This window comes from Mytilus californianus, unplaced genomic scaffold (genome assembly GCF_021869535.1).
Source record: "Mytilus californianus isolate M0D057914Y unplaced genomic scaffold, xbMytCali1.0.p SCAF_9, whole genome shotgun sequence".
Classification (NCBI taxonomy): Eukaryota; Metazoa; Mollusca; class Bivalvia; order Mytilida; family Mytilidae; genus Mytilus; species Mytilus californianus.
In genome coordinates, this window is record NW_026262745.1 from 48,183,363 (window position 1) to 48,303,874 (window position 120,512).

General features: G+C 32.6%; 2 protein-coding genes across 4 annotated transcripts; both read right to left on the reverse strand.

The window, feature by feature from the left end:
* Positions 1–11,291: 11,291 nt before the first annotated feature.
* LOC127716352 (cingulin-like) lies at positions 11,292–102,052 on the reverse strand. Of its 3 annotated transcripts, none has more exons than XM_052222522.1 (34): positions 101,943–102,052; positions 99,433–99,826; positions 96,327–96,422; positions 90,885–90,941; positions 86,438–86,493; positions 82,664–82,762; positions 72,074–72,166; positions 66,924–67,031; positions 66,300–66,404; positions 64,451–64,564; positions 60,906–61,031; positions 57,914–58,237; positions 54,486–54,581; positions 53,266–53,502; positions 49,814–49,906; positions 47,926–48,030; positions 44,306–44,434; positions 42,673–42,948; positions 40,587–40,700; positions 37,183–37,488; positions 36,677–36,829; positions 34,028–34,123; positions 28,849–28,944; positions 27,630–27,782; positions 26,909–26,986; positions 26,296–26,388; positions 25,716–25,820; positions 22,791–22,883; positions 21,617–21,790; positions 20,810–20,917; positions 18,323–18,518; positions 16,813–16,899; positions 16,055–16,147; positions 11,292–15,397 (listed from the first exon to the last, which is right to left on the reverse strand). In XM_052222522.1, exons 2-34 carry the CDS (start codon positions 99,790–99,792, stop codon positions 15,122–15,124), a joined length of 4,695 nt encoding a protein of 1,564 aa, XP_052078482.1. In that variant the 5' UTR covers positions 99,793–99,826; positions 101,943–102,052; the 3' UTR covers positions 11,292–15,121. The 3 variants fall into 3 exon arrangements, with proteins under 3 accessions (XP_052078482.1, XP_052078481.1, XP_052078483.1); XM_052222521.1 differs by having other exon boundaries at positions 53,251–53,502; XM_052222523.1 differs by lacking the exons at positions 82,664–82,762; positions 86,438–86,493; positions 90,885–90,941; ... (1 more) ...; positions 99,433–99,826; positions 101,943–102,052 and adding an exon at positions 73,880–74,143 and having other exon boundaries at positions 53,251–53,502.
* A 10,336-nt stretch (positions 102,053–112,388) lies between these two features.
* On the reverse strand, positions 112,389–116,509 carry LOC127714829 (cerebellin-1-like). Its single transcript, XM_052220861.1, has 3 exons — positions 116,411–116,509; positions 114,336–114,493; positions 112,389–112,825 (listed from the first exon to the last, which is right to left on the reverse strand). Exons 1-3 carry the CDS (start codon positions 116,413–116,415, stop codon positions 112,416–112,418), a joined length of 573 nt encoding a protein of 190 aa, XP_052076821.1. The 5' UTR covers positions 116,416–116,509; the 3' UTR covers positions 112,389–112,415.
* Positions 116,510–120,512: the final 4,003 nt, after the last annotated feature.

Here is a 120,512-nt window from a genome sequence, read left to right on the forward strand (position 1 = left end):
CTTTGTCAAGAGCATATTACATTGGAACGAACTGGAAGACAGTATTGTATGCGCAAATACAGTTGAGAGCTTCAAGGCTGCTCTCCAACACCGTCAATGTGTGTCTCTCTCTCCCGTTGAATAAAAGCCAGAATTGGTATCTTCAACGTACACATACAAATACAGATACAGATTAAAACAAGTTGTTTTCTCGTAACTGTTCCGTTCATACAAGCCGCTGCCGATCACAATAACATCCTTTCCAAATCACAGCAGCATCATTCACGTCTTATATTCTTGACTTATGTGATATACATTGAATTAGCAATTAAAAACATACTACTTTTCAATAACATACAGGAACATTGTTTTGCTAAAAAAATCAATGTTGAATGTTCATTCATTATTAATTTTTACTGATTTGCTAGGAAACTCTTGTTCACAAAAGCAGCAGCAGCATAAAGTCCTGCTTCAGTTAATGCCTTCAATAAGTGTTTCACTCGCGCATTTTGTGTTCCCCAGTCATAAAGTATGTACTTCGTTGGACTGCCGTGAATTTTATTTCCTCTTTCTTCAATCACTCTTACTTGTTCAAACGAATATCTTTCTTGGAAATTTGGAGAATCCACTTGTTTTATGACGTGAACTAAAAACTTCTTCCATTGATAGCTGATCCGGATCTAACAGCGAACTCAGATATGTTACTGTTGAGTATGGTAAATCCCTGATATAACTTTCATAATTTATGGCCATTTTTTGGTCAATAGGGTTTTCACTTTGAACAGTCAACAACACGGAAGTGCTTCTAATGGGATTTACCAGGTGAAAATTACCCCAAATTATAAACTGATAAACTGATATCTAAATTTAGACATTATTTCATAATTGTGACCCTTTCACAATACACTAAACTAACGACAATAAATAGACAATTCTTATAGAATGTCATTTCAAAGTCTTATTTCAAAAAAATACAAAATACAGTTTGTTGAATATATTGAGTCGTTTGAGTGGACTTCCCTTGCATTTATAAATACAACCCCGGACCAGATCGGACTTTAGTCCGGGACTGAACGCCTGACATGGAATGGGAAATTGCTGAACCAGACTTCTATATATCTTTATTTCTCAACAAACCAAATTATATTGGTATAGAGATACTTAGCTGTACATATCCGCTTATTTATCCGATTGCCATCAGAACATAACCAAAAGACATTTATCAGGGTATCAACCTAATATAGATTATATGAAACGGAGAGTATCGCTTGTAGGATGAAATAACCCAGTGGCGGATTTAGATAGGGTACCCGGGCCCCCTTATGGAGCTTCATTTATTGTTAATTCAGATATTCACCGGTTCCACTACAAATTTTGTCTAGTTCGGCCCACCGCCACACCCCCTCCCCCCCCCCCCTTTCAAAATCCTGTATTCGCATCTGTAACCCAGGACTAGACGTTTCTCAAAACTATACTTGCTAGAGAAAAAGCATTTTAATAACTATTTCTACGAAAACGGTTACTTTAATTGTTTATATCTATTTATATGAGTGTAATGAAAAAGAAACAGAAAAAGACATTTTTTCTGGAATTCAACGGGATAATATATATTTGATAAGGCAAGCCATGAGCTTGTGAACAGAAACGTCATCGGCCTCGATTTTTGCTAAAGATCTAATTGTTAGAATTGATTGATTGATTGGTTTTTAACTCCAGTTTCAGCACTATTTGCTATTTCGTGGCGGTCAGTTTCTATTAGTGGAGGAAACCGGAGTGGCCGGAGAAAACCACCGATCTTCGGAAGGAACACTGACAATCCTAGTCAATTGAGATTAGAGTTGAGCGCACCACCTATGTGCGAGGTTCGAACTCGCAACCTCAGTGTTGACAGGCTAGTGATGTAGTAGTTGTACTACTCAGACGACTCGGCCACCGATATCCCTTGATAGGAAGAAGAAAAACTAATAAAAAGCATTTATCTGGAAAAAAAATAAAATAATTTGAATGATAAAAAGGTTGTGATTGTACCGGATTGTCTGGTTTACCCGGCAAATTATAATCCTGGTGTCTTAGGTGAGTTTTTACAACCAGTGGATCGGTGCCTAGCTCTGCTGAAGGACGTTTAGTCCAAGATGGTATCACAAGTCCAATAGTCTTACTTTTGTGTTAACATGAAATCTCACTGATATATTAATTTTCTGTACATTTACTGTTATAAAATGTTGAATTATTGGAAACACTAAGGTATTTCTACCATCAGGTATAGATTACCTAAGTCGTATTTGGCACTAATTCTTAATTTTATGTTTGATTCCGCCTTACAATTCGAGCGCCACTAATTAATCTTATGTATACGAAAAGCGCATCTTGCATACCAAATTGTTATCCTGATATCTAAGATGTGTTTTTTGTACCCTGAAATGTCCCCGTACTGCATGCTCACTGTATATAGAACTAATAGAGAAGTAACGTTTATAATTACTTTTATAAAAATATTTCTTTCGTTTATTAAATTTTTTAATTTTCCTCGGAAGACCAATGCAAACCCTTTAACCGTGTCTTTACTGGTATTAAAAGTATGAGACCCATGAATGCGGCCTTGTCGTCGGAAAATGAAAGGAAACCATTCTAATTAGGCCAATTCAATAAAAAATCGTCAATTAATCATTAGTCATAAGCTCAGAGTTTACCAATCTCGATCCCATCAATCTACTAACTGATTGACTCATAACTTTTAAGGAAACAGATGTTTAATATTATTTGTAATAAGTAAAATAAATTCATCAAAGGTACCATGCAGGCTTATAATTTTGAACGCCAGACGCACGTGTCGTTTACAAAAGACAGTGACGCTCGAATCAAAAATTTAAAAAGGCCAAATAATGTAAGAAGTTGGAGAAAATTGAGGGCCAAAATCTCGACAGGTTTCGCAAAATCCAGCTAATGTAATATATTCCTTGGGTAAAAAATCCTTCGTTTTTCGAACAATTAAAAGTTTTGTTAACAGATAATATAAAAATATGATCATATCAATGATAATTCAAGGTAACAATAGATTCTCATTGAATAACATAACCATTTGATTTCCGCTGTTCCTGTAAACCTCGGAATAGATAACAGAAACTTAAAGAAACCTTGGTAAGAATTATATTAAGATATATGATTTAATACAGTACTAAAAAAAGAGGCTTGCTCGGAATGTTTGTCTAAATATGGCATAGCCCGTTAAAAATAGGCCATAGGTATCCCAAAATATATTTCAAAAGGTGAAAATGTATACATTAAACATCTTCAATATAATTTGGTTTTGTATCTGGAATATTTAATAACATAGTTCTCATCTTCCGACATGTTTACAATATTTTTCTCCTCTATTAGATATCCAAGTCAACAGCTCTAATAGACTATAACTATATTCTTTGTAAGTCTTCGATACATCTCACGATTATCAACTGCTGAATCTTGTTGTAATGACATAATCAATAATACAGTCTGTGCAAACTTTTTCCAGTGTCTTATACCATTAGGCAAAAAAAAAAACCCGGCCAATACTGTTATAGAACAGGGGTGTGGTAGATGCAGTTGAAAAATACTGGACGATTGAGTGTACATTACTAAAAAAAAAACCAGTCCTTACCAGGTGAATTACTGTTAGTAATTAAAATTTGAAAGTGTTCCAGTCAATATTATTTTTTTGGATTTTGCCTTGGAGTTCGGTATTATTGTTATAATTTTCTAGCCATTTAAAAGTTTTCTTTTCTTAAATAAAATTCAATATGGACAGCGTTATTAGTATACAATATTAATGATCATAATTAGAGTAAAAGATAGTTTTGTCCCTGACAAAAGGTCAAAATGAAATCATTATTAAAAATGTATATGAATTTATTAGTCAGAGGTTTCTTGCCATGTCATATACAAGAACCAAATTACATCATCAATTTGACAGGCCTTAATCTAATATCTATAATGGATATATTGTATAGTTACTAAGCAAATACAGGAATTGAATTACAAAATCTATCAAATTAACAGTAAACTCAACAAAACATCAGTAAAAGTCAGTAAGTACTTTTTTAGAGGACGAAAGAGAAGGAAAGGTCAAATACGGAAATCAGTAAACCTTTCAATTAACAATAAGGACGGTATACATCTGGGACGCTTGCTAAGTCTAGCTATCACCAAAACCATTCTACTAGACACATACATTGAATGTTTCCACATAGACCAGGACTCTGAATTATTACAAATCAGAGTGGAACAAGAAGAACTGAACGCACTATTCTAATCAACACCTTCATCCGCTTTAGAGAACAGAGGTGCCAGTGAACAGACAATTCTAGGTGAGTTTATCTTATCAGGTTTTACTACTTACCTTTTGTATTGGATCACTACCAAGTATCAACACTCAAACCCATGTTTTCTCTTCCAGAAGTGGATAATAGCTGATTGATCTGGAATACGAAGATTCAGTCTGGAGATTCCTTCATCTAGTAAGTACCAGTAGTATAACATCTCATAACAACAAAATGTTCTACTATACTTTCCTTATAATACACCTATTATCTGGACAAGACAGGCTTTCATGGTACATCAGATAAAACTAATTCCTAGCCATAAATACCAACATACTCATCAGGACTCTATTTACTCACATAACACCATTGATGGAGTAAATATATACTTAACGGAACGTCTAGTAACCCGATTACAGCAACCAAACTTACTATCGGATAAAGAACATTAAAAAACACATCCAATTGACTCAGTCAAAATACTCGATCGCTAGAGATAGGAGTTCACAAAGACTCGTTCAACTCTTACTAAGTGGCATAGAAACAAACCCAGGCCCAAGACGACCAAGATTTCCTTGCACAATTTGTCAAAAAGCATGCAATTTAGAATCCATAGCCTGTGACGACTGTGACAAATGGACACACAGAAATTGCATTGGAATGTCAACAACAGAATTCAGCAATCTAGCCAAGAGCGAAGACACATGGACATGCCCATCATGCTCAAAACCCAACAACTCTACGACAAAAGTATACTTCATACGAAGTGGAGATGACAGCAAACATACCTCCCTAAATATATCTACCAATCCATTATTGCTAGGCAGTAAATCTGATTCATCCATACCTTCAACATCAGGATCAAGTATCAACTCACCATCTTTCACAACGTCATTCAGTACAGATATAACTAAACCAGCTAAAACGAAGCCAACCCCTAAGAAACAACTAAGACTGCTGAAAATCAACTTCCAGAGTCTAAGAAAAAAGGGTAAACTTCTCGAGGCAATCTTAGAGTCAACTGATCCAGACATAATAATAGGCACTGAAACGTGGCTAGATCCACACATAAAAACAAGTGAATTTTTTCCTGATTACTTCGAATATAACATCGAACGAAGAGACTGTCCCAAAGACCCACACGGGGGGAGTAATGATAGCAGCGAAACAATCATTACAATTAGGGAGCATAACAAGAAGCACAGAGATAGAACTATTAACTGGTACAATCACCCTAAAAGGAAAAAAGAAAATGCTTATTGGTGCATTTTATTGCCCTTCCGATAAAACAGATGACATCTCCCTAAATAAAATTAAGGACGAAATAAGTACCATCAAAGCAAAACATCAAAAAAAACATCTTCTTAATTTGAGGCGACTTCAACCTATCGGATATTAATTGGTAAGAACAGACCATCACAAGAACCAGTCAAGCTTTTTAGACACCGTAGCTGATAATGGATTTTAACAAATTGTAGACTTCCCAAAACGCAAAGAAAACACCTTGATTTAAAATTTTATAAAATTTAGGAATGTATCTCCCTCATGCAAAGCTCTGATTCCTTGCCCGGCTTTGGCTATACTTTTTTGTCCCTTTTGGTTTATAGCTCTTCGTCTTTTTAATAAGCTTTGGATTTTCAAATATTTTTGCCTCGAGCATCACTGAAGAGACATTGATTGTCGAAATGCGCATCTGGTGCAGAAAATTGGTACCGTTTATGTTATTAAACTAAGACCATCAATAGGAAACAGCGACCATGACATCGTCCTACTGGATATAGCATGTAAACCTTTAAAACAAAAACCAGTAAGAAGGAAAATATACTTATGGAAAAAAGCAGAAATATATAAGATACAGGAAGACCTTGAAACCTTCAAGACGTCTTTTATAAACATCAGCGACAGAACTGTAGAATCCATGTGGCAAAGCTTCAAATCAGAAATTCAAAAAAAACATTAAGAAGCGAGTACCAACAACAATGACTCAAGGTATACACACTCAACCAAAACAAAAAGCACACAAGAAAGCTACAAAAACCAAAAAGAAAAGAGACCAAGACAGATACAAGAGACTAAGACAAGAAGTACAATGGGAAATCAGACAAGCCAATAAGAAATACATGGAAAAAGTTAGCTCCAATTATAAGGACAACTCGAAAAAATTCTGGTCCTATATTAAAGGCAAAGGACAAGAATGGACAGGAGAAGCACCATTAAAGAACAAAATGGGATTCCTGCAAAGCGATAACAAGAGCAAAGCTAACATCCTTAACGACAAGTTCTAGTCTGTATTTACAAAAGAAAACCTTAATAACTTCCCAAATAAAGGGAAAAGTCCATATACCACCATGGCGGATATACAAATCAATGTCAAAGGAGTTCACAAACTATTGAAGAACCTAAAACCACATAAGGCAACTGAACCAAATGCTATACCATCTTTTATACTAAAGACAGCGGCAGACCAACTTACTTCAATTCTTACAGAACTGCAAGTATCCCTCAACACCGGAGAAGTCCCTCAAGATTGAAAAGATGCAAATGTAGTCCCATGCTTCAAAAGGATGAAAGACATTTAGCATCAAACTGCAGACCTATATCACTTACCTCCATTACATGCAAAGTCTTTGAACACATTGTACACAGCAGTGTAATGGACCACTTTGACAAAAACACAAGTCTTACAAACGCACAACATGTATTCCGCAAACGACGATCTTGCGAATCCCAACTAATCATCACCATTCATGACATTGCATCGAAATTAAAAAGTAACAGCCAAGTAGATATCATCCTACTAGATTTTGCAAAAGCGTTTGATAAAGTGCCACACTATCGCCTACTACATAAACATGAGTATTACGGAGTTAACCCTAAAACAAACAAGTGGATAAGATCCTTCCTACAAAACAGAATGCAAAGCTTTACCCTAGAGGGAGCTGTCTCTGAACAGGTACCAGTGCTCTCTAGTGTACCTCAAGGTACAGTTCTTGGACCTCTACTGTTCCTAACCTACATAAACGACATGCCAGAAACAACAAGATCATCAGAGACTAAACTATTTGCAGACGACAGCCTCCTCTATAGAACCATAAGCAACCAAGCAGAAAGTGACCTACTGCAGAAAGACCTAACATCTTTCGAGGACTGGGAAAATAAATGGCAAATGAGCTTTGATGCGAAAAATGCATTGTAATCCGAATACAATCTAAGAACCGTCCTGTAATACCAACTAACTACAAACTACATGGACACACACTACACACCACTGAAGCTAGTAAACAGCGATAACCTCGCCTGGGACAGACATATCGACAATATAGTGGGTAAAGGCAACAAAACACTAGGCTTCATAAAACGGAACCTAAAAGATTGCACTAAACCGGTTAAAACAGCTGCATATTCAACAATAGTAAGACCTTCAGTTAAATATGCATGCACGGTATGGGACCCAATAAAACAGATTAAATAAAGGCAATCGAACAAGTGCAGAAGAAGAGCAGCAAGATTTTTAAACAAATACACAGACTGCACACCTGGCTGTGTAACAAACATGGTAAAATCTTTAAAATGGGAAAGCCTTGAAGACCGCAGGAAACAAACTAGGCTATGCATGCTGTTTAAAATACAACATTATCTAATAGACATAGATCGGCACCAATATCTGACGCCAAACGATAGCCGGACCAGAGGTAAAAACCGATTCTACCAAGAAAGGGATACAACAGACGCTTTCAGCCAATCATTCTTCCCCAAGGACCATCAGGGACTGGAACCAACTGCCAACATCAGCGACATCAGCCGACACAGTTGAAAGATTCAGAGCTGCATGCCCTGAAGGCATGCTCAGCTAAGATCTAGACAGTAACATCCTGTACATAGCTTTAATTGTATATATATAGAGAGAACGTTTTAAATGTAAATAGCCAAGAGAAAACTTTCTGTGTTGTCCGACACTGCGCATAGTTTTTGCGGGAAATAATACATTGTATTATTGAATTCGGTTCCTTACCTGGAAAAAGAAGAAGATGCATGCATGCTTCGTAAATATTCTAGTGCTACAAATTGTTCAAGGTGGAAACTTTTTTGAATTTAATTAGATTGTGTTTCATCCGCATTTTGCATATTTAAACAAATTATATTTAACCTAAACCAAATAAGATCTTTAGAATTTTTGATGAATGTCAAAGAGATGTGCTGAATATACAGTTTGAAATTGATTATGAAAGGATAAAATTAATGTCTCAATTTATATTTTTGGTATAAAGACATGCATCATAAAAGCCATAAGAGTAAATAATTTTCCATCTTTTTATTTCTTGCATTTAGTAGTTTGATGTCTCAAATTTGTTTTTATACTAGTTGAGCAGGAAATTCTTACCCGACAGAGAACCTGAGAGCAGTTGTAGAAGGGTTCGTGTTGCTAAGTCTGCAGTTTTTAATGTCATGTTTTGTGGACTTCTTTGTCATTCAGTTGTCTTGTATTTTTGCACCATGGCGTTGTCAGTTTCTCTTCAATTAATGAGTTTTGAATGTCCCTTTGGTATCTTCTGTCTAATTTGGAATAGAAATGAATTAAATTGTTTTAAATGTCCTACAAACCTCACTTTTATCACTTTTCTATTGTAATCTTAACATTTATTGGAGGCTATTGTGTTAGTAATTATACATATACATCTGTCATCTGGGTGATAGGTAATACTTTTGTAATTTGGTCACCTGTAAATTCATTTAACAGTAACTAGAGGCTCTCAAGAGCCTGTGTCGCTCACCTGTATCTACTGTGGTTTTGGAAATCATGTAAAATAAGGTTAAAATCATATAGATACCCTAATAATGATTGAGGCCAAGTTTGGTTTAATTTGGCCGAGTAGTTAAATTAAAAGCAGAAGAAATTTGAAAAAATTTACAAAAATTACAAATAAATTGCAGAAAATAACTTTAAAGGACAATAACTCCAATAAGATGTAAATTGCCAATTTTGGTCATGTTGACTTATTTGTAGATCTTTCTTTGCTTGATATTTTTGCTGTCTACAGTTTATCTCAATCTATAATGATATTCAAGTTACTTAACAAAAAATAAAAAAATTCCTTTCCTCCGCTCCAAAATTTATTTCACCCAGGGCCTGTATGATGCTGAAAATGCCTTTAAATGTTTTTATGGAACATCCTTCAAAAAATTTGGGCAGGTGTTTGAAGGGCATTCACCCAATATAAGTATGCTGAAAGAAAAGATATAATAATGGTTTATAGAAAAAGTAACACAGAATAATTCTGAAAATGGAACATATCAAGGAGAAATTATTAGCACATCACCCCCCCCCCCCCCCCTGAAAATTAATCTAGTCATCCCATTGTAGTCTTACAATAGTTACTGAAGACCCCTTATCATTATTTAAATTAGTATTCAAGTTGTGACCATTTGAAATTGTTTTTTTTACATTTTTCCCATAGACTCCTATAGTATTATAAAACCCCTATGTTCTATTTTTACCCATGGGGACCATGTTGGTTATAGGGCAGGGTCATCGGATACATTTTTCAATCAAGATACTCTAATAATAATTGTGGCTAAGTTTAATTCCATTTGGCCAAGTAGATTAAGAGAACATTTTTGTAAAAGATTACAAAAATTTACAAAAATTGTGAAAAATTTACTTTAAAGGGCAATAACTCCTTAAGGGGTCAATTGACAATTTTGGTCATGTTTGACTTATTTGTAGATCTTACTTTGCTGAACATTTTTGTAGTTTACAGTTGATCTCTATCTATTATAATATTCAAGATCAGAACCAAAAACTGCAAAATTTCCTTAAAATTACCAATTCAGGGGCAGCAACCCAACAACGGGTTGTCTGATTCGTCTGAATATTTCAGGGCAGATAGAACTTGAACTGATGAACATTTTTACCCAATGTCAGACTTGCTCTTAATGCTTTAGTTTTTGGAGCCAAAAACTGCATTTTACCCCTATGTTCTATTTTTTGCCATGACGGCCATCTTGATTAGTGGGCAGGGTCATCGATACTTTTTTAAACTAGATACCCTAAGGTTGATTTAGGCAAAGTTTGGTTTAATTTGACCCAGTGGTTTCAGAGAAGAAGATTTTGGAAAAGTTAAAGGACGACGACGGACGCCAAGTGATGAGAAAAGCTCACTTGACCCTTTGGGTCAGGTGAGCTAAAAATACATTACACTTTCAAGAAAAAAAATTTGATTTTAACATGTATTTCATAGGAGTAACACAATAAGAGTCATATGTGGAGCAGAATTTGTGAACCCTTCCAGAGAACCTGAGACCACATTTTTAATTGGGTTCATGTTGCTCAATCTTTAGTTTTCTATGTTGCGTTTTGTATATTGTTATTTTGTCTTATGGTCGTTTATCGTATTTTGCCATGGTGTTGTCAGTTTTTTTTTTTGACTTATGAGTTTGAATGTCCCTTTGGTATCTTTCGTTCTTTTGAAATAATTGATACACATTTTAATATATATCTAGAGTATGCCATATCATTATCCCTAAGACTCTATTAGTTATCATTAATATTGATAATTAATAAAACGTACCAATATCATTTACTTTTATAAACTGAATCATGTAAAAGGAAACAATTTTCAAATAATTTCCCTCAATAGACCATTGTTTTACTAGAATTAATGATAAAGGCCCCTTTGAAAATTCCCAATTGACCAGTATTGACCACTTGAGTATTGACCTAGGCTGTAAATACCTGGGGTTGTATATACCAGTCGACCTAGCCACTGCTTCATAGCTTTCATAAGTCCCGCAATGCCTTTCTTCCTCAAATTCTTTCAGGATTGTTAATGCATTCTGTTTAAGGGGAATTGAGATAGTGTATATGTGCAGTAGATCTTTTAAAAACAGTAAAGAATGGAAAAATTATCACAATTTTTTTTACCAGTACATGCTAATTACATGCCACAACTCTTCTATACATTTTTACAAATTAAGTGGCGGAGGAATTTGTATATCAGAGAGAAAAAAAAGAAAACATTTAGGTTACAGACTTTATTATATTACAGAAAGATCAATATTAGCATTAGTCATTTTTCTACACATTTTATTAAAAAAAACTGGTTATTCATACATAATGATTTCACTTTATCAAATTAAATACTTCTTGAAATAACACACTATCCAATCTATTTCCTAAAACGTTAGTTCAGAAAGACATTAACAAAACAAATATAAAAAACTTTTTCTATATAAAATGGAAGTGTTCTAAATTCATTTCAAGGTTTATTTACATTTCAGATCTCTTTTAATCAATATAAACAAATCAGTATCTTTTCAATAAAAATGTTTTAAATGCTGTATAAAAGGAATGTTTTGATTCAAAATTTGTTTCCTGAAATTATTTGGCATCAATCAATATCATTTTGTATGTTAGTGTACATATATAAATGAGCATATACACTCCAATCCTACTTATATCAGATTAACAAAACCTAGAGTAGACTACAGATAAATATAGGTATTTAAGTACTTTAAAATTAAACTATTTCTGTAAGGTAAATTCATTTTCAAGAAATTTATTGTCAAGAGATATGGATATTTAAAATAATTTTTATTCTGGTTGTGGACTTGTCGTTTTCCCAATCTTTATTTCAGATGTTTATCCTTAAAAGAAATGGATATTAAAATCCCTGTATGTTTGATTTGGAATGTTCAGTAAAATTAGTACCGTTTATGTTAGTACTACTAATGGTAGATACATATGCTGTGGACTGTTAGTCCCCTAGGGTATCACCAGCCCAGCAGCCAGTACTTCGGTACTGGCGTGAAAATACGGATATTGTGTTATTAAAATTTGCTGTAACAAATTTTTGAAATTCTTTTAAATTAATTAGGAATATATCTCCCTCATGCAAAGTTCTGATTCCTTGCCTGGCGTTGACTTTACTTTTTAATCAACTTTTTATTTAATAATTTTTGGATTTTCAAATATTTTGGCCTCAAGCATAACTGAAGAGACGTTTATTGTCGAAATGTGCATCTGGTGCATTTAAATTGGTACGGTTTCTGTTGTTATGATAAAAACAGCCAGACATATATTATAATTTATCTAAATAAAAAGTTGTTTGGGGACAAAAACATATATCTTTTTTACTTTAGTTACAAAGAACAGTTTTGCTTAGAAATATTATCTGATCTGCATAAAGTTTCAAATGTATTAATTCACATACAATGAAGCAGTTGTTACATTTGGATCCATCAGAGTTTTATTTTTAGAAGATGTATGGACAAAGTTTTCCATAAATACAACATTTCATAGATTTCTGAAAAAGACTGGTGTAATAAAGCATGTGTTTTCTGTAAAAATAACTTGAGATTCAAGATGGATGTCAAAGTTTGGATTTTGGCAAGACTGTGTAATTAAAAAGAAATTTAATAGGAAAGACGTTCATGTTAGGCAGCAATCAGATGATTAATCTTCATTTCGAAATATGATTCGTAAATTCGAAACTGGTCAGATTGCAGGAGAAAAGTGAAAAGTAAAAAAATTTGACAAAAATTATATGAATCATGAATATTCATAATACAATCTACAAAATCTTTCATAGGGTCATATTTTGCAATAATGCGTTAAAATTAGATGTTAAATTGACCTTCCATCATCTTGTCTAAACAGTTATAAATAGAAAAAATATTCAAAGACTGACAAAAAAATCACTTGATTCCTTTATGTTGTGTAGTAATTAAAGTATTGTTAGCCATGCCTTTTTAATAATAATCATGATAACATAACAATACCTAAGAAAATAGGTAACTTTGCTTACGAAAAAAATTGTCAAGAAACAGACTAAACTTAAAAAAAACTGTTATTCAGTAAATTAACATAGATGTTGGTTTTTTTTTTGCTGGTATGGGATTACCAGACAAAATTTAAAATACAGCTTACATAGAATTTTAAAATCTTTTAAAACACAAATTAAACAATAGCAAACCATGAGATACAAAACTTATCTCTTTTCTTGATAGTTACATTAATTTTGAAAATACTATACTCTTGTCAAGTTAGAAGAGAATAAATGACTCTATATAATTAATATCTCTTATATATGTCAGCAGTGAAGATCATATGCTATCTTCATGGATGAATCAACATGACAATACAAATCATATATAAATCCTTGTTTAATAACTATTCTATTCTAATACACTAATATTATTATCACAGTCTTATGCTATGTGTATCAACAAAGAATTGCTCAATAGAAATGTCATATATACACATGTAACCTTACAATTCTGACAACACTCCTAAATACATGTTTTGTGTATGTTCTTTTCATGTTGGATGTTTTATTCTTCCATCAGATCATTCATATATAAGTGTGTTGGTATTATCAAATAAGTAAAGATTCCTACTGCTGTCTGTTTTCGCGTCTGATGCACATTTCAATTTTGAAAAAAAAACTATTACTGAATTTTCCTGGAGGCACTGTGAGTAAAACATTTATGGAGATGTTGCTTGGAAAAGAATTGAAGAATTCATACTCCAAAAATGTGTCAACCACCAACTCGGACTTCTTTTAAACTGAGTTTTATTGTGCGTATTGCTGTGTGTTTGTTTATTCCATATTGGCTACAGGTATAAGGGAAGGGTTGAGATCTCAAAAAACATGTTTAACCCCAACACATTTTTGTGCCTGTCCCAAGTCAGGAACCTCTTCACTTTGTTTATCTTGTGTGTTATTTTAATTTTGGTTTATTTGTATATTTCAGAGCTAAGTGTTGCGTCCATTTCCCTGAACTAGTATACATTATTTTTTAGGGGCCTGCTTAAACCCGCCTCCTGGTGGGAGATTTTCTCGCTGCGTTGAAGACCCATTGGTGGCCTTGGGCTGTTTTCTGCTCTTTGATCGGGTTGTTGTCTCTGACACATTCCTCCTGCACATGTCCATTCTCTTTTCTATTAATCACTTTCAAATTGATGGCTTACCATGGTAGGATGTTCGCCACAAGTCCAAGAGGTGGGTTTGATTCAAATCCAGGTCAAAGCAGACTTAAAAATTAGTAGCTCTATCCTTCTTTGCTATATAGGCTGAGACTTGTCTGGTCTGAGTCAGAATAATGTGTCCGGTAGGGTTACATGTCATCCTGCAGACTGTAACCTTGTGAAATAGCACATTACAAACCTGCAGGTCTAGGAAAAAGCAGGGTTAATGTTCTTACAACATAAACATGGTCTTGTCCTGATATGCATGTGATATTTTCTATTGGACGTTTAACAATAATAAATCCATCAAACGTTTATCAAGGGTAAAATAATCATGGGAAAATGAAGTGATAAACATTTTTTTCCGAAAAAAAAAACAAATTAAAATGAATCCATGACGAGTACAACTGATTGGGATCCAGAGCAATATGATTTCCCTTTTATCAGCCAAAGAAAGGAAAGTGAAATTATTTGCCCAGTTGCCCACTGGTATCAGCCCTGGTTTTTTTTATCATTCTTATTTACATACCATGAAAGGATTTCAATACATTTTTTCATTAAATTTTATAAAAAAGAAACCTCACTTCTATGTTAACCTAGATACATAATTTAATAAACTTTTTTTTAAAAACCTTGGACTTTTGACTTTTCATAATCAAATTTTTTTTATTTTTTTTTCCTTTTCTTCTTATCTTCTTATTTCTATCTATCCTGCATATCTGTTTTAAAACAAATAACTTTCAAATGGTCAAATATTTTCCACATGATACGCAATAATCATGTTATACTTTTTGCATTTACCAATTTGTTTTCCACACACAAATATTTACTTCCATTAATATACAATCCTACAAACTACAAAACATTATCACATCATATCTTATTTCCCCTGTGCCACACCTTTAGCCAACATTGGTCCAGTTTTGTGTAGATATAAAACAGGCCACACTAAATAATCGATTTTGCTGCCACTTTTTGTAAAAACATTGTAGTCATTTTTGTTTAAGTTTTCTCCTGAATTGACACCAAAATTCAAATATAGAGGTGGATCAGATATCTGCATCATCCAACAGAGTTCAGAACATTTCTTGATATATTTAACAATGTAATCCTCACTGGATAAAGTTTGTTGTGTAACACTCTTCACATGACATATCTGTAAATAGAAAATGATATTTATATTGCATTTTTTATAACTTTATTAAGAATTTCAATATATATTCATGACATGTTGATATTGACATAAATAATGCCCCATTTCTCTCATCGTTTCTGCATACAAAACATTCAAACCAGTATTTTGAAGGTTACCAAGAAACATTTGCTCCGCACTTGCAAAACATATAATGTTTCCCTTTAAATATAAAAATAAGATGGAGAAAGATTGCAAATGAGACAACTTTCCACCAGAGACCAAATGATGTAAAGGTACAGTTTAAGAACATTAGTATCTCTTAATCTTGAACAGCTTATATAGTTGCCTTTCTAAATAATGTTTAGCTTTTTAATAAAGACTTAACTAACAAATAGTGATACAGATGAAAACTGACAAACCTAGTCAATAAAAATCTGATTTGACACCTGCATGAGCAGGGTTTGAACTCACATCCCCAGTGTTGCCAGGCTAGTTTACCGCAGATGAACTACCTAGACCCCAGGTATGTATGATGAAGTTGAGATGGTATACATGTTACTATTTATCAAAACATAATTTGTATATTGAATCTGCACTTGCTTTTCTATTACAACCAGTCACACAATTTTAAAATGAAAACTTGCAGAGAGTCTGCAAAAAAATAATGTTATAAATTACCTGTCCAACAACAACCAAACTCTCTACTGCTATTTTCTTCTGAAACTCCTTCACAAAGATAAGACATCTGTCTGATAAAACTACATTCTGTCCCTGTAAATGAAATTAATTTATTTGATAGTCAATCTCCATGTGAATTATATCTTTGAAAATTAAATGAAGCAAAATTTATCTACTGTAAACTTCAATATTAATGCATGCATAAATTATTGTGAATTCTTGACCTTTGGCAAAACTGTAAAATTTAATTAACGCAATTGCAAAAATTTTATGAAGGAAAATCACTACTGAAATTATGAATGCAAATTTTTATGATTGCAAACCTAATACTGTCACATTTTGCGCATTAATGAAAACATCACAATAATGTCTGAAATTACAGTATCATGGTAATTTGGCAATGACATAGCATTATGTGTTGGAAGGCAGTTTGAGTTAATTGTACTTAAGGTGGTACCTAACACTACAGGGAGATAACTCTGTAAAAATCAGCTAAACGTTTTAATCATGTTGTATTGTTAAGGAAATATTAAGCTTCTCAATGATCAAAATTAGTGTTTGTCAAACTGCTATATAACCAATGAAATTTTTCTGATAAAGTGGTTGGTTGAAATTTTTTGAAATTTTTATATTTTTGTCAAAGGGTCAAAGTAAACATTTTGTCAAAATTTTATGAAAATTAAACGAGCCAAATTAATATCAGTCAAGGTGTTGGGTACCACCTTAAACAAAATAAAGATAATTAATGTTATACATACACCATGATTCTGCATGAATCCAATAGATTTGTTTATCAAGGTATCTCTCTGTTCTTTTGCTAATTTTTGACACCAACTATAACAACTCTATTTAGACAAAATAAAACACTCATTAACAAATACAGCATAAAACACAGTCTCAATGTAAAATAACATAGATGCCATGCATATCAATTATTGTTTACTTGATAGGTATTTACTGTATTGTTAACTTGGCTTTTACACTAAATAGGACATTAGAAATGTATGAGGAGAGATGCATGCATTGCTGTCAATACTTGGTCTTAATACATTTAGGACTTTTTTTTGTGTATAAATAAGCAGCAGTGCCAAGAGTACATGATCTCTTGTCTTGTGCATGTCATTGAGTGGTACTTGTTTGTTGCTGTTTAACATATTTGTTTAACAATTATTGATTTGTACAGTTTTTTCTTGTGTTGTTCTTTTGAACCAGTCCCAGGTTAAGGGGGAGGGTTTGGCGCCCACAAACATGTTCAACACTTCCAAATTCTGTATGTGTCTTTCCAAAGTCAGGAGCCTGTAATTCAGTGGTTGTCGTTTGTTGCTGTTAATCATATTTGTTTTTCGTTTATAGTTTTGTACATAAATCAGGCTGTTAGTTTTCTCATTTGAATTTTTTTACATTTGCCATTTCGGGGCCTATATTTGTTTACTTCTATGTCATTTTGTCTCTGGTGGAGAGTTGTCTCACTGGCAATCATACTATATATATCTTCATGACATAGTGAAACAAAAAGTGATTTGGATTGCCAGTGACTAGTTCAAATTTATTCTACATTTTTATGCATTTGTTAAATATGCAAGTGGGTCTCAACATACAATTTGGGTACAAACATCCACTGCTGTTTTTAATAATTTACAATGTTTTTTTTTTTTTATTTTAATGGAATCACCTGAAAAATGACTATCAGAAGAAAATTTGGTAGATTATAATGTTAAATATTAAGATGTACGATTTATGATGAGAACAGTATTTTTCATAGTGAACATTTTATACATGTAGTTTCATAAGTCAAAAACATGAAAACCACATTTTGTCCAGTAGGAAATTTTTGAGTACTGTATTCTGGATTTTGTCATCTAGAATGAATAGAGTTATCTTTCTTTGTACTGATTATTTGTATTTGTATTGCAGGATCATTACATGTATATATATTAATACACAATAAATGTATCTATTGACATGAGGTGTTCATTTTATTATACCTCAAAACAAACTGGTTACATACACAGTTTTTACAGAAGATGAACATTTATGACCCTTTGACATATGAATTTCTACCCATTGATATATTACCTCTGAGAAATTGCACTGCATTGATATATTTGCAAAAAAGTTACCCATACCACACGTAAGTCAGTTGCAAACCTGTATTAGGAAGAACTTTAATTACAAAAAAAGTAATGAAATGGTAATGGTTTTTAATAGTTAATCATTTTGTGCAATTTTGTGTTAAATATATTCAGAACATTGAAAAAATCAAAATACCTGTAACCACTGTAACATAACCTTGACGGAAGCTGCCTCGTCCATATCATCTTCAATAACTTCCATAGCATCTGTGTATTCATCTGTATATAATGAAGAAAACTTCTCAGCTAACGAAGTTGGACGGTTCATATCACTTAAGTCAGCAATGTTAGGATTGTTATCTCTTAGTTTATTGCCAGCAGCTTCACTTAATCTGAAATGAAAAAGAGCTCATTCTATCCTATACAAATTATCATAGTTGATGTACTCACTATAGAGAAGTTTTCTACTTCGACAGTTTACTGTGACCACAATATCTTACCAAGGAAAACCTAGAAAACTTTTATCATCACAATATACATTCAAATAGCTACTGATAGCTTTTTACTTGCTCAACAAATTGGAAATTGCACCACTTTGAATCCAAGTACCATCATCACTTATGCAAGGATGTGACAAATGTGAAAAGACAACAGTTCATACTAATACTATTCTATAAAATATTATAGGATTAGAAGCCTTTTTAAAGGAATTTATTGGTGTATAGACGGGACCAAGTCACTCACAAACAAATAAAAGTCTGAAGGGACTTTTATGATATGTTTGTGAGTGACTTGGTCCAGTTTATACACCAATAAATTCCTTCAAAAATGCATTTAATCCTGATAATTCTTTAAAATTGGAGATAAGGAATTTAATTTCACCACTCGTAACCTCTATCACACGTAAATTGTATATTTGTGTCATTGAATTGGCCTGGCGTATGAAAATATTTTTTGGTTAACGCAAAAAAATGTACTCCATAAAATTTGCTAACTGATAAAAACTAAACTACAAAAATATCTTATTATCATTTAAATGAATGTTTTGTGTTTAATATAACTTAACAATGATCGTGAAGTGAAAATAAATATTTTTAACATTGTCTGGTTTGTGTTATAATTGCCGCCACCTTGTTTACATTGGTTATAAAAGTAGTTCCGTCAATGTCGCCTATTAAAAAATAAATAACTTCAAGAGCCACTCTCGACCAATCATATAAAGGTATTCCCTAATATGCAAATCATATAAGAAGTATAAGCAACAATAGAACGGAAGAAATGAAATGGAAATAATTGTTAATAAATAAATACATATATCAACCAGGGTACTAAACTAGCATTCCAGTCAACAAGATATTCAGATATAGCAGAAATAAATCACAAATGAAGAATATTATTTTGAACATAAATCTGTTATACTTTATCAGTTTAATATTTCAAATGAATAGTGTCATACCTGTCAACTGACCTGTATCCTTTTTTTTAAATACACGTCGGGTTGTTAAATAACCCGGGAATTCGGAAAATGACCCTTTTCACCCGGATTCTCGATCCTTTAGACTGATTTCATAAGTGATTTTCTTTTGAAATACCGGAAAATTTGTAATTCTTCCTGGACAGGAAGTTCAACTAGCTGTTTTAACTGTCAAATTAAGTGACCTATTAAGTGCATGGTTTCACGTGACAGCTTTGGTGTCAAACACACTGTTAATTAATCCCAATCACAATTTAGCCTAAGGTCATAAATAACTTGTCTATTTCAAAGTTGTTTGACAAAAAAATTGAGTTATTTTCCCTTTTGTGTTACGTTTCACCATGTACTCCTTAAATATATGTTTTTCTTTTGGTAAACAGATTAAATCTAACATTGAATGCAAATACATATGGGAATATTTATATAACTATCTATTATTATTCTACCTAAGGACAATTAAAAATTTAATATTTGAAAATTATTTTGTTCATCTCTACTTCCTTTAAATGCTTAATTTTTTTATCATATTCAAATATCAACTGCTTACATGGAAAAATTCCAGACCGTGCAAGACTCTCATGGGTAGTCAAGGTCGTTAAAAAACCCTCATCGTCATCATGGAATACTATATGCAGCTGAACATTTTGATCCATATTGTTAATCATGTTAAATAGAGGCAAAGCAAAAGATACCAAAGGGACATTCAAACTCACAAGTCGAAAATAAACTGACAACCCCATGGCTAAAAAAGAAAAAGACCAACAACAATAGTACACAAAACAAAACACAGAAAACTAAAGACTGAGCAACACGAACCCCACCAAAATCTGGGGGTGATCTCAGGTGCTCCGGAAGGGTAAGCAGATCCTGAATTGATTTAATACTAAGAATGAAGCAAGAAGAGGGGTCATGACCTCTAGTTGATATAGTATAATACAGTAATATGTCAATGGCTTATCAATGCTACGTAAAAATAAATTTAAAGTTTTAAATTATTTTTAGTTAATACTTAACCATGTGAACATGTTTTGAAAACTGTTCGATTTAAAACATAAAAAAATGTCCCCTAAATACTTAAATTCAGCTGAAAAAAAGTTTGTACACGTTATGACCTGAGATTTTCTTCTTCAATGCAGATCATGACCCGCATTTTCATTTTCATAGGTTGACAGGTATGTAGTGTTAACATGGATCAATTTGTTTTCTTACCTGTCCCTTAAGTCATTGATTTCTCTCTTCAGATCAGATATATCATTCCTATACTTCCAGCAGTTCTGGCAATTCTTTGGGTCAGCTACTACTACAGGAGAACGCCGTCTGTAACATACAAGTATATAAGATAAAATACATCTACTTCATTTGATCTCTGGTGGATAGTTGTCTCTTTGGCAATTATACCACATCTCCTTATTTCATATAAAGGATGTATTCTTCTGATGTTTCAGTCTCCTTGAAATCTGGTTCGGGAATTATTTTCAAAACATGTGATACAAGTGAAAAATATCATTGAATTCAAAAAAATTATTATAATCAAACTGAACCATGTGATAAAAATGTACTTACAATAAGTAGTTTTTGAGTAATAAAATTTTCAAATTTTATAACCAATCCATGGCCAGTCAGTGTCATCAGCCAAAATGTTGAGAAAATGGGTGAGGGGTACAAAGAAATTATTTTACCAAAAATATGTACATCCCATATCATTATTTTCTTTTCAAAATTCTTAGATATGTATTTGTTCAATCATTTATAACAAAGAAGTTGAAATAATATGCTTTTTGTTACCTGTCCCTAAAAGGTTTGATTGAAATACGCCTATATTTGCTAAAACCTTAATGGTTTTGCAACTGTTTTTGCCTTGATATTTTTCTATGTTTTGTGGCAAGTTATTAAGACTTATATTAAAGACAGATACACATTTAATGTCATATGTATACGTCTCATGTAAACTTTTTAAGTATGTGCAATAGGAATCATAAATTTGTATTTGTAAACCACTTATAAAATAATGTGTACCTTAGTCGGTCCTCAAGTTCTAAATTCTTGTCTTTTAAGGATTCAAGTTTATTATTTAGCGTATCATAATTCTGTTTTTGAGAAATCATTTGAGTGTGCAATTGCTGATTATCCTTTTTCATTTTTTGTGCATTTGAATCAGCATTTTGCAATAAGCCATCCTTGTGTCTACATCTAAAATATGAGATAGAAGATAAATATTTAAAAAACATGTAAATAATGCTTTAATACATCAAATAAATGTATACCAGGTACCCCAATAGTATCTACTAAATGATCAAAACATGCATAACAGAAAATGTATCAACATTAAAGCAATTTTAAGCAAAAGGGCCTTTTCAATCTGAGAATTTTCTGAATTTGGTGATAAAACACACCCTATATCTAATTCAGCTTTCAGCCGATCCAAAGCAAAGTGATAATTTTAGTAATATTTTGAAGATGTCAACCACAGTAGAAGAAGTTTGGTGACCTGTGTGACAAGCACCATTTTTGTTTATTACGGTTATCCTTTTTATGTATAATATACTTGATAGTTTCTACATTTATAGCACAAAAACATCACAAATAAGTTATTCTTGATCTATATAAGTAATAGCAAGTGACAACACTTAATATTTACTATATTTTGTTTAACTATAATGGAAGAACTTGTAATTAAGCTTTGCAATGAATTCAGAACAGTAATAAAACTATAGATAAAATAGGAAACACTTGTTTTTGCATTTCATCTCAACTCAAATAAAGCCATACTACCATTGTTCAATAATTTTCTTTAACCAAATAATATTTGATGTAATGAAGACTTAAATATTGCTGATCATACATCAATGTACAAAAATTAAAAAAAAAAATAACAAATGAAGAACGGTATAAAAGTGATACTCTCTCAATACAATCATATGAGTGCTTAAAAAATTAAACAAGCAACTCAGAGGCTCAGAGGCGGATTTAGGGGGGGAAAGGGGGGGGGGGGGGCCCTTTTGTGGGAAAAATTTGGTTGATTATATAGGGAATCACTGAAGCATGACTGGAGCGGGCCCACTCTTAGGCAGTCAGTGGGCCCCCACTTATGAAAATTTTTGGATCCGCCACTGCAACTAACAATAGACCTTAAAAAATAGGCTGTTTTTTGCACATGTATCAATAAAAATATGAAGAAAATAGCATTTACCTTTTCTCTAACTCTGCATTGTCTGTCTGTAGGTTTTCTATTCTTCTTTTTGTTGACGGTATTCCTTCAAGTTCTGCTGCATATTCTTGTAACCTTTATACAACATGAGGGTTTATGAATACCATGAAACAAAACAAAATGTGTAAGAAATGTACTATAGTCAAGATTTATTAAAGTTAAAATGTTTGAAAATAACTCTGCATAATCAAGTTAAAAAACCTATGTGTAAATTTCCGTTTATGTTTCCTGCTTTTATCTGAAACATTTCTGATACTTTGTTGGTATCTTATAATTATCACAATGAAATATATGTGCTGATATAAGCAAACTCCATCAACCTCTTATTTTCATAATTCAGGAAGCTAAGTATGTAAGTTGAATTATTTTCACAGCTGATAGTGAATACAAATTAATGTCAAGTTCATCATTCAACACTCTTTGGAATCTATTTTTGTAAGTAGAATTGTGAATATGCTTAGTTTTGTGCAAAGTTTCCTATATTATTGTTGTAACACGTGTAATGATGAAAATTTAACATGTAGTAACACTGTATAACATTATATGCAATGACAAACTAACAGTCGTTTAAATATTGAATGTAAGATTTCAAAGGAAATATGAATTATAAAAATAAATATACCAAATATTTATTCTAATTTTTTATATTTAAGCATGTTCAATGTAATTTGCTTCATCTGTGTCTCTTAAAAAGTTATGCAATCACTATCAATCAAGGTTTTTTGCAACAGAGATAGTAAAAAAAGCAGAAACATTCAAGGTTTGTAATTATATAAGCAAATTTTGAGGCAGGAATGCAATTCATTTGTAAAAAAAATCATTTAAATGAAAATTATAATGTGAATTTATCAAATTATTTTCACTACTTTAAAATAAAAAGAGACTATTCATTGATGGATTCATTTCTAAACTTTGCTTCATAAAAGGGGGGGTGTGGAGTCAGATGTATAAAGGAATGTACAGTAGCGTTTCTATTTTGTATTGTAGTACGAAAAAAGTATGATTTTTAGAAGCACATTGCACGAGTTATCTTCTGATATATGAAGTCAAAATTTTTAATATATTTTTGAAAAGAGCAGGATATAAACTACATTTAGCCATAGTATAAAAAAAAAACTGTCATCTTTTCATACATGTGACAGAGTTGTCAAGTCGCAACTGGAGATTTGAAAATTTTCAGCTGAAGTTTGGGCCTCATAACTGGAGATTTTTTATCGACATATTTAACGCCGTTTTCAGTGTTCATTTTGATGATAAAGCTACATATTTCCCCTTTTTTCAGATAACAGTTTAACTATTAATGTATTCTCTCTGTATTGTTACCATGTGAAATATTTGTCAACACTAAGATATACTATTTGTACGTGATTTTTCTCATTTCCTCATCGTGTATTTATTTATGTGTTTTTAAGTGTTAGGGAGCTACCATTTGATTTTTATGGGGGGGGGGGGGGGGGGGGCTAGGATGAAATTTGAAAAAAAAGGCAGGACAGGAGTTTTGAGCAGGATGACAATTTATGTAAAAAAAAGTCAGGATAAACTAAAAAAAATAAGGCAAGACCGAATAGAATGAAAAAAAAAGGCAGGACAGAGATTACAACTAAAAAAAAATGCAGGACAAAATTTTTCATCCTAGCCCCCCCCCCCCCCCCCCCCCCCCCCCCCCCCCCCCCATAAAAATCAAAGTAGCTCCCTTAATCCACTTTTCTATCTAGTTCTCATTTAGCCAGATTTAGCATAAACACTAAAAAAATCGTTAACATATCTATCGGGTGGTTTTTAACGACGAAGGCGTTTGGTGAGCGTTTAAATATTTTGTTGACAAAATGCAGGAAAAGATGAAAAGGACGGCCGCCATTTTGGTTTTGGTATGATCTTTTTGTTTGTTGACTATTTTGGTTAGTTTACTTCCTTCACAACGGCTGCTTTCAGAGCCAGGTTTGTCAGCTGTGCAGCCCGCTAACCACGATGACGGAGTACTGGTCGATGAGTCTCGGACACAGTAATAACGATGACAGGAAGCTTTATCAGGACCAATGTCCTAAGACAGTGAAATGGCGGTCAATTATCTAACACGTAGGATACAGGCCCTCGGACGTCAGTTGGCATATCACTCCCACATCCATAATGGGTTTTGGAGTGTATGCTGACGCGGGTATTTACATAGACCACAATGTAGACTGTACAGCGTGGGATTGGTTTCTGTCATCGAAAGTAGTAAGTCTTTGAGCCATCTATCAGTAAACCGACATCGCAGATAGTGGGTAAAGAGGAGCTGACCGAGCATGTCCGTTCAGTTGTAATGACTGAGACGTGACTGATGTGATTGATGTTTCATATAAGTTTCACAAAATTCTGGCAATAATTGAACACATGAGGGCTATAACATTGCAATTTTCCATATTATCAATATTTTCAAGGGGCATAACTCTTTTAAAAATAATTGGTCGGCACTGATTTTTGAACTCTTCAAATACATTGATGATATATACCTATAATATAAATTTCATAAAAATCTGGCAAGAATTGAACACATTAGAGCGCTCATAAGATATAGATTTTGAGGTTAAACAGTGATTTTGATCTAACCCAATCTTAATAGAATTAATGTACAATCAATCAGTAAATTATGTTCAGTCTTTCAGTCAATTTTAAGATTTTCAAAATTTAAAAATAACCCCAAAAACATAAATGTTATTAGACATAAAGCTAGGCAAGCCTAACATACAAATTAACTGCCTTAATTATACATTGTAGATATAAATGCAAAATTCTTTATGGATATTATTTGCTATAATAAAGCAAAAACGTTATGTGGTCAAAACTATTTATGTTATTTGGTGAACTAGGAAACAGTTGAAAGGAATTACCAATAAATTAGTAATTCCAATTTGATTTTGTACGTACCTGGATTCGGATTCTTTAAGTTGAATTAATAAATTCTGAACATCTTCTTTTAGTTTTTTATTCTCCTTCTGTATACCAATTTTTTCTTCTTTGCTGTACATAATCCTAAAAGTCAGTCAGAATAGGAAATTAAGATGTGAAATAAGTTAATTACACTTAACATGTGTGTGTGCATTTAATAAGACAGTCTAATTACTGACTAACATACATACTTCATCAATATTGTATAGCCTTGCAATTACATAGATGAAATCAATATAAATTCTCCAATGTGTTTAAAGATTAATAAGTATTTTGAGCAATTTGAATAAATCTTCATTATTAAATTATTGGCATTACCCATGTATAAAAATAATAATTAATATAAGGAAGAACTGAAATCCTAAATTCCTTTCAAGAAAGAAAATACTGAAAATGAATGAAATGTACTCTAAACATTAAAAATGTTTGTATAAATCACTGTTTTGAAAAGATAGTTTTTCTCAGATCAAACAGTGCAGTTGATTATTAATGAAAAACATCTTGTCTGTTTCAGAAAAGTCCTTAAAAAGAAAAAAATATTTTTCAATTTTAAGCTCACTTTTCTTCGTCTGTAAGTAGTCTTTCCTTTAATTTATCCAATTCCTCCTTATTCCTTTCTAACTCTTCTAGGGAATGTAAAGCAATATTCAACCTAGAAAAATTTAAAAGCACAATAGCATCTCAAAGATAAAAAAATTTACAACCCTGTTAAATTCAAACCAAAATCAAGAATTTGGGGGGGTACCTGCCCTCCCTTATGGAGAGCTCTACATTCATGTTTAATCCAGACTTTTAACCGGTTCCAATCCAAACTTAGTCTAATTTTGCGGCCTGTGGGCCCACACTTTTTCAAAATCCTTAAACCACATCTGTTTATCCACACTTAAATGCTCAAGTAATCAGTCTTCAATATCACAAATCAATAAAGAGCTAAATTAAGACTAGTCAGACAAGAACTTAATATCTGATGCTCCATATGTGTTTGATCTAATATTGCAGATTGAGAAAATAAATATGTACTCGAAATGAAATGTAAAATTGAATGTTATCTAATAAACAATCGACAAACTTAACATGACTAGTATTTAAGAAATTTTGTTTAAGGGTAATTGTTAAATAACAACAAATTTGTTTATGTAAATTTTTGTGATAGGTTCACATTTACTACGTACCTGTGCTTCAATGATGCATTCTCTGTGCGAAGACTGATAATGTCTCCACTTTCCTTTTCAAATGAGGATTTCTTTAGTCTGCATGTAATGATACAAAATGCAGTGAATTAATCATTGATTAAGATAGAGATGAGATCCATATAAAAGGTTTAACTAATAAACGTTTCCAATTGAGTATTTCCTGGATTATCTTTTTTATGCAGCACATTGCTATATAACAATTCATTTTAATAAAGATCTAAAAGTTTATTATATTTATTCAATTATTAATCTGTTGGTTGTTTTGCTCTATAGGTTTTAAGCAAAATTATTGAATTTCTTAGTAAAATTAATTTGCTTTGCTTCTCTCCTAAAGTAAAAATGGGAATTTACCGTATCAAATCCTGACTGCAAGTTTGACTGATTCTAGCACACTTTTTATCACAATTTATTGGTAAATACCAATTATGCACTAACTTGGTCATTACAGAATGTGAATATTATAGTCTCAAGTTATCCAAGTCCTATATATACTCTTAAAGACAAACAATTATCACTTTACTTATGTATTACCTATTTCACTCAACTGTAAACTTTTCTGGAACTGAATAACATGTGGAAATTACACAATATGTTATTATTTTTTTTTGTGCTGTTCCCTCAGTGAACAATGGTGAAGATGACAACAATGTTAATGACATCTTACATACAAAAATCATTGTGGATTTAGCATTCAAATTACCTTAATTCGCTTTCTATTTTGTTTTTCTCATTTTCTAAAGATTTCATTTCTCCACATATTTCTTTTATGTTTTTTCTCTCTTCTTCAATTTGTTCACGGAGTTCTTGAACATTCCTCTCAGCTTCAAGTCCTGTGGCTCTAGCACTGTTGTATCTGTGATGGTCAAATGTGTGAGTTAATACATGTGTTTTTTTATTTACCAAACTTTTAACAGAAGGGATAAAAAAATATTCAAATTATGGTTATAAAGACATGAAGTTATATTATAAACGATGCAATACTTTAGCTGCTATTAATCATTCTATAAGGAATATTTCAAGTTGTCAACCTGTGCAATTGGTCTAGAAATGAAATAAAGGTACAAAAGTTTGTATCATAGAGAGAAGAGAAAAAAAAGTCTAAAACAGTATGTATACGTATCCATCATACTTTGGTTGACTGTTATGGAATTTCTGTGTTACAATATGTTCTACTTATCATAGCCACAATCCTGTATTCATTGCCTCATTTGTGACATTACAAAATGTGACTTGTCATTGAATTTTTACACTTCAAGGAGCAATATGACAGAGGCATATAAAAATAAGGAGATGAGGTATGATAGCCAATGAGACAACTTTCCACCAAAGTTCAAATAAAGTGGATGTAAGCAATTATAGGCAACCGTATGTCCTTCAACAATGAGAAAAACTCATACCCTATAGTCGGCTATAAAAGGCCCTGACATAAAAATTATGAAACAATTCAATTGAGCAAACTAACGGCCTGCAGTGCAACAGGAACTGCTTAGCCATATGCATCCAGTGCAACTAAGTTCACTTCCTTTTTTTAATGGGTGTTGTCAATTTTGGTTTAATTGCCCCTTGGTTTCTTGTACCAGGGTGCAATGTTTAAGTAAAAATCATGTGAGGAATCAATGCCATGACTTCAAAACTGTGGGTAGATGGTAATTTTAGGGAAAATCTTGTCAGGTGCACTACTCTGAAAAGACAAAAGGTGTCCATTTTTTGTATTATATCCCTTCCACATTTAATTTACCACTCTTTAGTCTTTTCACTTTATGAACAAAAATGCTATGTTTCCTATATAATCTTTTGTAGAATATAATCCACAACTGTACATTTTATCTCTATATAAATGACATTTGTGAAATATACAATCAATACCTTCAAAGACAAAATATACATGTTCTATAAAATTACATGTGGGAGTACTATACCTGTCCTGAAGAGCTTCAAATTCTTGCCTTGACCTTGCCAGTTTCTGTTCATATTCTTCACAATTTTTGCATCGCATACCTTCTCTCTTTAATGTGCTGTAATTATATTTTAATTTTTTGATTGCAAATAAATATATCTACATTTATCAACAAGTGATACAATATTAAATCTACATGAAGAATATTTATACATAATCGTCATTTGAAATGTACATGGTTCAAAAGTTTGATATGATGAACAAATTTATGATCCTTTATAATAATATCAAAGCCACTCTCAAACATTTTAGACTAAAATTTAATTCATGACTGACATCTCTTTTCTTATCTGTATACAGTTTATTTCTATCTTCTTTAATTTTTGCACAAAACACAAAAAAATAGTTAAAATCTTCTTTCAAAGGTAATATTTCCTTGGAAGAAGTGGACTGACAATTTTTGCCTTGTTGACGTATTTGATGATCTTATTCCATATTTTTTGCTCATAATTTGAAAAAGGCTAACATTTTTTATATAAGGGCAATAGCTCTTATGAGAAATCAACTGACAATTTGGGCTGTATTGATCTATTTGATCTACAAATACATCAATGTGTCAGAAATTTTCAGTCGACTCCTTATTTCTGTTATTGCCATTTATAAATTTTTTACCCATTTTGGCATTTTATGTGAAAATATAATAGATAAAGAAAAACTGTTAACAGCAAAACTGATCAGCAAGACAAGATAGATATTGTCCTGCTGTTCATTTTTGCTATTTAAATCTTTTCTCTATCATAATAAAAGTATTTAAAATCATTTTTAGGGGCAAATAACTCTTATAAAGAGTATATCAATGATTTCAAACTCTTGATTTATATGGAGATCTTATCATACTGCTCATTTTTTGCTATCTAAAGTTTCTCAGTATCTAATTTAGCATTTTATATAATAGGCATATATAATATTGAAATGAAAAAAAAGGTAAAAATCATCTTTCAAACTAAGGAGTCGTCTGACAATATTTGTCAAATAGACAGTAGGTAGATCTTGACATTTTAAACATTTTTGCATCTGTTAGATTTTCTCTATCCATAAGAGTTTACAAGATAATAGACAAAACTAGAATTTTACTCCTATGTTCTATTTCTAGCTATGGCATCCATGTTAGTTGGCAGGCTAGATCATCCGACATAAGTTTTTGACTACATACCCAAAGAATAATTGTGACCAAGTTTAATTCCCATTGACCCAGTAGGTACAGAGGAGAAGATTCTGGTAAAAGTGTACTGACAAAAACAATGACTACGACAGAACACCAATTGATGGCAAAAGATCATACTGCCCCTTTGGGCCAGGTGAGCTCAAAAAGAAAAAACTGGGGAAAAATGTCATTTAAGGACAATAACTCTTATTAGTTGCCAGCTAACAATATTCATCATAATGGACTGATGAGTTCATCCCTTTTCAGCTGATTTTTATAGTTTTTTCTTATGTTGTACTAGCTGTGACACCACTGCCCCAGGTTAGGGGGAGAGTTTGGCGCCAGCAAACATGTTTAACCTTGCCACATGTATGTACCTGTCCAAAGTCAGGAACCTGTAATTCAGTGGTTGTCGTTTGTTGCTGTATATCATATTTGTTTTTCATTTATTGTTTTGTTCATAAATCAAGCCGTTCATTTTCAGGTTTGAATTGTTTTATATTTGTCATTTGAGGTGCCTTTTATAGCTTACTATGCGGTTTGGGTTTTGCTCATTGTTGAAGGCAGTATGGTACTCTCTAGTTGTTAACTTCTACGTCATTTGGTTTCGAGCGGAGAGTTGTCATTTTGGCAATCATATCACATCTTCTTATTCTTATATTGACAGTAGATCCACAGATTTTCTCTATTTATAAAGAGCTTCAAAATAATAAAAAATACTTGACAGTTATTTGGTTGGCTCGCAGGATCATAAAACACTTTTTTAAACTAGATACCACAAGGACAATTATTCTTAAATTTGATTCCATTTAAACCAGTTGTTTCAGAAAAGATTTTTTTTTCAAAAGTACAGGATATTGCCAAGTGATAAGAAAAGCTCAATTGGCCCTTTTTAAGTTAAAAATTCAATGTGATCCACAAAAGAATATATGGTTTGAAAAGTCATATTGTGTTTTAATAATAATAATAATAATCTTTATTTCAAGAGAGTATGCTCAATTAGTACAAACACTATTTTCCCTTGAGGCGCTCACACTCTACTCACAATGCATCACACAATTTCTTCATAACAAAGATAAACATAAGAAAACATATTCAAAATTGATACATAATCATTTAAATAATTCCTGGATTTTCAAGTAAAAACTTAAAGCAGTTTTTTTTAAAGTATTTATGTTTGACATGTGTCTTAGTGCTTCTGGTAGTTTATTCCATAAAGTTGGGCCAGAATATGAAAAAGATCTTCTAAATGTGTTTGTTCTTGCCTTTGGTATATTAAGTAATTGGGTAGTATTTGATCTTAGTTGCATTCCATTTTTATTTGTAACATAGGAGATTTTGTTAGACAAATATTCTGGGACAGATCCAGATAAACATTTATGAACATATAAGGCCTTGTGGTAAATTGCACGATCAGTAAATCGAAGCCATGATAACTTTTTAAACATTGTATTAGATGGGGTATCATAAGGAAGTTCAAGAATAATTCTAGCTGCTCGTTTTTGAAGTTTATCTAATCTATTTGTATTTTGGTCACTGGTGTTCCCCCAAATTGTACAACAGTAATCCAAAATAGGGAGAATATAACCATTAAAGTATAACTTTCGTGTTTCCAGGGGGAGGGATTTCTTTATCCTTGACAAAAGATTTAGCCTGGTACTGATTTTTGTGCACAAAGTGTCAATTTGAGCTGTCCACTCAAGATTTTCATCAATAAAAACCCCTAGGAGCTTTTCGCCATTAACATCTCTAATGTGGGAGTTACCAACAGTCAAATTAAGAACATGGTCTGTTTTTGCTAGTTTCTGTCTATAACCAATAACCATAGATGTAATATTTGTTGGATTTATATACATCATATTTCCCTTGCACCATTCTTCAATTCTGTCTAAATCATTTGTAATGCTGTCCTGGATGGTATTGAGACTACGACCTGTGCAGTGAATGATAGTATCATCTGCATAGAGGTCTGCTTGAGATGAGGTTATATGAAGGGGCAAATCATTAATGAACAATAAAAATAAAAGGGGGCCTAATATGGAGCCCTGAGGTACTCCAGATTTTATTTCTAGTGCCCTTGACTTGATTGTCCCATTTTCAACTTGTTGGAATCTATGAGATAGATATGATTTAAACCAGTTACATGATAAATTTGAAATTTTGTAGCACTGCAGTTTTTGAAGAAGGATTATGTGATCTACCAGGTCAAATGCTTTTTTAAAATCTAGGAAGATAATACCTATAATTTCTCCATCATCAATGGCTTTCAACCACTGATCAATAAGATTTAGTAAAGCAGTGTGACAAGAGTGGTGGCTTCTAAATCCAGACTGACTTGCATGAAGGAGCTTATATTTCAATAGGTATCGGTAAAGGTGTTTGCAGACATGCTTTTCAAAAATCTTTGAAAGAGTAGGCAAAATAGATATTGGTCTATAGTTGTCGACAGTATCTTTTGGACCCTTTTTATGACTTGGCATGACACGGGAATCTTTAAGCTCAGAAGGAAATATACCAGCAGTGATACTCCTATTTATAATATAAGCTATTGATGGTGAAATAACTTCTGATGATAGTTTAAGTATGCGAGGACTGATCTGATCAATGCCTGTAGCTTTTGCAACATTTTAAATTGCTAAGGCAGTCCTTAACTTCTGCAACTGTAATCAAGGGGATGTAAAACCAAGTATCTTGAGGTACTTTTGCTGCTACCTCCTCATAAATCTTATTACTATCAAATTTGTATGATTTAGATGTTGATAGGCTGTCTTTCGGGGCAATATTTATAAAATGTTTGTTAAAAGCATTAACTATATGCTGAGTTTCTGTGATAACACCATTGTGTATCTTAAGTTGTGATGGAAAAGGAGAACTTTTAGTTTGGTTGAGCCCCTTGACATTTTTCCATAATTCTTTTGGATTTTTAGCCTGTTCAATAGATGTTTTATTAAAATTGTTTTTTGCATCATCTATAAGTGATGTGCTTTTGTTCCTCCAGAACCTGTATCTGTCTAGATCATGCTTTTTATGGTAATAATCCCTGTTTTGTCAGGCAGTTCATATTTCAGGGGTTAACCATTCTGGCCTTTGAACATTTTTGACTCGCTTTGTTTTTGTTGGAGCATGCTTATTTAAAACATTATTGAAAAGAGAATACCAGATATTTAAAGCTTTGTCTGTGTCATGTTCTTCTTTCACAGTATTAAATGGTTTACATTGAAGTTCTTTTATAAAATTCTCTTCATTAAACTTTTTAAAACATCTATAAGTTATGATCTTGTGGCTAGAATCAGGTATTTCTTTAACATTTGTTTTTCTTGTAAGGCATACTGGGTAATGGTCACTTAATGCCAAATAAGGTACATATGTTTCAATTATATTATCGGACTTATTTGTATATATATGGTCAATGATCTTTTTACTTTTATATGTTACTCTTGTTGGATTATCAATGAGTTGTGTAAGACCATAGCACTGTATCATATGGGACCATTTGTTGTTACTACATCCTTGAGCATAGTCAATATTTATATCACCCATAATAATAATTTCTAAATCTAAGCTTGATGCTTTACTTATTTCTAATTCAAAAGCATCTATCCAGTCTACTTTCATATCAGGTGGTCTGTAAACTGAACACAAAAGAATAGGTTTTGTGGATGGAAAATTGATCTGAAGCCAAATTGATTCAACATTACCAATCTCTAAGTCTTCTCTCCTTTCATATGCCATTAAGTTGTTTATATCAACTAATACCCCACCCCCTGTTTTGTCTTGGGTTTCATGTCTATCTCTTCTTATTATGTCATAACCTTTTACTTCAATTAAATTATCACCTAATTCTGGATTTAAGAATGTTTCACACAGGCCCAAAATATGTTATGTTTTGAATGTAGATAGCTATTTATTAACACCATTTTGCTATTCAATTTATAACTGTTGAAAATTTAGTTGAAATGTCTAATTTATATTGTGTATTTGTCAAAATTCAAAATACCTTTCTTTAAATTCCAAAATCTGTATCTGCGTCTTGAGTTGTTTTAGCTTTCCTTCATATTCTTCACTAATCTTTCTGTTGTGATTTTCAGTTTCCCTGTAAATAGTAATTAATGAATGACATAACTTCCAAAATATTTCCCCTTAAGTTTTCCTCAGGCTATAAATTCTGTCCTGAAACATGTGAAAGGTAAAGTTACTTAAAAATTTTAGAAGAACCTAAATTCACTTTCCATTTCATCATTCCTAAATGTGTTATATGTATTACCAGTAACTTAATATTTCAATTTAAATGTCACATTAAAATCGGGGTCAAAACCATAATTTGGACTATTATCTTAAAAGTGCACATAATAATTAACAAGTTTCAAGTTGATGTGACCACAACTTCATGGTAAACTACCTTAACTTAAACAAGAAATGATTGTAACAGGATGCTGTTACGAAGTCTCCCAAACGAAGCTCCAATAATTCGTAATTCCCAGGGTCGCCTGACATTGGGCAACGTCCAGTGAAAATTGGTTTGGTCCAGTAAAGTTATATGCATTAGTGATGCCTGGGGACTAACCTTGTATATCATTCAAATCATCTTGGCATGACAAACCAGAATATATATGGTTTAGGGGTGGGGATCTCGACCATTTACAAGATACTAGAACATTGGGGGTGGGGAGGAACCCCTGGGGACTGGCCCTATACGTCATTCAAATGTTCATTACATGACGAACAGGAATATATATGGTTTAGGGGTGGGGATCTCAACCATTTACAAGATATTAGAACATTGGGGTGGGAGGAACCCCTGGGGACTGAACGTATACGTCATTCAAATGTTCGAGACATGACAAATAGGAATATATATGGTTTAGGGTGGGAATCTCAACCATTTACAAGATATTAGAACTTTCTCAAATGGCAGGGGGTCGGGATGACCCCTGGGGACTAACCCTGTTTATCATTCAAACCATCTTCGCATGACAAACCAGAATATATATGGTTTAAGGGTGGGGATCTTGACCACTTAGAAGATATTAGAACTTTCTTAAATGGCAGGGGGTGGGGGTGACCCCTGGGGACTAACCCTGTATTTCATTTGATGTGCTTTATCATGGCAAACCAGAATATATATGGTTTAGGGGTGGGGAATTCGACCATTTACAAGATATTAGAACTTTCTCAAATGACAGGGGGTAGGGAAGACCCCTGGGGACTAACCCTGTATATCATTCAAACCATCTTAGCATGACAAACCAGAATATATATGGTTTAGGGGTGGGGATCTTGACCACTTAGAAGATATTAGAACTTTCTTAAATGGCAGGGGGGTGGTGACCCCTGGGGACTAACCCTGTATTACATTTGATGTGCTTTATCATGACAAACTAGAATATATATGGTTTAGGGGTGGGGATCTCGACCATTTACAAGATATTAGAACTTTCTCAAATGGCAGGGGGTCGGGATGACCCCTGGGGACTAACCCTGTATATCATTCAAACCATCTTAGCATGACAAACCAGAATATATATGGTTTAGGGGTGGGGATCTTGACCACTTAGAAGATATTAGAACTTTCTTAAATGGCAGGGGGTGGGGGTGACCCCTGGGAACTAACCCTGTATTACATTTGATGTGCTTTATCATGACAAACCAGAATATATATGGTTTAGGGGTGGGGATCTTGACCATTTACAAGATATAAGAACTTTCTCAAATGGCAGGGGGTCGGGATGACCCCTGGGGACTAACCCTGTATATCATTCAAACCATCTTAGCATAACAAACCAAAATATATATGGTTTAGGGGTGGGGATCTTGACCACTTACAAGGTATTAGAACTTTCTTAAATGGCAGGGGGTGGGGGTGACCCCTGGGGACTAACCCTGTATTACATTTGATGTGCTTTATCATGACAAACCAGAATATATATGGTTTAGGGGTGGGGATCTTGACCATTTACAAGATATTAGAACTTCTCAAATGGCAGGGGGTCGGGATGACCCCTGGGGACTAACCCTGTATATCATTCAAACCATCTTAGCATAACAAACCAAAATATATATGGTTTAGGGGTGGGGATCTTGACCACTTACAAGGTATTAGAACTTTCTTAAATGGCAGGGGGTGGGGGTGACCCCTGGGGACTAACCCTGTATTTCATTTAATGGGCTTTATCATTTAGAACATTTTCAATTAAAAAGATTGTGTCTATCACAAACGGTTTTCAATTTATAATCATTTGAAAATTTTAAAAAATAAAATCCCATAGGGTTCTATAGTAAAACCCTCTTTTCTTTTTGCCCCTCAAAGTACCCCTTTATAAACCCCATTGCACAAACAAAACCCTGATTGCACCACTAGACATGTTAGTCTAACTTATTGTGAAACCCTAAGTTAATCTGACAAGCGGTTTTGGAGAATGTTCAAATTTAAAAGGGGCGGAAGAAGAAGAAGAAGAATAATAATAATAAGAACTGAGCAAAAACAATAAGTCTTCCCAAACTTCGTTTGGGAGACTTAAATATAAACCTGATATGGGACGGATGAATGGACAGACAGAATATTAAACGGAATAATGTATCAACACACAAACCAGACTATCATAAGTTAGGCATATAAACAAACATTGTTTATGTTGCAATGACTTACTTCAATTTTCTTTCTAAGTCTTCACAATCATGGTTTACATCTGATAAATCTTCCTCAAGCTGTAATTTCTGTTTCTTACATATCTCGTTGTCATTTTTAAGTTGCATGAATTCATATGCATTGTTTTGGTTTGCCTTTTCATCTGATGTAAATCTATCAAAAAAAATATAAAAATTTTCAATTGCTACCAGTCTCTGCCATGTGTATCTATGAACTTGACTAATATAAGCCTGTGGATCAAAAAAGTAAAAGTTCAAATGATGTGGATTTATTAGAAATTATATGTCAGTGTTCCACCATTAACAATGAACATAGCCCATAAATCAAAGAGCAAATAAAAATCAGCTGGAAACACTATACACATTTAACATTCAAACAAAAGATATCTACTTTTCAGCTCCCCTCCCTCCTTTCTCCGAACTGCGTTTTAACTTTCATTCATACAAACAGTGGTCAATGATTCATCAAAAATGACAATCGAAGCTTCTTAAAGAATTATGTCATACCTTGAACATGTTGAATGAAGATTTTTATTTTCTCTTTCTAGCTTGTCCATTTTTTCTTTGTCTTTGTTTGATTTTTCCTTAAATACTGCAATAAGTTCTGCTTTTTCTGTCTTCAGGTTATTAAGCTCTGCTTTTCCAGAATATTTTTCTGTTTGTAACGCTTCAGACAATTTTTCCCTTTCTCTAGTCGCTGTTTGCAATTCAGTCTTTGCTGTGTTTCTCTCTTTTTTTAGACGATTATTTTCTTCTTTCAAATTTTCTAGAGTCTTGTCTTTATTCAATCTTATTGTACTTTCTGCTTCTAACCTACAATAGACCTCTCAATCAAAATCATAGCTGATACCAACAATACATCAACTCTTAGCTCACAATTGAAAAACAAGCTTTAATAAAATGCTCTGCAGGGCGCAGCTTGATACGACCGCAGAGGTCAAACCCTGAACAGTTGGGGCAAGTATGGACACAACATTCAAGCTTGATACAGCTTTGCATTTGGATTGTGATTAAATATTTGACACAGCATAGGTTTCTGACACAGAATGAATGTGGTCTAAGAACTTAAAAATTTTAAATTGGACATTCACCTATTATGGTCCAATATCCAAAATCTAAATACATGGTTAGATTCAGCATATCAAAGAACCCCAAGAATTCAATTTTTGATGAAATCAAACAAAGTTTAATTTTGGACCCTTTTGACCTCAATGTGGACAAAGTTGATAACGGGGCCCAAAAATCAAAAATCTAAATACATGGTTAGATTCAGCATATCAAAGATCCCCATATATTCAATTTTTGTTGAAATCAAACAAAGTTTAATTTTGGACCCCAATTTGGACCAACTTGAAAACTGGGCCCATAATCAAAAATCTAAATACATGTTTAGATTCAGCATATCAAAGAACCCTAAGAATTCAATTTTTGTTAAAATCAAACTAAGTTTAATTTTGGACCCTTTGGACCTTAATGAAGACCAATTTGAAAACGGAACCAAAAATTAAGAATCTAAATACACGGTTAGATTCGGCATATCAAAAAACCCCAATAATTCAATTTTTGATGAAATCAAACAAAGTTTAATTTTGGACCCTTTGGACCTCAATGTGGACCAATTTAAAAGCGGGGCCCAAAATCCAAAAACTAAATACCTGGTTAGATTCAGCATATTAAAGAACCCTAAGAATTCAAGAATAAAACCCCATTGAAATTGGTCAAGAAATAAGCAATTTATACAAAGTATCTTCTTTTGCACAATACTGTGCAATTAAATATTTCTTGCTATTGCGCAATACTGTACAATTGACAATTTCTTGCTATTGCGCAATACTGTGCTATTGGATATTTCTTGCTATTGCGCAATACTGTGCAATTGAAGATTTCTTGCTATTGCGCAATACTGTGCAATTGAAGATTTCTTGCTATTGTGCAATACTGTGCAATTGAAAATTTCTTGCTATTGCACAATACTTATTATATAATAATTTACACATCCTGTTTGGTGTGTTTCTCCTACCATATCATTATTATTTGCCTTTAAATATAAATCAGAAATAACCAACTTCAAATGGAAAATTTTAAAAGAAAAAAAAAAAGGAAAACCCCCCCCCAAATTTTTTGAACCCCCTTATGATTTAATCACCCCAAAACTCAATCCCAGCCTTCCCTTTGTGGTATGGTACCTTGCAGTACAATTTCAGAGAGATCCATACACTTGAACACAAGTTATTGTCTGGAAACTAGAAAAATGTGTTTTTTGGCCCCTTTTTGGCCCCAAATTCCTAAACGTTTAAGGCAATTACCCCAAAACTCAAACCCAGCTTTCCCTTTGTGATATGGAACCTTGTAGTACAATTTCAGAAAGATCCATACACTTACACACAAGTTATTGTCCTGAAACTAGAAAAATGCTTGTTTTTTGCCCCTTTTTGGCCCCTAATTCCTAAAATATTGAGGCAATTACCCCCATCATCAATCCCAGCCTTCCTTTTGTGGTATCATGGTACCTTGCAGTACAATTTCAGAGAGATCCATACACTTGAACACAAGTTATTGTCTGGAAACTAGAAAAATGCTTATTTTTGGCCCCTTTTTGGCCCCCAATTCCTAAACGTTTCGGCAATTACCCCCAAACTCAATTCCAGCTTTCCCTTTGTGATATGGAACCTTGTAGTACAATTTCAGAAAGATCCATACACTTACACACAAGTTATTGTCATGAAACTAGAAAAATGCTTGTTTTTTGCCCCTTTTTTGGCCCCTAATTCCTAAAATTTCGAGGCAATTACCCCCAAAACCAATCCCAGCATTCCTTTTGTGATATGGAACCTTGTGGTACAATGTCAGAGAGATCCATACACTAACACACAAGTTATGTCTGGAAGTTACAAAAATGCTTATTTTTGGTCCCTTTTTGGCCCCTAATTCCTTTACTGTTGGTACCATAACCCCCAAAATCAATCCCAACCTTCCTTTTGTGGTATTGAACCTTGTGGTAAAATTTCATAGAGATCCATTCACTTAAACTAAAGTTAGAGTGCGAAAACCAATGTGTCTTCGGACGACGCCGGACGACGACGACGACGACGCCAACGTCATACCAATATACGACCACAAAAATTTTTTTGCGGTCGTATAAAAATAATAATTATAACGCCTTTTTTTGAAAAAAAAAAAAAATATTTCCACTTAATTGTTTTACCAAAGTTAAACGCAAAGTAAACTTTCCAATAATTCTGTGTCAACAACGACCTTACTTCACAGAGACAAAATAAATTTAACAACGTTGTTCATAACAATGACATAGTCTTGACAAACTGTCTCAAGATAGATGAAAGCAATATAGATCCAAAACTTTTCTTGCTTCTAAAAATTTTTTAGCAATATATTTATGTTCATCTTTTCAAAACAATGATCTGTACTGAAAGTAATACAAGATCTCAACAAGCTTATATGACATTTTGCTGACCTACCCCCTATAAATAAATTGTCATTAGTTCCCAGCCCTTGTAACTTAATCAATTTTTAAATTCAATTCAATTCAAATCTTTATTGCCATTACACCATACATTTATAGCATGTGACACAACATAACAAAATAAAAATAAACATTATCAACAAGATCATTTATATACATAATGAAAGTAAATATTTCAAGAGTCCCGGGCTGTCCTCAGTTTTATAGACTGTTTTAAACAGGATCCAAGCTTATTTACCTGAATGTGTGAACTTGGGTTGAGTATATATGTAATTTTATTTAAATCTTTTAAATGAAATAAGCCAAATGCAGTTCAGTATTTAGAGGCTCCAGATGCTTTCTTTCTACATATCTTACCAATGTTTTATATACAAACGTTAATTTATTTTTTTTCACTTTCAGGTTTTATTCATTGAAAATTTATACTTACTTTGCTTCCAAAGTTGTAAAATCTGACTTTAGTGAAGCATATAATTTTTTTAATCTCTCATTTTCTGTTTGATACTGTTGAACCTTTTTCGTATCAGATTCTGTGTTCTTCATTCTGAAAACAGTCATATAAACAATAGTTTCAAATTATATGCATTTTAGAAGCAACTGATGCATGAAGCAACAAACTGAAAATCAATATTACCATGTTTGCTTCATTTTGTCTGACTATGTTCGTAACAGATAAAACCTGCATTATCTCTATGAATAGTTTGTATATTGCTACTTTCTTCATGGTTAGGGAACAATACAAAATGTTGTTTGAATACTATTTAAATTAAAGTTGCATAGAATTGAAACAAATTTAAGATCTTTTATTTGTTTGACAATAGTCATAACATCCAAGAAATACCATTCAATTAAAATTACATGAGCATTGCAGTTCTGAACTAAAGTTAGGAATGCAACAAAAATATTTGTGTTGAATGAAATGGTGTGGACAAACAATGGTTTTGCTGATCATTTTTGCTGGACTTAGGTTATATTTAGCCATGTCGGCCATCTTGGTTGACAGGCAGGGTCATCGGACACATATTTTAAACTACATACCCCAATGATGATTGTGCCCAAGTTTGGTTAAATTTGGTCTGGAAGTTTCAGAGGAGAAGATTTTTGTAAAAGTTAATTTAACAGATGACGACGATGACGAGGCAACAACTTTTGAAAGTTTCAGTATATCTATAACAAGTTCGTATATATATAGGAAAACACTTAAATTAGAAAGAAAGAAAAAGTAATTCATGGGTAATAACACCTATAAGAAGCAACTGACAATCCGACCATTCTGATTTATTTGTAGATATTGTCCAGCAGATCATTCTTGTAGATAACGTTTTCTCTCTATTTGCTATATTTACTGCCTTGATTGGTCTCCTGCTAGCAAAGTGTATGTGCTGTGGGTTTGATAGCAGGCCAGATGAAAACAAAGACTTGAAAATTTGTATTCACTGCTTTTTGCCTAAGCATGTGACATTAATAGGATTAAGAGCAAAGACAAGTCCGCTAGTATTCAGAATATTGTGTCCAGGTGGGTGACATGTCAGATGACTACATCATTACATATTTATAATTCTTTTCTAGCTGATCATTTAAAGTTTCTCTTTACCTATAACAGTTTTCAATATTATATCTAAAAAAAAACAAGACAAAGATAATATGTCCCTGCTGCAAGCATGCATATAGTGGCACAAACATTTGATTTAGTAAATAGTGATGTTGAAGTACAACTTGAAATGTGTCCAAAGCAAAAAGAGATGAACATTCTGGCGTTAGTGAAAATTCAAAGGAAATCAAAATTCTGATAAATTGATAATATGCACACCCTTAATCATAATAATATATGTAACCATCGCTTGTATTATATAACAATTCTAGCCTGAAAAAGTTTTGTTTATACATCCCTTTAGAGCTTAAAAAATTCCAATTATATTTAGGTATATTTTAGCTGTTCCAAATCTTATATTAACCTGTCTTGATTTTCCCCCCTCTGATAATAATTTTGTTTTTTTCTTGAATATGCACAACTTTTATATTTTTACAAGCACTCAGCATAATATAAAAGTTTCAGGTGCCCTGCATGCTTAATTTCAAAAAGAATTACACAAAGTTAAAACATTCTGTCTGTGTTAAATTTAATGATAAATTAAATCCTAATAATATGCAATTTATTTTAGTATACATTTGTATGTACTGATATCCTACATAATATATAATTTCTAGCTTTAAAATTGTTGAAGAAGTTAGCCAGACAAACCATGTACCCTGCATGCCTAATTTTACAAAACAAATGATTAAGTTCAACAACTTGTCATTTGTGGAAAAATTTATGGGAAATCAAAATCCTGAAAAAATGCCTTTTTGACCAGGCCAGGGCTTACAGTCATAGATTACCGTACTCAGACTCAGAGATCGACCAATCAAAGTACTGGATTTGGTATTTTGAGAACAAATTTTGTGCTCCGAGTATTTTATAAAGGATTTTGACTGAAAGACCTGGTGGGTTAAAAATAAATTTCTGAACAAAGTACCTTTCATTTAATTTTTCATTTTGTTTCTCCAAGGTATATATTTTTTCTCTCAACAGCCTTTTGTCTTGTTCAAGTTGCAATTTTTGCTCATTAAGACTACTAGTTTCTTTCCTTGAGAAATCATGCTTCATATTTTCCTGAGATTTAAAACGATTCCACTGCTCCTGTAACTTCTCTATTTGACCTTTTAAGGTGGTGTTGTCGATTTCCAAAATATCCTTTTCACTTTTAAGATTTTTAATAACGTCTGTCATCTTTCTATCATCCTCTTCCAACCTAAAATAAAATTTTCATCATTATTCTAGGTTTACTTTTAGGTATTGTTCTATGACGTCAGAGGAGTGAAGTTATCAGATCTATTTCTCATGTTAAATTATCGGTTTTAATTTCACTGGGAAATCCAGTAAATCATTGCAACCAATGTAATAATTAATTTCTGTTATGATTTCAAAGGTATTAATATTTTCTTACAAAAAAATGAAAGCTCTTTCTGGCAATAAAAAATGCACTCAATTTGTAGTAACTGTGATCGTGACTTTGGATGTATAAAGCTAATTATAAATATAAGGATCAATCTCCCTACCCTTAAATATTCCATATATTCAAGTTTGGTTTTAATCTATTTTAATATAGTTTTTGTCTGGTTTTTTAAGGTATGACCATGACCTTTGACAGGATTATCTCAAAAGAGATAGAGATCTTCCTCTAATAATATGCGACCATAAATCCAAGCCCAGTTTATATCTGATATAAACTATTTCATTAAGTATCAAGAAACCATTTTACAGCTTTAGGTCTATTCTTAGTAACTTTAAGCTTAACCTTAGAGGAATAGACCTCAAACGTATGGTGAAGAGCATATGATAACAATCAATTTTATGATGTTTGAAAGCGTGCTGAGTTATGCTCTCAATAGAATTGTCGTCACAATGATGACTATGATGCGATAGGCCAAAGATAAGACAAAGTCCCATACAATTCAAATATAGGAATTGTCATATCAAATTGACAATTTGGTATGATTAACTACTTACAATGACAAACAAACAACTATGAAAGCTTATACAACTATGTTTTAAGCTGAGTTTGCAAATGAACAATGAAAACACATCAATTTCCACCAGTTTTAAGGACAGGAAACATCCATGAATAGTTATAAAAATTTACACGACAAAAAGACTTTAAGTCATTGAATCATGAAAATGAGGTAAAGGACAATGGGCATATATATGCCAGATGGAAAGCTTTATACAAAAAGTTGACACTGCTGCTGTTGCAAGATTGCATCGATATGTCTCATTTTACAACTATCTTTGCTGGCAAGATAAAAACTGATGCTGTTGATGCCACCAGAAAAGTATCACTATGTTTTTCATTCTGTGAAACTCATCATATGAAAACATCATGTCAAATACTTGTTCAAAGAGGGTATAAATCAGGCCGTTAGTTTTCTCATTTGAATTGTTTTACATTTGTCATTTTAAGGCCTTTTATAGCTTACTATGTGTTATGCGTTTTACTCATTGTTGAAGGCCATACAGTGACCTTTTGTTGTCTCATTGGCAATCACTCTTCTTTTTTTATATGAACTATTGATTAAAAAGGTTTCATATGTTTTATAAAAATTACTAACCTGTTTTCTAGGTTTTTAAATTCTTGTCTTTCTTTATTTAAACAATTCAATGTGACTGATAACTCTTCCTTTAAACTGACATTTTCCTTCTCAATATCTGATAATCGTTTAAAATTCGTAGATGATAATCTGTTGAAAGAATCAGCAATATTTATATATCAAGCTAAATGGATACTGTACAATAAACTGAACTTGATGATGATGTTGGCAATGAAAATGACAATGATGCACAGTATGGCTGTAAATCATCTAGTTGCAAATGAAATGCATATTCAGGATGAGAACATGTTAATTTAATATGAGTTTCAATCCGGTCTTGTACAGGACTGAAAAGCAGAGCCAGATAATTAATGTGCAACTTCATATGGTACAGTCTACAGGAAGACGTGTCATCTTACCTGACCACATTTTCTGACTTTGGGCTGACTAGTCTTAGCACAACTCCTAAATAACAAGTGTTTAGCTAAAAAGCGGCAAATACCAATTTTCAAGTGTTTGGTTTAACAACTCCAAGGGAGGCCAAAGATACCAAAGGGACATTTAAACTCACAAGTCCAAAACTGACAAAGCCATGGCAAAAAACAAATAATGACCAAAAGACAAACAACAGTATACAAAACACAACATAGAAAACTTAGAACTAAGCAAACAAACCCTACCAAAAACCAGAGGTGATCTCAGGTGCTTGAGAAGGTTAGAAGATTCTGCTACACATGTGCCCATCGTCGTGTTACTCATGGACGTTGGAACATATCTGTCGTCATCTTTGAAACAGATATGCAATAAAGGCAAGCCAACTTGTGATAGTGTCTGTAAAATTTTTGAAGGGATGATTTCAACATCACCACTTGTAACTCTTGGTTTAACAGCTTCCAAGGAGGGAAAAACCACCTGCACTAATTCACTCAGTCTAGAAAGCTGCCATGAGACCACCAAAGCAGTTCAAATGCTTAAATCAACAAATTAATAGAGAAACAGACTGTTTTATTATGAACAATATACATGTTTTGTAAGCATTTATAAATAAGGATATACTGTGAAAGTACTTTTTTTCGAGGGTATCAATTTTCATGGTTTGAGCAAAAGTTACATGTTCCGGGGTTCTTAAATTCATGGATTTTAGTTTCTGAAAAAAATATGGAGTGAAGAATTAGAAGTCATCAGAAACAAAGATTCTTGAAAATAATCATATGTTGTGTTATAATGCTTTGTGGACATTCCAAAATAAGGTATTCATTTTCACTTATTTGTTCGTCTTTCATAACTGACAACATTCAACAATTTTTTTTTTTTAAATAATTGCTTTTGGAAATAAGACGAAGACGAGGTTATTTTTTAACGACCTTGATTACCCATGAGGGTCTTGCACTATCGGTACTAAGCTGATTCATCTAATGCTTACAAATTGTCTCGATTGAAAGAATTTGCAAAGTAAACATTGTTATTGTTGAACACATGTAATCAAAAGTGATGACAATAATTAACCCAACTTCAAATGATCAACAGATTAACGATCATCAAAGGTGTTAATAGGGCCATAAACATGTCATTTAAAGAAAACAGTTACATAAACAAATGCTATAAATGTACTTTAAATTGTAGAATTAATTCTTATGAAAAGCAAGCCCAATATGAAATTATCATTTTTTTCCTTATGAGAGTTATAAGGAGATAAAAACTAGAGGCTCTCAAGATCCTGTGTCGCTCACCTGATTCTACTTTGGTTTTGGAAATCATGTTAAAATAGATTAAAATCATAACAGATACCCTAATAATGAGTGAGGCCAAATTTGATTTAATATTGCCCCTGTAATTTAATAAAAAAATCCTGGTGGCCATCTTGAACAGTAAATCAGCAACAAAGTAGCAACACTTCATCAGCACCTCATAAGAAACATTTATGCCATGTTTGGTTTCATTCCATTCAGTGCACCTCTAGAAGAAGCATTTGTATGTATTTCCAATAGGGTCTTATGTTAAAGGAAGTCCCCCCGCTGACGGCTATCGTGGATGAAGGATCAGCTTCAAAGTAACAACACTTAGTCAGCACCTCATAAGGAACATTCATGCCATGTTTGGTTTCAATCCATTCAGTGGTTCTCTAAAAGAAGACATTTGTTTGTATTGTCCATAGGGTCCTTTGTTAAACACTGTCCCGAGCTGGTGGCCATCTTGGAAGATGAATTGGCTTCAAAGTAACAACACTTGGTCAGAACTTCATAAGGAACATTCATGCCATGTTTGGTTTCATTCCATTCAGTGGTTCTCTAAAAGAAGACATTCGTATGTATTTCCATAGGGTCCTATGTTAAACTAAGTCCCCTGCTGGTGGCCACCTTGGATAATGGGTGGGCTTCAAAGTAACAACATTTGGTCAGCACTTCATAATGAACATTCATGCCATGTTTAGTTTCATTCCATTCAGTGCTTCTCTAAAAGAAGACATTCGTATGTATTTTCCTTAGGGTCCTATGTTACTAAAGTCCCCCGCTGGTGGCCATCTTGGATTATGGATCAGCTTCAAAGTAACAACGCTTGGTCAGCACCTCAAAAGGAACATTCATGCCATGTTTGGTTTCATTCCATTCAGTGGTTCTCTAAAAGAAGACATTTGTATGTATTTCCCATAGGGTCCTATGTTAAACTAAGTCCCCCACTGGCGGCCATCTTGGATGATAGGTGGGCTTCAAAGTAACAACACTTGGTCAGCACCTCATAAGGAACATTCATACCATGTTTGGTTTCATTCCATTCAGTGGTTCTCTAAGAGAAGACATTTGTATGTATTTCCCATAGGGTCCTATGTTTAACTAAGTCCCCCACTGGCGGCCATCTTGGATGATGGGTGGGCTTCAAAATAACAACACTTGGTCAGCACCTCATAAGGAACATTCATGCCATGTTTGGTTTCATTCCATTCAGTGGTTCTCTAAAAGAAGACATTTGTAACTATTTCCCATAGGGTCCTTTGTTAAACTAAGTCCTCCGCAGGCGGCCATCTTGGATTATGGATCGGCTTCAAAGTAACAACACTTGGTCAGCACCTCATAAGGAACATTCATGCCATGTTTGGTTTCATTCCATTCAGTGGTTCTCTAGAAGAAGTTCAAAATTTAAAAAGTTAACGACGACGACGATGACGACGACAGACGACGGATGACAGACGCCAAGTGATGAGAAAAACTCACTTGGCCCTTCGGGCCAGGTGAGCTAATAAACATGTCATCATCGCATATCATGACCAGAAATCTGACTTTCATTGATCAAAACTAGTTTGTCATGAGAATTAAAAGGTTGTAGTTTAGTTTTTCAAAGATTAAATGGGTAAAATCCTGCCTGAAGTTGTATAGTTCATAGTGCGTTTGCTGATATTATCAATGTATTCTCTAGATTATATGCCCGTATCAATGTAGAAAAATCAACATGGGGATCTTTCCATGTCTTGATTTGGACATCAGTTGTTATATTAGATTGGACACTTAAATTCCTGGATAAAGCCATCCACGAAATTCACACAATTATTGTTGATATGTCAACAATGATTAAACATTAATTGGTGCACCTAATATAGAAAAATGTATTATCTATTGCAATCTTCTTTTCTTTCACCATGTTCTTACCTTCCCTCTAAAGAAAAATGTTGGTTAACAGCCTCTTTCAACTTTATCTCCAAATCTTCATTTTTGACTTCCAGTAATCTTTTGGTTTTGCTACATAATTCTAATCTGTAAGTAGATATATGTGTCATATCTTAAATACTGGTAAATTGTATTGGTATTTAAATATTTCAACAATATATAAATAACACATAGCTGAGAGGGTGATAGAGCAGATTGTTACCCCGAGAAAACATTGTCAACCGCGGTGAAGCCAAGGTTGACAATGCTTTTTCGAGGGGTACCAATCTGCTCAGCTATGTGTTATTAAATTTATTATATTGAGTGTCCTATCATTATTGTCTTTTACAGATTAATTTTATTTTAAAAGTATTTTCTATGACGTCACGTACATACCAACGTTACGGGTATTAGAAAAAACAACAAAATTGAGGCAAGATGTTTTATCTTTTTATTTTGACAGTCAAATAATTAAATCTGCGCCAAAACGTAGAAATTTAATTACTTGATGTAAATTCAATTCATCGTCCTTTAAATTATCGATTTTTGATTGGTCCGGACGAGAGGGTGACATTAAAAAAAAATTGTCACCCACTCAGCCATGTGATAGAGTAAATTAACACCCTCGTATTAGCCAATCAAAATATGGCATTTTAACATGAAATATAATAATTCAACTTATCAAGCAGGTTTTATTCAGATGGATTCAATATAGTTTAAAATTTCTATCACTGAGTTGGCGCATTAATGCTACTGATGTATCAAGTCCCAAATAATATATGCAACCTGCAGCCATGTAAGTGGTGTGGAATTAAAAAACAATAAATACAATTTGACATGCATCTTCAGCATTTCTGTTAAAATTTGATTTTATTTTCCAAAAACCCTTTAATGTTTGATCTTCAAAAGATTTCACTACAGAAGGTAGTTTGTTAAAAATATGTTTGTAGCTGACTATATGGAATGGGTTCTGCTCATTGTTGACGGCCATATTGTGATTAATAGTTGCTTACATCTACATCATTTGGTCTCAGGTGGAGAATTGTCTCATTTATTGGCAATCATACCACAATATCTTTTTTATCAAGGGGCTTTTTATGTATACGTTAAGAATTTGATTTGGAAACACTGTAAATGCTGACAGCAGAAAATCAAGAGGGCTCAAGCCTGTGCAAATGGTCATGGGGAATTTATTCATATTCATTCTTTGAACAGTACTTGATATTCAATAAACTGATGACACAGGGTTATGGCTCGCATTTTGTGATTTTGTTGGTATAATGCAAATGTTGAAATTAAAATGGCAATATTTAAACATGTAAACTATGCAAATCATTCAAATTAAGTCAATGAAGGTGCAGGGCCAAATATATAACCTCCATGGAAATGTGAAATTCCAATGCTTATAAAACTGCATACCAAATACTATTGACATATCATAAGAGGTTCCCTTTAAACTAACCTAAACACAACCTTTAACTTGTGGGTAAACTATGTAAAGTTTCAGAGTCAATGAACCATGATGAGGAAGTGGGGCAATATAATCTCAATGGAAATGAGACTTGCAAATGCCAATACAACTGCATAACCAATATCACTGACTTAACATCAGAAGTTCATCTTAAACTGATCTAATCACAAACATTAACATACAAGTAATGCAAAACACTCAAAGTAAATTAACTAAGACTGAAAATGGGGGATCCAAAAAATCTCCATGGAAATGAGATGTGCCAATGCTAAAGTAACATCTGCATGCAAAATCTCATTAACCTACCACTAATGGTTCCCCACAAACTTGACCTAATCACAAACTAATACATTGTTGACAAAAATGACATCATTCTCATTCTTTATCATACCAGTCCTATAGAACTTTGACAGTACTCACTCCTCTTCCATGGAATACAACTTTCTTGTCAATTTTGCTATTTCCTCATTTTTATTGACCAGTTCCTCCTTTTGATAATCCTCAGTCATGTACCTTTCAAAGGAATTTAAAATAAAAACATTATAATAAAAACAAATAAACTGTTAACACAGAGATATGTCTCGCCTATTTGTTATTTTGATAATGCAAATGTTCAAATTAAAATAACAATACTTTAACATGTAAGTTATGCAAATATTCAAAGTCAATGAACCATGACTAAAAGTACATGGAAATGAGATGTGCTAATGCTAATACAACTGCAAACCAAATGCCAATACATTTGCATACCGAATATCATTGACTTAAAACATAAGTGGTTCATCTTAAACTGACCTTATCACAAACTAATACATGTAAACTAAGCAAAAGTTTCAAAGTCAATAGACCATGACTGAGGGGTAAAGACCAAATATTCTCCATGGAAATGAGATGTGCTAATGCTTATACAACTGCATACCAATTATTATTGACCTACCACTAACAGTTCCCCTTAAACGGACCTAATTCACAAACTAAGCAAAAGTTTCAAAGTCAATAGACAATGAATGAGGGGGCGAGGCCAAATAATCTCCATGGAATTGAGATATGCCAATGCTTATACAACTGCATACCAAATATCATTGACCTACCATTAGTGGTTCCCCATAAACTGACCAAATCACAAACTAATACATGTAAACTAAGCAAAGTTTCAAAGTCAATAGACCTTGACTGAGGGGGCGGGGCCAAATAATCTCCATAGTAATGAGATGTGCCAATGCTAAAACAACTGCATACCAAATATCATTGACCTACCACTAGTGGTTCCCCATAAACTGACCTAATCACAAACTAATACATGTAAACTAAGCAAAAGTTTCAAAATCAATAGACAATGAATGAGGGGGCGAGGCCAAATAATCTCCATGGAAATGAGATATGCCAATGCTTATACAACTGCATACCAAATATCATTGACCTACCACTAGGGGTTCACCATGAACTAGACCTAATCACAACTAATACATTGTTGACGCCGCCGCCATCGACGCCAGAAACAGCATACCTATGTCTCGCTTTTTGACTCCGTCAAGGCAAAACAAAAACAAGAGTGCACAAGCTGAAATGTCTTGCCTGCTTTACTGACCATTAAATTATGTTGAAAGTCTTAAGTATAAAGGTTTTACTACAAGTATCACATAACCTTAACATTTTTAAATTTCCATGACAATGAGGTCAAGGTCAGGTAAAATATGTCAGACAGAAATGTACACCTTGCAATCATTCCATACATCAAATATAGTTGACTTTTCGTACCTATGCTAATTGAAAAACAGACCAAAGCACAAAAACTTAACATTGACCAATGAACCATGAAATTGGGGTTAAGGTCAGATTTTACCTGCCAGACAGACATGGATATTTTATAGTGTGTCTTTCTATGTTGTGATGTTATACTATTGTTTCAGAAAAGGGAGAAGGTTTGGTACCATTAAAACGTTTAATCCCGCTGCAAATGTTTGCACCTGTCCTAAGTCAGGAATCTGATGTACAGTAGTTGTCGTCTGTTTATGTAGTTCATACGTGTTTCTCGTTTCTCGTTTTTATATAGATTAGACTGTTGGTTTTCCCGTTTGAATGGTTTTACACTAGTAATTTTTGGGGGCCTTTATAGCTTGCTGTTCGGTGTGAGCCAATGCTGAGTGTTGAAGGCCGTAACTTGACATATAATAGTTTACTTTTATAAATTGTTACTTGGATGGAGAGTTGTCTCATTGGCACTCATACCACATCTTCCTATATCTACGTACATCTAACAATCATTTCATACACCAAATTTTGTTGACTAACTGGTTATAGTATTTGAAAAACAGATCAAAACACAAAAACTTAATACTGACCAATGAACCATGAAAATGAGGTCAAGGTAGGATGATACCTGCCAGACAGATATGTCCACCTTACAATCCTTCCATACACCAAATATTGTTGAACTTCTGCTTATATTACTGGAAAAGCAGATCAAAACACAAAAACTTAACACTGACCAATGAACCATGAATATGAGGTCAAGGTCAGATGATACCTGCCAGACAGACATGGACACCCTACAATCATTCCATACACCAAATATAGTTCACCTATTGCTTATATTACTGAAAAACAAACAAAACACAAAAACTTAACATTGACCAATGAACCATGAAAATGAGGTCAAGGTCAGATGAAACCTGCTAGACTGACATGTACTCTTTACAACACCATATATACTTGACCTACTGCTTATAGTATTTCAGAAATGGACCTAATCACATAACTATAACCTTGGATCACTGATCCATGAAATGAGGTCGAGTTCAAGTGAACTCTTTCTGACAGACAAGTAGACAGTGCAAGGAACCCATATACTAAATATAGTTATCCTATTACTCATAATAAGTGAGAAATTCACATGACAAAAAACTATAATTCTTTTCAAGCAGTAACTGAACTATGAAAATTAGGTCAAGGACAATTGACATATGACAGACGGAAACTTTGTAACATAAGGTATCTGCATACAAGGTATGAATCATCTAGGTCTTCAACCTTCTGAAATATAAAAGTTTTAAACAAATAGTTTACGCTGCCACCACCGCTGGACAGTAATCCCTATGCCTCACATACTGCGTCAAAAACTATGAATTCAGCAGTATAATATTTCAGAAATCAGCAATGTAATATATAACTCAGAAATTTCCTTGTTTTGTGTTCTTTTTCAATGAATTACAAATTTATTTTTTTGAAAAACCTAACAAATGACTTGTAATAATTCAACTCAACTAAAAATATCACTTACCATTGAGGTAAATATGATTTTATCCAAACTAAACTAAATAATGTTTATCAATGTAAAATATACTATTTCATTTTAAATAAATAACAAAATTAAAACTGGTACTTCAGCAATACCAATAAAGATATGGCTTCAAATAAAAAAAATACTGGACTATGACTATTGAACATGACTAACACAATATCATAGATTCAGCTTTTTTGGTTTATGTGATTGATATTTTATATTTTAAAACCATATATATCAATTAGGGTTTCTACACCTAATCATCTAAATACATGATGTTCTTATGTTATAACAATAAAATTGAGAATGGAAATGGGGAATGTGTCAAAGAGACAACAACCGGACCAAAGAGCAGAAAACAGCCCAAGGCCACCAATCGATCTTCAACCCAGCGAAAAAATCCTGTACCCTCGGAGGCGGGCTTCAGCTGGCCCCTTAAACAAAAATGTGTACTAGTTCAGTGAAAATGGACGTCACATTAAACTCCGAAACATATAAATGAACTAAAATTTAAAAACATACAAGACTAACATAGGCAAGCAACTTAATATCAATTATAAGTTATTTTTCTAACCTTGCATTTTCCCACCTTGTGCTTTCTGTCTCTGAAAGTTGTTTCTGAAGATCTCTTATATTAGCTTCATGAACAGCCATCTGTCTATTAGATATTGCTTCTTGCTCTTTTAACCTATCTGATGCATCCTTTAAGTCATGTTGAAGATTATCTACTTTTTTGTTTGCTCGATCTTTTTCTTCTTTATAATGAACAATCTTATTCTTGTACTGTCGTACCACATTAATATGTTCTCTTATTTCCGTGGCATGCCTAGAATTACAAAACAACATTACAAAACTTTCAAAGTAAAATCAATCTTCAGAATGCTTACTTTTCTACTATCCAACATGTAGTAAGAATTGAATATTTTACATGTACTATGGACAAAATATACAGAGACATTCAAATAAAACAAGGATGATAATATTACCATCATACTCATGACCAAAACAGGTAAAAAATCTTAGAACTATCAGGAATACATTCAACCCAGAGTTACATGTTCATATTATCGTTGGTAATAAACTTGTTTAACTTATCGTACCAAAGATAATCATTAATATCTAATTCATTAATTAAAATACTATCCTAAACCCCATATTAAGGCGTTTGAATTTCTTTAATTTTCCAAAAAATATATAATATAAATGATATGAAATATTTTTATTCCTTAATTCTACAACTGTATAGAGTGTGATACAACAATTTTACTATAAGACAGTTAAATATCTAAATTAAGAACGCCAGCCTTGCTGAGCTTTTTCAATTTTTTAAAATTTAATAATTGTCCACAGTGAATAAATTTTAGATCATGTGAGAAATGGAGGTGGAATCTCTTTCTCTACTAAATTTTTGAAAATATGATATTTTGGCAAAAATGATCTTTGTTTTACAATGATCAGCAATAAAAAGGATTTCTCTTTGTGATGACATCACACATGGTCACCTTTTTGTGACATCACAGTAGAAATATGAGGGGAAAAGCAATAAATTTGATGTCATAATTAAATTTTGACCAATGCAGCACTGTGATCAAGCAATCCCCACATTGATTTTATAAATTTATAAAGAGATAGAGAGATTCTATCTACTTTGATATTTCAAAATATTATGTATGCAAAAGCACACAATTAATACAGACAGATGTGTGCTCATCATAAAGAGTTTCCACTTTCCACTTTCAACATGATCTAGCTTGTCTCTTTTAAACCAATTTTTAAATTCATAACTTCATCAACATATAATGAACTTACTTATTTTCCATCTCAAAAATTTCTTCACGTAAGCTGTTGTTTTCGTTCTTCAGTTTAAGATTGGATTTTCCCTCTCGCTTAATGTCATCTTGTTCCCTAATAAAGAAATATAGTCATTATTAGCAGCTTAAAATTAAACAATCAATAATTTATATACTAGAGATTTAATGGAATAGCAGACTGTAATGATGTTTCAAATGTAGATGGCGACAAAGCAGAGGCTATGATAAAGCCTATTATCCAATGAATTTGAAAATCAACCAAGAATCCAAGATTATAAATTTATCAAATTTATTGCTTAGTTCTTCACAGGGCATCATTCTGTCAGAAATCCATATTTTTTTTAAATTTATCTTAAGATTGGCTTCAAACTTCTTTTATTTAAACCAAAATTGTAAAATAGAACATGTAATAAATTTTTAGATATGAGCTGAAACATTTTAACCAACAAACATAATTTGCAACAAAGTATTTTGTAAAAAGATGCAAATTTATGAAAAGTATTGTTTTGAGTACCACCTTCAGATAGTTTTTCATAAAACTATGAGTAAAATAGTAATTTTCAGTTAAATATGTCAATTTCAACATGTTTAAGATGTCAAAGTGACATCACCAATCAGGACTAACATTTCCGATTTTAAAAGTGTCCAGATTATATGATCATATTCATTTATTAATAAAACAGACATATTCTGTCGATAACTATATAATGTGGCATTGCACAACGTCATGTTTTTCTCGGGCTGTTTATGATGCCTTTATAATAAATCCATTGGATTTTGGATGTGTCCTGGTTGATACTTTAGTCTTCTATACATCGCGATGACCTTGAGGTCATTCCGATGTATTGCTATCGCCTAGATTTCCATTATGTAAATTAGTTTTGGGTTTGTAACCGATCTATAAACATGATAAATATGCGCACATAAACGAGTGCAAAATAACATTCCTTGTCATTTGATATAAATACATCTCTTCAATGAATACTGATAAAAATATTTTTGTTTACAACATAAATTAATAATGTGAAAATGTTTTGTAGTTAGATATATATATATAAGTAAAAAATCATTGATAATATCAATGCACACGTACCGAAAAATTGTGTTAAAGCATGCGGAAGAATATCTCAAAGAACGTTTTGCGACAGGACCGGTAACTCTGTAATTGTTTTTGCGGGAAAATATGAATGCCTACTCGTATCCAATCTTAGAAAAATCAAATTTTTACAGAAAAGTGTCCACCATGCACTTGCATTGCACTTTTATTAGAACAGTAGAATAGAATGATATACAAACGGATGCAAATCATATATATATGTAACTGTTATTTTAATATAATATATAACAACAAATCAGTGTCACTACAATATAATAGTTATTACGGTGAAGTTGAATTTCCTGTCATTTATTCATCATACTCGCATGCACTTGTCTAGAAAAAAATATATCTCTGTACATTAACCTCAGTTTCAGGTAAAGAGATATGTTGTTTTTTTTCTGAGACAAGTGCTTTTGACCATCCTCAAGAACTTGTGGTCATCCGATGTTCAGTACTTCAGTACTTTGATTTTAGTTGTTGTTATTGGTTTTCAACTAGTTTTCAGTAGCTGTGAGTACTCTCAGATCTGTACTTTGTGTCTTTAATTTTTTTGTTAGTTGTTTTGTGCTTTGTATCGATCTAATGAGTTAAGCCCTTTTCAACCAATTTTTAAGTTATTATCCCTTCTTAAGTACAGTAGAGGAAAATGACAATACATATACATTTAAACTTACCAGAAAACATAAATAAATTTTAAACTTTGTATTAATTTGAATATCCAAAATTTTTAACTTGTATTATTCCACTGAATATACATATTGATAGTTTGATCAATATTTGATTGGTTGAGACTATCCCACATGTCATTGAACAAATCTTCCTATTTCCCTCTGAAATGTCAGGACTACATCGAGTGACGTTACGCGCGGTTAATGTACATAACATTTCAACGGGTTTTTTTTTAAATAGCGAAAGAAAAAAAAAATCATTATCCTGTTCAAATTTATTTCAGACGTTAAAACAAAAAGACTAATAATTAACTTTTGATCCATACTGTTTATCAATGTGTATGTTGTGTTTGGTTATAAAAACAATCAGATAAAAAAAAGTGTATAAAATTGAGAATGGAAATGGGGAATGTGTCAAAGAGACAACAACCCGACCATAGAGCAGACAACAGCCGAGGCCACCAATGGGTCTTCAATGCAGCGAGAAACTCCCGCACCCGGAGGCGTCCTTCAGCTGGCCCCTAAACAAATATGTATACTAGTTCAGTGATAATGGACGTCATACTAAACTCCAAATTATACACAAGAAACTAAAATTAAAAATGATACAAGACTAACAAAGGCCAGAGGCTCCTGACTTAGGACAGGCGCAAAAATGCGGCGGGGTTTAACATGTTTTTTGAGATCTCAACACTCCCCCTATACCTCTAGCCAATGTAGAAAAAACAAACGTACAACAGTACGCACAGTAAAACTCAGTTAAAGAGAAGTCCGAGTCCGATGTCAGAATAGGAAACAAAAGAAAATAAACAAAATGACAATAATACATAAATAAGAACAGACTACTAGCAGTTACTGACATGCCAGCTCCAGACCTCGATTAAACTGATTGAAAGATTATGTCTTCATCATATGAATATCAGGCACAATCCCTCCTGTTAGAGGTTTAGTATCATACCGTCATAAAATATATGAGAAGAACATAACCCGTGTCATGCCAACAACTGGTTTTAGAATAAATATGTTTAATTCCGATGCAAAGACCCTATAAGTGAATCAATATTAAAGCCAAAATATGCAATTTTTAATATGTATGTATACTAATATTTTATGTTCATGTATACTAATATTTTATGTTCATGTATACTAATATTTTATGTTCAGGTAGTAAACAAATCATAGGCAGTGGAATAAAACATTCATTTCTCTTGGCTTTGGGAGATATGAAGATTTTCTCACCCTCGAAAAATCATATGATTGTTTTTTAAAGAAAAAATAACTTTTTTTTAATTGAAACATCAATTTAGGCATAATTACATATTAAGAATAAATATATACACCTACATCACAGCATTAATTAGCATTTTTTATGATTGAAATAGCAAATAAATGTTAGTTTTTAATGCAAGGTATTGGGGTTTTTTTTAACATAAAGTATTACACCCACATAAATATTTGGAGGTAGTAAATCCAAAAAGTCATTTGAAGTACACTGTCAGTCAATACCTCAAGGAAAATGCCATAATATTGACCTTTATCATCAATTCCGCTTAGTTCGATCACTCTGTATAAAATATATTGGTTAAAAACTTATTTTTTTAAAAGATACAAATATTATTCTAAGATTTCTATGCTACTTAAGTATCAATGTATCAATACCTCTGCAACTCTACTACTTCCTTTTGTTGTTTTTCACATTCAGCTATTCTTTTGTTTAATGTTTCAGTATTTTCAACACCTCTTTTCTTTTCTTTTTCTAATTCTTTTATCTTTTTCTCCATGGTATTTATTAATTTTTCACTGTTTTGCTTTTCATCTATACTAATTTTTCTCTGCTTTTGCAACATTGATTGTAATTCTTCTTTATCCATTTGCATATTAACAATTTCTGCCTTAGCTTCACTACTTGATTTTTTATATCGAATTTCTTCATCTGTGTACTTAGAAATAGCAATGTTCGCATCTCGAGTATTTTCATCAGCTCTACAGATAACAAGGGATTTATAACAATAAATTAATTCCAATGATCAGTCTTAGTATCATATTCCATTGATACTTATTCAACACATCCTAAACTTTGTTAAATTATAAAGTTTAACCCAATTGTTCTCCATTTTTTCCCTTTAGAGTATTTTTTGCACTCCTTAATGACAGACAAGGCCATATAATTGATTTTTAGCATTTTGTGCTTGACATGTCAACCAATCAAACTATAATGAAAGGAAAATAGTCTTGTTTTTAAACAAAGGTACCTGTAATATTAGAATATATAAATATGGATTTGGGGTGACAAGTTTTTGATATACATGTATTTAACAATAAACAATAAAAGAGGGTGGTACAGACATAACCGTCAGCAAAAAAAGGTGTACTTAAAGCCTTGTCTTGACAATTAAAAAAAATATATGGTTTTGGGATATGGGGATATGAACAGTTATCAAGCTATTCAACAATAAATGATAAGAATAGGGCAGGGCTATCCTCAATGGACAAACCTATGGTGAACTATAATGGTGTTATCAAGGAAATTAAGGCAATATATGGTTAAGGGGTGGGGATCTGAACCATTTTTGAGATATTCTAAATATTTATTATATGAGGGGGGACAGGGAATGACTCCAAGGTGCAAACCCTTAGTTGCATTGAAGTAGTCTTGCCATGGAAAATTAAGGCAAAGTAGTTTACAAATGTTCAAATCTTGTAAGTCAATGAAAAGCAAGAATATAATATATGGTATTTTGAAGAGCTACAAATCTATTATTCAGCTTTGAAGGTCAATGGTCATGGTTATCTTCTATGGTAACCAACACATCCTTTTCAGGTGCTGCACCCTTGTGCCAAATATCAAATGCCTGTCAAAGGGCCAAAAAAGTTATGTTCCAAAAATGAAATTGTCCCAAAAAAATTATTTCACCTTGAGGCAAAGATCAAAGTCACACTAAAGTCATGATGATTTGTTAAATACTGTCCTAAGACAAAACACCTTCGTGCAAAATATAATCAGTCAGTGTCAAATGATAAAAAAAAAGTGTAGTGACCAGGCAATTTTATAGAGTAAAACTAGTATTTCCCCAGCTAGGAATTTGTTACAAATTTATATACTGTGGATTCATTTATTTTTGTGGGTATCAATTTTCGTGGATTGAGGAAATCTTGCATCTTCGTGGATATTTGATTTCGTGGTTTTGTCAAAGTCTGTATACAATCCAATAGCAAATTTGTGATTCGTTGAACATTTAAATTTGTGGTTCACCTGTACCAATGAAAACCACGAAAATTGGTATCCAACGAATAATAATGAATCCACAGTACATGTATAAAAGGGATTATTTGATTTAAGAAACTAACCTTTTGGACCATTGCTTCTTTGCTTCAAGTATATTTTATTAAATTTAATTCTTCCCTACTTCCGAAACATGTTGACCAGAAGTAGATGGACATGCAGCATTTTCTATTCATTAAATTTACTGAACTTCAGCCAATGCTGTCCTTGGGTTCAAAGTTAATTCGAAGATCTCGGCATTTATCTCCTCACTTACGCAATAAACTTGTTGTTTCCATTGTTTCAATATAAGTATAAATACTGGAGTGTTTGCTACATCTAGGAGTTGCTGATTGAGCCGGGTTGCATCAAGCCACCCTCAAACCCTCCAGACTGTATCAGTCTACTTGGGCGAAACACGCTTTTTGTGTACAAACACTCCAGTGTCCTTGACCTTTAAGGTATGTAATTATTGTTAGATAAATGTGAGGGACCATCTCAAGAGACATAGATATTACTTTGCCGGTGCTAGTTTAAAATAAGGTCCATTTAAGATAGAAAATAAGTAATTACTATTGATTTAAGGATTAGGTTGGGAGGATTTATATTCATAAATGAAATTTGTGAATAAATAAAGTTTAACATATTTAATAGACCCTTTTTAAGAAAGGTTAATTTTCAGAACAGTTGTCTGTTGTATTTTTGTTACTTTACATTGTTGAATTTATATGCAATTTATTGAACTTTACTAATGTTATTGGTATAATAAATATTATATTGGGAAAATTCTTGTTTAATTACATTTGTGAAACATTGAAAAGCAAGACCTATATGGGTAGAATGTACCCTGCTGATCGAACCTAAGCGAAGTACTACCACTACATGTCCCAGGAGGCATATATTATGGCATTGTTGATTTGTCGTTGACCCCCTCCTGCTACAAAAGTTTTGGCATGGACAATGTTGCAAGAACCAGAAGGAACACTTTTTTACATAATGTCTTACTTTGTAGAAGTGGGAGTAATAAATGAATTTTAACAAGTCAACCTTCCAAGAACAATGTTCAAAATTAAAAGATACCAACAATGTCTTAAAGGTCAATAAGATCACTGTAACAAAATAGAAAGTTTAAGGATACATATACTTATCCTTTCTTTTTTAATAAATACATTTTACATGTTAAATTCATGCATATTGTTAACAGTAACACTTCACATTCTACAAACATGCATATGACTAATTCAAATTTCTACTCTTTTCTTGGTTATAATAAATCATGCAGTCATTTCTCTCAAATTGTACAAATAAAAATAGTTTTGTTATCAATAAAGTTAATTTCATTAAATTTTGAAGGATTATTACTCTTAGTAGATAAACTAGATTTTATACCTGGTCTGTATTTCAAGAATCTGCATCTTTTGATTCGCAATCGTATTCTTTAATGCTGTTCTTTCTTCCTCCATGAAGTCAATATTAGCTTCTGAAGTGGCTAGTTTCATTTCTAGTTTCTGGAGACTAAAATTATAAAATCAATATTTCATAGTCCTCTTACAGTGTTTGCCTCTTAAAACTTTGGTAAGAAAAACCCAAACTAAAGGAGAATGTGTCTGCGGACACGAATGCCCCTGCTCAAGCTTTTTAATTTTCCAAGTTATAAAGGAGCATATCTCTAGAACGGTAAGTGACTCACTGCCCAAATCGATCTCTGTCTGTGAGTTTTGGTTCTTAGCATTATGTACGAGTTTCATAAAATTTGGATGAGTAAAATTTCAGTTACAGTGCGGAAAGGAAAATTGGACAGAATCGACAGCTGGGGCATACCAACTCAAAAAGTATTTTGCATATACGCGGTATATCAAAGTTACCAACCTTACAATTTTTTTTTTTTAATTTTTAATAAAGCAACATGCATACCTGTCAACTGACCCGTATTCTGCGGATGACACCCATAAATTTCACCTCTCACCCCTGGGATTTTTTAAATACCTGATGGGTCATTAAATAACCTGTGAATTTGGAAAATGACCCGTTTTCACCCGGATTCTTGAGTCTTCAGATTTTTTAAGTATGAATGATAGATTTCATAAGTGATTTTCTTTTGAAATACTGGCAAATTCGTAATTTTTCCTGGACAGGAAATTCAACTAGCTGTGTTAACTGTCAAATAAAGTGACCAATTTAAGTGCATGGCTTCACTAGACAATTTTAGTGTCAAACACACTGTTAATGAAAGAACCTTAGTGAGCGCGCTCACATACCCCACGTCCCAACATTGTCATTGGAGAAATAAAATAAGTGTAAGAAAAAAAAATTGTATCAGAAAAAAAAATTGAATCATAATTTCCTGTTAATATGCACATCTACATAGTATGTCCTTATTATCTACACAGTTTCATGAAATTCTGTTGTGTGGTTTGAGAGGAGTTGCGATGACAAAAGGTTGCAGTAGTATTTTGGGCAATTAAGTTCAAAGGGGCATAACTCCTGGAAAAATAATTGAATCGTAATTTCCTGTCTATATGCACATCTACGTAGTATGTCCTTATTATCTAAAAAGGTTTCATGAAATTCTGTTGTGTGGTTTGAGAGGAGTTGCGATGACAAAAGGTTGCAGTAGTATATTGGGCAAATAAGTTCAAAGGGGCGTAACTCCTGGAAAAAATTGAATCGTAATTTCCTGTCGATATGCACATCTACGTAGTATGTTCTTATTATCTGAAAAGGTTTCATGAAGTTCTGTTGTGTGGTTTGAGAGGAGTTGCGATGACAAACTGTTGCAGTAGTACATTAAAGTAAATAAGTTCAAAGGGGCGTAACTCCTAGAAAAAGAATTGAATCGTAATTTCCTGTCGATATGCACAACTACATAGTTTGTCCTTATTATCTAAAAATGTTTCGTGAAATTCTGTTGTGTGGTTTGAGAGGAGTTGCGATGACAAAAAACAGGACTGACGGACAGACGGACGGACGGACGGACAGACGGACTGACTGACAAACGGACGGACGGGTCAAACACATTATACCCTCCGCAACTCGTTGCGTGGGGTATAATTAACAATAATAACCTTAGCTTAAGGTTATAAATAATTTGTGTATTTCAAAGTTGTTTGACCAAAAAAAATCTAGTTACTCTCCCTTTTTTGCCACTTTTCACAGTATACTCCTTAAATTCATGTTTTTTTTTGTAAAAAGATTAAATCTAAGGCAAATTGAATGCAAATACATATCAGAATTTTACTTGAATGATTTTTCTATCTTAGAACAATTAAAAAAATAGTATTTTGAAAATCTTCCTTTAAATGCTTAGATTTTAAATTATATACTCTAATATCAACTACAATCAATACCTAACCATGCAGGACCTTCAAGGGAAGTCAAGGTCATTAAAAAAAACCCTAGTCATCAAATGGAATAATAAGTAAAGCTGTACATTGATGCTATATAGCCTTTATATACTGTAAAACATGTGGCTTATGGGTTGAATTATAACTATGAATCAGTCAATTAGATGGTTATGGCTTGGCTTGAATTGATATAGTATAATACATTTATATTTCAATGGTTTATAAATGTGATGAAAAAATAAAATTAAATTTCTTAAATATTTTTAGTTAATACTTAACCATGTGAACATGTTTTGGAAACTATTCTATTTGAATTACAAAAAAAATGTCCTTAAATAGTTAAATTCAGCTGAAAAAAGTTTGTACATGTTATGACCTGAGATTTTCTTCTTCAATGCAGGTCATATGAGGCACCAATTGGGGAAACACACTTTCAGGATCATTATTAAGTGTTTGCTTAAAATAAGCACTCTAACACATACCCTTTCTGAATTTATTTCAAAATGCACAACAAAAAAATATTAGAAAAATAACAACAAGTGGTAAAAATGTTAAATAAAGGTCTGTAAATTTAACTTTTTTTGGCATGCAATAAATACTAAAATATACTCAAGCTTTGGAATGGAACAGTACTGCTAACTTGTGATTTAATTTTATGCTCTTTATATCATAGTCTTGAAATAAAACCCATTTGGCTAATTTATTACTGAAAAGGACCAATTTTTGAAAATCTCAAAGGTGACAGAAAATTTCAACAAAAATACAAAACTTCCAAATTTTGAACCTTACTTTTCTCGAAAACAAGCACATACTACATGTACTAACATTGATTTTGTCTTTGATAAATTAAAACAAAACTAAATATATTGCTATATAATTTATGTAAAATTATAAGTACCGGTACTCATGATTCTATATCCTGTTAACACTGTTTACTTATATTTTGGCATTGCACAAGGACATGCGTTTCAAATCTCATGACATCTTTACACTAAATCTGTTGGATGTGTACTGATTGATACTTTAGTCTGGGGAAAACATGATTTATTTATTTGTTGTTATTACCATTGAACTAGCTTTCAGTAACTGTAAGTTCTCATATATTGGTACTTCGTGTCTATTGTTTTATTGTTATAGTTGGTTTGTTTGTTCTTCATTATTAACTTACACATGACTTAAGCTATTTGCAACTGATTTTTATAGTTTTTTCTTATGTTGTGCTGTAAAACCACTGTCCCAGGATAGGGAGGGTTGAGCCCTCACAAACATGTTTAACCCTGGCACATTCTTCATGTATCTGTCAAAAGTCAGGAGCCTGTAATTCAGTGGTTGTTGTTCAAGTCTGTCATATTTGTTTTCTTAAATTGTAATGTATAAATTAGTCAGTTGGTTTTCTCATTTTTGAATTGTTTCACATTTTTCATGCCCACCCGGGGGCCTTTTATAGCTGATATACGGTATGGGTTTTTCGAATTGCTGAATGCCAAACGGTGACCGATAATTGCTTATATCTTCGCATTTAAACTCTGGTGGATAGTTGTCTCATTCATGTGTCATAGACAATCTCCTTATTTTTATAAGTATACTTACTTTTCTTTAAGAATACCTATGTCTGCCCAAAAATCTTGGTTTTGCTTTCTTAGTTTAACATTATCGTAATTTAAAAGAACGTTTTTATTTTCGTCAGTTTCCATCCGTTTTAACCTGGAAAAAATTCATGAAAAGGTGTGTCAATCTGAAAACTTCCTGCAATACATTTCCAGAACTTTATTTTTTATTATATTGCTGGATATCTTATATACTGTAAATTCAGAAATTATTGAATTTTTTAATGAATGAGCGAAAATGCAAGATTAATTATTGTGATTTCAGGAAAATCTGCATACAGACATATGCTTCGAATTCAGAATGCGAGTTTTTATTATTGTGATACTCACCTAGTCGCATTATTTGCATTAATAAAAACCTTGTAATCATTTCTGAATTTACACATGCTACAGTATTTGCATTAGGATTTAAGAAGTATAAGATACAATATGTATTATTGCAGTTTCCCTGAACAGAGAGGACAGACAATATTACTGTATTTGCAAAGACTAACATACTGATGTCCATTTGTTCTCATTAGTCCAGGTATAAAACAGATTTAAGAGACTTAAACATTTGGAATGGAACAAACTCCAAACAGAGAGAAACGAGTTGTGCCAATACCACGTAAAATGTTCTGCTACTCATGCATTACCTATCACACAATTCAATTGTCATATCCAGTGAATACAAACAGGAAAAAAGACACAAAAATGAACTGTGACTTGAAAATAATATTGAAATACTACTATCAAACACTTATTCATTTAGAAATAGACTTAATTTAGTCCTAAACTCCAAGCATTCACCATCAACAACTACGTTTATTTTGACGGGGACCCAGAGATTGGATGAAATTGGTACAATCAGTTTTCATTAACAGCATTTCAATAATGAAAACAAGAATGTGTCCATAGTACACGGATGCCCCACTCACACTATCATTTTCTATGTTCAGTGGACCTTGAAATATGGGTCAAAACTCTAATTTGGCATAAAAATTAGAAAGATCATATCATAGGAAACATGTGTACTAAGTTTCAAGTCAATTGGACTTCAACGTCATCAAAAACTACCTTGACCAAAAACTTTAACCTGAAGCGGGACAGACGAAGGGATGGACGAACCAACAGATGCACAGACCAGAAAACATAATGCTCCTACTACTATAGTAGGTGGGGCATAAAAAGAACACTAATAGGACATTACAATAAAAGGTATTCAGGTTCCTTTTTGTATTTTCAATTTTTTTTCTGTAGATACATTTGAAGTTTGCCCTACTAACACTATCTCAATGATAAATATTACTTGCAAAAAACTCAGAAACACACAAATGTATAAATATTTTTGCCAATATTATATAGATGATTTATGTACTATAGGATTAAATGCCTTTCTAAAAAAATTTATTCGTGTATAAACTGGACCAATTAACTCACAAACAAATAAAAGTCCATAGGACTTTAATGATATGTTTGTGAGTGACTAAATATTTTTAACGTCGAGCTGGTTTGTGTTATCATTGCCGCCATCTTGTTTACATTGGTTACAAAAAGTAGTTCCGTCAAGGTCGTCTATCAAAAAGTAAATAACTTTGAGAGCAACTACTAGAAGCCCTCTTGCCCAATCATATAAAAGTATTCCCTAATATGCAAATCATATAAGAATTATAACAAATAACAGTCATTTTCAGTACAATAAAATGTTAAAAGTATAAAACAAAACATTATTTCACATTTCAATTATTGTGCACATCAGAAATTTTGACTTGACAACACAATATACAATGCAGTTTAATGTACATGAAGTTAATAAGTGTATTGTTTTACTCATTTAATGCATTTAAAATTACTTTTCTAAATCTTCTTTGAGTTTGTGGTTTTCATATCTTGCCATATTCCTCTCATTCTGGTATTGTTCAGCTTGTACCTTGTATAAAATATCATCCTGTGTACCCCTAATAAATAAAACATCCATATCTATCAAAAAGGAAAATTTAATAACAAAAGTATCTTTTATTGAGGTCTATGGGTGCCCTGAGTCCCCACCTTTTGTGGGAAAAATTGGTTGATTATTTAGGGACCACTGAATCATGACTGGAGCAGGCCCCCTCTTAGGGCAGTCAGTGGGACCACCTTATGAAAATTGCTGAATCCACCACTGATTTCAGAGTTCCTAATGAAGGTAAATTGTGTTATCCTTTTTAGGCAATATTGGTTTAATACAGATGTTTTTACACCTTTATTTAAGTTGCCTTCCAAAACTAAGTTTCCATTTTACCTGTTAATTGTTATGAAAGTTTATCATGGACAAACAGGTTTCAGTGGGTTAATATATATTTCATAAAGCTTCCACACAAATATATAGAACAATCATTATTCTTTTAAAAGTTATTTATTTAAAAGCTATCTTAAAAAAATGTCTTTATACTAAATTGAACAAAACCTTTTACTTATGAAGCATGCTTTTTTCATACCTTGATGCCTTAAAATGAGCTTCTGCTTGCTGTGATATCAAAGCATTCAATTGAAGTAGTTCACTATTCTTTTTTTCAAGCTTCCTGCATTTTTGACTGACACCATCACTGTAAAATACATAATTAAAAATAGATACACTAGTTGTGACTCTACAGGCTTGTTCTCCCAATTCATTATTCGAGCAATATTCCAACTTCTGAGAGGCAACATTTTTTTTTAATTGAACCCCTTAAAATAATTTAATTAGAGTATGTAATCATAATACAGCATTGGTATTGCATTAGATTTGAAAATTGAAAATAATAAAATAGTGGGTCATGCAAAACTTAATGAAATGTCAGCATTTAAGACTTATGGATTGAAAATTTTACAACAATAATTACATATTTTGTTTTTTGTAATACAGAAAAAAATTACCGATACTATTAAATTTTTGGAAAAACAACCTTAATTTTTCAATGTATTACAAACACAGCCCAAACAACTCTCAATTAATGGGCATTGTTAACTTGACTTGTTAACTTCTATGTCATTTGGTCTCTGGTGGAGACTTATTCATTGTCAATCATACCACATCTCCTTATTTTTATACTTGAATTTATATTGATCATTATTGATCAACTTAATTATGATATCAGATTGTAAACAAAAAATGGAAAAATGGATCAGACTGAAATGGCAATAATGCACAGAGAATTTCTTCAGAAATGGAAAATGGTAAAAAATGAACAATTGAATATATGGAAATCAAATATAAAATTGGAAAAAAATCTTTGAACAACCTATAATGAGATGTGCATGACTTCAACAGATGTTCAAACTTTCTTTAAAGTTTAAAGGATCTGTGTTAAGAAGGAGTTTTTACACAAAATTGGTATTTATTTTTAGATTTATTTAGCTGAAGATATTTCTTGAACAACTCTGTAATGTAAGGTGCACAACTTCATTATGTGCAGAATGTGTCCATGAAGAGTCAAAGATCTTGGGTTGCAACTGTAATAGGAGTTGATCACAAAAATTTGGTACAGTAGCTTGTCTTTTAAAACCTTTGCTGAATAAAAGACTATTTTCCCAACTCTGAAAAAATGTGGAAAATCCGAAAGCCATTCCATATTAGCAGGTGGGTGCACAGTTCAATAGAAGTGTAATCTTTCTATGAAGTTTAAAGGAGATTGGTTTAAAACTGAAGGAGCAGTTGATTACACAAAATTAGTATCATCTTTGAACATTTTGCTGTGAATTCACTGTAGGGGGAATTGATTACAGACAAGAGTGCACAAGTTGAAATACCAAGCCTGCTTTACTAATCTAAATTGAATTTATGTTGAAAGTAATCAATGTAAATGAGACCAAGGCCAAATGAACCCTGCCAGACAGACATGTTCATCTTACAATCATTCCATACACTAAATATAGCTAACCTATTCCTTGTAGTGTCTGAGAAGAAGACATACTCATAATAATCCCTGCACCAAGAGGGCATGATACAAGCTTATAGTGCAATTGTTGCAAAAATAAAATGGGATATTTAGAAGGTATTTAAACAGAACCAGAGAAAATGGTTCTGTTGAAAAACATGCATGACGATACCCTTAGGCATATAAATATTGTGTCAAATATGACTGTTAAAAGTCCGATAACTCTGGAATGACAAAACATAAAATTTTCGAGAAAAAAAAGCTGTCTACATTCACCAATCCCAACAACAGTTTTAAGTTTGTAGTAGTTTGATCCAAGATCAAACCAGAAAATTAACAAAATCAAAAGGGACCTTCCCTTTATCAATCCCAACATTCATGTAATCAATCCAGGCATACTGGAGTAACAAATAAATAGCCCCGTAATGTGGAAAATTGCCTAATTTCAAACTGTTAAAAGTCCTGTTACTCTGGAAGGACAAAGCCAAAAACTTTCAAAATCAGTCGAAACTGAGCTTTCTTCCATCAATCCTCATGTTGGTTAAAATAACATGAGAATTATTTGAGGCAAACTTGAGTTATCCTACAAATGTGTTGACGGATGAAAGGTCGGGAAGGATGGTTGGACGGACAGATGGACGGACGGACAGACATTGGTATACCATAATACGTCTTGTCTTCATCAGGCATATAAAAACTAAATATAACCAAAGGACCATGAAATGAGGTCAAGGTCTAATGAACCCTACCACATGACAATACACAATACAATCATTTTATTAACCAAATACAGTAGACCTATTGCTTATTGTATCAGAGAAATATACCTCACCAAGAAATCTTAAAGGTGACAAATGAACCATGAAAATGAGGTGGAGGTCAGATGAGTCATGCTGTTTTATATAAACATATTTACACCCTACCATCATTGAATACACCTTATACAGATGACAAATTGCTTATAGTATCTGAGAAACAGATCTATCTATGAAAACTTAACTTTGACCTATTTTACCATGAAAATTCATAAGGGTTCCACGGAACCCAGTGTCTCGCCTACTTTTTCTGTTAATCGCAGGCTCAACAAAAATGAGGAAGTAAATCAATAAAAATATTCCTCTTGATACTATCTTTTGATTGAAAGAAGCTTCTGTCCAAGTTTGGTAAAAATCCAGGATAGTTTATGAATCTAATAAATGTTTAAAAACTTTAACTGCAGACTGAATGTAATGTTAACTGGAAGAAAACAAAATTTCCTTAAAGATACTAGCATTTGATCATAAACAAGCTTCTGTCCAAGTTTGGTACAAATCCAAAATAGTATAAGAAAGTTATTAAAATTTTAAAAACTTTAACCACAGAGTGAATATGTTGTTTCCTGGCAGAAAATCTAAGTCCATTTAAAAGTAAAATACGGAAAAAATGGATTTATTTTTTTACAAAATTTCCTTCTAGATACTAGCTTTTGATCATAAACAAGCTTCTGTCCAAGTTTGGTACAAATCCAAAATAGTATAAGAAAGTTATTAAAATTTTAAAAACTTTAACCACAGAGTGAATGTGTTGTTTCCTGGCAGAAAATCTAAGTCCATTTAAAAGTAAAATAAGGAAAAAATGGATTTATTTTTTTACAAAATTTACTTCTAGATACTATCTTATGATCATAAACAAGCTTCTGTCCAAGTTTGGTACAAACCCAGGATAGTTTAAGAAAGTTATTAAAATTTTAAAAACTTAAACCACAGAGTGAATGTAATATTTCCCGGCAGAAAAACTAAGTCCATTTATAAGTAAAATACGGAAAAAATTGAATTTTATTTTTACAAAATTTACTTCTGGATACTATCTTATGATCATAAACAAGCTTCTGTCCAAGTTTGGTAGAAATCCAGGATAGTTTAAGAAAGTTATTAAAATTTCAAAAACTTTAACCACAGAGTGAATATTTGTGGACGCCGCTGACGACAACGACGCCGACGGAATGTAGGATCGCTATGTCTCGCTTTTTCGACTTAAGTCGAAGGCTCGATAAAAATGAAGTCAAGGTCAGATTAACCTTACCAGACAGTTTTGAACACCTTACAATCATTCCATACACAAAATATAGCAAAATCTCATAAAAGATACCCTAATAGTGTCTGAGAAGAAGACCTTACCATGAAACTCAATATAACCAAAAAAACTATGAAAATGGAGTCAAGGTCAGATGATACTTGCCAGAAAAAATATATATTTCACCTTACAATCATTCCATACCCCAAATATAGTTAACCAGTTTCTTACAGTTCCTTGAGAAACAGACCAAACCACAAAAACTGAACAAATTGACCAATAAACCATGGAAATGCTGTCAGTGTCAAGTGAAACCTGCAAGATGGACATGTACACCTTACAATCATTCATTAAACCAAATTAAGTTGACCTATTGCCTATAAATTGTATAAAGTAAAATAACAAAAATACTGAATTCCAAGGAAAATTCAAAACGGAAAGTCCCTTATCAAATGGCAAAATCAAAAGCTCAAACACACCAAACGAATGGAATTTAAACAACTGAGATACAGGCCTTAAATCCTGAAAACTTTGACCACTGATCCATTAAATGAGTTAATGGTCAGCTGAATCCTGTCTGATAGAAGGGAAGATCTAAATGCAAGGATCCCATATATACCAAATATATTTATGACCCTACTACTCATTATGAGTGAGAAATTTCCATCGCAAAAAAAAATATATATTGTTTTTTTTTTTAACAGAACCGTAACCATGTCAAGGACCATAGATGACATAAGTATACAAGATATAAAGCATCTACTGGTAGGTCTTATGCCTTCTGAATTATAAAAGCTTAACAAACTAGAGGCTCTCAAGAGCCTGTGTCGCTCACCTGTATTTACTGATGCTTTGGAAATCATGTAAAATAAGGTTAAATTCATAATTAATAGTATTAGATATTAGATATTATAATGATATCTAAGATAACAAAAAACTGCAAAATATTTGTAAAATTACTAACTTGCTGTTTACAGTTTATCTCTATCTATAATAATATTCAAGATAATAACCAAAAACTGCAAAATTTCCTTAAAATTACCAATTCAGGGGCAGCAACCCAACAACAGGTTGTCAGATGTGTCTGAAAATATGGGAGCAGATAGATCTTGACCTGATAATCAGTTTTACCCTATGTCAGATTTACTCTAAATGCTTTGGTTTCAGAGATATAAGCCAAAATCTACATTTTACCCCTATGTTCTATTTTTAGCCATGGTGGCCATCTTGGTTGGTTTGCGGGGTCATTGGACACATTTTTTAAACTAGATACCCTAATGATGATTGTGGCCAAGTTTGTATAAATTTGGCCCAGTGGTTTCAGAGGAGAAGATTTTTGTAAAAAGCTAACGACGACGGACGACGGACGACGGACGCCAAGTGATGAGAAAAGCTCACTTGGCCCTTCGGGCCAGGTGAGCTAAAAAAAGATAAAGGTTCCACTGCCAGATTTGCATTCCTGTGTGTTGCATTCTGTGACTTTTGACAGAGGAAGGACAAAAATAGCTTAGTTTCTTTTCAATGCCAACCAGATATCTGCATATTATAATAAGCTATGAGACATCAAGTTTACAAAAATTTAAAACATTTTGGAGCAAAATATTAGTATTATCATTTCCTGCACTACCAGAGTTATAAAAACTTTAAAAGTGTTTTTCTGTATTTAATTTGATACGTACAGTTTTTTCCGCATGTCAATATTTTCTAACTTTGAATCTTGGAGATTATCTTCAAAATATCTCATCCTTTGAACAGAATCCTCTAATTGGTTTCTGTTGAGAAAATTAAATCATGAAATCGAAATACCATAATAGTTTAACATCAATTTATATTCATTGTTTTAAGTTTGAAATGCAGAATTAATTACCACAAATATGACAAACTGAATGTAACATATACCATCTAAAATTAAAAACTGGAAATTTTTTAATAGATCAATTCAATGGGATAAATGAAAAAAAAAACATATCAAAACATGTCTTGCAAAAGAAAGTTTTTCATTGAGGTCATAAACAGATATAAGATCTAATTGTTAAAGACATCAGGCCCTCTTTGTTGAAAAGATTAGTGAATTCAAGTAAAGGATGTTCAATACTCTTGTTTTTAAATTTTTCCGGCTAACCCCTACTATTCTTCTCATAACTTTATTGCATATAGTTTAAAAAGCCATTTTTGAAAATCTTATAAAATCCTTGTTATTTCTTCATAGTTTTTGAAAGAAAAAAGGTGTTAATGTTAAACGTATGAAGATCTAGAGAGAATATGATTTTCATGATTTTTTCTACTTAAGTTCTGTTATTTATATACATATGTACTACCAATTTATAACAGTATTTTAAAAAAGCTTGCTATTTTGAAACAAAGGAGCGAACATCCTTAAAGGTGTTGGGTATATATGTCAGATAGAAACAGCAACTCAAAAACAAAATGGATTGAACCATAAAAAAAATATGAAGAGGTTAACAAAACATTCGAAAAGTGCCAATACCATATATCAAAACACTTAATGGCCCTTAAGTTGAGATAACTTTTATAGCTTTATAGCTTGCTGTTCGGTGTGAGCGAAGGCTCCGTGTTGAAGGCCATACTTTGACCTATAATGGTTTACTTTTACAAATTGTGACTTGGATGGAGAGATGTCTCATTGGCACTGATACCACATCTTCTTATATCTATATAAGTTAAATAAGCAAAAATAAATTAAACAGATCAAAGCTATAGCACAGCAGAAAGCACTCTTCAAAGCACAAATAATACAGGGTACAATAATTAAAAAAAAAAAATAAACATGTAGCCAGGTAAATTTGTGTCTTAGTACTTCTAAAACACACACCATTTCTTCACAGAACATTAGAAAAATTAAATAAAATAAAGATTCTTTAAGTTAGATAGACATCACGATAGAAAATTTCAATTGAATATTTAAGTTGGATGCGATAACAAATGATAATTTTTAAAACAGACAATCCTAAAAATGATTAGACCAAGTTTGATCTCTTCTGGTTTTGTCTTTTTTAAAAAGGGAAAGATTTTTAAAGGTTTAAAACCAATGTACATTTATTATAAACAGTAAGTTAGTGAAATGTTTGTGACCTTTTGGGAAAATGCTGCCAACAAAATCGACATACACTTTGTCAGTTTTTATTTTGTATATCAAAGCAATATGATTGCTACATAAATTAGATTATTTACAAAATTCAGACAAATAACTGTATACAGAATTATTAAATAAAATTAAACCGTCATTAAAATTGATCTCGCATACCAATATGTTTTTTGGGGCATAAATTGGTACACCACATAGTTTAAGTGTTTACATTTTTAAAAGATCTGTAGACTAGACTGTCATTTCAAGAGCAACCTACTATAATCAATTCTAATATTTGAAACATGTTATCAAAGTTAAATGATATAATTTCATTAGTTTAAAACAAATCACCAAAGACAACCCACTTAAACCATGTGCATGTAATCTGAAAACTTACAACTGGGTTTTTAAGCTATTATTTTCTAAATTGGCTTTTCTGACAACTTCTTCATAATTCCTGATAGCTTTGGCAGTGGATTCGTGGATTTTTCTAGAAGGAGAATTATTATATGAATGTGGAACAAATTAAATTATTTTTTTATGCTAAAAAAGGGATAGATGGATCAGTAATTGACAAACACAAAATAAGGAAAGGGAGTACTATATTTCTGTTCTAAGCTTTTACTTTAAGTTATTCTATATATAGTTATCAAACATTACTTCTATAAAATGACATAATAAGCTATCAGTGTATTGGACTTGGTGTATATGGTGTATATCATATATAGGGTGCAGGACATTTGGGCTAATTAGAGTTGAAATAATAAAGCATGCAAATCAAGAGTTTAAATGCCTTGCTTGCAAACTTTGTTTGGTTGTTTGCTCAGACATTGTAATTAAGATTGACACCTAAATTCAATGGGTAGGAGGAGTAACAGTCTGTTTATTATATAAAAAGATTTGATTGGACAATGGATATCATATTTTTTCCAGTTAGGCACTTAAAGGGTACACAGAAAAAAGAATAGTTAGCTAAATGTGAACCAATTTTGAAAACTAATTAATAATAATACAGTTTTTACAATAAAGCAAGATTTGATGGTTTGATTGTTTTTATTTGATATGATAATGAAAAGTTTTCTGCACACAATTGCTTTATTCTTGATTTTGGAAGGCGAAACTTGATCATTTATCATCAGAGATATAATTATTGTGTGTTTTTTTTTTTTTTTTTAGTTATTTTTGCTTTTTATTTAGAATCATAAAAAATAAATTTGAATTGTTCACGGTTTCACCTTCATCTTTCCACCCATAAAAATGGTACATGCCGACACCCCCCAAAAAATATAAACTGCTGACGGCAAATAATTTTTAAAGTATTGACTGGTTTCCGATTTCTCACATCTTTTTGGATCGTAATGACAAATAATATATATTTTATTTCTCGCCAAAATATTTAAAGAATTAAATTGTCATAAAAATTGAAATGGGAATTGGGAACCATTAATTTTTTCTAGATGGAAACTTATGTATCAAATAATTAATAATGTGGCAGGAATATGGTTTCATTTCTTGTTGCATTTAATTGTCAAATTTTAATGCACTAAGCCCATAAGAGAATGAGTTTTAAAAATTGTGTTCATTCTAAATAAAAGTTAGTAACTATACAATTATTGAAATTGTTGAAGAGTGCCTTTATAATATTGATGGTCAGATTCCCTTTATTACAACTACTGTATTGACCCTTAGAGCATTGCGAGCCACTGACTTCTCAAACAGTTTTCAACAAAGTGATCTGAAGTTATTTTTTTCTTGTATAATATATACAGTAGTTTAAAGTGCAAAATTTCACGTAATTAGCATCTCTCTAATAAGTAACAAGAAATAATATAATTTATTTCATGTCAACATTATAGTTTGAATTAAAATATGACATTAAAACTGCTCATGCTATATGTTTTAAATCCATTTCAAAATTGGTTAACTTTACCTTTCCTGTACCCCCTTTAGCCCATGCTTCTTTTTATCTTTCAAGTGCCTAACTGGAAACAACTTTGATATTCATTGACCAATCAAACCTTTGTATATAGTAAACAGACTGTTACTCCGCCTACCCATTGAATTTATGTGTCAATCTTAATTACAATGTCTGAGCAAACAACCAAACAAAGTTTGCAAGCAAGGCATTTTAACTCTTGATTTGCATGCTATATATTTATTTCAACTCTAAATCATAAGCCTGACCATGTTATCATTTGGGCTAAAAATGTTGGTGAAGTTTACATTTGGGCTAATTAAATTGATATACCTGTACAGGTAAATAACAGAAGCTTATCTATATCAGTACTAGTATGTGTTATAAAATATATGAAATTTAACTAAAAAAATTCCCATCTTTTAATCTGCATAATATAAATCAGGTCATTTGAAAACTATGCTAGTTTGAAAAGAAAAGAATTTGAATTTTTACAATATTTGATGGAAATGAGTTTACAATTGAGATCAAGCAGTATCACAAGATTACAATTTTTAAAGGCTGTTAGCTTTAAATTTAGGACCAGAACCAATCTTAGATTAATTGATTGTTGGTTGCTTAATGTCCAGTTGCAAATATTTCATGCATGTCCAGGACGAAGGTTATTTAGTGCTTTAAAGACTCGTCTTGCTCAAAGTCCCACTTCCACCTTGCCGTGGTATGCAGGGGTAGACACTGTCTTGCAAACGGAAGGGGTACATTACAAGTAGATATAAATAGAATGTCATTTATTTATACATATTGAATATAAATAAATAATGAAACATAGATATGAAACTTGTAATTTACCTGTTCATGAAAGAATTAGCCGAATGTAGACTTTAAAATTTAGCCCAAATGTCAACTTGCCATTGGCCTAAACGTAACATATTTTAAGCCCAAATATTACACCAATTATCCCAAAAGTGCATCTCCCATATTATAAACTTATAAATAGATACTATTAATGTACAATCATGAGATGAGAGTACATTGTCTCCATGGTCACACTTATGTAGATAAATAAATATTATAAGTACATACAATAGTAATACCGTTTTGATATCTTGAAAACTGGATTTAAAATTAAAAACAAATTAGGTTTATAAGGATTAAATAAAAATATGGGCGCACACATACAAATATTTTTGAAACAATTATTCTGCAAGAACTTTGTACATAAATGCATTCAATTTCGTGTATTAATCATTAATCTCATGTTAACCATAATAGTTTAACTTGCCAGTTATGTAAATACAAATAGATGACTCTGTATAATTACGTTTGTCACATTGTTATCAGGTTTTTCAATAAACATGCATACAAATCATAATAAAATGCTTCGCTGAGCGCAGCTGGATATGACCGCAGAGGTCCAACCCTGAACAGTTGGGGCAAAAATGGACACAATATTAGCGCTTGATACAGGTCTGAATTTGGATTGTAATCAAATATTTGACACATACTAGGTTTCTGACACAGAAAAATATTTTGAAGAAATTTTCTTTTTAATTTCTGAAATCTGAAATGAGAAAAATTGTAGCCACCCCACAAATTCTTATTTACCCCCCCCCCCCCCCCCCCCCAAATTTTTTTCAACTCCCCTTTCCCTTATTCCAAAAATAATCTCAATTCAAATTTCTAATGGAGTTTGCAACCATAACTACTCATTTAAATACATCATAAAATATTAAAATATAAAATGACATACAGTCATGGTTAAAATTAATATCAATTAATAGTAACTTCTAAAAATAAATTTACAGCTAATCATCTCAAGACAATCATTTCTTAATACATAATTTACAAGCAGTGTAACGGAGGTAATCAAACATATATACAACAGTATCCTTTAAATGGATTGGATTACCTCCCTTACACTGCTTTTAAATTGTCTAAATTGTCCTTAAACCATAAAAACCCTTGTTTTCCCCCCTTTTTTGCCGCTAATTGCTAAATGGTTTGAGCCATAACCCCCCCCCCCCCCCCTAACCATTCCTTTGTTGTATGGAAACTTGTGGTATAATTTCAGAGAGATTTATACACTTAAACACAAGTTATTGTCTGGAAACTGCAAAAATGCTTATTTGGGCCCCTTTTTTGGCCCCTTATTCCTAAACCTTTGGGACAATAACCCCCAAAATCAATCCCAACCTTCCTTTTGTGGTTATAAACCTTGTGTTAAAATTATATTGATTTTTATTTACTTATACTAAAGTTATTATCCGGAAACCACCTGTCTTCGGACGACGCTGACGACGACGACAACAACGTGATACCAATATACGACCAAAAAATTTTTAATTTTTGCGGTCGTATAAAAACCACATTTCTGAAGTTGAAATTAAGTAAAATATGCATCCATCGCAATAATATTTTTTTTATATAATCGACTTGAAAAGACTGTTCTCTGGAAATAACAACTAGAACATTGTTATCTAGCTGCTCATCCCTAAAGTTAACCTTTGACTAGTAAATTAACATACGTCATCAAATCAGGAATTTTCCGCGTACACAGATATTTGTGATTTTTTACTGATATATATTTCTCACAACAAAACATGATATTACAAATAAATGCTCTTTTAAAAAACATATTTTCAGGAAATTTCATTTATAATACAAATATGTATGAAGAGATAAAGAATGCTATTTTCCACTCAATAGCGTCAGCATCAGCGTATTTACACCAGTAAGTGTTTTATAAGCACAACTCAGCAGATTGATTGACCAATCAAAACAGTCCACAGATTTTCCCATAACATTACTACAGATTTCATCCTGTGTAAAAAGGACCAAATACAAGTAATCACAACTTAGATAGTCCACTCGTAATATGTTATAATGTATAAATATAAAGGTGTGCATCCTATAAGGAGTCAACCTACAATTTAATTCATTTTGAAAAATTTAAAGATTTTGTACTGCTGATAATTTTTGCTGTTTACAGTTTCTCTTTATGTATTATAGATTGCAAGATAATGGCAAAAACACAAAAATTGGTTCGGTGTAATGGACAGTAGTCTAAACATTCTGGACATTTTAGTCAATAATAGATTTCCTCCATCGATAATTGTTTTCAAGATAATATACAAAACTTGCATTTTTTCCCAATGTTCTTTTTTTAGAAATGTCAGTCATGTTGCTTAATTGGTAGGCAGAATCAGCTGACACATTTTCTGTAATACTAGAAATCATTGTTTTTGAAAGCCAGTGAAACATGATAGAGTTAATAATGGCTCTGTAATAGCAGCAACTTAGCGGGTGTTCATATCAAAGCTGATATAAATTACATTATGTATGGTAAAAACATGCACAAAGGACTTAATTAGTTAAGAACATATTATAATCACCAGACACTGGTTTCATTTAACTTTAAATTAAGTGTTTTGAATTAAGAAACTAGATGTGTCAAAATGACACGAATGGCCCCGCTAGCAAAAAAGCTTGAAGCCAATTTTAGGATTTTCAAAGTCTAAAGCCTGTTATTTCAGCAAAAATCAGCGGAGCAGAACCAAACATAAACTCGATCTGTAACTCTTCGTAGTAGACTCACATACTAAAAATTAGTTCAATGTGTGAAGGCATTTAGAAAAAAAGTCTGTATACATGCACTGTTATTTTCACAAAAATTTCAAAGTCTGTAAAGCCCGTAATTTCGTCAAAAATCTGGAGCAGAACCAAACCATGCAAACTTAAACATGATCTGTAACTCATCATAGTAGACTCACATACTAAAAATCACCTCAATTTGTGAAGGCATTTAGAATAAAATGCTCCGCTGGGCGCAGCTTGATACGACCGCAGAGGTCGAACCCTGAACAGTTGGGGCAAGTATGGACACAACATTCAAGCTTGATACAGCACTGAATTTAGATTGTGATTAAATATTTGACACAGCATAGGTTTCTGACACAGAATGAATGTGGTCTAAGAACTTAAAATTTTTTAATTTACCTATTCAAACCATATCATTATTATTTGCTTTTATATATAAATCAGAAATAACCAATTTAAGATGGAAAATTTTAAAGAAAAAAAAAATCCCTCCCCCAAATTTTTTGAACCCCCTTATGATTCATCACCCCCAAACTCAATCCCAGCCTTCCCTTTGTGGTATGGTACCTTGCAGTACAATTTCAGAGAGATCCATACACTTGAACACAAGTTATTGTCTGGAAACAAGAACTAGAGGCTCTCAAGAGCCTGTGTCGCTCACCTGACTCTACTTTGGTTTTAGAAATCATGTAAAGATAGATAAAAATCATAACAGATACCCAAATAATGATTGAGGCCAAATTCTGATTAATATTGGTCCCGTTATTTAATAAAATATCCTGGTGGCCATCTTGAACAGTAAATCGGCAACAAAGTAGCAACACTTGGTCAGCACTTCATAAGGAACATTCATGCCATGTTTGGTTTCATTCCATTCAGTGGTACTCTAAAAGAAGACATTTGTATGTATTTCCCATAGGGTCCTATGTTAAACTAAGCCCCCTCCCCCCCTAGCGGCCATCTTGGATGATGGATCGACTGCAAAGTAACAACACTTGATCAGCAACTCATAAGGAACATTCATGCCATGTTTGGTTCAATTCCATTCAGTGGTTCTCTAAAAGAAGACAATTGTATGTATTTCCCATAGGGTCCTATGTTAAACTAAGTCCCCCGCTGTCGGCCATCTTGGATGATGGATCGGCTGCAAAGTAACAACACTTGGTCAACATCTCATAAGGAACATTCATGACATGTTTGGTTCCATTCCATTTATTGGTTCTCTAAAAGAAGACATTTTTATGTATTTCCCAAAGGGTCCTATGTAAAACTAAGTCCCCCCGCTGGCGGCCATCTTGGATGATGGATCGGCTACAAAGTAACAACACTTGGTCAGCATCTCATAAGGAAGATTCGTGCCATGTTTGGTTTCATTCCATTCAGTGGTTCTCTAAAAGAAGACATTTGTATGTATTTCCCATAGGTCCTTTGTTAAACTAAGTCCCCTGCTGTCGGCCATCTTGGATGATGGACCGACTGCAAAGTAACAACACTTGGTCAGCACCTCATAAGGAACATTCATGCCATGTTTGGTTTCATTCCATTCAGTGGTTCTCTAAAAGAAGACATTTGTATGTATTTCCCATAGGGTCCTATGTTAAACTAAGTCCCCCGCTGGCGGCCATCTTGGATGATGGATTGGCTACAAAGTAACAACACTTGGTCAGCACCTCATAAGGAACATTCATGCCATGTTTGGTTTCATTCCATTCAGTGGTTCTCTAAAAGAAGACATTTGTATGTATTTCCAATAGGGTCCTATGTTAAACTAAGTCCCCCGCTGGCGGCCATCTTGGATGATGGACCGACTGCAAAGTAACAACACTTGGTCAGCATCTCATAAGGAACATTCATGTCATGTTTGGTTCCATTCCATTCAGTGGTTCTCTAAAAGAAGACATTTTTATGTATTTCCCATAGGGTCCTATGTTAAACTAAGTCCCCCGCTGGCGGCCATCTTGGATGATGGATCAGCTACAAAGTAACAACACTTGGTCAGCACCTCATAATAAAACATTCATGCCATGTTTGGTTTCATTCCATTCAGTGGTTCTCTAAAAGAAGACATTTGTATGTATTTCCCATAGGGTCCTATGTTAAACTAAGTTCCCTGATGGCATCCATCTTGGATGATGGATCGGCTCCAAAGTAACAACACATGGTCAGCACCTCATAAGGAACATTCATGCCATGTTTGGTTTTATTCCATTCAGTGGTTCTCTAAAAGAAGTCATTTGTATGCATTTCCCATAGGGTCCTATGTTAAACTAAGTCCCCTGCTGGCGGCCATCTTGGATGATGGATCGGCTACAAAGTAACAACACTTGGTCAGCACCACATAAGGAACATTCATGCCATGTTTGGTTTCATTCCATTCAGTGGTTCTCTAAAAGAAGTCATTTGTATGCATTTCCCATAGGGTCCTATGTTAAACTAAGTCCCCCGCTGGCGGCCATCTTGGATGATGGATCTGCTACAAAGTAACAACAATTGGTCAGCACCTCATAAGGAACATTCATGCCATGTTTGGGTTCATTCCATTCAGTGGTTTTCTAGAAGAAGTTCAAAATGTAAAAAGTTAACGCCGACGACGGACGACGCCGGACGACGGACGACGGACGCCAAGTGATGAGAAAAGCTCACTTGGCCCTTCGGGCCAGGTGAGCTAAAAATGCTTGTTTTTAGGCCCCTTTTTGGCCCTAAATTCCTAAACATTTAGAGCAATTACCCCCAAACTCAAACCCAGCTTTCCCTTTGTGATATGGAACCTTGTAGTACAATTTCATAAAGATCCATACACTTACACACAAGTTATTGTCCTGAAACTAGAAAAATGCTTGTTTTTTGCCCCTTCTTGGCCCCTAATTCCTAAAATTTTGAGGCAATTACCCCCAAAATCAATCCCAGCCTTCCCTTTGTGGTATGGTACCTTGCAGTACAATTTCAGAGAGATCTATACACTTGAACACAAGTTATTGTCTGGAAACTAGAAAAATGCTTATTTTTGGCCCCTTTTTGGCCCCTTATTCCTATACGTTTTGGGCAATTACTTCCAAACTCAATTCCAGCTTTCCCTTTGTGATATGGAACCTTGTAGTACAATTTCAGAGAGATCCATACACTAACACACAAGTTATGTCTGGAAGTTACAAAACTGCTTATTTTTGGCCCCTAATTCCTTTACTGTTGGTACCATAACCCCCAAAATCAATCCCAACCTTCCTTTTGTGGTATTTAACCTTATGGTAAAATTTCATAGAGATCCATTCACTTAAACTAAAGTTAGAGTGAGAAAACCAATGTGTCTTCGGACGACGACGACGACGACGACGACGCCAATGTCATACCAATATACGACCGCAAAATTTTTTTGCGGTCGTATAAAAATGGTCCGTATAACTGTTCGTTGCAGAATAACGGATAAGGATCGGCAGGGCCATAAAAGCTGTGTTTTAAATTGATTTAGTGGAAGTAAATAAAAAGACTTCCTGTCTGTAATTGAAAAAAAATGCATTCACTGAATATTATTATACTGCATTTATTATGAGTGCATTAATTTGTGCACATATGATGACTGTGAACTTTAGTGGTAAAATTCATACAACACTTCTAATCAAAATATGATTTCAATCACACATTCATTAACATTAACCACATTTTATTACTTACAGTTTTTTCTCCAAATCATTTACAGCTTTTTTCAACTCTACATTTTCTACATACAATTTTTGACTGACCAAATCGTCAGGTCTTTTTGGCTTATATGGGCTGTAATTAAAGTTTTATGTTATTAAAAATCATTCTTTCTTGAATCAAATATGAACCATTGATGCATGCATTACACATCTAACCATTTCTAGCAGTATCTTTTCATGAGAATTTTATTTCAACCAGTATGGTTCCTGTCATTTTGCAGTTGTTTTTCTTCTGAAATGCAAGTGATGCATTATAATACCTTCTTTCTCTATTTAAAAGAAAATATGATATAAAGACCTTAGTCTAGTTTATGATGAATGACTGGAGTGTAAATTATATAAGAACAAAAGAACAAAAGTTTAGTTACTTCTATCATGTCTATTAAATCTATGGTATTAATATAATTGTGAAAATCAATAATCTTATGTGAATTTTCATCTGATTCCCTCCACTAGTAGATCTTGTCATACGTCATCAGAATTAAGTTTTTTAATTCTTTTTGAAAGGACTTAGAAACATTATGAGTGCAAGAGATATTCCAATCCATTACAAAAAGCACATAATAATACTGCTAAAATACAAACATGCAGTCTAAAATTCTATGTATTTCATTTGCAACAGTTTTAAATTCAGAAAGAATTGGAATGTTTTTATTTTTTGTGAAAATTGCTATGGGACATGTTTCGCAAAAAAAAGCTCATATTTTAAATTTCGATAGCATGAATTGCATGCAGCATTTCCTGAAATTGCAATAAAAAATCTGACGTTTGCAATCACAATAATAAATGCAAGAAATGATTGCTGAAATTACAGTATTTTATGCCTAAACAAATTAAGTAAAGCATACCTTGTTAAACTTTTACAGAAAAAAAATTAAGAGGGATAGTACCGGGATATGTGTCGTACTGCAGTTCTGTGGAATGAATGGCATATTTCTAGTTTTACTGTCAACATAAAATCTTGAAACATGAAGTATAAAAATAAGCAGATCTTGTATGTTGCCAATGAAACAAATATCTAACAAAGTCTAATTGACATGGATTTAAGCAACTACAACTACAGCATTCAGCAATGAGAAACCCATTCTGTATAGTCAGCTATATATAAAAGGCCCTGACTTAACAAAATATAAAACAATTCAAACAAAAAACCTTTAACCTCATTTATAACAAAAGTTAAACAATACACAGAAAATAAATATGACAGACAGCAACAAAGACTGTGATCATTTGCTTCTGACTTGGGACCAGCACATATAGAGTGTGGTGGGGTTTAATATGTTTGTGAGTGCTCAACCCTCCTCTAAACTGAAACAGTGGTATAACAGCAAAACATAAGAAAAAAGTACCGATTGTCATGGTAGTTGGCTTTTTTATTTTAATCCTCAACAAAATGCAATAAAGCCTAATGTAATTAGGTGAAATAATAGAATACCACACTGAATTTGCAAATGTTATTTTAGTATGGATACTGTAAATTCAGATTTTTTAGAGACAAAGAGATTTATAAATAGTTCCTGGATGACGTAAGGATGATAATTGATTGCGACATAATACCCTAGCTTTTCAACTCTAAAAACCATTTTCTGCTTTAGTAAATGCATTTGATACATCTTTTTATTTCCTTATGCATTCAGACTTCTTAAGGTTGCACTTTGTAAATACAGCTTTTTACAAACCACGCCTCTTTTGGGGAGGTATATAATATTCATAGATATTTTGTTTTGTTTACCTACTGGTTCCAAGATATGATCTAAATGTTTCATCTCATAGAGACACAACTTGTCTTGTACCAGTATAAATACACATGGATAGCAGCCAAAATTAAATTCTGAGGAAGATCCAATGTAAAGGGAGGGGTAGTACAGAAATTTAGTATAAGTTTAAACTTTTAGAAGTTCGAGGCATGTAAATTCGAGACTGTAAAACTAAACACTACAGGTACTTGAGCTTTAAAAAGGTGAAAAACTTTAAGCCATTTCCAGTCATGTTTCTAAAATAGATGCAACACTGCAGACCTTTCCAACTCTCAAATATAAAAAAATGCCCCAAAAAGGCAAAATAAATAAAGAATAACCAATAATAGGCCAAAAAAATAAAGAATAGAGAATCAGTAAAAACTAGGTAATGCCAAAACACATACTGTAAATTCAGAAATTATTGCGAGGTTTTTATTAATTCGAAAAATGAAATTGGATGTGTATCGCAATAGTAAGAAGTTGTATTAAGATATGTGATACATATGTCTGTAGGCACGTTTTCCTGAAATCGCAATAATTAATCTTGCATTTTCGTCCGTTCTTCAAAAAATCGCAATAATAAATGCACTCAATAATTTCTGAATTTACAGTAATTAACAGCTCATAGTGATGATGCATTGCCCAACTGGTTTCAGTACTTCATGGACCCTCTACTGAGGCAAAATGACAAAATTGATAGTCAAAATGATAGTGGCTCACTATTTATATAATGTCTGAAAGTTATTGGTTACCAAATAATTATCCAGTACCTGTTACCGATATAAACTCTTATCCGTTCAGTTAAATATCCTATAGAATTTTCATCAGTTCCAATAAACTAATCTTTCAACTGATTTTGTATGTTACGGTAAGCTTCTAACCAAAAATTTCGACACAGTCATGTTTGGCTTATGATTTGCAGAAATATGAAGTCTTTTTAATGAAAGTATTATTTTAGCCTTTAACTTCATTCCACTTATATTGAATGTTAAAGTAAATGGTAAACATCAAACCTAATGATATAGGATTTATTAAGTTCAACATCTAACCAATAATTGGGCTTCTAATGGGACTTCAACCTCATTTTTCATACATGGTAGTCATGCATGCATGCAGTATTGATGCTTGGCTTATGATTTGCAGAAATATCAAGTCTTTTTTAAAAATGAAAGCATTATAATTTAGCCTTCAATCCTTCCTAAATAATTGTTAAGGGTAGCCTTCAATCCTTCCTAAATATGTTAAAGGTAGCCTTCAATCCTCCCTTCAGAAATGATCTAACCCCCATCCAGACCCTCATTTCTAAGTATTATCTTAAAGATATTTTCTCATTAACACTCAATCTCTGTCTCCTCAATATTATCATGATTATGAAGTGACATATGTATTCCATAACTTAGTAATATGTTGACAGACATATAATACCATTTTATGTTAAATTGATTTTTATATGTACATCTTATATGTTATCATGATTATGTTTAAGGATGTTGGCTCCTCTTGTTTTTGACTTTTTGCCAGATATTCGGAATCCTCTGGTTTCATCCATGTAGTGCCATTAGAAATTTTGCCCACTAACCACTACTTTTCTTTCCATAATTTGATTACATATAGTTTAAAATGTCGTTTTTGAAAATCTTATAAAATCCTTGTTATTTTTTCATCGTTTTTGAAAGAAAAAAGGTGTCAATGTTAACTGTATGAAAAATCTAGAGAGAATCATTTCCCGCCAAATTTTCAATGGCTTATATCTAAAAAAAAAAATGCAAGCACACAGACCCATAATTTTTTCTTCTTTTTCAGTTCCGTTATTTATGTACTATCAATTTATAACAGTCTTTTAAAAAGCTTGTTATTTTGAAACAGAGTAGCAAACATCCTTAAGTTATATTGAACAGCTTGGATGAATTGACAAAATGTATACGGTGATGTATAATCAAATCATCATTCTTTCAATGTGTCATATTTAAAACACACTAAAACAGAAGTATTCAGATCACACTACTTACTGCTTTTCATCTTCCACATTGTTGACCTGAAGAGTAACCTTGGCTCCACCATGCTCCTGGAAGAAAAAAATACTCCATTCAGAAACTAACAAAATAATTTTAGTATTCTACCTTTAAAAAATTTAGAAATTAGACATAAACTAAGGTTTAAACATCCTCAGGCAAAGTCAATCTTAGATGGATTTCGCTATTTTAGGTCCTTTTTTGTCATAAGAGCTCTTCAACTGTTTCAGTTCTGATACATCTTCGGCTTTCAAATATTCAACTTTGAGCATTCCTGATGAAGGTTAATCCAGAATAGGACTTAAAAATTTGGACACATGAAACTTTTAATAGTTGTTTTTTCTGTTTTCTTCAAAAAGATTAATAAGAAACATGTGAAAGTTCATAACTACTGAATAGCAACTGATAATTACATCAATTCTGGAAAGCAGCAACTTAAAGAATATCAAATAAAATTTAAGTCAGAAAAGAGGCAGAAGATACCAAAGGGACTTTCAAAACTCATTAGTCATAGAGAAACTGACATCGCCATGGTGCAAAAAAGGAAAGACAACAAAAAGACAAACCAGTCCACACAACACTGCATAGAAAACTAAGACTGAGCAACATGAACCCCTACAAAAACTCTATGTGGTCCCAGATACCATAGTATTACATAAGTTTAAGAATTAATTAAAAAAAGAGAGTATACAGCTAAAATGTTACCATGATAATAAAATGACAAAAATATTACTTCTATAAAAAATTGAAAACAACACGTTTAATAATTTCATGCGTCCGAAGCGCTTTTCTGGATTTACCTTCATCAGGAACGCTCAAAGCCAAACATATAAGTTATTTTATACATCATCAAACATGTCACAATAATCCATAATTATAATTATAAAAGGAACAGATGTAAATGTTTTGCGTTACAAATCATGAATAACTTCAAGTCTCAATTAAATCATATCAAATTTATTTTCACTTAAGTTAACTTATATAAAGAAAAAAGCATTTATTTAAAGAAAAAGCTTTTATTTAAAGAAACTTTGGAACTAAAACTAGAGGCTCTAAAGATCCAGTGTTGCTCACCTAGGTCTATGTGCATCTTGAACAATGGACACTCTTCAACATTTTGGACTAGAAAAGAACAGTGTCTCCCCAGGTTTTTTTGGATATCACAAGGACAAACCAGCGACAAATTAGAAATAAAGATAACAAATAGTTTGCATAGACATTGCCTCTATCATCTCTCCTGATGGACAGTGCCCAATGAGGTCTTATCTTTTTCTTTTGATTATTTGAGTTGTTATCTGCATGGTAGGGTCATGCAGTAACTTGATTAACATAATTAAAAATAGAAATGAATTTTTCAATGTGGATGTGAACAGTACAATTACCAAGAATGAAATAGTTTATTTTTTTTCTTCAATTATTTTGGTTGCCTATATTGTCACCTTTAGTTTATAACATTACTTTGTTACAGTGTAAACCAACCAGTATACAATTTTGGGTATAAAATCATATTTATAGTTAAACTTTAATTTTGAATTTCTGTATAATACCGGATTGAAATCATTAGAAGTATTGAAGATTTTGTCTCTCATTTAAAATGTTTTATTAATTTCTGTATGTTGACAGCTTTTATTTTCTTATTCAATTACATTCCATTTCAATATTGTGTTATCAAATTTTAATTCATAAATATTTTTATGAATAAACATATTTCATAGAATTCAAGACAAAAATCTTTCTGCTGATCTTGTATTGCTGATCAAATTATTCTGTTAACAACAGTTTCTCTCAATCTTCTTTAGTTTTTACCCAAAACAAAACTAGAGGCTCTAAAGAGCCTATGTCGCTCACCTTGGTCTATGTGCATATATTTTTACACAAAGGACACTCTCCAACATTGTAGACAAGAATAGAATTCATGACAAAAATCTCTGTTTTGTTGATCTTGTATTACTGATCATTTAGTCTGTTTAGTTTCTCTCTATCTTCTTTAGTTTTTGCTCAAAACACAAAAGAGGGTAAAAAGAATCCTCATTTAAGGGCAATCATGCACTCCTACAAAGAGTGACAGTCTACTAACTATATCAGCAAAATTTGACTTATTTCTGGATCTTGCCTTGCTGATCATTTTTGTGATTTAAAGTGTCTATTTATCTATTATAATTTTTATCATATAAGGCAAAATGCAAAAAAAAAGGTAAAAATGGTCATTAAAGGGTAATAACTCAAATCAGGTGTTGTAGGACGATTTCCTATAAATTGTCTTAATTGTAAATCTTGTCTTGCTGATAATTGTTGCTTATTTAAGTTTCTCATCTATCTATTGTAATTTTTAAGATATAATGCAAAAACACAAAAAATTGGTAAAAATCGTCATCAAAGGGCAATAACTCTAATAAGGAGTCAACTGACGATTTCGACCATTGTAGACTTAATTGTATAACTTGACTTGTTGATCATTTTTGCCATTTAAAGTTTCTCTCTATCTATCATAGTATTCAAGGTAATAGGCAAAAATGAAAAAAAATGGTAAAATTTGTCATTTAAGGGCAATAACTCCTATAAGTTGTCTGACAGTTTTGACGCATATAGACAATTGGTAGATCTCAGCATTCTGAACATTTCTGCTCCCATCTGATTTTCTCTATTTATAACGGTTTCAAAATAATAGACAAAACTTGCATTTTACCCTATGTTTTATTTTTAGCCATGTCGACCATCTTGTTTGGCAGGCAGGGTCATTGGACACAATTAATTTTTAAACGTCTACATGTATCTTATCTTTTATAGTTTTTAAGATGATAGGCAAAAACACTAAAAATTGGTAAAAATTGTCATTAAAGAGCAATAACTTTAATAAAGAATCGCCTGACGATTTCTGCTATGTTGATTTATTTGTAGATCTTGTTTTTCTGTGTGCCAGTTTATTTCTGCTTTTTGTATATATGATGATGGAAGTTTTTAACGACCTTGACTGGCTATACAGCCTTCGCACGGTCGGCTATCTATAAATATATGTCTATCTATCTATTAAAGTTTTCAAGATGATAGGCAAAAAAGTTGGTAAAACTGTTATTAAAGAGCAATAACTCAAATAAGGAGTTGACTGACAATTTCAGCCATGTGATCTTGTCTTGCTGATCATTTTCTTTCAAACAGTTTCTATCTATCCATTACTGTGAGTTTTTAAGATACAATGCAAAAACGCAAACAAAATTGTAAAAATTGTCATTAAAGGGCAATAACTCCAATAAGGAGTCGACTGACAATTTCAGCCATGTTGACTGATTTGTAAATCTTTTCTTGTTGATCATTTTTGCTATTTAAGTTTCTCTCTATTTATTATGCTTTTCAAGATAATAGGCAAAAATTTGTAAGGGGTTCTGCGGAACCCTGTGTCTCGCCTTAGATTGCTGCTGTCAGTGTAAAAGTGTAATGTTGTCATAAAAAGTGCGTATATTTATCAGTAAAATACAGAATGTTTAAAAAAGATTCAAACTTTCTTTTTAGATGCTATTTCTTGGTCTTGAAGATTAACTTATGTTCAAGTTTCATAACAATCCATGAAGGTTAGTTAACAAACTTATCATGTCAAAAAAATTTGATCCCTGAGACTGTCAGTAAATGTTAACTGTAAAAAAAGTTCATCTATCAGAAAAATACTGAAAATAAAAATATATTTTCAAAAGTGTGCTTCAGACATTACTCTTAATCATAAAATATATTCATAAAATTCTATGAAGGTTTGACAAAGTATTTGATGTGTAACAAACTTTAACCCCAGACTGTATCAATTTGTTAAATGTAAAAAAAACTGTCCATTCATCAGTAAAATACTGAAAATGAAAATAAAAATTTTCACAATTTTGCTCTGGATACTGTATTTTGGTCAAAAACAAGCTTCTGTCCAAATTTCATCTAATTCCATGTAGGTTTGACAAAGTTATTGATGTCCAAAAAAAAAAGAAACCACAGACTGAACCTAAATGTTGATGCCAAAGCACAATAGGTAGACCTCAACCTTATTAACTTTTCTACCCCTGTCAGATTTTTTCTAGTTATAGTGGTTTTCAAGATTATAGACAAAACTTACATTTTACCCATATATGATTTTATGTTCTATTTTTCTCCATGTTGGTTGGCAGACCTCATCAGACATTTTTTTTTTTAATAGATACTCCAATGATGATTGTGGCCAAGATTGGTTAAATTTTTTGGCCAGTAGTTTCAGAGAAGATTTTTGTAAGAGTAAATGGGTGTCAAGAACGACAAACAAACAACACCGGACACCAAAGGATGAGAAAAGCTAACTTGACCCTAAAAATTAAAGTTGAAAATAAATTTTAATAGTTTAATAGTATCCTACTGCAAAAATAAAAACTTGTTATTATTTAATCATTTGTTTACTATCATCACTTCCAAGTCGGACACAATATTTTATACTTACATATGAATCTCTACGCGAAAATCTTGTTTGTGATTTGTACCTGTTGGCTGAGGTGTCCTGTAAATGTAAGGTAATAGAAATTAAAACAAAAAGGTTTTCACCGTTAGAGTAATCATTTAAATCAGAGACATATAATACAATTTCTCTAATTCTTACCCGATTTATCCTTTTCCTGACCTGTTGATTAATTTTATTAAATCAATGTGTGTTTTTTTTTTTTATCTCAGTTCTTCATTGGTCAAAATTCGATTAAGATGTCAATTTTCTTGCTTTCCTCTGAAATTCCTTTTGTGACGTCATAAAAAAAGGAGACCATGTTTGATGACGTCACATAGAAAGAACACATCTTTTTGTAGCCTGGTCATTCGAAAAGATGGATCAATTAAGATGTCTGCATAATTGTTTAAAAATCATTAGAGAAACAGATTCCACCACTAAATCTCGTGCAATATGATATATTTATCCAATCTCGATAGTTAATTTTCAATATTTAAAACACTCTGCGAGCCTTGCGTTTTAAATTGGAAAATTTAACTGTCTCTGAATAAATATTGTATCACACTCGATGCAGTGGTATATTTATCAAAAAAAGAGTAAAAATGAATAATTTTAATTAGATTGGTAGAAGAGACATCAAAGGAGAAAATGAAAGTTTTTGTCAGAATAAATCATTATATACAAGGATATATTGACCTGAAAGAAGTATATTGACTGAGGACGAAGTCCGAGGTTGATATACTTCTTTGGGTCGATATATTCTGTATTGACCTCATACAAAGGCTATAATTGTATAATATACTATTTAGAGTCATTTCGGCATTTCGGCATTTGATAGTTCAACTGGCACCTAATAACATGAGTAATATTATTTCTGCCTTTTTCTTTCCTTTTTACATGTTTATCTAAGAACAGTTTTTCGTTTTTAGTTATATATATATATATATATATTTGCAAAACTTACAATGTCAGAGGTTCATTTCGTACATCGTTATAAAATCAGCACATGGAATTAAGCAGTAAGAATACACAATAAACAATAATCAGTTGGCTTTCTGTTTAAAGTTTTCTCAATATTCTATTAATAATGTTTTGATTGGTTATCACTTTAAAAACTTATGATTCAGAACTTATATCAAATTACAAACAATAACTCGTTTGTTGTTTTAACAATATTCAGGTAGTTTTTGTTTAATCCACAGATGAGGATAAAAACTAAAATTATCATTGTAATTTAAATTGTTTTTTTTCCCTGCAATTCCTGTCTACTTGTATAAAATGAATAATGTTGGCACCAATCGTGTAGCTGATGTTTATTAGTAATGTGCAGTTGTCATTAAATAGAGGTTCCTTTTAAAGGGGCATTAGCTACGAGATATAAAAAAAATTAAAATATGATTTTTTTTTTTGTTCAATCAATAATGAAAGTGCAATAGTGAAATTAATAATAATTCGCTTTAAGCAGCCAGGTTGGTTCAATTTTGTCAAAATAAGCTAAGAAACATTGATGATGAATTATTCACTTGCAAGTGAATAATTCGACCTCATTGAATCCGTATTCATGTGACCTTCAATTTAACCCCCTAGCTAGAAATGACCTCATTGAATCCGTATTCATGTGACCTTCAATTTAACCCCCTAGCTAGAAATGGCCTTACGCATGAATTCGGCGTGTTCAGTTATTAAAAGGAAAAGAATGTCAACACTGAATGTGAAACAAGGGTAAACCATTTGATTGATAAATTGATCCACAAATACTCATTATTATACAGTTTAAACGATGATTTACATATATTTTCAATCTATAATATGAAATCAAACAGGCCTAGAAAAATCAAATTGCACGAGTTCGCTATCTATTTATATTTATGTTTATATCAGGTTATATGGCCGTCTTCAGTATTCGGAGGTCACCTTGATAGTTAATTAGATGGCGTCTAGACTAAAATACAAATGAAATACTGATACACATTATCGAGTCCATGCATTGTAAATTGTTTATTTCAGACTTTTTATAATTTGGATATACGTTTTAGTATGTTATAAATAAAATATGAGAATTTGCGTCAAATCGGTGAACATAAATTTGACATCTAATAGATATAAGAAGATGTGGTATGAGTGCCAATGAGACAACTCTCCATCCAAGTCAAAATTTATAAAAGTAAACCATCATAGGTCAAAGTACGGTCTTCAACACGGAGCCTTGGCTCACACCGAACAGCAAGCTATAAAGGGCCCCAAAAATTACTAGTGTAAAACCAATCAAACGGGAAAACCAACGGTCTAATTTATATAAAAAACGAGAAACGAGAAACACTTATGAACCACATCAACAAACGACAACTACGGAACATCAGATTCCTGACTTAGGACAGGTGCAAACAAATGCAGCGTGTTTAAACGTTTTAATGGTACCAAACGCCCTTTTAAAGCGTGAGTGTTATATTTTTTCTGTCTATTAAGAAATAACATAAAAAATGTGGTGCACACTGAATAACACGCGTAGGAGTAAATTAAGAAAAAAACGTTGATGACTTCACGGTCACATGACAAAATTATGTCAATGAGCTGATAGACAAAAAAACTTTCAGCCAATCAGAAGACATGTTACATCCGAAATTAAATTACTATTACATATGTTCCAATATGAACGGATAGTATGGCTTCATTATTTCTAAAAAAAAAGTTTCCATTGGAACTTCTGTTACGCGCAACAAATACATGTTGACACATTGCAGAAAGGCAATTAAATTAAAAGTCTATAAATAGTAAGTTGGTTTAGATTATTGAGAAAAAACATTTTTGAAATATGAATATTGAATGACCCAGAGTAATATTTAGTCAATCCAATTTCTTAAAACCAATAGAAGAGTGAAATAAAATCAACGTTCATAAATTTTGTGCCCAGAAGATATTAGATCAAGCAAAACTTTATACCAGTTTAAAGCACTTGTCTTTGATATACATATACCACTAAGTTGACATCAAATTACTAATCCAAACACTATGAATGCAAGAAAAACTAAGAGACGACGGACATGCATGTCAGCAAGGGCCCCCGCTTGCACATTTTTATGTGAGGCAAAGAGAATGATGCATACAAATGTTCATAGGTTGTCATTTTTCATAAATTTTGACACCAGCAATTAATTCAGGATGTGTTCTCAATTAACATGTGTTTTGTGAAAATCCAAGCACTATGACATGTATTTTGCTGGGCATTTTCGTTAATGTAGGGCAACCAATAATTTTGACATAAAGAATCATTTCGTAATTGCAAATGACAACTTTTCATCTAAATCCTAGTAAGAAATATTATTCCTAGAATTTATCCTTTTTTTTTAAAAAAAACTAAGTTTTTAACACAATTTTGACTAAAGTGATTGGCCAAAGCTATGAGGTCAGGTGAGCCATAGATCTATTGCACGGTGAACTAAATTTGGTAATTAGATTGTTCATGCACAACCTCCTATTATAGAGGTTTCCCGATTTGCTACGTATCAGGTACGGTTGGTACGTAACGCAACCGCTAGTGCTGATTTGGAGGTATTATTTAATGCGGGAGATTATTTTATTCATCATGATAAAATTAAAAGAAATAAAAAGTCTATCACCAAAAAACTAGGTAAACTATTTATTTGATTACGATTTCAACGTTTCTATACCACTTTGTTTATGATTCTTTATGAGATAATTTAGTCATACACAAGTGCATGAATCAAACAGACCTTAAACGAACTGAATTGAAACGGCCTTTAGATTCTAAATATAGATTTGCAATTCTGTTTGTAATAGGTATTGTTCGTTTATTTATAGCAAAAAAAAGATTGTTTTCGTACAGACTTTTGAATAATTAATATAATAACTATAAACTACTTTCTAAAACACATGATACTGGTGTTAGTTATATTAGTAAACATGTCAAAATTGGGTAGTTTTCGTATTATAATTACTAGTAGTTCTTGCATGATTTTGAAATTAAGTGTTTATTTTTCAAGTAATCTATTTCGATCATTGCAGCAGAAGATTTTTTTGAGAGGATGAGGGAGCTGAGATTTCATATTGAGGCGAGAAAAGGGCATTCTTCCGTTTTTTCCTCTTCTAGAAATGCATTCTAGAAAGTTAATTCAGTAAAATATTAAAAAATCCGTATTCATTATATTCGGTTGCCAATGCAAAACAAAATAACTTTCTTGAATCATTGAATTTAATTGACTAGAATAATTGTCATAGACAGTTAGTTATTATAGACAAGACAAGACAAGACAATAATATATTATACTAAAATACACTTGTACTGACACTTGTGTTCTTTGAATATTTTATTAGTGCATATTTTATTTGATCCTTTATTCATACTTATAACTTTGGTATATTTACTCATACGTATGAATGACGATTTTTACCAAATTGCAGAAAAATATAAGAATGGTATGGATAATAAATTTGACCAACTATATTAATCTATAATATTAAATTTCTGTCATAAATTACAAAGAATTCTTCCTATTATTTATAAAAAAAACAAAGTAGTGGATCACCAATATTATGTATATATTTTTATCTAAATACTTGCATGCCCAGTCGTGTTCATATTTATTAACTGCAAGAAAAATCTTTGCCTACGATGTTTCACATGTACATGTAGACTAGACAGAGAGTATAATAGGTTTTGTATTTACCTTTAACAATATACATTTTCAATGAGGTCAATTTTGTATGTTAAAATAGCTCTTCTATTATGTTTTCAAAAAGCCTACTCCCCAACAAAGCAAACTTATTAATTTTATACTGTTATATCAATACAGAAGGCAGACATCAAATAAACTATGAATGTGCTTTATATTTAGCTTCTTTCTGCAGGGGAAATAAATCTTGATTATAAACCGTTCGTTGCAACGGTTACTTGAAACTGTTTGTTGAAAGCATAATCGAGTACACAAAATGTCGTTTGTTATGAATAGCTAACATATCTACATGAAAGTTTTACCAAGTTGTAGCTAAAAATCATCCAAATACTTTTGATAATGATTCATATAACTACATTGAAATGAAGGGCATTAATGAATTAATTTCAAAAGATTAATGACGGCTCCCAGTTCGTACTACGGTTGGTACGGTAGCAAATCGGGAAACCTCTATTAGGTGTCGATAAACGATTTCAATCATGCCAACTATAAATGTGACTAAAATATTTATGAGCCGATTCAAACGTTTCCTTTTCGGCGATCTGCAAAAAGGTGTTCTATTGTGTGAGACGTCATCAGGTCATCATAGAAAGGAAATCGGGGAATAAAAAGAACGTTTGGCGTCTCAATTCAATGTTGACTTATGGGCTAAACACAGCCGTTGACTATAAAAATTTATCAAACGACCAGGGGAAATTTTTTTAAAGATAAATCATTTACTAAATGTCAGTAACATTTATAATAACGTACTTACCGGTGAATCCTTTCGCCTTGGATTAGCTGAACAGGATCGTTTTGGTGTAAGCTGGTCATCGAATTTAATTTTCAAGGCATCGTCTCTCCTTAAAATCTAATCAAATTACAGAATATATAATTGTTTTTGTTTTTGTTTTTTTTTTTTGCCATGGCATTATCAGTCGTTTCCACACATGAATTTGAATATCCCTCTCTTAAGAAAATTATAATTAGCCATCAAACAGAATGGTCTTATCGGCTTAGTTGTCTCGTGGTGGTGTACCCTTTTCTATTGCGGGTGGTCGTGCGTTCAATATCGGGCCAGGTCACAGTCAAACCATAACTTGTAAATTTATTTATTTGCTGCTTCCCCGCCATTTAGCGGGATTTAAGAGAAAGAGCAACAAATGGTCTGCTCGGAGCTGGAATAATGTGTCACCTGGTAGGGGGATGTCTTTTTGCGGATTGTTGGCTTATGAAGTACGAGCATGTTAAATATCCGTCTCAGTACGTGTGTCTTTCTAGTACAAAACAGAATTCATATTTATATCACCTTAACGTGTTCTCGTCCCGATATGCATGTTATATTTGCCACAGGAAGCTAAACACTAATTCATCAGTATCATCCAAAACAAAACGAAAAGGAGCTAATATATAATAAATTTGGTAATTTTTTACGTGGTGTTGGCAACAGGGCAACATATTTCTAGACTAGGGAGATTCCGTCCGCATTTTGATGACATTGCAAAGTCTACGATCAGATACTGGCATAGGCTTGACAATTTTGGTTAATCTTTTCCATGACTGAAGAAGGCATATTTAGAGAAAAAATTGCTACTCGAGTCAAACTTGAATTCCGTCATGGTATGGATCCTTAAAACTTCTTTATTAACAAACATAAAAGGTGTAGCAAGTTTAGCTTCTGTAAGCAATTATGGCTTTGGAATTTTATACAGAAAAAAATCTCATGGTACCAGTACTATGATGATCAGTGGAGACTCTAAATGCACAATTGTGCTGATGGAAAGCTCTGTAGCTACAGCACTTCCAAGACAAATTTTGGTCTTGAAAGATATCATATCTCAATGTATTACGATCCCCTGAGCAGAGGAGAAATGTTGATATATTAATATCTGTTTGTGATTTGATTGATAAAGGCAAAATATAGATCTAGCTTCTCAGTTCTAGGGACGAGGATGCCAGGGTGATTACCTAATAGTCCCAGCCTAGACTCACCAATAATAATAATATGAACGTTTGTGTGTATTTTATCATAGGCAATCAGAACTATTCCTATATATATATATATATATATAAACAAGTCTAAATTGAAAACAACGTTCAAACCTATGATTGCGTTGGATAAAAACCGCAATTTTTATACGTGTGCATGCAAAAAAAATTTCTTGTTAGAGGGGTCAAAATACAGCACAAACAACATTTTCCAAAAGACCAAAAAAGTGAAAAAGTATATTTTAACAAAACGCATTTGACTAACAGGTCGAACAACAAATGTTCTTAAACCCTGCTGACTGCCATAGGCGATTGCCAAATAAACGAATCACTGATGTAATAAATGGATCTTAATTATAAATTAAATACTAAACAGAAAACAATAAACTTGCGGAAAAGATGAATATATATATACAAGTATATAGCATGTCATTTAGCATCCTCCCTTGGTGCCTCCTGCATTCGTGTCACCTTACAGTATTATCAACTCCTTTGCATCAGACACGAGGATGACGTGCAAGTGCATCTTCTCTTAATATTTTTAACACGTTTACCGTGTGCGTCTGTCACCCGCCTTGCTTGACATGCAGTACCGTCCCTTCGTGGCTTTTGCAGTTAAGTTATAAATATCAATTGTATTGCCAAATCATTAAAAACACTTATTTATGTTGGTTGTGCCTGACAAATGTTTATTTCGTTTTGTGTATACTTGATTATTGTTTTTTTTGTGTGTCTAAAACAATGTCTTATATTTAAATATGTTCTTTGTGAGCCCATTAAATGGAAAATTAAACTTCTTCTTCTATACTTCGTGACTCGTCATCATATATAATATTTTGGTTCATTTAATTTCGTTTAGCCCATTTTTTTATTTTTTTTATTTTTTCGTCCATCACGTTTCTGTTTCGTTTCGTTTCGTTTCGTTTCGATCACGTTTCTGTTTGTCTGTTTCGTTTCGTTTCGTTTCATTTCTTTTCTTTTTGCTTCGCATCATGGTGCGGAGCTATTAGTTTCAGTCGATATACACGCCTTCTTGAAATAATTAAAGATTCTGAATGGTTGCTTTATGATGCGGCTGAGATACAGCAACAGCTATAGGCTTAACTGAGATAAAGAATTACAGACTTTTCTCGTCTCAGGATAAGACAGCAAATGCCGGAAAATTAACTATGTGTATTTCAGTTCCGATCAACTGTCATTAATTCATGTTCGTTTTATTATGCATATATTGCACACTGAAATACAATATTGAAATATCAATTAATACGTGTTTATTTGCTTTGTTAATCTGCAATATGCACGATTTTTTTTGCTCAACAATGTTCCTATACAATGCTTACAAAAATCTGCATTTTATAACTTCTGCCAATCTAGGCACACCTCCAGAATACTAATTCAACAACCACATGCACACATATTACCTCAAATTAGGATAGAGCGAAGCAGTCCACAGTTTTTTAGAAAGCTCAAACTTGTTTTCTTTTACTTTTCCTTTTTTTCCCCCGTTTCGTTTCTATTTCGTTTTGTCCTTTATAGGCACCCAAACATCGGGAATCAAGAATCATGTACTATGCACTAGATACTTGTTGGCTTTGTTGTTGATCTGAATTTTTCAACCAGTATTTTATATTGCGTATCTATAACAATAGTTGTGTTAAGGGTTTCCCTATTTTGTTTGCCAAAGAACTACAACCCTAGGGTTTATAATAATGGTTTATATCTTATTTTTCTTACTTCTGGTATTATAGTGAATCGGGACAAAAGAGCAGGTGTCCCCATTTGCTTCAAGGTACAAAAATTAAGAGAAAAAATAATTCCTACCTATTTTTCTTCAGGAGGAAACCATAAAATATACACATTTTATTTTGGTACCGTTAACGTTTAAAATTTACCTTACGATCGTACAGCCTTTGAACCATGTCAGCAGCACAATTTGAAACCTGGTTATGATCAGCTTTTTTATCCCTTATGATAGAATCAACCCTACGATACAACAAGTCGAGTTCATTTCTCATAGAATACAAATTTACTTCAGCTAGTTTAGGCATAGATTTCTCTCCTAGATTACAGGCAGATTTAACTCTTTCTTTACAATTTACGTCGCATACCACTACTACTGCCTTGGCATATGTCTTGTGAGGTTTATATTTTTGTTCGCATATGACAGTCTGCAAACATCGTTTGGCCGAATTGGGTCTTTGTTTCACTTCATAAATTTTCGTGGGGTTTGGTGTACGCCCTTGTGAATTCATGATGTCTTAATAAATACTTTATGTGAAGCCTCTCCTGAAATTAGAACAAAGTTTGCATATGAACCATTCAAAATCAATAGTCGTGTTGATTGAATCTATATGTAAAATAAAATAACTTGCGTGATTAAAATCTATTGTAAAAAAAACTATTATATCAGTTTGGACCAAATTATCAACAATCACAATCCCTGTGTCACACAAGAGTCTGCGTCTCTCTGCATCACAACTAACTTTGTGACAGGACTCCAAAAAATATTTGTTAAGTTTGCAATATGATGGTTGATAATTAACAGTATAAATGTTTGAAGACCCTGTGTCTGCAACATGACCTGATTAAAGCTTAACCAAGCAAAAGGTGAGTGCAAGTTTCAGATTTGAATAAAATGCAGATGTATTAGAGTGGTCTTTTATTTCCCACTAAGATAATGTATTAATGTGTACAAACTTTCACCTCTGTGTCCGCTTTGATCCATTAATATTCTTTTTTGTTCATTTTTTGTTAAAACAACTTGTTTAAATTTTATATTCAAATTTTGGTATTTCTAGGAACAAGCAAGACATTGGTTGAGACTATTTCCACTGTGACAATGAACAAAATACGCCGGTAATCCCCCTCTGAACAGATATTCGGAAATTCTAGTGTATTGAAACTAGTATACAACTGACATGACATATTCTAACTGGGTCAACTTGAATTTTAAGCTACTTCTCAGTAATCAGAGAACTTACGTGGCTTAAGCTCTAGTTCTCAAAATCGGTCCGAAACCGTCATACGTAAAACGGGTTGTGGTCTGGCTAGAACGTATAGCTTTGGTGAGACCGTAATGTCTTTAATGCGACCCTAGTTGTTCTTAAAACGTTCTCGATACGTTCATCTCGTTTTTATCCCGTTTGCAGTCCGTTTATATTCGAGCTGCAAAGTTATCAATGTTTCTGCATATAAGTAATCAAATGATGAACCAGTGAGAAGGCGGCCTCTTTTTATACCATACATAGTCTGATTGTACTACAGACGGGGTTTATGTTCTGTGTTCTTATGTTGCATAAGAACACAATAAACGTACTCAAAACGAGTAGAGCGTACCGAGAACCTACTGCGAACTTTTAGAATTGTCTAAAAACGTGTTGCTAACTTGTTCAGAACTTGCTATTTTTATTTTGATCGTATTTAGACGGAATATAAAGACGCTCTAAGTAAGGACCTAATGAGGTCTGTGTGTGAATGGTATATTTGTTTTACGAACGGATCGCTTCGGTGTGCACACGTACATCAAATTGACACCTGACAACACCACCTTTCACACGTCCATAGTACGTGCCAAGTACGACAGTTCCGTTCGTAGTACGTCCATCTCGTTTAACAATGTTTAAGTACGTTGCCACTCCGTCTAAAATGCAGGACGGGATGGTCGCCCAGAAATTTTGAGCAGGCTCAAAGTTCTGGAGCACCATTCCCGACCAAACCCGTCCACGAAGTTCGTAAACACTAAAACAGACCGTAAAACGTTGTTACTAGGTCCACTCTGTTTGTACAAAGTTTAAGGCCGTTTGGCTACAGTTTTGCAGAATGCAGTGAGAACGACTCGACTTTGGTGTGACGGAGGCATCACATTTAAGATTTTAGTCCAATGAAACTTCGAATTATCGAGCGGTCCCCTTTACACATGACCATATGATTTTTCATGCATGTAGCCTGAGCATGTAGCATACATCCTACATTATCCTTGATTACATTTGTGTTGTACAATATTTTATCTGTTTGTATTTGATCCAATAGTAACAGTAACAAAAATACAAGCATTTAACCACAGGTACATGTATATATATATATATATATATACTGAATACACTATAAAAGTACCTCTCGTACCCGTGCATTTTTATACTGGTAATTAAACTATCAAAAGTGAAAGTAAATTGATGGCTTATTTTTTTAACTTATATTGGTCATGAATCAACTTGTGTAGGAATTCTTATCTAAATGAACTCGAAATGGTTAATTCAGGAATCGCCTTTAGATATCCCTTTTTTTATATGTAGCGCCAAATTACTAACAAGTCACGACAGCGCAGTATAAATTATAAAATACATCATATCCTCAACAATGAATTATATAGTATTTGAAGAAGTAGATTGGTTTGTAACTTTACCTTGTTATTCTGTATGTCTGACAAGATATCTGTTCGGTGCTACCCCCAGTCCAGATGCAACCCGTTCATCATGCTTGCGTGCTTTTGTCTTGTTTACAGATTTTGTCAAGGAAGTAAAATGTAATGTGTTTGATACCTGAGATAATGGGTCAAGTTTAAATTTAAAATTTAAAATTTCATACTGTGTCAAAATCGAAAAAATAAAATAAAAAAATTAATCATAAAACGGCTGTGTTTGGTCTTTGTTTCAAAACGATGTTATTAACAGTTATGAAATTCTTCAGAATTAGATTTTTTTTCGTGTATTATAAAAGAATGTCAACTACGGAAAGAGATCGAATAACTGACCCGGAAAATGCAATTATTTATACTGAATATATAATAGTGGTTTCATATCATATCAGTAAAAATAATACGTTTCACAAGTACAAATGATAAACAACAACAAAAATAAACTTATTTGAATACACATACAGATACAAAAAAATGTATGTGTATTAAAAGCCAGAATTGGTATCTTCGACGTTTATTATATTCCAATCAGTTTAATTTTGGCCAGTCAGCGATAAATTGTTTATCAAGTGTCCTCTGCTCCAATTTAGCTGATTAAGATTTTAAAAAGAATTCATTCAACGCAGTTGAACAATATATTACATGATGTAAATGGAATTGTAAAGTATCACACATTTAATTGCTTTTGATCGACACCGAAAAGGGGGATACTATTTTCTGTGGAATTAAATCGAGCGGCTTTGTTCCTTAGTGTAACGACACTTGACTGTTAGCTAGGGGTTGACCATTTGATTCTGAGGGTAGGGGGGATTTTATGAGATCGGAATATTTTATCCAATTTAAATGCGGCCATACTATGTATTTTCACTCATATCAGGGCCAGAATATATATATTTCTGCTCATCAAAAACTTCAAGCCCCCTTTCCACCATCATAATCAAATGGTCGTCCCCTGAAAGCTACATGCTGATCTTAAAATCTGAAATAAAAATATATGTATGTTCAGTACATGAAAAGATTATAGCATACCATTACTTCTTGAACTATTGAATACCTTTGTAAATTTGGCAACTGAAGCCAAACAAATATTTTGAACATTTTTGGACCATGATATTATATTTTCATGAGAATAGTAAGGAGAATATTTATTTTCATGTGTGAACAAGCAAGATTATATTGTTTTTAATTGAGAATATCTATTTCCCAAATCTGCCAGCCCCCTTTTCAGAATCAAATGTTCATCCCTTTGACAGTTGATAACGTTTTATGTGGAATTAAAAGGAGTGGCTTCATCATACTACGGAACACGTTATCAAAGGATAGCATTTTTAGTGGAATTGAATAGAAGTTATAGGCAAGTAACTCTACAGATGCAGAGTCATTCCGAAATAATAAGTTATAGTTAATATGACTCAGATAATTAAAATCCTTTCACAATAACTTTTTATCGATATAAAATATTACATGTAGTAGCCAATCGACCGTGCGAGGGCTTTAAGTTAGGAGCCTCTGGCCTTTGTTAGTCTTGTATATTTTTAATTTTAATTCATTTATATGTTTTGAAGTTTAATGTGAAGTCCATTTTCATTGAACTAGTACACATTTTTGTTTAGGGGCCAGCTGCAGCCCGCCTCCGGGTGCGGGATTTTCTCGCTGTGCTGAAAACCCATTGGTGGCCTTCGGCTGCTTTCTACTCTTTGGCCGGTTTGTTGTCTCTTTGACACATTCTCCATTCCCATTCTCAATTTTATTTATAGCCAGTCAATGTCGTTAATCACACCCATCAGACAGTAGCCACAGTAAACAAAGTGAATTGACTTTTGATCTTTTCAGTTTTACTCAATATATCATCAGATTTCTGTTAATGTATCATGTGCATTGTGAATAGTTAACTTGGAACCTCGGCCTGATACCTATATAAATATGTAAATTATATGGCCTTCCAAATACCATTTCGATTCCTAACATCACTGAAGAGACATTAATTGTCGAAACCCGGATATGGTGTACTAATTTGTGCACCTCATGTTTGCGGTATACCATCTTTTCCGCAAGTTTATTGTCTTCTGTTTGATATTTAATTGATAAATAAGATCCATTTTGTTACATCTGGTGATCCGTTTATTTGGCAATCGCCAGTGGCATGTAGTAGGGTTTAAGAACACCTGTTGTTCGACCTGCTAGTCAAATGCGTTTTGTTAAAATATACTTTTTCACTTTTTTTGGTCTTTTGGAAAAAGTTGTGTGTGCTGTATTTAGACCCCTCTACCAAGAAATTTGTTTGCATGCACACGTATAAAAATTGCGGTTTTTATCCAACGCAATCATAGGTTTGAACGTTTTTAACAATTTAGACTTGTTTATATACATATTTATATATATATATATATATATATATATATAAAGTGCCTAGAAAATCAACCTAACAATGTTAGAGTAGATTTGATTCTTTACTTCCTCCCCGAGCGGGGCTGGAACCTGTACTTTTCACTTCATACTTCTACGGCAACACCGCCTAGCATTGCGCAGACACCTTATCCCCTCCTCTAACTATAGCTGATAAAAAAATCAGCTTTCGTTTCGGGAGGTGTTACCTTCTCGTAGGAATTAGACAAGGACATCTAGACGAAATACACAAAGTATTTTTAAGTGTACAGAAATGATCATCTACTCATCTCTTTAGTATAATTACAGGATGCTGGCTTATATATATATATATAAACAAGTCTAAATTGAAAACAACGTTCAAACCTATGATTGCGTTGGATAAAAACGTGTGCATGCAAAACAAATTTCTTTGTAGAGGGGTCTAAATACAGCAAAAGACCAAAAAAGTGAAAAAGTATATTTTAACAAAACGCATTTGACTAGCAGGTCGAACAACGGATGTTCTTAAACCCTGCTGACTGCCATAGCGATTGCCAAATAAACGGATCACAGATGTAACACAATGGATCTTAATTATATTAATTTAATACCAAACAGAAAACAATAAACTTGCGAAAAAGATGTTATACCGCAAACAAAAGGTGCAAAAATTTGTACACCATATCCTGATTTCGACAATTAAAGTCTCTTCAGTGATATTAGGAATCGAAACGGTATTTGGAAGGCCATATAATTTACCTCAATTTGGGATTGACTCTTGAATTTTGAAGAGTCGAAATAGGATGAACGGATCATATAAACCCGAAGGCAAATACAATACAAGCCCAAACGAAAAAATATAAACAAGTCTAAATTGAAAACAATGTTCAAACCTATGATTGCGTTGGATAAAAACCGCAATTTTTATACGTGTGCATGCAAAACAAATTTCTTTGTAGAGGGGTCTAAATACAGCACAAACAACAATTTTCCAAAAGACCAAAAAAGTGAAAAAGTATATTTTAACAAAACGCATTTGACTAGCAGGTCGAACAACGGATGTTCTTAAACCCTGCTGACTGCCATGGCGATTGCCAAATAAACGGATCACAGATGTAACACAATGGATCTTAATTATATTAATTTAATACCAAACAGAAAACAATAAACTTGCGAAAAAGATGTTATACCGCAAACATGAGGTGCAAAAATTTGTACACCATATCCGGATTTCGACAATTAATGTCTCTTCAGTGATGTTAGGAATCGAAACGGTATTTGGAAGGCCATATAATTTACCTCAATTTGGGATTGACTCTTGAATTTTGAAGAGTCGAAATAGGATGAACGGATCATATAAACCCGAAGGCAAATACAATACAAGCCCAAACGAAAAAATATAAACAAGTCTAAATTGAAAACAACGTTCAAACCTATGATTGCGTTGGATAAAAACCGCAATTTTTATACGTGTGCATGCAAAACAAATTTCTTTGTAGAGGGGTCTTAATACAGCACAAACAACATTTTCCAAAAGACCAAAAAAGTGAAAAAGTATATATATATATATATAAGTCTAAATTGAAAACAACGTTCAAACCTATGATTGCGTTGGATAAAAACCGCAATTTTTATACATGTGCATGTAAAACAAATTTCTTGGTACAGCACAAACAACAGTTTCCAAAAGACCAAAAAAAGTAAAAAAGTCTATTTTAACAAAACGCATTTGACTAACAGGTCGAACAACTGATGTTCTTAAACCCTGCTGGCTGCCATTGGCGATTGCCAAATAAATTGATCACCAGATCTAACAAAATGGATCTTAATATTAATTTAATACCAAATTAACAGAAAACAATAAACTTGTGGAAAAGATGGTATACCACATACATGAGGTGCAAAAATTTGTACACCATATCCGGATTTCGACAATTAATGTCTCTTCAGTGATGTTAGGGATCGAAACGGTATTTGGAAGGCCATATAATTTACCTCAATTTTGGAAAGACTCTTGAATTTTAAAGAGTCGAAATAGGATGAACGGATCATATAAACCCGAAGGAAAATATAATACAAGCCTAAACGAAAAAATATATAAAAGTCTAAATTGAAAACAACGTTCAAACCTATGATTGCGTTGGATAAAAACCGCAATTTTTATACATGTGCATGTAAAACAAATTTCTTGGTAGAAGGGTCTAAATACAGCACAAACAACAGTTTCCAAAAGACCAAAAAAAGTGAAAAAGTCTATTTTAACAAAACGCATTTGACTAACAGGTCGAACAACTGATGTTCTTAAACCCTGCTGGCTGCCATTGGCGATTGCCAAATAAATTGATCACCAGATCTAACAAAATGGATCTTAATATTAATTTAATACCAAACAGAAAACAATAAACTTGTGGAAAAGATGGTATACCACAAACATGAGGTGCAAAAATGTGTACACCATATCCGGATTTCGACAATTAATGTCTCTTCAGTGATGTTAGGGATCGAAACGGTATTTGGAAGGCCGTATAATTTACCTCAATTTTTGAAAGACTCTTGAATTTTAAAGAGTCGAAATAGGATGAACGGATCATATAAACCCGAAGGAAAATATAATACAAGCCCAAACGAAAAAATATATAAAAGTCTAAATTGAAAACAACGTTCAAACCTATGATTGCGTTTGATAAAAACCGCAATTTTTATACATGTGCATGTAAAACAAATTTCTTGGTAGAGGGGTCTAAATACAGCACAAACAACAGTTTCCAAAAGACCAAAAAAAGTGAAAAAGTCTATTTTAACAAAACGCATTTGACTAACAGGTCGAACAACTGATGTTCTTAAAACCTGCTGGCTGCCATTGGCGATTGCCAAATAAATTGATCACCAGATCTAACAAAATGGATCTTAATATTAATTTAATACCAAACAGAAAACAATAAACTTGTGGAATATATATATATATATATATGCAAGTCTAAATTGAAAACGACGTTCAAACCTATGATTGCGTTGGATAAAAACCGCAATTTTTATACGTGCGAATGCAAAACAAATTTCTTGGTAGAGGGGTCTAAATACAGCACAAACAACATTTTCCAAAAGACCAAAAAAGTGAAAAAGTATATTTTAACAAAACGCATTTGACTAACAGGTCGAACAACTGATGTTCTTAAACCCTACTGACTGCCATTGGCGATTGCCAAATAAACGGATCACAAGATGTACCACAATGGATCTTTAAAAATTAATAATCTAATACCAAACAGAAAACAATAAACTTGCGGAAAAGATGGTATACCGCAAACAAAAGGTGCAAAAATTAGTACACCATATCCGGATTTCGACAATTAATGTCTCTTCAGTGATGTTAGGGATCGAAACAGTATTTGGAAGGCCATAAAATTTACCTCAATTTAGGATAGACTCTTGAATATATATACGTCTAAACAAGTGACAACTCTACGACAGATCCATCCATTGGATCACCAGTGAAGGTGATACACGGCTGAAAACACATATTATATTCAGCTTTCGGTGGCCTAGTGTTACCTTTCCTCGTCAGTAGAATCTAGAGTTGTAACACAGTACATGATATATTAGGCATGAAGATGGAATTAATTGCAGATTAGCTAAGTTATCTGTACTAAAGGATCGTATGATGCAGTCACAGAAATAATTATTTTGATAAGTACGTCTAAACAAGTAAAAACTCTACGACAGATCCATCCAATGGATCACCAGTGAAGATGATACACGGCTGAAAACACATATTATATTCATAATTACTCTAAACAACAATGTTAAATATATATATATATCTAAATATTTTGGTTAAATTGGTATACCTATTTCGCCATAAAATAGACGAGTCAATAGCGAAACATTCCAAATCTTATAAATTAAGAACACTAAAATAAAATAAAATTCTTGGCCTTCAATAGTGAAACAAACCCATACCTAATTAATAATCAGCTATGAAAAGAACCGACATGACAAAATGTGAACAATTCAAACGAGAAAACCAACGGCCTGATTTATGACAAAACAATAAAAGAAAACTAAATATAGCAGAAACAACCAACCGAACAACCACTGAATTACAGGCTGATCCTGCATGACTTTGGGCAGGCACATAAAAACAGGTGAATGTGCTGTAGGTTAATAATATTAACGGTACCAATTTTACTGCATTCAGATGCGTATTTCAACATGCTCGAGGTCTAAATGTTTGAAAGTCCAAAAACATAATACACACGTTGAAGAGCTGATAAAACCAAAGAGGACCAAACGTAAAGTTAAACCTGGACAAGGAATCAGATCTTTGAATGAGGAAAATACATTTCTTAACTTAGAATATGACTTCTACAGTATTGAATAAAATAACTCCTTTTTATCATGCCAGTACCACAGTGCTGGCTACTGGACTGGTGATATCCTAGGACACTAACAGTCCTAAGATTCATGTATGTACCAGGTATAACCATACATTACCAGAGAACTAAATAAGACATAACATATGTTACATTTCAAGTTCTACAGTTAATATCAATCAATCAATTATTTCAAGATTGTATAAAACTTATTCTATTCTAATCAATTAAGAAGTTAAGGAGGGTATAATGTTTTTGACTCGTCAGTCCATCCATCATCACTTCGTCGCGACCATGATTTTTTTTTCTGGATGGGGGCTTATAAATAAGTATCCCATATTAATTCTTGTCACTATAGGATAGGACCTTCATATTTCATAAGATCCTCTTCAAATTTGTTTGAAGGTTCCAAATTATAAAACAGAAAATCAACAGAAAAATCTTAAATGGGGGACAATTTGATGGTGGGGAGCACGTTAAATATTCCTTGTTATAATTTTTGTCGCCAGGATAGCGCCTACATTTTTTTCGGATACTTTCCAATTTGGATGAATATTTAAATTCGAAAACATTAACGACAGGTGACTACTAGCTTTTTATGTGGACGGCATGGATAATGTGAGCTTGCTTCTTTCAAGGTTTCTCCATGCATTTTAACCAAAGCCTGTAAGTTCATCAGATGTTACAATGATTTCCAGTAATGATGAATGTATTTTAATATACAAAGTTCAGATAAGTTTATCAAAATATAAAGCTCTCAAATGTCTACTCTATTTTTCTAGAATGCCAGTATTATCACAAGATTTTTTTTGAGAATAGGGGTTTGACTGTTAGGATGGCGGTCATGAATTTTGAAGGATGGAAGCTGAAACAGAATTATGATTTAGCGTTTCCAATTTTAAAAAAAAACATTTTGCATAAACTCTCTTGGAAAAAAACCCGAAAGATATAAGATTAGATTTTGATTGATTGATTAACTAATTGATGTCCAGCAACAAATATCACACCTATATTTAGGATAATAACAGGTGCATTGAAAATGTATTGCCAATGCAAACAAGAGTATGAAAATCATTGATAAAAGCAAGAGCAAATAAAATAAGGGAAAACGAATTGAAATATTATAATGAAGTAAAAAAAGAAAGAAAAAATTACCATTAGCGCCTGTGCAATGAACAAGTTACCATGCAGTTATTTTGTGTAGATAAATAGTCAAAATTTAAAGGTATGTGCACTGTTAATTTTTGCACACAATATGCTCGGTTTATAACACCAGTGTATCACATTCTACGCCAGAGTTAAAATATAGAACACATTATGTTCAGTCTTTTAACACACATGTTCAAGAACAGTGTTCTGAATTTGAACACTTGAGTGTTCTACGAAATAAACCATTTCATGTCTATGGATTTCAATGAAAAATTTCCTCCTCTGACAAGACACATTGAAGTAAATGGAAGTAAAAAGTATAAGTCGTTTGAAACGTGCTGTTATGCCACAATTTATTTCAACGAAATAAGCAGGTACTTTGTGAGAATAAACGAAAATGATCCTATTTTTTTGTCTTTCACTATTGGTAAATGCTAATTCACAACTGCCAGATGGGAAAAATTTAAAGTGAAAAAACCCACACAGAGCACATAATGAGAAATTATAGAAAGCTACAGTTAGGCGATTACTCACATTTTTGAGGATGCACATTTGTAAAAACGTAATTGTAGTTCCAATGATGAAATTCCTAAACATTTTCTGAAAAGAGGTCTTCGGGACTTGAAGCATATATATACTAGTCAACAAAAGTAACGATGCATAAGTTTGAACTCCAATGTATCATAAAATGTAATAAACAGGAAAAACTGTTAAATTATCCAATGAAAAACATTCATTTGCAAAGCAAATGCATATGATTTAAAGAATCTGACCAAATTGGAAAGTGAGAAAATACCGTGTTATTGAACACAGGGGTCAACTTTATTTTGCGGAAAATGATGACAAAAGTCGGCACTTAATTTCGAAGATGAGAATTAAGTAATCAAATGTCTGCAAAGACATTCAAAATTTTAAGCAGACCATGTTTAAGTTTAAAATTTTAAGGTCCAATATCGATTTTTGAATATTTGGGTGAAAATACGATTTTTGAAATAACAAAAATTGCAACAACAAAAAATCGCGTATTTGCCTTAAATCAATGGTTTTGATAAGAAAATAACACTCTGTAAATATTAGACCAATCGGGCAATTATTTACCTTGTTACAGTATATCCAATTTCATTATGTATAGAAAATACATTGCCTTGTATCGTTCAAGTTCTTTTGTTGACTAGTACATTTTACAAATGATCATCAGATTCTTGAGATGTCTGCAGTCAATTTCGTGTCTTTAAATTTGTTTAAAGACATAATGCTGTCTAAAACAATGGTGATTATTTTCTGTAAACTGGCTTTTTTTTTTAAAGCTATACATTGTAGAATCGGGGAGCTCAAAAACATTTATATGCAACTCAAATCATGTTAAATGCCTAGAGCAGTGTTACATCAGCACCGACTGAATAACAAGCAATCTACAGGGTATTGTTTGTTGGATATATAATTGACTATCTGAAGTGATATGCAGGCAGTGGATTATGGAAAATATGAGTGATGAATGAGCCATGTACATCTGAGTCATCAATGAAGTTAAAGTTTTTTTGTAAAGAAATTCAGGGCAGTGCTTTACTCCAGAGGCGGCAAAATATGAGTTAAACTATGTTGAAAACATGTATGCATGTACTGACAGAAGAAAAGCCACTTATTATTGTTTCATATACCTGTAGACTTGCTTGCAAAGTAATCATTTTTAATGTGACGAAACTTTTGCATAATTAAAACAACAGAGATGGACGAGCTGAGGAAGAGAATCAGCGCTATATAAAAATTTGGACACATTTTGACAATTTGATTATAATGTTATTTCGAATGTCCAACTTGTGATTTTGAAATGTTTCTCATTGTATTGTCTTTTTGTGAATTTTGCCTCTTTTAGTCTATTAAAGATTTTTTTTAAATATTCAATTATTATTTTTACTTGACCACAAAAAATGTTTCAGAGAATGGACCACTTTTTTTCTGGAACATGTACAAATGTGTTCCAGTAGTACACACTATGCATTCAGGATATTAACACATATTTCTGGAACACAGTCCGAGCGTTCCAGAAGTGTTACAAGGCTTGGAACACGTAACGGCGTACAATTTTGCTCACCCAGAATCAAATACTAAGCGTTCAGGAGTACACACTATATGTTCAAGAAGTACACACATAGTGTTCGAAAGATACACACATGATGTTATAAATTGGAACACCAATGTTAATATTTAGAACACTGTTACGCGTTCCAGAAATGTTACAAAAGGGCGTTCAAGAAGTGTTCAGATTCTTAACACTTTTATTTACAGTGTGTAGGCGGTTCTTTTGAATCTTTGAATCTATGTTCATATATTCTATTTCATCAATCCAATCTTAATTGACTGGGATTGCCACTTTTCCTGCCGAAGGTCAGTGGTTCTCTAGCCCTGGGCACTCCAGCTGCCTCCCATAATATAAACTAGCCGCCATGAAATAGCCAATAGTGCTGACAGTGGCGTTAAAACACCAAAAAAACAATCAATAAATCTATGTCAAGACATTATAATAAAGACATAAAGTCTGCAGATTTTTAATTAATACCACGCAACTAACATTTTACAGGTTATATAGTTTGTAACCACTAAAAGTAGACCAACCGTCACCATACATGTACTGCCCGGTTCTTCTTTCCTGAATCCGTATAAATACTCTATCGTTTTTTTTAATTTCAAGAATAACGTTTTGACTTCCCGAGGCGTTGTCTGCTACATTCACTGACGATGCAAAATTTTTAGCAATGATGTTTTCGTTCAGAATAAGTTGATTGTAAAATTCTTTGCCGTGAAGACATAGAATGGTCCAGGAAAAGACGTACACACCATTTGAAGGAGCCGTAAAAATCCCATTGGACGAATCGTATCCGTTTCCTAAATTCGTTATAACTGTATTGAATACAACAACAGCTTTTGAAGGGAGGTTTTTCAAACTATCAGAATTTTTAGCCATAAACGCAACTTTATCCGGTCCTGAAAGTAATCAAACATATACAATATATATGTACATTGTAGGAAAATATAAGCTATTTATTTGTACGAACTTTAGAAACAGGAATAACTAGGGTGGCCGGATAAGGCCATTTCGCGTTTTCGCCTTTCGTATATTCTATAGAGCGAAAACGAGAAGGCAAAAACGAGTAGTGAAACCGTTTCTCGTTTTCGCTCTAAAGAATATGAAAGGCGAAAACGCGAAAACTCGTAAACGCGAAATGGCCTTAACCGGCCACCATAAATAAACTATAAGGATTTTCCAAATCAGATGAAATCGACAAAAATTTCGTTTTTGTTTTTGAAAAAGATTACTGGAGTAATCAACCAATACTGGCATGGTGTATTTTGAGCTCAGACGAATTCCCTTAATAATAAGACATAAATTGCAGGTTTTGAAATATTGGCTTAAAGTTTGAAACACAAATAAATGTATTTTGAAAAGTGTTTACAAGGATCTTATAGCTGCTTGTGTTTACACATTGCGTAAGTCGACGAATTGGGTAAAACTAATTAAGGATTAGTTATCAAATATAGGATTAGGCGAATTGTAGCTACAATGTACACCAGACTGAACTGACATTTGAAAACGCTTTTCCTCTAATAAGATAGCGCCTAACAAAGGTAAAGCACAGGATCTATATTCTTTGTTAGAAAGCAGTAGCAAGTGTGTTATATACCGACATATTATAACAAACATTGATTTATAAAATTGTGTGTCTAAATATATTCCTCCTTTGTGCCGGAGGGCTATTATCCAAGTAAAACTATCTTCACATGCATTAAATATTGAGACTGGCCTTTTTCTAAATGTATCTGTAATGGGTCGTTTATGCAGAGTATGTGGACAATGTATTGAGGACGAATTCCATTTCATTCTAGTGTGTTCGGCATATAGGGGCTTGCGGGTTAAGTTATAGAGGTAAAGACCGAGCGTATATGATTTGATACAGTAACTGTTGTTAATATAAAAATAAGGGGAAGTGGGTGTAAGCAATAATAGATAACCGTACAGCCTTCAACAATGAGAAAAACACATACCGCATAGTGGACTATAAAAGACCCCGACATGAAAAAATGTGAACTATTCAATTGAGAAAACTAACGGCCTAATTTATGACAAACCAATTTACGATAAACAAATATGACAGACATGAACCAATGACAACCACTGAACTACAGGCTACTGACTTGGAACAGGCACATAAAGAATATGGCGAGTTTAAACTAGTTTGCTGGTCCAAGTCATTCCCCTAACCTGGAACAAAACATATATGTATAACAAACAAACAAACAAACGAACAAATACAACCCCCTAAAAATCGTGAAGCCTGGATTCGAGCTCGATAGACAATAACGATAAATTACGTGGCCATAGAAATTCTTTCAGCCCTACCATGAAAAGAAGGGCGGAACGCCGATCGATCTACAATCCGATAATGACCTTTCATCGGAATTTTTAAACGCATTGTAAAAATGCAATTACCAGTACCTGAACTTATTCCTGTACAATCACATTTTCCATCATTTTCCTCAACGAGTTTAAGCTGGTATTGTATACTCTTCATGATATTAGCATTTCTAGAACAGGATTTATGTCCTGTCACAATAAGTGTCGATACACATGACAGTAGGATTATCTGAAATAAACTAAAAAAGAAGTTCAAAGTTAATGTGTCACACCAATAAGCTTTATAAGTAATGTTAGTGTTGTTCAATCGGCAAACATTGAAATGAACGTTTCAGCTAAACCAACCGACTATCGATTCTGCAATAGGTTGTACATGGTTTAAGAGGCCAACAAGTAGATTAATAACATTTTCAATTTGCTATATTATCAAAACATTTGAAAAATTTCCGTGGAGCCATGTGTTTTGCCTACATTTGAAATTATGAAAAATAATATCAAAATTTCACGACAACAGACATTATCTCATAGCAAAAAAAGCTTCTGACAAAGTTTAAAACATTCTTCGAAGTTTTATCAAAGTTATTAATGCCTAAAAAACTTTAACCCAAAAAATTAGAGGCGCGGCAGATACCAAGGGAACATTAAAAACTCATAAATTCAAGAAAAACTGACAACACCATGACAACTAGAGGCTCTAGAGAGCCTGTGTCGCTCAACTAGGTCACCGTGCATCTTTAACATGACACTCTACAACATTGTGGACTAGAATAGAATTCATGACAAAAATATCTCATTTTTGTTTATCTTGTGTTGCTGGTATTGTTTCCGCTAAGCGCTAAACAAAAACAATTATAAAAAGTACATTACATGCATTCGTGGTCGATAGTACGTCCTTGCATAAAACATTGATCCTTATGTATGATAACGAAAACAGTTACTTAAAAATCTATATCTAGTCACAACAAAATGAGTATATTTTCAAAAAATCGGATTTCGGTCTGCTGTCAATCGAATAGTGGTTATGGTATATTTGCGTCTATATATAAAAAGAGGTAGAGTTTTCCATACTTTGCCAAAATACTATAACTTCAAACCCATAATAAATAGTATGGCTTTTAAAGCTTAAGTTTGTGAAAAATTATCAGATTTTGTATAAGGATTATACATGGAAAAGGTACCTTTTTTTGAATAAAATTAAAACTGAACGATAGAGGTTTATATAGACGATTTCAGAATTGTTACTTTATTGTAGATCTTGTCTTGCTGGTCAAATTGCTGTTTAAAATTCCTCTCTATTATAGTTTTTAAGATAAAAGAGGAAAATGCAAAAAAATGGTAAAAATCGTCATTAAAGGGCAATAACTCTTATAAAAAGGAGTATGACAGTTTTGGTGTAAATGGACAATAGGTAGACCTTAATGTCATGAACATTTCTACACCAGTTTTCAAGATAATAGCCAAAACTTGCATTTTACCCAATCTTCTATTTTTAGTGATGGCGACGATGTTGATTGGCAAGCAGGGTCATCGGACACATGTTTTTAAACTAGTTATCCCAATGATGGTTGTGGCAAAGTTTGGTTAATTAAAATTTGGCCTACTGGTTTCAGAGGAGAAGATTTTTGTAAATGTTAACGGACAACGACGGACGACGGACGCTTTGATGAGAAAAGCTCACTTGGCCCTTGGGACAGGTGAGCTAAAAAAAACTGAAAACAACGAAAAGACGAACAACTACACAAAACACTATACTTATATAGAAAAGTAAAGATTGAGCAACACGAACCCCAACAAAACCGAAGGTAAACTCAGGTGCTATGGAGTTTTTTTAAGCATCAATGAATTTGTAAACCATTGTGGAATTTTTCGAAACAATTGCTATTTTATGATAAAAAGATCATATCTGAAACAGCATTTTTGAAAATACATTTTTCTCGTTTTTCGTACTTTACTAACAGATAAACTTGGCGTTAAAGTATCCCTGGTTACACGGCAAAAGACCGCTTTGATGATTCCCGATAAAATGTCTCTAAAGGTAACTGAATCTATTTTAAAGCCTATTATCATACTATTATAAAAGTGACATATGCAGTAAAGTCCTATAAATTATATATGACACTGTCTATAGTTAAAACAATCTGAAACGAATAACATACCTCATTTCGATGTTGGTTGATTCCCTTTTGGACCTGTTCAGTTTGGTTAATATTTGGGTAATATATCAAGAGATCGTTTACTAACACGCAATCTGATCATTTTTTGTAAATTAAGTCCAAATCAATGTGAATAACAAGGAAGCAAAATCACGGACAAAAAAATTAGACTACGTACATAGGTCGAAAATGTAAGGTCGACTTTCTAAAAACTTTCAAATGAGTCAAAGAAAATGAATTAGTCAAGTTCGACATCGATTTTTACAGAGGATGACCTTCAGGTCATTCCGATGTATTGCTATCGCCTAAATTTCCATTATGCAAATTAGTTTTGGGATTTCAACCGATCTATAAAAATTATAGATCCGCGGTCATTACAAGGGAAAAAAGTGCATTTTTATACCTGCGATTCCGTTTTCCGTTCGTACGATGTTTCATCAAAAAATGGAATCATTTCAGTTGTTGATTTAGTACTGAAAATTTGACTGAATTATCTCCTTTTAATTACGGTTTTATATGTTTAATTGGTGTTTAAGAAAGAGGTCAGGTGCTCATGTTCATTCATAAAATTATCGTTCATTCATTCATGAATTTATCGTAAAATCAAAATCACTACACAGGTCACACAGGTTGTATACGTAATGTCAAATGATTACATGTAATCTAAAAATAAACAAACTTAACTGACTCCCCTTACTATAGTGTGTGATAACATTTTGTGAGGAAATTCGATGTTTGCTATACCACTGTTCATTTCAACGCACTTTATGACGATACCACTTTATAGATATGAATGAAATTTTTTGCAGTGTTTTAAGAAATAATTTTACTTTAAAATCGCGTATCATTTGCTAACTATTAAATGTTTTACAAGGACGAATTTTCTGTATAAAGTCAATAATTGTGTGAACTTTTGAAGCCCAAACTTTTTATAGCCTAAATACGCTAATGAAAGATCCGAAAACTATACCCATACAGAACGACATGTTTTTGAAATTGTAGCAAAACTTTTGGTTGACAAATTTTAATTCGTTATTGCATAAATATTAACTTGAAATATCTGTCATTTTCTCCCTACCAAGTTTACCCCCTATTACTCATTATGATGTGGACTGGACATTGTTATTGAATCTTATGCAATTTGATTGGATTAAGTTATTATTAGATTACCTTCAAACTGTTCATGCTTTTTCGTACGAGTATATCGATTAAATCAGAGCGTGCATGAATGTGTACAGTAAATTAAATGACCTGCAAACTGGACACTGGACCAGTCCATATTACGTTTTATCAATGAATAGATTTTTTTTTTGTATTTTCCAAATTACAGGGCCCATAAAGGGCATAAAATCAGATACAATTGATTTACATAATTGGTAACAACAACAATAATAGCGGCATATGAATGAAACTTAAGGTATGAAAGGTAACAATTGCCACTTTTTATCTTTTCACATAATTTTCCACATACACATTAGATAAATTATTTTTGATAGCCTATTGCGGAGAAAAAAGAGAAAGTTTACTGTATTAACGTTCTATTCCATTAAATACGTCATTTTTCGCAGAAAAACATTTTATGCACGGCTACGCCAGGTAAAATTGTTGTTTATCCTAACAAAAAAATACAATTTTCAGTTTCATTAGAATATTATAAAAATAATAAATCCCAAATTTATGTAGTCATTAGATAAAGTCCTTATATGTCCGATCTGCCTATTTTTGGACATCAAAAGACAATACGATCGTTTTAAGGTCAATTTCGTCTACCTCACACAATCTTGTTAGGCACTATAATGAAATGGACCTGAAATTTATTTCACATGTTTCCTGAAAATTGATAAATATCAAAGCAACATAGAGCTGTTTGTTCAGTCTAGTTCGTATAATGACAATTTAATGTCATGTTTGTTTGTGATGACCCCCCTTTTCGGGATTGCATCAGAATTATAGTTATCTCGTATCGCATGAGGATGACACATATCAACTGAGCAATTATGTTTGGGACTTAGTTTTAAGAAATGATGTCAAAGTAACATTATGAAAATATTTTTAGTAAGCTGAAATATATATTTATTTTTTACATGTTTATGTCTTGTAAGATATTTTATTTCTTGCCCGTTTTTCAACATTTGCGTCTGGAAAGTTGAAATGTTTTAACTGAATGGTTAATTTAAATTAATTATGAAAATTGTTAAAATTAAATCAATAAAGGAAATTATTGCCCAGTTACAAACACTACCAGGGGACAATCCATATTGGTTTTATTTTTTAGTTATATGTTTCAGCACATGTATAATTAACCCCAACTTTAGCCTGGTAAACTTGTTGTCTCCTTGTGAAATATAAAACATATTTAAAATGATTTCCTGCTAAAGTCTTTTATTGATATAAAGTTAAAACCGTCTTGCTTCTCACTAGTCAACACTCCTGTCCTGTCAGGTTTAATTCCTATATATATGGATGAAAAATAAAAGTCCACAAAGCATTAACATGGCAGCAATTGCTTTTACAGCCTTTAAAGCTTTGATTTTTTTTTACAGAAGAGTGTCCACCATGCACTTGCACTGCACTATAATAATAGTAGAATAGAATGATTTACAAATAGATGAAAATTATATATACATGCAACCGTAATATTAATATAATATATAACAACAAACCAGTGTATTCTCTGGAACTATTATTATATTAGTATAATAGTCTAAGGTATACTGATTTGTATCACTACAATATAATAGTTATTACGGTGAGGTTGAATTTCCTGTCATTTATTGATCATCCAAGCAGGAACTTGTATCAGAAAAAAAATCTCTGTAAATTAACCTCAGTTTCAGGTATAGAGATGTGATCTGTTTCTGTGACATGTGCTTTTGACCATACACAAGAACCTGCGGTCATCCGATGTTCAGTACTTCAGTACTTTGATTATTTATAGCCTCAGGCCGTACTTTGACCTATAATGGTTTACTTTTACAAATTGTGACTTGGATGGAGAGTTGTCTCATTGGCACTCATACCACATCTTCTTATATCTATAAACTATTATAGCTTGACCAAAAAAACAAGCATCCATATGTGGTACACATGCAGATTGATCTTGATTCTTATTTTTTTTTGGGGGGGTGGGATATCTATTCTTTATATTTCAGCACCACATATATTCTCTGTACTTTATCCCACACCCTTCTTTCTTTTATTTGTTTACCCATTATTGTACAAAAGAGCTTTTCGAGATCAATTTTAAAGTCTTCCGCAAGAAAAACTTATTTAATTGAACTTTGAAAATAAAATACACAGTAAAAATATTTCTTTGACCCCATGACCCAAAATGTTTACTTGGGGAATTGATCCAAGTGCTTAATAATTATTTCCACAAGAAAAATCTTTCTTTTATCTCATTAAACCATAAGGTTTGCTTGGGGTATGTGTCCCTCTTTTCTTTCTGTTTTTTTTTTTGTCTCGTCTGCAAAACGATCCAACTTCCGTCATCATTGCATCGTTGGAGTCGTCGGCGTAGTCTACATTTAGATTCAGTCTGAAGTCAGAAAACTTTAAAACATGCATGAAATCTTTGTCAAACCTTGACATAAGATCTTCTTGCTTAACAAAAAGTATCCAGGGCAAAATTTTTAAAGTATTTTTTTTAATTTCCCCGTATTTAACTAAGAAATGGACTTATTGGTTTTTTTTTACAGTTACCATATAGATTCTGTCTAAAATGATAAGAAATCATTATCTTTGTTAATCCTTCAAGGATTTTTACGAAATTTGGTTGGAAGTTTTTTTCATAATCAAGACATGATCCAGAGAAAAACATGTTTCTAATTATTCCGTATTTTATGGGTATCTGGTCTAAGTTTTGTTGTAGTCAATATACAGTTCGATACAGTCGTGGGAAACAGGCTTGGGTTAAAACATGAATAACTTTGTTCATATTTCATGTATATATATATATATCTTTTTTTTTGACAATGAACATTATTCTTTTATTCTGACAAACAGCAATAGCAGGCAATACTCATGTTTCCGCGGAATCCTTTACGAATTTTTAATACCGACATGTGCTGCCTCTCTATCAAAAATAGTAGTGTAGAGGGGTAGC

Bases quoted from the DNA above. Each gene is read 5' to 3' on its own strand.
- LOC127716352 (XM_052222521.1), bottom strand. From the start codon at position 99,792: ATGAATTCACAAGGGCGTACACCAAACCCCACGAAAATTTATGAAGTG. The intron at 72,167-82,663 runs GTAAGTAATAAA...TTTTCTCAACAG, and splicing joins AATGATTTGGAGAAAAAACT to AAACCAATTAGAGGATTCTG. The intron at 40,701-42,672 runs GTACTTTGTTCA...GACTGTTTTCAG, and splicing joins AATGAAAAATTAAATGAAAG to AATGAAGAACACAGAATCTG.
- LOC127714829 (XM_052220861.1), bottom strand. The intron at 112,826-114,335 runs GTACTGGTAATT...GATTACTTTCAG, and splicing joins TTGTACAGGAATAAGTTCAG to GACCGGATAAAGTTGCGTTT.